At 36.5% G+C, this 105,217-nt stretch overlaps 1 protein-coding gene across 1 annotated transcript; it reads left to right on the top strand.

Moving 5' to 3' along the window:
• The first annotated feature begins 16,173 nt into the window (after nucleotides 1-16,173).
• Nucleotides 16,174-104,845, top strand: LOC123546155 (uncharacterized). Its single transcript, XM_053551317.1, has 4 exons — nucleotides 16,174-16,325; nucleotides 69,145-72,875; nucleotides 83,404-84,475; nucleotides 100,644-104,845. The coding sequence occupies exons 2-4, from the start codon at nucleotides 69,203-69,205 to the stop codon at nucleotides 102,541-102,543; spliced, it is 6,645 nt and encodes a 2,214-aa protein (XP_053407292.1). The 5' UTR covers nucleotides 16,174-16,325; nucleotides 69,145-69,202; the 3' UTR covers nucleotides 102,544-104,845.
• The last annotated feature ends 372 nt before the right edge of the window (nucleotides 104,846-105,217 follow it).

Here is a 105,217-nt window from a genome sequence, read left to right as displayed (position 1 = left end):
GATAAAATGGACAGTAGCCTCATATTCGAAAAATTACAAGAACAAACACCATCACAGTACGGTCGTAAAACAACTGAATATATCAAAACATAATAATCCGTCATTGAAAAGAACATTATATATTAGATATTTCATATCTTCATAGCAGTTTTTCGTACATTGTAGTTTTTTGTTAGCCTTACAACTTCTAAAATAAATATCATCTACCAATCAACGTTTTCCTAATCACGACATCTGAAAACAACAATCAACAGATTGAAGATTGATCTGCATGTAAAACTCTCATAGTATAACAAAAATAAAACGGTCAGTGGTCTCAAAGTACGGCAAAAGTGTAAAAACAAATGCATCATAGCACGGTCGTTCTTTAAAACAGCTCAATATACCAAAACAATATCTTTCACAGATGTACTTCTTTTTGTAGTTGAATTTATCACACAACTGCAATAAGACTGCCAACACAATAATACTTGACTTAATGGCAGAAAACGTACTAATGCACGAAAGGCTAAAAGCAACATAGCTAACTCAGTAATAAATTGTCTCAAAAATCCATAAAAGTAGTCTGAAATGACTAGTGGTACAAACTTATAGGCATAAGAGTTTTGCAAGATACTTTTATAAATAACCAAATATATTGTGCAGAAAGTATAAAACAGTTGGAACGCTTTTGAAATAATGCACACATTTTACATTATTCTTGCATTTTTCCCAATATGTAACTTTTATTTTCACCCACTTCATTTTTCAGTGTCATATGCAAAACATGGCAGAAATGAACATATTGAAAATTTTCACCTACACTATGGCCGAGTAGTCTTAAAAACCAAATTTATCTAAAACATATACTTATCTTTTCACTGCAATTTTATTCTTGAAAACATACTTGTATTCACCATGTGGTCTACAATTAACCAAATCAAAGCTTCTGTGCTAAACACAACATCACATGATTCAAAATCAACATAACTGACGTTTTGGTGACTTCATGTTACAACTAAAATATAAGAACAAATACACATGTACTAAATTTTTATCATAGTTCTAACCAATTCTGAATACTGAATTGCACATCAATAAACGATCTCTACGTTAAGCTGATCATCTCTAATAATTTTTCTCAAAATTCCATAACAAGAGGGTACTCTGAAGTAACTAGTGGCATAAGATTTTTTGAAAGATTCTCTTAAAGACCCACCACGACCTAGTGACCTACTTTTTCACCAACAAAATCTTCATGAAAATCATTCTTAAAATACAGCTATACCACATGATTTTAGGTGGACAATTTAGGCCTTTCCTGAATAAATGTGTTTTGACAACTTCATCTACAAACTTATTCAGGAAATCTCTTTTCAGCATAGTTTCAAAAATATATATGAATAATTATCTTAAACTGTTGAAACAAAATGTGATCGAAATTTAACTAATACACTGATTTATGTACATATTGCTACAGTAATTCAATAAAATCTTAAAACATTACACACATTGTCTTGGCCATATATATGTCCCTGTCAATTTGTAACTAGATACTTGTTATTTCTCATTTTCTTCAGGCAAAACATGTATAACTAACATCAAGGAAATACAAAAGAATACAGTTATTTTGTGGTGCCTCTTTAAAAATAACCAAATATAGTATGCAGAAGGAACAAACAGTTTCAACGCTTTTGAAGTAATGCAGCCAATTTACATTATTCTTGCATTTTTTCCAATATCTAACTTTATTTTCACCCACTTCATCATTTTTTCAGTGTCAGATATACATTCTATGCCAAACATGGCGGAAATTAACATTGAAATTTTTTCACCTAAACTATGGGCAAGTAGCTTTAAAAACCAAATTTATCTAAACATATACTTATCTTTTCACTGCAATTTAATTTATGAAAACATATCCACCACGTGGCCTACATTTAAGCAAGTCAAAGCTTCTGTGCTAATCACAACATCACACGATTCAAAATCAATCAGCAACTTTCTATTGTTGTTTTCTCTGATTATGCTAAAAGCCAATAGCATCATTTGAAGAAAGAATAATTAACATATCTTATATTAAATCGAATTGTAAACGCTTTAAATACGACGAGCTCATTTGCGCTCGATAAATTAAAGTACGAATACGTATGCTTCGCTTCGCTTCTACTTACTGATACAATATGCACACCTTTTATGTACTAGTTCATATATCTCGTCCCAGAAGTATATACATGTAATATTTACTTTCCTTCAATAGCAGGTTTTTTCATCGTGAATTTATATTAAATAACATTAACAATAAAATAACACATTAAGCAAGAAAACATCTGCAAAGTCGCAGAGAAAAACAAATAAACGCATCTATATGTGTTATACAAACCTTGTGCACATGTACCATAAAACTAACTGAAAATATACAAAACAGATAACAAATTTTAATATTCACGTTTTCTTTATTTGAACATTCTGACCAGGCGGAGTAATTTGTTGCACAATTTGCACGAAAACTTCGTGACCCGAAAACCTTCTCTGCGATTATTAAAACCGAATAACAAAGGATTATGAAGTTCGTCACTTACAAATTTGCTATATAGGTAACATATCCGCCGCTTAAAATATTCAAATTGTTTACAGATAAACTGTTTCAAATTTCTACAGCCAACATTACCACTAATTCAAGTACACAGTAGGCCGAAATTAAAACAAGATATTTTGAAAATCCGTATTAGCATATATCCCTTAGCGTTGATGAACCTTACCATGTCAATAATCTTTGTAAAAGATATTCTAGCCAAAATCAAAGCTTTAAGCAATATGAAATGTCTCATTTTGTGGAAACAGTATGTTGATAAATTCTAGGACATTCCCGTTACACGTGTCAAATTTTCAAACTAAAAATATTCGTTTTGACAAAACACTACGGAACATAGAAAAAAGTAATAAATCTTTACCTTTCCGAAATTGCTACCTTTTTCGCTGAGTATTACGTTGAGTGTTCATTTCCAGATGCAAATGATGTCCAAAAACTGAATATTCGTATCAGAAGGGTTTGTCAAGTTTTCTTACGAGAATAAACAAATAATCAAAATACTTGTTATGCTGTCAAATATTCAACCTCGAGTGAAGAATATCAATTAACAATCACTTATATAGTGCACTGAAAACATGAGAAAATCGTGAATTGCAAGCAGAAAACGCGGTAAAATAACTACCGGGAACTGGAGACAAAATAGTTAGCAGACGATGAAAAACGTGAATGATTTTATTTTTTAGATATATAATTTTTATATCTTTGTAAAGAGAAAAGAGTGACGAACACTTCAATAGGATAATAAATATTGTGTGTTCATTCTAATAAAAACAATATTTGTTCAAACTATTTTTCCTTCTTTGTTTCTATTGGAAAATATCAACCAGATTAAAATCGATATCGCCCAGGCAGGTGATTTCAAGGGGGATAATTTTACCGAAAAGGCGGCAAATTTTACCGAATTGTTGATCATGCTCTTCAAGAGCGCCGAAGAATCTTACGATTGACCATGCTCTTTAAGTTCTCCCACAACTTAGTGGACATTCCAGAGGCAGCACAGATTGTCAGAGGCAGCGGCAGCAGAACCAGGGGTTCCAGGAGGCTATTTCTCCCATACACGAACGTCACTGTGTATAAGCAGTCCTTCTTTCCCAGGACGATACAGGACTGGAACTGCTTGCCAACCACGGTCACGGACATTACAGACATCGAGGCCTTCAAGGCTGCTCTCCATGCCTCGGTAGCAGCTCCGCCTCTGTACTCGGTGTAGACAGCTCATGTGTGTACCATAGTTTTAACTGTATATAGTCAACTTTTAACTGTACAGCCTTAAGAGATGTGACTGTCTTGCCCCCAACCGTGGACTTCCAGTTATTGGAGTCCTGTCCTGTACAGGGAAGGAGAAGAAGAAATCTTTTTTAATGCCAAAATGAAATAAGAAAAAATAATTCCTAAACATGACAGGCCGAAGTATCTAGTCATACCCTATCAGCATGGGAAGTTACTTTAGTAACCCTGTTACAGTAGATATAATATACTCCCGCTACACAAATAAGAGGGAATAAGCATACATATAATACATGCGTAAACTACACGCACGATCTCTCCTATATATGCTAGAGTATAGTTTCATACCAAACGGATGACAAAATTCAATAAATTTAAATATATATTTCATAATCTATTTATTATTTTGGAAATTTAAACACAGTTTAGGGGGGTATAACATTTAAAAACAATACAATAACAATAAATGCTCCAGCCAAGACCCAGACATGTTCCAAAATAACACCCGGGCCTTGAATTAAGGTCCCTTTTTAATTATTTCATATGAATTTAATTCTTTGGAATCGATCCAGGCGCCGACCTGTATCTGGCAACGGGTCTCAAAATTCAAATCTCGCTGGGCCTACGATTGATTAGTTAGACTGGAAACAGTCATAACTACGCAGCGCAGCGTAAACAAATAAAAATGAATAAAACAAAACAAATCATACCAAACACGCTACAGTACGCGATTGGAATTCACTACCACGTGAGCTAATTCAGGGGTAGGCCTAAAGTGCGAAAATAAGGTTATTTTCGCGAAAATAAGATTTTTTTTACGAAAATAAGCCATATATTTTTTTATTATATATCTAATTAAAATTTATTTTATATCATTATATAGAGACAATCATTTGACACTTATAAAACAAAACTAAACGATTTTAGTCCAACAATTAGGAAATTATTAGCGATTTTAATTAACATGCGTCAAAATCGCTTGCGAAAATAAGCTATATTTTATTTATTTATTACCTAAATGAACTTTAGTTTATATCATCATAAAGATACGATCATTAGACACTAACAAAGCAAAATTAAGTGATTTTAGTCCGATAATTAGGAAATAATTAGCGATTTTAATTAACATGCGTCAAAATCGCTTGCGAAAATAACTTTTTATGTGCGAAAATAAGCTATATTTTATTTATTTATTACCTAAATGAACTTTAGTTTATATCATCATAAAGAAACGATCATTAGACACTAACAAAGCAAAATTAAGTGATTTTAGTCCAATAATTAGGAAATAATTAGCGATTTTAATTAACATGCGTCAAAATCGCTTGCGAAAATAACTTTTTATATGCGAAAATAAGCTATATTTTATTTATTTTTTTATCTAATTCAACTTTAATTTAAATCATTATATATAGACGATCATTAGACACTTATGAAGCAAAAATAAGTGATTTTAGTCCGATAATTAGGAAATAATTAGCGATTTTTAATAATAATGCGTCAAAATCGCTTGCGAAAATAACTTTTTATGTGAGAAAATAAGCTATATTTTATTTATTTAATATCTAAATGAACTTTAATTTATATCATTATAAAAGATTCGATCATTAGACACTTATAAAGCAAAATTAAGTGATTTTAGTCCAATAATTAGCGATTTTAATTAACATGCGTCAAAATCGCTTGCGAAAATAACTTTTTATATGCGAAAATAAGCTATATTTTATTTTATTTTTTTTTTATCTAATTCAACTTGAATTTATATCATTATATAGACACTTATGCAGCGAAAAATAATGATTTTAGTCCAACAATTTTATGAAATAATTAGCGAAATTTATTAACATACCTCAAATCGTGTGTGTGTGTGTGTGTGTGTGTGTGTGTGTGTTGAGTTTGTTTACACTCGCCACCGGTTAAGACCATATGGGCGAGCATAGCTTCAATTATAACAGAACAGAACAGAACAGAACAGTAATTTATTGATATAACTTGAACATGTACAGTTCATCGTTATAAGAACAAAATATACTAAACATGCATAGCAATGCGAGAGTGAACAAAACAAAAAAACACTCAGTTAAAATTCATTCAATATTATTATTTGCAGTGTGACCTGCCGTGAGAACCAAAGACATATATGTAATATTTTCTAGATAGTATTCCCTCAGGGATAATCTTTCTTCAGCGATTGTATAATATGAGAGATAACATACGAAGGATACAATGTACACATTCATTGAATGTAAAAAGCGCGCGAGACAATACTGTCTGTCACTTCGTGCCGCTGTACGTCTAGTATAATTATAAAGTAAAAGTATGCAGAACTTTGGTAAACCTTACCTAATGCAAGGATTAATTTAGACGCGCAATACTGGTTGACACGAACAATACTGGTTGACACGAACAATCTTAAATCACTATAAACCTTGCCGAAAAGAAACACAAGGTTTATCTTAAGACTTGAACATGCCGGAAAGCATTCACTAAAAATAGAGCATTTTGTATGTACATTTGGAATTGTATTTAAGATTATTCAAAAGTATACAGTAACTAACACAATGTTTCTTTTAAAGAGGTAAAACTATATAAAATTATTATGCGCAAATCCTCACGGCCGGTCACACATTAATTAGCAATAACATAAAGTATGCATCAGAGTATTTCCATTACAATACAAAGTTAAGTTATATTATTCAACAATTCCAATCTGTGTCTAAAAGCATATTTACAATAAATGGCTAACTTATATAATTCTTTTTCATTTGTGGAATTTAATAGTTGTATAAATTTATACATGCTTGGTCGTTCGTAGTAAAATCTAGATATATATTTGCGCCTTAAAGAATTATAGGTTTCACATATCAATACAAAGTGATATTCATCTTCAATGTCATTTTTTGTGCATAAAATACATTTTCTATCTATTCTTGTGATGTTTTGATGTCTTCCTGTTTCAATGTTTAAGTTGTGTGACGATAATCTAACTTTGGCTATCATGTTTCTAAGTTTATAACATTTTATCTTTTCCAGATATATTGATATATCAAAGCTGTCAGTAGTTTTTAATTCTTTAAACAATATCATTGAACTTCTTAATGCAATATCATTTCTCCAGTTACCAATATATATATCAACAAGTCTGTTTTTAAATAAAGGAATAAACATATTAACATTTACAGATTCTGGGAATAACCATACATCAGGAAAGCCGGCGTTTTGTAACATCTGTTTTACTTGTGTGGCCCAGTTATTACAGTTAACGTTTCTGTCTATATCTTGTCTCATTGTCATAATCATTGTTTTTAAAATACCATTTTTGTTTTTCTCTGAGTGCAATTTCAAGAAATATTTCAATATCCTAACATTTCTAACTATATATAAAGGGAATCTTCCTAATTCACCGTATAAAGCGGAATTACATGTCGACATCTTTACTCCTAATAATCTTTTCAAAAATTTTCTATGTACTTTTTTTTATATTTTCAGCCCTAGTAAAACCCCAAACCTCACATGAATAGTGTAATATAGATGCTACATATGTATCAAACAGATTTAACATTAATTTTACAGGTACTTCTAAATCTTTGGTTACAGAAAATAAAGATCCCATAGCTTTCAAGGCTTTTCCAACTAGTGTTTGCGTTGCAGTCATAAATGATCCACCATTTGATAGAACCAATCCAAGATAATTAAATGATGTGACTATTTCTAATTGGACACCATTATAATAGAATTGATAATTTTGATTACCACGTCATCCTATTTTGAAGATCATGATTTTTGTTTTTTCAACATTGACTTTAAGTTTCCATTTTTCACAGTATGAATGTAAGCTATCTAAAGATTTCTGCAATCCATTTGCTGAATCTGAAAAAATAACTGCGTCGTCAGCAAATAACAGTAAATATATAGAAAGCTGATCTAATGTTAAAGAACTATCATTTTCTTGAAGGTGTATCTCAATATCATTAATAAACAGTGAAAATAAAATCGGCGACATTATCTCCCCTTGCAATAATCCAATATCACATTCATAAAAATCGGACAACGTATTTAAATGTTTAACACATAATTTGACATCATCATATAAAGACCTAATTACTCTGAAAAGGCGACCATCTATCCCTGACTTTATCAATTTTAACCATAAGCCATTTCTATATATAGTATCAAAACATTTCATAAGATCAACATAACAACAATATAAAGTATTTCCTGAACTAATGTGTTTATCAATAAAAGATTTTAATAAAAATAGTGCATCTATTGTGCTGTGATTTGTTTTGAAGCCAAACTGTGCGTCTGTCAGGATATCATTTTCGACTGACCATTTTTTTAATCTTTGATTTATAACAACTGTGAATAGCTTGGCAAAACAGCTGATTAAAGTAATACCTCTATAATTATTTGTGTCACACGGATCACCTTTTTTGTATACTGGAATAACAACTCCTTTCGACCACGATTTGGGAAAACACTGTTTATCTAATATATAATTGAACAAAATAGCTAACGGTTTTTCTAAAATCTCTATACCTTCTTTAAAATATTCATAAATAATATTATCGAAAGAACATGATTTATTTACATTTAATAATCTGACTGCACATCTGATTTCTTCTAAAGTAAATGGCAAATCTAGCTCATCAAATGTTGATTGCCCATCATTTAATTCAAAATTGTCCAAAAAATCCTTTATAGGCTACGTGTAGAGTGTGTACCATAATTCACAGTCTAAAGTAGGTCAAAGTGACCTCCAGTGGACTGTGAATAAGATGGGAACTTAATCCCATACATTTATCATAAAAACTACAGTTAGAAGAAAAGACTAACTTATTTTACTTCTTCATTTTTATATGTGTGTCTTCTTTCATGTACCTCATATAGTGTGTCAAGGCATTTTGCTTTCCCCAATTTATACTATATTAATTATTAAAATATTTTTTTTTATTTAAAACTATATTTATAGGTCTGACAGAGACAGCAAAGTCCTAAATTTATTGAAAAACTTCTGTTTGTTTACATTTTTCAGCCGAACCACGGTTTTGGCAGGCCAACGCTGATTGCTTAAAACCGCGTTGTCTGCCTTGTCGTGATTGGCTGTCCTAAAGTTGTTTACAAATCAAGTAGGTCAATCCGATTTTTCTGAAAAACCAGAAAAAACGAATTTAACCACCAGATTGTTACTGTAAATAAAAAATAAATCATTTTTGATGTTAAATAATATGTTTTTACATAAACAATAACCATTTTTATTATATACCTATAAAAATTCTGTAAAAAATCGGCTTGTATTTCACAATTAAATATGAACAGACAGACATAAATTCAGTATTGTACCTTTTAAATTCCGTATTGTACCTTCCGTATTGTATGCTGCCGGACTATTTTCATTAATATGCATGACCCGGCGCATTTCTATAAATAGCGCACATAAAAACTTCACTAAGTTCCATTTAATATCGATAAACATTGAAGATTTCGTTCAAGAACAAAACAAGAATCAAAATGGTAAAGGTATATAATAAAAGGGTCATTATAACAGTAGCTAGATCTGGGACTTTGTATTCGGCTCTCGTGTATTTAGCAAGGTCGGATCACACTCGGCGCTTGCGAGACGAATACTGCATCCCAGATCAAGCTGCTATTATAATAACCCTATTTTATATACTGCCTCTGTCATTTTGCCTAAATTTTATTTTGGCATACTTAACAAATGTCTTGACCTTATTATTACTGAATATTGATGATGACCATATAAGAATAACAATGTTGCCAGATATCACATTGAGATTCTAACAACTCAGAAAAATCTGAGTTGTAGACTAAAGCCCCATTTAGCTATCAGTAATGTCTGTATTGCCTGGTATGTGGTGAAACTATCTTGTTGAACATATATAAGATAGTTTCACTCTTGAATGGGCTCATGATGACTTTTGCTCCATATTATTTACATTGAGCCCATTTCTGCAGTAAACTGCTAAAATTACTTATACTATATAAGAGAAAAAGTATATATTTATGTACAATATGGAGACTTTTTTTAACATATCAGGCAACATGTAGCTCCCTTCCTCCCATATGATTAATAATGGTCATCAATCAAACAATATTTAAGACAATGCCTTTCATGTGACCCTGTTTAAGATATGAGTAATAAAAACAATCCAATATATAGGAAACACCGCTTCACGGCTTACTTTTTAGGGCCACTGTTAAAAAGTATCAATATATTTAAAATAATTACATTTGGCATATTTACAAATAAAACATAAGGGTCACATGATATGGCAACAATTAAAATCTACACAATTATAGTATATATATTCGTGTACACCATGGCGTCTGTACTGTATTATAGGAGGGACAGGACAAGAAGCAACAAACACAGTTTTTTTTATTGTTATTATTCTTCCTTTAAGCTTATTACTGTCTTTATCTCCTTTGCTGAATCAGCCATAACAATTATAGCTGATTGGTAATTAATAGAGTTTCCTGGGGTGACCGGTTATATATGAATATGATGTAGCTCAACCATTCTAGCTATTTTTCAGCTACCAGTATATTACCAAAAATGTTGACAGTCTAACCTAACTGTCTGACTATTTTGATTTTCTATTTGTTTATGTTATGTTTTCGGGTTTGATATCCAGCTATGCAGAGGGATGTAAGACTGTTCACACGATCCTTACATTTACCAGTTATCAACCTTACTTTTTTTTTAGTATTACCCTTTAATAAAATTCATTAAAGGCAAAGAAAATCTCCTATATAAGTGACCCCCCCCCCCACACACACACTAAAATCCAGACACTTTAATCTCCAATAAACAGGATCCTGTCTGGTCCAGCCTGATAAGGGCCCATAAAACCCCTGTAGACTTGACATGTAGTCCATGTGTGTGTGTTGCGTTTGTTTATAGTCGCCACCGGTTGATACCATATGGGCGACTGGTACTCCAATTAGTATTCCCTCCTCCTTCGTCTTCGTGTTTTCTTCGCTCCCGTTAATTAATCATCACAATTATGTGGACTACAATTATGTTTTCTTCTTATGTTAGTGTCTACGTAGTTATGTTGAAGCTGCGTTGTTATGTTGATACTGCGTTGTTATGTTGATACTGCGTTGTTATGTTGAATCTGCATTGTTATTTTGTGTCTGTGTGGTTTTCTTTCTACAATTCTGCCATCCATTTGCTGCTATACAAAACGTCTGGTCATCCGGTCTGCATCCCGCCGTTGTGATCTATGGTAGGCCTCGGTCGTCCACATCATCAGCCGTCTGTAGTGCCATATCCTCAGAGATGGTAATCCGGCATAGTGTTGGTAGACTCCAACTCACCAAGCCCTCGAGACCGGGGCGCGGATCGGGGTACATGAACGCCCGTCGAGCGTGTCCCTGGCGATCGTCCATATGTCCCGCCATCTTCCCTTTATGTGCCACTACCGAGGTCCCGGAGTGTTGGCGTCTATCCTCGCCTATGAACCAGCTGAAGACTTAGAAACGCTCGAGTCCCAGTTGAGTCGACAGGCTTCTGGTCTTTTTAAACAAATTTGTCAGCCGGGTAGTATCGGGCCTGCCTCGGCACCTTTGAAGATTTGGTGTCCAGCACCGATGCAAAGAGGTTAAAAATCACGTAAGTCATCATCGATGTCCGAGTATTGAAGTCAAGACCCAGTTGGATGCAAACTCCTCTGGTTCTAAAGTCGTGGCGCGGCTCACCATGTAGACCATCGACGAATATGTTGTACACATCGGCAGGATGCATTCCGGATGATTGCTGTTCCCTCTTTACGGCCACACTCCCCGGATTTAGTCATGTGACGCTATCTAGGTCGACAATATACAGACAATATACATGACCCAGCTGGCGCCATATGTGCCCTCTCCACGACGTGCACGTACCGGGGAGCTCGGAGAAGTGTAGTCCATGTCAGAGGATCATAAATTTTATTGATATGTAATTGGTTATTTCCAGTGCTATAGTATACTACATTTCACTAATTGAAATGCATCTTTTTTTCAGGTTATACACAAAATTATTTCAGTTGATAATAGACTAATAGCGCTGTCTCGTATGTAAGGATCTGTGACGTCACTGACAATGTCTGCTATCTAAAAATAGCGCAGGTCTCGATGTGCGGACAAACAATCGGTGCTTTTCCTGTATATTAGCATCAGTAATTCACAGATTTTGCATTTATCTCCTCGTGTATTTTAAAGTTGATGCATATCAAACGAACGTGTATCACATAGCTTTCAATTTCTATATACTACGCCTAAATACTGAACAGTAAGAAATTCTTAAAAATGTTGACAGCACAGTTTTGAATTTTTAAAATCCACGTCAGTAATAACACATCGAATTGTCATCAGTATATGAAAGGATGATGTTGTTCTACTATTTGTTTTACACATTCCAGTTACGGTCATATATCAATATAATTATATCCATTTGCTATTTACCTCATTCGCAAGGGTTCAAACATTTATCACTATTCTGCGTTTTTTGCAAAATGTAAGTATATGATATCACATGATCACATCCTAGTAATCCGATTGAAATTTCGAAATGTCATGAACAATATGTATAACTGAAAGTCAGCAATATTTAATAACTTAGATCTATAGTCCTTCATTGAAACAATTAACATCTCTGTGAAATGCATCAGTATAATGATATGTTACAAATGACACCTTAGTGTGACATGTATAGATATTTGACTTTTAGCAATGATATTTAGATGTGATCTGATAAAACATGGTGCTAATTTAATGCAACACCATACAGTTCTACCTATGTCCTGTCATATATTTTTTCAATTATGAAGTATTTAATGGACCACGCTTTCAAGTACCTGTATTGAGGCTCAGCGCGGTGTTGTGTGAACCAAATGTATGGAAAGAAGTACAGTGTTAATGATTGTGCTGATATATGCTTTGAAAATCATGAATCAAAATTATTATCTTGCACTTACTTTTTCGACCGCTGGTGTTTCTAATCCGAAAATATTGTATATTTGTGATAAAGACTTTAAGCCAGTCCTTCTGATGCTATACTTTATTGATGTAATTTGCAGAATATTGAGTAATTTGTATGCAATGTACTGTACTTTTTAAAAAAAATTATTTGAACATCTTTTTAATGGCCCCGGTCTAACGAAACGCTAAAATAATATGCCTATTTATTTCCTACGTTTATTTCAATATACAATGTATATGCTTTATTGATTCCTTTATTTAGCAGGTTTTTCAAGGAATTTTGTGCAGGCAAAGTGAATTTTCCGTATTTTACCTTTTTAAATTCTCTTCGAAGTTTACTGTGCAAAAGGTTAATATAAAAATTTAGTATATATACGTTATATATAAACAACGGTCCCTTGTCCGCAATTCGCGCGTTGCATTATGGTATCTCTGCGGTGTGTTCTATTTATAGAATACGAGAGAGCGCTATTGAAATTGCTCATTCTTGTTGAGTAATGTCCTGACCAATTAAATTATAGTTCTTACATCAAGACAATTCTCACCATTTTAGAAAACTGTCACCTTTATCTAATGAAAAATGAAATAATTATTTAAAACTCAATAAGAGAAATGACAAGCATTTTTTCAATTTTTAATTAATTATGATCTTTTTATCTAAGTAACAAAATAAAAACAGAAACATTGAATATTGCTGGATTTTATTAGAAATTAAAGAAGCGCTTAGTGATAAATAAAAAAAATATGGACCTTCATGATAGAATCCAGCAATAAACAGATATCATTGTTCAAAATACACATGATCTATTTATAGATGAATTATTCATTATTTTTAAAAAGGTGTCTGAATGCATTTTCTTTCTTTATTATTTTTTTGTATAAAAATCAAGCAATAATGAGATATAATTGTTATAAAGCTTGATTAATTGAAAAATAAATATGCTGTTGTATTTTATTACTTTGTTTGTTAAGTCCCAATTTAATCAGGCTTTCAAAACTCGTTATAAAAGTGAGAACTGGTTTGCTATAAAGGTGAAAATATCACATGCAATCTATGTACTGCACAGTAGCTACACAGTAGTTTAATATGATAAACAGAAGCAAGTCTATCAATCGTCCAGTCTTGTATATTGGCTCTTACTGCCAATACGCAGACCATAGGCCACATACCTTGCATACCAGAATCAGTGTCTTTAAGATAAATAAGATCACTACCCAATGGATGTCTATTATAAGTTAAATAGAATATGCTAGCACCCCTATGTCTGTTCAATTATTGCTATTATTTTGTGTTTACTGCTTACCCAACTTTGTGTTCTATATTATTAAAGTATATATGTAGAGTATCTGAAACAATCTTATTATTATGTATTATACTAATTAATTTTAATGTTAACTTGTTCTATTATATTGAATACAATGGGGATGTACGGCCAATCCGCACTCCCTCAAAAAACCCTTCTTTAGGATTATTTAGAGATATTAAGTATTTCTGACAAAACTGACAAATTTTGTTTCATACTTTGGTGTTGTCAAGTATAAAACCTCATTAATTAGATTTCTTATATATGTACAATGGGGATGTACGGTCAGTCCGCACTCCCTCAAAAAACCCTTCCTTAGTATTATATAGAAATATTATATATTTCTGGCAAAACTAACAAATTTGGTTATACTTTGATGTTGTCAAGTATAAAACCTCATTAACATTTAAATGTCTTGTACATATACTATTAATATTACTTTACACTATAAAGCTATTATAAAATTAAACAATGCTTTATAAATCGTAACGAAAATATTTTTTTATATGCGAAAATAAGATACTGAAATTTGGTAGACTAATGATAAGATAGAGATCGATTATATGAAGAAAGAAATATTTTCATAATAGTCGTACTTTTCTTTGAAGTATATACACCAAAGCGTTACCCGATGCCAGCACAATCGCTTAATTGATTGTTAATTGCAATGCGCATTGCAGATAATATACACGTGCTTTATATAAACAAACAATTAATCAAGGTGTGATAATCCAATCAAAAGTGATATGTTGTTTGTAGTAGCAATTAAAGGGAACAATGGAGAGAAATATTATTATATACCATATTATTTCAAAGAGACATAAATCGTTATTTTGTATGATATAAACTATTTTTCTATGTATTTTACGGAAATTTCACCAAAAAAAGTAATTCTTATTCCCGTTTATTAAAATGCGAAACCTGCATCTCTCTGCATATATATATTCTTTATATATATATAACGTTTTCCTGTTTATGATTGTAAATATTAACATCATAAACTACTTTGAATAACATTACAAATATTTATATTTGGATGAAACCCATTGAAATGAGATGCATGTATCATTCATAAAAAAAAAATAATAAAAAGAGATTTAAAATATGTAACTTTATTAAAGTTATTTTAGTAGTTAAAATCCCAGTAATCTAATACATAATTCCCGTTATTTTCGTTAATAATTCCCGTTATTCTCACTAAAAGATAAAAATGATTGACTTTTCACATAGAGGCATTAACTGTTATAGTCTTTAAGAAAGTAAAAGAAGATATTAAAAAAAAAAGTTTAAACGATATGGCTTATTTTCCCAATTATTACTGCTATTATCGTAATTGAAATCAGCGCGGCTGACACATAAATGCTTACTATTTCGTTATTATAAGATTCAAATTAATCATTTTTCGTATGGGGGCATGTATTGTTATAGTCTTTAAGAAAGTTAAAGAAAAATATCTAAAAAATAAACTGATATAAAAGAAATAGCTTATTTTCGCATTTATTTCGGTTATTTTCGTAAGTAAAATCAGCGCTGTTGGCATATAAATGATGATTATTTCTTTATTATTGGATAAAAACCACTCATTTTTCGTATGGAGAAATGTGCTAATATAGTCTTTGAGAAACTAAAAAAAGAAAATAGAAAAAAAATATCTGATATAAAATATATGCCTTATTTTCGCATTTATTACGGTTATTTTCGTAAGTAAAATCAGCGCGGTTTGCATATAAATGATGATTATTTCTTTATTATTAGATAAAAATGTGCATATACTAATATAGTCTTTAAGAAACCAAAGAAAGAATTTTAAAAAATAAAGAAATAAAAAATATATGGCTTATTTTCGTAAAAAAATCTTATTTTCGCGAAAATAACCTTTAGGCCTATCTTCAGTGCTACAGGCCTAGGAAACCCGAAAATCCGGTGAATTCATTTATTAATAACATTAAAAAATTGGATTAATCATTAGAAAAGTCGATGAGACGAACATCAAGATAAAGGTACTTGTAAGGGAAACCACTCGTCCGAACTTATCAAAATAATTTTCGTTTAAAATGACGTACTGTGGAAAGTTGTAAACTACAGGCAACCTACACATCGCGTAACGCATTCCATTGATTGCATGAAAGAGAAGAGGAGTTATATCTATACAAAGATCACAAACATTTGCTATAATTTGCTCTTATCTTACATTGATCTCCATTCTCCGATTCTGGACGTTCAAAGAAAGATAGAGTGTAAGTACTTATAGCAATTTTTTGTGATCATATGACAGTACTATTTGTAGGGTTGATAACAAATAAACAAATTGGACTACGCTGTCTTCTGCGTCGTCTGTTTCAAGATGAAACGGAAATGGCGGCAAAGACGAACTAGCGACTGAAATTTGTGGATTAATAAAACGCAGTTTTTTGTGTTGTACATGTCTGTTGTTATGTTTTATCAAACATTGTTCTTACGCATTTTTTTACTCGCACATCTGAAATTCTTATAATATGGAAGTGGCTATTCCTACGGTCCCGTAATAGCCTCACAGGCTACGGCTCTCCCGTAAGAATAGTGAAATAACCAGCAGGTGGCTATTCCTACGGCTCTAAAGACATTTTGTATGTCAGTCTTGTATTGCATTGCACTGAATTATCCCGGCACAACCAGTTTTCAACCGCTTAACAAGTTTTCTGTGCAGTTTTGTACAAATGCAAGTCCAAATATTTGGTTTATTGTCTAACACATTCTATCAGCATAAGTGCTATAAAAGCATACCATTTAAGTTTCAAGTTTCTAACTGATCGAATCCCTGGCAGGATGATTTTGAAAGCCATCAGTAGGAAGTCATGCTGAAAATTTACAACCTAAATTCGACCACAGGTGGTATTTTCCTTCCAGCAAAATGAAACAGCACTAAACTTTAACTGTAGTTTCATTACAACATGGCAAACATAATACACCCAAAATTCAAGTCTGGCAACAAACACTAAAACCAACATGGCAGATCAATATACTGTAGGTACACTTGCCTAAATTGACACCTAAATTACAGGGGGTAGGGTAAAGTAAATGGCAGTCAGAAGTTAGTGCATTATCTAAAGAACTATATCATGTGCTCAGTTACTCAAGAGAACCAGGGTGTCGCATCTGCTACATTGATAGCTGTCACATAAGACAATGTATTATATAATTGCTAAGCTTTTGACACTACAAATATTTCAAATTGCTTAGAAAATGAAAAAAAATGTTGCAAGGACAGGCATCATGATTGCATCAATTGTCAAAATAATTTAATAATAATATGCTTCACAATTCTGGCAGTAAGCATGTGTTAAGCAATAAACATTTAGTGCAAAAGATATATAAATACTAATATTGGCTTAAGCAAGAATAGGTAGTAGACAAGGAAAGATGCAGGTTTTTTAGTAATAAGAAAAACCTCATGAAAACATAGTACTGCTACATAAATGGAATTTATATAATTTTCTAAGTACCAAAACTGAAGGCGAATACGTTCCTAACATGTTCTGTCTCTGCTGTAAACAGTGAAACAATCACAACTGATAAATTTGGCTTGTAAAGATTTTTATCATAGAAAGTCCTAGGCGGTTGAAAATAGGTTGTGTGGGGATAATTCAACTGGTATAATTTCGAACAAATTGTTTACTTTTGTCTATCTTTATTTCTCTTCTCTATTTTTTATATGTCTTATCACCGAGACATGAAGGGAACATTAGTGCGCATGCGTCGGAAAAGCTAACCGCTTCCTTTTTCACGCTGAAGAATTTTTCTGTGAAACAGTTGCTTTTAGTCCCTGATCTTTGTTTTATTGTGAACTGTTGGTTTAAACCAGCATATTTGTGCCGATCCCCATTCACAAACTGAGTATTCAGTGTACTAAAGACGAATTTTCAGGTTTTCATTGTACCCGGTGAACCTGACCTTGATATTGTCTGGTTTTTGTAAACTTCCGGTGAAAATTTCAAAACATGTTTACAGGTATCAGCGTTGTGTTTACCTTATTATCAGTTATCCTTAGATTGGTATGGACCCCTAAAGAGCTAGTCCACACCCAGCCCCGACCCTACACCTGTCCAAACCATGTTGAACCGCAGAAATTTGTTCTGTTATGCTCATTGTTTCTGCGTTTGAGACGATCGTACATGTATAATTTTCCCAAGAAATCGCATTATTCCATGTCTCTTGCTTACCTGCCCTTACTCCTGCTGTCACTCTCAGTAGATATTGAACTAAACCCCGGCCCTGGTTCAAATTATCCATGTGGTAGTTGTGGTCTTGAAGTTTATGATCATGACCAAGCCCTAGAATGTGATGAATGCCAAAGGTGGCACCACATTGCCTGCCAAGGCGTAGGGGATAACACATATGATAAGTTGACTAATCTAGATGTCTCGTTCTCATGGCTGTGCACTCACTGCAATGCAATAAACATCTCCAACATATCAAGCACCTGTAACTCACCCACCAGCCCCCACAATAGCTGTTCAGTCCTCTCACATCATAGCCCCACCTCAGCAGATTCAGGTCCCCCCAGCTTACCTAAAAAAACAAATAATAATCCTCCCCCCTATGCTAACTTCAAGGTTATGTACCTGAACTGCCAGCCAATTGTCAATAAAAAACATGAGTTCCATGTCCTACTGGATGGGCACAACCCAGATATTGTTGTTGGAACTGAGTCCTGGCTGAGTAAAGACCACCTCACAAGTGAAATATTCCCATCATCCTTAGGTTATACTCCCTTCCGTAAAGATAGACAAGTTGGTAAAGGAGGTGGCGTGTTTATTCTGGTTAAAAATAACTATATCTCATCAGTGCAGCAACATCTTGATACTTCCTGTGAAATACTATGGGTTAAAATTAATATGAATACAGCCAAACCTCTCTATGTTGCTGCATACTATAGACCAAAAGAAAATGATACCAAAAGCGTCATTGAGTTTGAAAGGTCAGTGGAACTTACCAGCCCCCATAAAGGAACCAAATGGATATTTGGTGACTTTAATACCCTGAAACTATCCTGGGACTCTGATCACGTACCTGTTCTTAAGCTCAACTGTAACTGTCCCCAAACATATGATAAGCTACTTGAAGTCCTTGATGACCACAGTCTCACACAAATGGTTAATTCCCCCACCCGAAAGGACAATGTTTTGGATTGGTTCTTAACGACCAACCCAACACTGGTCAGTAACGTTACCGTTCAAGCTGGTATCTCTGATCATAACCTTGTCATCACTCAAGCCCGACTTAAACCGCAAATAAACAGACAGGCCCCCAGAGAAATCCCATTATTTAGAAAAGCCATATGAGATGATTTTAAGAACTTCATAAATAGGCTAAGGTCAGTATCCTCCAAAATGCAGAGGCTCTGTCAGTGGAAGACCTCTGGACCAAGTTTAGTCAATTAATTCAAGAAGGTATTTCCAAATATGTTCCAATTAAGAAATTAGGTACCAAAAAGCTTCTCCCCTGGGTCACCCAAGACATAAAAAGATTAATTAGAAAGAGAGACATCCTCTTTCAAAAGGTCAAAAAACACAAAGGTCAAAATCAGTACACTAGGAAATTCAAAACCATCAAACACCTTATACAATCTAAGATAAAGAAAGCATATGACTATGAGGCATACATAGAAAACATTTTGGATATTCACCATACAGATGATACTGACATCACTAAATTTAATACCAAAAAGTTCTACACCATCATTAAAAATGCCAGGCAAGACAGCCAAGGTATTTCCCCACTAAAAGATCAGTCCAGTGGTACTCTCACCTCAGAAAATCTAGGTAAAGCAAATATCTTGAATAAACAGTTCCAGTCTGTTTTCTTCGGCATCTCCCCACTATCATTGTCCCAGCTGTCCAAAAATTCTTTAAGGAACCCAAAATACCCAGTGATGCCGAACATAAAAATAGACCCAAATGGTGTCCTGAAACTACTCCAAAACCTCAAAGTAGATAAGGCTGCCGGCCCAGATAAGATTAAGCCCATTGACCTTAAGGAACTCCGCCATGAGATCCTTGATATAGTATCACTGCTATTCCAAAAGTCCCTAAACTCTGGTCAACTTGCGTCTGAGTGGACGGAGGCAAACGTCGCCCCTCTGTATAAGAAAGGTGATACTAGTGATCCAGCTAATTATAGGCCGATATCATTAACATGACTGTGTTCTATGTAAACTCCTGGAGCATGTCATAGCATCTAGCCTACCCACACACTTCATAAAACATAACATACTCTATGAACTGCAGCACGGGTTTCATGAAAGACGGTCCTGTGAGACCCAGCTCATTGAGTTAGTAGACAATCTAGCGAAAAATCTTTCCATAGGTAAACAGACCGATCTTATCCTGCTTGACTTTAGTGAAGCCTTTGACAAGGTCAGTCACTTAAAACTATTATACAAGCTCCAAGAACATGGTGGGTGTGACGAAATCGTGGCTTGGATATATCATTCCTTATAGGCAGATACCAATCAGTAGTAGTTGAGGGCATTACTTCTGATCAAGTCCCAGTCACGTCCGGTGTCCCACAGGGATCTGTTCTAGGGCCCCTCCTCTTCCTTCTATATATTAATGACCTCCCCGACATGGTCACATCCCAGGTGCGTCTGTCATCTATATGTCAGCCATCTATCTCGCGGTAACTTCCCACTCTGATTGTCAAAGGCTACAAAATGATCTCCTTAAGTTAAAGAAATGGCAATCTTTATGGGACATGGAATTTAATCCTAGTAAATGTCAGGTCCTCCATATAACACGCAACAGGAAACCCATTGCAGCCATTGAATTCCCCTATAAACTTCATGGCCAAACATTGTCCCCAGTTAAAGATGCCAAATACCTTGGAGTCGACATCAGTCACGATCTTAGATGGAACACACATATCTCCAGAATCACAACAAATGCAAACAGAAAACTAGGTTTCATCAAACGTAACATACAAAACATTGGTCAGACCGCAGCTTGAATATGCCTCGTGTGCATGGTCACCACATATACAGGGCAACATTCACAAGCTGGAAACGGTCCAGCGACGCACAATCAGATGGGTCAAGAATGATTATTCCCGTTATTCCAGTGTAACACAAATGCAAATAGCCTTGACTGGCGCACGCTTGAGAACAGACGTCTAGACTCTAAGCTTGTCATGTTCTATAAGATATACCATAGCCTTGTAGCCATCTCCCTCCCCAATTACTTACAGGCCCCTACCAGGTTTACTAGGCACATGCATCCCTTTTAAAAGTCTTTTGTTCCTTTTTCCCCCACACTGCAGTCTTGTGGAATGGGTTACCACCAAATATTGCAACCATGCCTGACCTTGAGTCCTTCAAACAGGCAGTGGCCCAGCTCAGTTACTAAGTAAACTGCAATTGTTTTTATCCTTTTACTCTATCCTTTTTAACATTTTAACAACATCCATCACTTTCACATTCTTACTATTGCTGAAAGAACTGTCAGTTTTTATTCTTTTATTCTGTACTAATCACCGACACGCACCCTGCCCATAATACTCGCAAGAGGTGTGAGGCAGTATAAATCGATAGATAGACAGACAAACAACCTGTAACATGATATTCAAAACATGATATAAACTTAGAATAATGACATATTTATTACTCACAATATTACCATTACATTCATTGGATTGATTGATTTGTTGCATATATCTATAATAATAATAATAATAACTTTATTTTAAGAAGGTGACATATTAAGAGTACATAGTATACATACAACTTATTTCCAATATGGCCTTCTACATAAATGTTAAAACACAGTATCTACAACAAATCTATCAGCATGCCCATTCACGCACTGCAGTAGTATCACGCACAAAATATCAAATGCACGCAGAAAAATCACTTGTTGGGGGTACATGCACATAGAGATTCGGAACTCCTATGTACAGCTGCCAAATAGCTGTTTATTTCATCGTGCACTTGCGAATTGTTTGGTATGGTCTAAAACGCAGATCCGGTCCAGGGACGTGATAATTTCGTTTCCATCACGGGTCGTGTGCAAAAAAAAGTATGGATGCAAAGTGCAAAAAAGCATTTTAGCTTTTATGAACTCAGCGAAGGGTTAATTAACAGTTTTTCTTTCCAATATTTAACTGCAATTTTGATACACATTGCATATCTGTAATAGTTTGGGCATTTATTATTGATAGGCGTTTTTTACCAGTCTTAAATTGACTGTATCTTATTTCGGACGAATCGTGTTCTGTTCACGAAATCAGGAATACATGAACCTTGCTGAAAGCTTATTTATAGGGGATGAATATCCTCGAGACGGTAACGTCCGTATATAGTTATTCGTCTTTGTTGTCTGCATATACTGAGGCAATTTTTTCGATGTTTTCCGGTTCCGGTTTATGTACACAACGCAGACTGGTTGTCTGCAAGAACATCCGAGCACCCCGAATCAGTCGCAGAAATTCGTAAACCGCGCCAACATGATTCTTTTTCGTAATGAAAACTGTACATGCAACTGAAAAACACTTTTAATACAGTAAGGAAGTGTAAAGGCCGTCAAGTTTCTGCGTGGATTGCAAACAAACAAACAAAAAACCCTAAAGCCAGTACGAGAACGCGGTGATTGACGTCACCATCACGGCTTCCCATAAATTTTGCAAAGTATGATATTCGCTGTAAAAGATACGATGGCACTAAATGTAAACTTCACTGTTTAGAGCGAAGTTTCACTTTCTTTTGAGTGTTGATTATTTCTTCGTAAGTAGATATATAAAAGATAAATCCCCATGCTAGGCAGTGCCTTAATTCATATTATTTAGTATAATATAGGGAGGGGTCCTTTGATTCAGAATTTCCTATCTTAACATTGGAAAAACATTTTAAATTTTCTAAAATTATCTCATCTGTTATACCCCACCCATGAGAGTTCTGCATGAAAAAATACATACATGTATATACAAGTTTCAGTAGTTAAATACAAAAATTTCAGATCTGCCATGTAGTGTACCCCCAAATTTTGAAGTGTACCCCTATTTTGCAAAAGCAGGGGGTACATGTACCCTTAACTTCAAAAATGAGCGGGCATGCTGATCTATATATATATATATCATTCGATGACAATAATATTACACATAGACATAAATAAGTCTTTTCCATTATTCGAAATCACTTCCTGTTCTCTCTGTGTGATACTGAAAAGCAAACAATTTGTTTGAAAATATGCCATTTGAATTAATTCAGTACAATGCAATTCAAGATGGACATACAAAACTGTCTTTAGAGCCGTAGGAATAGCCACCTGCGGGCTATTTCACTAATCTTACAGGAGAGCCGTAGGAATAGCCTGTGAGGCTATTCTTACGGGACCGTAGGAATAGCCACTTCCAATTCTTAAATATGCTGTTTTCTCATGCTCACCCTGTAATTTATATACAGTAACAGATTAGCCATTTCATAAACAGTATTTGGGTATGTTTTGTAGAAAATTCAGATGGAGCCATGATGTGATACAGAAATTATCCCATTAATTTTAATTATTAGCAAATTAAATTAATTATTTTGTTAAGTATCCCGGCACAACCAGTTTCCAACCACTTAACAAGTTTTCTGCCCAGTTTTGTTCACATGCAAGTCCAACTCTTTGGTTTATTGCCTCATACTTTCTATCATCATAAGTGCTACATAAAAGCATACCATTTAAGTTTCGAGTTTCTTACTAAATCCATGGCATGATATGTGACTTTGAAAGTTGTCAGTAGGAAGTCATGCTGGAAATTTACAACCTAAATCCGACCATGTATGGTATTTTCGCTCCAACAAAATGAAACAGCACAAAACTTACTGCAGTTTCATTTCACCATGGCAAACATAGAACACTCACAAATCAAGTATGGTAACAGACATCAAAACCAACATAACAGATCAATTTACTGTAGGTACACCTGCCTGAATTGGCAGCTAGATTACAGTGGGTTACAGGGTAGGGTAAAGTAAATGTCAGACAAAAGTTAGTGCATTATCGAAAGAACTATTTCATGTGCTCAGTAACTCCAGAGAACCTAGGTGTCACATCTGCTACATTGATAGCTGTCACAGATGACGATGTATTACATTACTGCTAAGCATTTGACACTACGAATATTAAAAAATGCTCGGAAGATGAAGAAAGCTGTTGTAAGGACAGGCATTAGGATTGCATTGTCAAAATAATTTTGTATAATAGTATGCCTTACAATTTTTGAAGGAAACATTGGTTAAGGGATATACATTTAGTGCAAAAGAAATATGAATTATGGAAATTGGTTTAACAAAGAATATGTAGTAGCCAAGCAGGGATCATTTATTTATTTATTTGGGTTTTACAGCACACCAACACAGTATCTGTTATATGGCGCCAAACAGGACTACAAATTTTGGTTTCACATCTCATTTACATCGAAATAAAAACATGAGATGTGGAATCAAAATTTGCATACCTGCTGGATTCACAGAGTTACAGCAAAACCAAGTGTTAAGACCCTATTAGTCGCCAAGCAGGGATCACCCTAGGTCAAAATTTTGGGGAGAAGTGACTTATCCCTCCACAGAGTTCAGGGAGAAATCGGGACATTTAGGAAGAATATTCGGCATAGTATTTAGTTTCGCACTTGTGTATCCACTTTCTATGGGTCTTGCTTTAACTTATAAACAGTAATGATTTAAGGAAATTGAATATTGCATTATTGTTACCATGAATTTCTAAATAAAGTACAAACTGAGTTATGGAAAAAGTCGCCTTTAAATTTCTATCGGAAATGTACACGTCCGAAACTCGTAAATTTATCAGGTGCACGATCGATGCTATTAAAATTTTCACACGTTTCGATTCTCGTGCTTTAATAATGCCTGATTCTTGCATCAACTTGTTCAGATTTATACATTTAATTGATTTCTTTATTAATCTTTTCGAACATAATACCAAACTTGTAGATATTGGCGATCTTTTCACAATATTTTGTACGGCAGTTCAGACGTCCGCAGAATCGTTTTTTATCCACAGCGTCTGGGCAATTTATTTACACAAAATGGCCATATTTGAAATAAATTTTGAAGTTATTTATAGTAAAATCAAGAAATAATATACAATTGATGCATAAGATCATGCACGCCGATTGAAAAATTTCAAAATGGCGGCAGCTTACAATATTATTGATTAACTACAGTGGGATATTAACGGTACGATTGGTTGAAGTTTGACAGGCGAGTAGGCGGGGTTGACCATGGATTTATTTTTAATTTAATCTAGTATATTACAGTGTTTGTGCATCAAGTTTTACAACTTTTAGTAAATAGATTACGACACTCTGAAAAACTCGACAATTTGGATTTTGCCCAGAGTCGATAATTAGTCGAAGTGCCTGACTTTACAGCGATGATATCGCTCGAATCGCCCTGTAGGATGATCCCTGCCAAGGGAACATGCAGGTTTTTTGGTAATAAGAAAACCCGCCTGAAATCATGGTACTGCTACATAAAAGGAATTTGTATAAATTTCCAAGTATCAAAACTGAGTGAAAGTAGGTTTCTAACTTGTTCTGTATCCACTTTAAACAATGAAACAATTCCATCTGATAAAATTTGCTTGTAAAGATTTTTATCGGTCAAAGTCTTAGACGGTCGAAAATAGATGGTGGTCGGGAATAGGTTGTTTGGGGATGTCCCGGCACAACCAGTTTCCAACCACTTAACAAGTTTTCTGTCCAGTTTTGTTCACATGCAAGTCCAGCTCGTTTGTTTAAAGCCACGCCCTTTCTTTTAGCATAAATGCTTTAAAAGCATACCATTTAAGTTTCAAGTTTCTTACTGAATCCCTGGCACAGAGGTCGCGAAAGACGTTGGACATGACCGGTAAATTTTGAGCCGGTCTGTCGTGATATATCAAGTTCACAAGACTGAGTGTCTGATAAAAATTGCAGGTCAATATGATAAAATAAGAAAGTCCTCCACGATTTCGCTAAAGTTTGACTTTCATTATTATTGTAACATGGAATCCAACGAAAATGATGTCAAACTATATTATAGTACTGTAAGCGCTTGTTTCATTGGTCCTTAAAATAGAAACAGTTGAAACCCCTCACGGCATCACAACAATTCTAAGAACGCGCGTTATTATTGGATGCGTTGTTCCGACTAATTGTGGATGGTACTCTATTTATGTACGCGGAAACCAGACGGGAATTCCCAGAAATTTCGAGGTCATCTTTTTCTTTCAATGTCAACATCAACGTGACTTGGTGCAAACAATAGACTTGTGGGGGGAAAATACAGCGATGATATAGTAAATGAATATGAATAAAATCTGTAAAAGGATCCTTAGGAAGCAAGGAATGCAACCAAAAAGAATAACAGCAGACTCGTTTTGATCGACTCTGTTCACGAGAGGTAATGGAATGTGCAACACCTCTCATGCCCCCTAGCAACAGCGTAAGCGGGACTCTATTACACTTATGTTGAATGGACTCCATGATAGCAAAGGACCAGAAAATATAACAACACTGAATCCAAGTACAGGGAGACTTACAGCCTGAAAACTTAATGTCTGAAATCTGTTTCAATTAATATGTGGAAATAAACTTTGTGTAATGCTGTCTATATAGACTATGTATAAATACCAGTTTTAAAGATCAGATATCAAATTTATTTTAAAAAAATCCGGTCCTGTAAAAAAATCATGTTTACCAGACCGACGTACTGTCCTGTGAATTTTCAGGGTCTTTCGTGAACACTGCTGGCATGATCTCTAATTTTGAAAGTCGTCAGCAGGAAGCCATGCTGGAAATTTACAACCTAATGTGTGGTATTTTCGTTCTAACCAAAAAGAAACAGCACTTTACTTTTACTGTAGTTTCATTTCACCATGACAAACATAGAACACCCACAAATCTGGTCTGGTAACAAACATCGGAACCAATATGGGAGATCAATATTATGTAGGTACACTTGTCTGAATGGCAGCTAGACTAAAAGGGGTAGGGTGAAGTAAATGGCAGGCAATAGTTAATGCATTACAGGGATCACTTTTGGCAGATACTATTATGAGATTAATTCCCATTTGCCTTGAATCAATGAGATTTTTGACAAAATGAATGTGATTTTTTCTTTTTATAATGGGATTTTACATCGGCAGACAGCTTTTATTACACTGAAAAACAAACATCTGTTTATTTGTAAGAACAATTATCTTGTAAATAAACAAAACATATCCTTTCAGAGACACCTTTTATAACTCTAAACTTCAGTGCCAGGAATTGCTGAATAGGTTGATGAAAGTTGTAACCAAGTCTTGGGTCCACATGCATTATTCCCCTAATGATTTTACTTCAAAGCTGCTTTGTCAAAGTTGAATTTCAGTTATGTTTTAATTTTTCTGGACTTGATACACTTCCATTAGGTCAAAACAATGTTAAAGTCAAACTTATTTATGACCCTACCCTCAACCATTTCGTTTGGAAATTCGGGCGTTCAGCGTTTTTTATGAAGGAACTTCAGCGGAGGTTTCTCCACCATCTTGTTATTCATCATCATCATCATCTTTGATAATGGCAAGCAGTCCTGTTGGACTATAATTCGTCCGCGCGAATGGAGGCAGAAAGTTTGTCCTTCCAAATGCTTAAATTTCTGTTTCAATGGTATTTTGAAACATCGCGAAAACAGATTATTTTTGTCTGGTAGTCATAATCATCGGACGCTCTATGGAGATAAAAGCAAAAATCAAACGCCTAAATGAACGTCATACAAAAATTAAGTAACGGCAAGACAACATTTCAGCGAAAAGTTGCAATATCGGCAAAAGATCTACGGCCACGCGGATGCGATTTTTAAGCGCATTTGAGCAAAATTTATGCGATTTTCGCCAAAATAATGCGAGAATATCGCGAAATCGCGACCAAAAGTGATCCCTGCATTATCTAAAGAGCTATATCATGTGCACAATAACTCCAGAGAACCTAGGTGTTACATCTGCTACATTGATAACTGTCAAAGAATGTATTACTTTACAGCTAAGCTTTTGAATCTTCGATTATTTCAAAATGCTCAGAAAATGAAGAAAACTGTTGTATGGACACTGTCTCATCGTGCAACACTGCTTTTGTCTACCGAAAATTCATCATTGATAGTGACTAGTTATGGACCACAACAGTTATCTTAAAATGAAGTTGTTGTGTCTGGAAAATGCATTTTTCAGGCCTGGAAATTCACATATATCTGGGGGCCTCTGGCCTCCATGCATGGAGGGATTTTGATATAACTTGGGCACAATTGTTCACCATCATGAGACGGAGTGTTTTGCGCAAGAATCAGGTCTCTAGGTCTAAGGTCAAGGTCACACTGACTTAGAGGTCAAAGGTCAAATTCAAGAATGACTTTGTCCGGAGCATATCAGGGATTTTGATGTAATTTGGCACAACTGTTCATTATCATGAGACGGAGTGTCATGCGTAAGAACCAGGTCTCTAGGTCTAAGGTCAAGGTCACATTTAGAGGTCAAAGGATACAAGAATGAACACTTTGTTCAGAGCATTTCTTCTAAGGTCAAGGTCACACTTAGAGGTCAAAGGTCAAATTCAAGAACCAGGTCTCTAGGTCTAAGGTCAAGGTCACATTTAGAGGTCAAAGGATACAAGAATGAACACTTTGTTCAGAGCATATCTTCTTCATGCATGGAGGGATTTTGATGTAACTTGGCACCATTGTTCACCATCATGAGACAGAGTGTCATGCGCAAGAACCAGTTCTCTAGGTCTAAGGTCTAGGTCACATTTAGAGGTCAAATGATACAAGAATGAACACTTTGTCCGGAGCATTTCTTCTTCATGCATAGAGGGATTTTAATATAACTTGGCACAATTGTTCACCATCATGAGACGGAATGTCATGCGCAGGTCCCTTCTTTCGAATTACTTCCCTTTGTTGTTACTATAAATAGCTTATATTGTAACTTCTTCATTACTAGTCGTATGGAAAAATCGAGACCACTTTTCTGTATTACAACATGCATGTTACATTCAATTTTGAGGTGTATTTTGACCTATCTCTACCCGGTAAGGATTTTTTTGTGGACTTACATTTTTAGCTCACCTGTCACATAGTGACAAGGTGAGCTTTTGTGATCACCCTTCGTCTGTCGTCAGTCCGTGTGTCCGTCCGTCAACAATTTCTTGTCTGCATGATAGTGGTTTCATTTATGATTTTATTTTAACCAAACTTGCACACAACTTGTATCACCATAAGATCTCGGTTCCTTTCTTGAACTGGCCAGATCCCATTATGGGTTCCAGAGTTATGGCCCCTGAAAGAGCCAAAATCAGCTATTTTGACCTTGTCTGCACAATAGCAGCTTTATTTATGATTTGATTTGTACCAAACTGGCACAAAACTTGTGTCACCATAAGATCTTGGTTCCTTTCTTGAACTGATCAGATCCCATTATGGGTTCCAGAGTTATGGCCCCTGAAAGGGCCAAAATCAGCTATTTTTACCTTGTCTGCACAATAGCAGCTTTATTTATGATTTGGTTTTTACCAAACTGGCACACAACTTGTATCACCATAAGATCTTGGTTCCTTTCTTGAACTGGCCAGATCCCTTAATGGGTTCCAGAGTTATGGCCCCTGAAAGGGCCAAAATTAGCTATTTTGACCTTGTTTGCACAATAGCAATTTCATTTATGATTTGATTTTAACCAAACTTGCACACAACTTGTATCACCATAAGATCTTGGTTCTTGTCTTGAACTGGCCAGATTCCATCATGGGTTCCAGAGTTATGGCCCCTTAAAGGTCCAAAATTGGCTATTTTGGCTTTTCAGCCATATAGAGTCTTCATTTATGGTTTTATTTGATACAAACTTCTAAAATATCTTCAACAACAATAAATCTTGGATTCCATGACAAATTAGATCCAATCGTAGGTTCCAGAGTTATTTTATATCTGATTACCTCCCCTGATTTTAGTCAAAATGGATTTATATCAGTAAGTACTTATAGGACTTATTTGAAATTTCATTGTTGTCATTAGTTGGACTGAGCCAATCAAAGTAGATAACTATGGACTGATTTTATGTCAAATTACCTCCCTTTATTTCAGATTAAAATGGGTATATCTCCGTAACTAATGAAAATACTGATCTGAAATTTCATTTATGTCAACAGATTTATTTGGCAGTTTCTTTTTTTGATCACTTACAATAATTTTCTTTTAATTACTTCCCTTTTACGTTAATATAAATAGCTTATTTTAGTAACGTTTTTACTATTGGCCGTAGGGAAAAATCAAGACCACTTTTCTATGGTACAACATGGATGGTACCTCCAATTTTTAGGTGTATTTTGACATATCTGTACCTTGTAAGAATTTTTTTTTTCTTTTTGGTTAGATTTCTTTCCTTTGTTGTTCCTGTCCTTTGAACTTAGATATTTTTTCTGAGGACCTTCTTGTCCTCAAGTGCAATGATAACAGGTGAGCGATATAGGGCCATCATGGCCCTCTTGTTTTTTTTTTGAATTTTTTTTAAGATTAACCACCCTTAGTTGTTACTATAAATAACTTATATTGTAACTTTTTAATAATTGACCATAGGGAAAAATCAGGACCACTTTTCTGTGGTACAGCATAGACGTCACTTCCAAATTTTAGGTGTACATGTATTTTAAGGTATCTCTACCTGGTAAGGAGTTGTTTTTTTTTTGTTAGACTTAGAATTACAATAATTTCTACACAACCACAGAATTAAAATTCCATTTGCAAATACAGGTGCTAGTGTAAAGAAATTTGCTATGACGGGCATATATTGTGACATTCTGGCACTCTTGTTTCAGGGTTGTAAAACCTAAATTTTTCCACATTATTGACCCTCTGCCGCGCACAACATTTTCTTTAAAAAATTTAAGTGGCGGAAAAAAGAATGTGCCCAGTGGAAACCCTGGGAAAGGCTACTCCTGACTCTTTTCAGGTCAGTATAAATCAAAAGAGAATTTAAAGCAGGAACTAATATTTCCAGTCCATTATATTATAGAGTAATCTGTGTTATTCATTCATAACCACCTCTCCTGATTAAACTCATAGGCGCTGCCGGATGCCGCCATTTTTATTTATCCGCGCAAAATTCATCTATCGAATGTTAATATAAAAATAGCTAAGAATCTCACGTTTTTTAACCAAAAGCAAAATCCTGAACTCTTGGCACTGAAAATGAATTTATTGTTGATGCACTCTGTATTATATTTTGGCGGGAAAACAATACACGTGCATTTCATGTCGTAAGTTTTCTGTTGTGTTGAATGTGTGCATATTTTCCTCGTAACATTATGCAAATAGATTTCAACATTTAGAGGCTTATGTAAATTACTTGAAGTAAAGTTTCAGAAATGAATGTATTGTCTTTAATAGCACAGTATTTACGGAAGGAAATTTTTAGATCGGTGTCCGGAGATTGGGAGTGTGACTTTTCAGTGAATCCTTTTAAACCGCATTACCATAGATCTGTAGCCTCATCAGATATCATTCTCTCTCCCTACATTTAATTCGTCTGTTAAAAAACCCAATGAACAAAATTAAAGTAAAAAAAAACTGAACTCTACGGAAATGAAATACGTTTTACACCACCACACATCCTACCCAGGCTGAGGTCCACCTCTTCCACATAAATGATAACAACAATTTTGAGTTCATTAACGGGATATATTTCTCACATTGACTAAATGATTACAAGCAATCAAGGCTTTGGTTGTTTTGGACAATTAACTGTTGCACTCGGGCTTAGCGCAAAACGGTTGTAACTTGTACGGAATAAAGAAGGAGTTTACAACTGTTTTGCGTTAAGTCTGCATGCAGCAATGCTAATCCAATTATAGCCCGAGGTCATCTGTAAACAAGGCTGGAAAACGGCCGATATTTATGATGAGTTGGGTGTCATATTGTGTATTGTCAATTTGAAAAGGGCAGTAGTCGTAATAGGCAAGAAGTTGATAGAGGATAGGAGCGAAAGACAAAGAGACTCTAATGATTGGCTGCAATAGAGGTCATCTACTTGGCATGTCCAATCACCCTATGAAGTTAAAAATTCTGGGTCAAGTGGTTCTCAAGTAAACCGTTTTCCATGTTCAGGCCCCTGTGAGCTTGATCTTTGATCAAGTGAGCCCAAAATCAACAGGGGTCATCTACTCTGCATGTCCAATCATCCTATTAAGTTTCAATATTCTGGGTCAAGTGATTCTCAAGTTACTGATCCAAAAAGAGTTTTTCCATCTTCATGCCTCTGTGACCTTTCCCTTAAGTCAAGTGACCCCAGAAACATTAAGGGTCATCGACTTTGTAATTCCCGTCATCGTGATTGAAGGTTCTGGGTCAAATGATTCTAAAGGTGTTGGTTGGAAACTGTTTTCAAAGTTCGGGTTCCTGTGACCATAACTTCTAATCAAGTGATTCAAAAATCAATAGGGGTCATCTACTCTACATGTCCAATCATCCTATGAAGTTTCAACATTCTGGGGCAAGTGGTTCTCAAGTTACTGATCAGAAATGGGTTTCCATGTTTAGGCCCCTGTGACATTGACAGGTGATTTTTTTTTTTTTTTCTAATGAGATCTCATCTTGGTAAAAGCAGGCTACGAATATATTGTACATAAATTACATAGATAAAAGACACTTCAGAATAGTTCTTAAACTAAAAGCAACCATAAAAGACTATTAACAATGAAATTAAATGTTTCATTCAATTTTAAAACAACCAAAACAACTACTACTGTCTCCGATGTCAGCACACATCATGATCTTCGAGTTGCATTCAGTCATTTTTCAGCTGTAGATTAATATAGTATGCCTCATAATCATGACAACATGCATGCTTTAGTGTTGTTATATTTTCCGGTCCTTTGGGATCATAGAGTCCATTCAACATATGTGGAGTTCCGCTTAAGCCGGTGCTAGGGGGCATAAAAGGTGTTGCATATTTAATTACCTCTCATGAACAGACTCAATAAAACCGAGTCTGCTATTATTCTTCTTGGTTGCATTCTATGCTTCCGAAGGATATCTCAGACATCTTTACTTAGTATTTCTCGCCAGATTTTACGGTGACCTTTGTATATTTGATAATATACAATTTTCCAATAAACAATGTCGTCTGACACGACGCCATAGACCTGACCAATGAGTCAGTCAACATGACAACGGTCTAAAAATTTATTCTGATTTTCTGTTGATTAGTTTCAAGATTTATAAGTTTATAAATTAAACAGATGTCTGAATTTTTGATCATGCACCAGAATAATCGGCAACTTGAATGATAACTATTCACATTTTTAGCTCACCTGAGCAATGCTCAGGTGAGTTTTTCTGATCGCTCGATGTCTGTCGTCTGTCTGTCAACATTTAGCTTGTGTATGCAATAGAGGCTGTATTTTTCAACTGATCTTCATGAAAATTAGTCAGAATGATTACCTTGATGAAATCTAGGCTGAGTTCGAAAATGGGTCATCTGGGATCAAAAACTAGGTCACTAGGTCAAATCAAAGAAAAACCTTGTGTTTGCAATAGAGACTGTTTTTTAGCTCATCTGATTTTTTGAAAAAAAATGATGAGTTATTGTCATCACTTGAGCGGTTGTCGGCGTCGGCGTCTGCGTCGGCGTTGCCTGGTTAAGTTTTATGTTTAGGTCAGCTTTTCTCCTAAACTATCAAAGCTATTGCTTTGAAACTTGGAATACTTGTTCACCATCATAAGCTGACCCTGTATAGCAAGAAACATAACTCCATCTTGCTTTTTGCAAGATTTATGGCCCCTTTTGTACTTAGAAAATATCAGATTTCTTGGTTAAGTTTTATGTTTAGGTCAACTTTTCTCCTAAACTATCAAAGCTATTGCTTTGAAACTTGGAATACTTGTTCACCATCATAAGCTGACCCTGTACATCAAGAAACATAACTCCATCTTGCTTTTTGCAGGATTTATTGCCCCTTTTGGACTTAGAAAATCAGTTTTCTTGGTTAAGTTTTATGTTTAGGTCAGCTTTTATCCTAAACTATCAAAGCTATTGCTTTAAAACTTGCAACACTTGTTCACCATCATAAGTTGACCCTGAACAGCAAGAAACATAACTCCGTCCTGCTTTTTGCAAGATTTATGGCCCCTTTTGGACTTAGAAAATATCAGATTTCTTGGTTAAGTTTTATGTTTAGGTCAACTTTTTCTCTTAAACTATCAAAGCTATTGCTTTGAAACTTGCAACACTTGTTCACCATTATAAGCTGACCCTGTACAGCAAGCAACATAACTCCATCCTGCTTTTTGCAATAATTATTGCCCCTTTTGGACTTAGAAAATCATTTTCTTGGTTGAGTATTATGTTTAAGTCAACTTTTCTCATAAACTATCAAAGCTATTGCTTTAAAACTTGCAACAGTTTTTCACCATCATAAGTGGACACTGTACATCAAGAAACATAACTCTATCCTGCTTTTTGCAAGAATGATGGCCCTTTTTAGACTTAGAAAATCATGGGTAGGACAATATTTCTATTACACAAAAAAAAATCAGATGAGCGTCAGCACCCGCAAGGCGGTGCTCTTGTTTCAACTGATCTTCATGAAATTTGGTCAGAATGATTACCTTAATGAAATCTAGGCCGAATTCGAAAGTGGGTCATCTGCGGTTAAAAACTAGGTCACTAGGTCAAATCAAAGAAAAACCTTGTGTATGCGATAGATGCTGTATTTTTAGCTCACCTGAGCACGAAGTGCTCAAAGGTGAGCTTTAGTGATCGCCCTGTCGTCGTCCGTCGTCCGTCAGTCCGTCCGTCCGTCGTCAACAATTTGACTGTTAACACTCTAGAGGTCACATTTTTGGCCCAATCTTAATGAAACTTGGTCAGAATGTTACCCTCAATAAAATCTTGGACGCGTTCGATATTGGGTCGTCTGGGATCAAAAACTAGGTCATCAGGTCAAATCAAAGGAAAAGCTTGTTAACACTCTACAGGTCACATTTTTGGCCCAATCTTAATGAAACTTGGTCAAAATGTTACCCTCAATAAAATCTTGGACGAGTTCGATATTGGGTCATCAGGGTTCAAAAACTAGGTCATCAGGTCAAATCAAAGGAAAAGCTTGTTAACACTCTAGAGGTCACATTTTTGGCCCAATCTTAATGAAACTTGGTCAGAATGTTACCCTCAATAAAATCTTGGACGAGTTCGATATTGGGTCATCTGGGATTTAAAAACTAGGTCACCAGGTCAAATCAAAGGAAAAGCTTGTTAACACTCTAGAGGTCACAATTTTGGCCCAATCTTAATGAAACTTGGACAGAATGTTAACCTCGATGATCTTAAGATCCATTTGATATTGGGTCATGTAGGATCAAAAACTAGGTCACTGGTCAAATCAAAGGAAAAGCTAGTTAAACTGTAGAGGCACATTTATGACCGTATCATAATGAAGCTTGGTCAGAATGTTAGCTGATGAATCTTAAGGCAAGTTGATATTGGGTCAGTGGGGTCAAAAACTAGGTCATCAGGTCATCCTCCAGTGCAACAATTGACTGTTAACACTCTAGAGGTCACATTTTTGGCCCAATCTTAATGAAACTTGGTCAGAATGTTACCCTCAATAAAATCTTGGACGCGTTCGATATTGGGTCGTCTGGGATCAAAAACTAGGTCATCAGGTCAAATCAAAGGAAAAGCTTGTTAACACTCTACAGGTCACATTTTTGGCCCAATCTTAATGAAACTTGGTCAGAATGTTACCCTCAATAAAATCTTGACAGTTCGATATTGGGTCGTTGGATCAAAAACTAGGTCATCGGTCAAATCAAAGGAAAAGCTGTTTAACACTTAGAGGTCACATTTTGGCCCAATCTTAATGAAACTTGGTCAAAATGTTACTCATAAAATCTTGGACGAGTTCGATAATTGGGTCATCTGGGTTCAAAAACTAGGTCATCAGGTCAAATCAAAGGAAAAGCTTGTTAACACTTAGAGGTCACATTTTGACCTATCTTAATGAAACTTGGTCAGAATGTTACCTCATAATCTTGGACAATTGATATTGGGTCATTGGGATCAAAAACTAGGTCACAGGTCAAATCAAAGGAAAAGCTTGTTAACCTAGAGGTCACATTTTTGCCCAATCTTAATGAAACTTGTCAAAATGTTACCTCAATAGATCTTGGACAGTTCGATATTGGGTCATCAGGGTTCAAAAACTAGGTCATCAGGTCATATCAAAGGAAAAGCTTGTTAACACTCTAGAGGTCACATTTTGGCCAATCTTAATGAAACTTGGTCAGAATGTTACCCTCAATAAAATCTTGGACGAGTTCGATATTGGGTCATCTGGGATCAAAAACTAGGTCACCAGGTCAAATCAAAGGAAAAGCTTGTTAACACTCTAGAGGTCACAATTTTGGCCCAATCTTAATGAAACTTGACCAGAATGTTAATCTTGATGATCTTAAGATCCAATTTGAATCTGGGTCATGTAGGATCAAAAACTAGGTCACCTGGTCAAATCAAAGGAAAAGCTAGTTTACACTGTAGAGGCCACATTTATGACCGTATCATAATGAAGCTTGGTCAGAATGTTAGTCTTGATGATCTTAAGGTCAAGTGTAAATCTGGGTCAGGTGGGGTCAAAAACTAGGTCACTAGGTCAGATCAAAGGAAAAGCTTGTTAACACTGTAGAGGCCATATTTATGACTGTATCTTCATGAAACTTAGTCAGAATGTTAAACTTGATGATCTTTAGGGCAAAATTGAATCTGGGTCATGTTGGGTCAAAAACTAGGTCACCAGGTCAAATCAAAGGAAAAGCTAGTTAACACTTTAGAGGCCACATTTATGACCATATCTTAATGAAACTTTGTCAGAATATTAATCTTGATGATCTTTAGGTCAAGTTTAAATCTGGGTCAGTTGGGGTCAAAAACTAGGTCACTAGGTCATATCAAAGGAAAACCTTGTTAACACTCTAGAGGCCACATTTATGACTGTATATTCATGAAACTTAGTCAGAATGTTAAACTTGATGATCTTTAGGTCAAGTTCGAATCTGGGTCATGTCGGGTCAAAAACTAGGTCACGGGGTCAAATCAAAGGAATGGCTAGTTAACACTTTAGAGGCCACATTTATGACCATATCTTAATGAAACTTGGTCAGAATGTTAATCTTAATGATCTTTTGGTCTGTAGGTCAGGTGAGCGATACAGGGCCTTCATGGCCCTCTTGTTCAATTAATCTTCATGAATTTTGGTCAGAATGATTACCTTGATGAAATCTAGGCAGAGTTCGAAACTTAGTCATCTGGGGTCAAAAGCTAGGTCACTAGGTCAAATCAAAGAAAAACTTGTGTATGCGATAGAGACTGTTTTTATACGCCCGTTTGAAAAACGGGACGTATTATGGGAACGCCCCTGGCGGGCGGGCGGGCGGGCGGGCGGCGTCCACAGACCTTGTCCGGAGCATATCAGCGATTTTTTTCCTTCTTTAATAGGGTCCGTAAAACGGACCCTTTCCCAATTGAAAATAATGACCATTTTTCCCAATTTCAGACCAAATTATTCCCAAAAATGACCTACAAACATTTTTGAAACGGCTGCTGTCCCGACATCTTGAAATTCGCCGATTATAGAAAATATGTTCCGAATTTTAATCGAGTGTTTCCTAATTTTGACCAAAGGGCAAATACCCGATTAAAATTCAGAACTTGTTCTCTGTCATCACAAGCGCGAATTTAATCAATCGCACCATGTATTGTTTTCGGTAATCGGTTTCCACGATCTTTTTCTGTATAGTGGACGCAACTTGACCCCGATGGTTGACCTTTGTATTATAATACATAATGAGACACAACCTATTATTGAAAAGGAGTGTACGTAAAACACGAGCTGCACGAGAAAAAGGAAATATTAATTTATGTAAATAAAAATTAGTGTATTTGAAAGTTTTAATTGATCAAATGTAAGTATATTTACTTTGATACTGCAATGTATACAAACTTATTCAATATAAATATACATGGCTGCCCTAAGTACCCTTGATTACTATAATGAAATAATCGATATGAATAATCAGCCTAAGGTCAACCATCGCGGTCAAGTTGCGTCTACTATAGAACCAGTGACAAACTGTGCGAACAATGAGTCACAACAGCAAATATAATGTTCAAAGGCTAACAAAATCCAAGCTTGCTGGCTGCAAAACCTTGTGGAGTTCAGATTCTCACGGGCATCTTCACAGCCTGTTCTAACTTAGGAAACATCCGTTGAATCGTCGACACCGGTGTCTTTTTCATGTCAGAGTCAGGAGAACTCTTGTGTAACTCCGGTTGAATTTGTGCCAGAGTGTGTGCCTTTAGAACAACCATTGTTATCTCAGAGTCAGGCCACTGTATCATGTTGTGATGGTCAGAACACTAGCTCTAGTGTAACTCAATTAGATCCAGGAAAGGGGTTATTCTAATTTTGTATGTTATACAAAATTCCCAATTAGGATGAAAACGACGCTATTTTTCCCAAATTGTCCGGACGCGGACGCTTTCCCAAAATGGCAAAAAAAATCGCTGCATATCTTCTACATGCATGAAGGGATTTTGATGAAACTTGGCACAGTTGTTCACCATCATGAGACGGAGTGTCATGCGCAAGAACCAGGTCCCTAGGTCTAAGGTCAAGGTCACACTTAGAGGTCAAAGGTCAAATTCAAGAATGACTTTGTCCGGAGCATATCTTCTTCATGCATAGAGGGATTTTGATGAAAGTTGGCACAATTGTTCATCATCATGAGAAGGAGTGTCATGCGCAAGAGCCAGGTCCCTAGGTCTAAGGTCAAGGTCGCACTTAGAGGTCAAAGGATACAAGAATGAAAACTTTGTCCGGAGCATTTCTTCTTCATGCATAGAGGGATTTTGATATAACTTGGCACAAATGTTCACCACCATGAGGCGGAGTGTCATGCGCAAGAACCAGGTCTCTAGGTCTAAGGTCAAGGTCACACTTAGAGGTCAAAGGATACAAGAATGAAAACCTTGTCCGGAGCATGTCTTCTTCATGCATAGAGGGATTTTGATATAACTTGGCACAAATGTTCACCACCACGAGACGTAGTGTCATGCGCAAGAACCAGGTCCCTAGGTCTAAGTTCAAGGTCACACTTAGAGGCCAAAGGTCAGATACAAGAATGACTTTGTCCGAAGCATTTCTTCTTCATGCATGGAGGGATTTTGATGTAACTTGACACAATTATACACCATCATGAGACGAGACGAAGTGTCATGCGCAGTTCCCTTCTTTCGAATTACTTCCCTTTGTTTTTACTATAAATAGCTTATATTGTAACTTTTTCATTACTAGTCGTAGGGAAAAATCGAGACCACTTTTCTGTAGTACAACATGCATGCTACATCCAATTTTGAGGTGTATTTTGACCAGTCTCTACCTGGTAAAGATTTTTGTGTGGACTTACAATTTTTTTTTTGATTTTTTTTTTTTTTTTTTTTTTTTTTTTTTTTTTAAGATTAACTTCCCTTAGTTGTTACTATAAATAACTTATATTGTAACTTTTTTATAATTGACCGTAGGGAAAAACCAAGACCACTTTTCTGTGGTACAACATAGATGTTACTTTCCAATTTTAGGTGTATTTTAAGGTATCTCTACCTGGTAAGGAGTTTTTTTGTGGACTTAGAAAAACAAAACACTTAGTTATTACTAAACAACCACAAAATTAAAATTCCATTTGCAAATACAGGTGCTAGAGTAAAGAAATTTGCTGTGACGGGCGTATATTGTGACATTCTTGCACTCTTGTTTTCATCTGATCTTCATTAATTTTGGTCAGAATGATTACCTTGATGAAATCTAGGCTGAGTTCGAAAATGGGTCATCTGCGGTCAAAAACTAGGTCACTAGGTCAAATCAAAGAAAAACTTGTGTATGCAATAGAGGCTGTATTTTTCCATTAATCTTCATGGATTTTGGTCAGAATGATTGCCTTGATGAAAACCTGGCTGAGTTCGAAAGTGGGTCATCTGCGGTCAAAAACTAGGTCACTAGGTCAAATCAAAGAAAAACTTGTGTATGCGATAGAGGCTGTATTTTTATGCCCCCAGCACTTTGGGGGGGGGGGGCATATAGATTTGCTCTTGTCCGTCCGTCCGTCTGTCCTTCCGAAAATGTTGTATCGTGCGTAGCTCTGAAAGTATTTGACGTAGAGTCACAAAACTTTACAGGAATGTTGGTCAGCATGTGTAGTTGTGCACCTGGGATTTCGCGTCCGGATTCATTCAGTCATGTAGAAGTTATGGCCCCTGTCTTTGTAAAAATTGGTCATTTTAATGTTGTGTCGCGCCTAGCTCCAAAAGTATATGACCTAGAGTCACAAAACTTTACAGGAATGTTGGTCAGCATGTGTAGTTGTGCACCTGGGGTTTCGCGTCAGGATTCATCCAGTCATGTAGGAGTTATGGCCCCTGACTTAGTAAAAAATTGGTCATTTTAATGTTGTGTCGCGCATAGCTCCAAAAGTATTTGACCTACAGTCACCAAAGTTTACAGGAATGTTGGTCAGCATGTACAGTTGTGCACCTGGGGTTTCGCGTCCGGATTCATCCAGTCATGTAGGAGTTATGGCCCCTGACTTAGTAAAAAATTGGTCATTTTAATGTTGTGTCGCGCATAGCTCCAAATGTATTTGACCTAGAATCACCAAAGTTTACAGGAAAGTTGGTCAGCATGTGCAGTTGTGCACCTGGGGTTTTGCGTCCGGATTCATTCAGTCCTGTAGGAGTTATAGCCACTGACTTAGTTAAAAATGGGTCATTTTAATGTTGTGTCGTGCGTTGCTCCAAAAGTATTTGACCTAGAGTCACCAAAACTTACAGGAATGTTGGTCAGCATGTGCAGTTGTGCACCTGGGGTTTTGCATCCGGATTCATTCAGTATTGTAGGAGTTCTGGCCCCTGACCTGGGAAAAAATTGTCATTTTAATGTCATGTAGTGGGGGCATCTGTGTCCCATGGACACATTTCTAGTTCAATTAATCTTCATGAATTTTGGTCAGAATGATTACCTTGATGAAATCTAGGTTGAGTTTGAAAATTAGTCATCTGGGGTCAAAAGCTAGGTCACTAGGTCAAATCAAAGAAAAACCTTGTGTATGCGATAGAGGCTGTATTTTTCAATTAATCTTCATGAATTTTGGTCAGAATGATTGCCTTGATGAAATCTAGGCTGAGTTCGAAAGTGGGTCATCTGCTGTCAAAAACTAGGTCACTAGGTCAAATCAAAGAAAAACTTGTGTATGCAATAGAGGCTGTATTTTTCCATTAATCTTCATGAATTTTGGTCAGAATGATTGCCTTGATGAAATCTAGGTCTAGTTCGAATATGGGTCATCTGGGGTCAAAAAGTAGGTCACTAGGTCAAATCAAAGAAAAACTTGTGTATGCAATTGAGGCTGTATTTTTCAGTAAATCTTCATGAATTTTAGTCAGAATGATTACCTTGATGAAATCTAGGCCGAGTTCGAAAATGGGTCATCTGGGGTCAAAAACTAGGTCACTAGGTCAAATCAAAGAAAAACCTTGTGTATGCGATAGAGGCTGTACTTTTCCATTAATCTTCATGAATTTTGGTCAGAATAATTGCCTTGATGAAATCTAGGTCGAGTTCGAAACTGGGTCACGTGCCTTTAAAAACTAGGTCAGTAGGTCTAAAAATAGAAAAACCTTGTGACCTCTCTATAGGCCACATATTTCACAAGATCTTCATGAAAATTGGTCAGAATGTTCATCTTGATGATATCTAGGTCATATTTGAAACTGGGTCACATGCCATCAAAAACTAGGTCAGTAGGTCTAAAAATAGAAAAACCTTGTGACCTCTCTAGAGGCCATATATTTCACAAGATCTTCATGAAAATTGGTCAGAATGTTCACCTTGATGATATCTAGGTCAAGTTCTAAAGTGGGTCACATGCCTTCAAAAACTAGGTCAGTAGGTCAAATAACAGAAAAACCTTGTGACCTCTCTAGAGGCCATATTTTTCATGGGATCTGTATTAAAGTTGGTCTGAATGTTCATCTTGATGATATCTAGGTCAAGTTCGAAAGTGGGTCACGTGCCATCAAAAACTAGGTCAGTAGGTCAAATAATAGAAAAACCTTGTGACCTCTCTAAAGGCCATATTTTTCATGGGATCTGTATGAAAGTTGGTCTGAATGTTCATCTTGATGATATCTAGGTCAAGTTTGAAACAGGGTCATGTGCGGTCAAAAACTAGGTCAGTAGGTCTAAAAATAGAAAAACCTTGTGACCTCTCTAGAGGCCATACTTTTGAATGGATCTCCATAAAAATTGGTCAGAATGTTCACCTTGATGATATCTAGGTCAAGTTTGAAACTGGGTCACATGCCATAAAAAACTAGGTCAGTAGGTCAAATAATAAAAAAACCTTGTGACCTCTCTAGAGGCCATACTTTTCATGGGATCTGTATGAAAATTGGTCTGAATGTTCATCTTGATGGTATCTAGGTCAAGTTTGAAACTGGGTCAACTGCGGTCAAAAACTAGGTCAGTAGGTCTAAAATTATTAAAATCTTTTGACCTCTCTAGAGGCCATATTTTTCAATGGATCTTCATGAAAATTGATCTGAATGTTCACCTTGATGATATCTAGGTCATTTTCGAAACTGGGTCACGTGTGGTCAAAAGCTAGGCCAGTAGGTATAAAAATAGAAAAACCTTGTGACCTCTCTAGAGGCCATATTTTTCATGAGATTTTCATGAAAATTAGTGAGAATGTTCACCTTGATGATATCTAGGTAAAGTTCAAAACAGGGTCACGTACCTTCGAAAACTAGATCAATAGGTCAAATAATAGAAAAACCTTGTGACCTCTCTAGAGACCATATTTTTCAATGGATCTTCATGAAAATTGGTCAGAATTTTTAACTTGATAATATCTAGGTAAAGTTCAAAACAGGGTCACATGAGCTCAAAAACTAGGTCACTATGTCAAATAATAGAAAAAACGACGTCATACTCAAAACTGGGTCATGTGGGAAGAGGTGAGCGATTCAGGACCATCATGGTCCTCTTGTTTTAGCTCACCTGAGCACAAAGTGCTCAAAGGTGAGCTTTTGTGATTGCCCTGTGTCCGTCGTCCGTCCGTCCGTCGTCAACAATTTGGCTGTTAACACTCTAGAGGTCACAATTTTTGCCCAAACTTGATGAAACTTGGTCAGAATGTTACCCTCAATAAAATCTTGGACGAATTCGATATTGGGTCATCTGGGTACAAAAACTAGGTCACCAGGTCAAATCAAACAGGCCTCCTAGTGAAACCTTTAAAACCTTTAAAAACCTTTAATTTCAGAGCAAACCTTTAAAACCTTTAAATCTTCTGAAAAAACCTTTAAAACGGCCAAATAGCCTGTAATTTTCACTCAAAACCTATATTTTTGTTCAGACTGCTTGCCGTGCCAGTTTAAAGCAAGTAATGGTTATACTACTGTATTTCTTCCCCCCTTTTAAGTGTTGTTATTAGGATACTGCTTGTGTATCGTTCATCTTGAGTTTTTCAGAAAGCTGTTGTGTTCACCAGACCACATACATGTAGTAAATACCTATATATGTGTTTTCAATGAGAATTCCGACAAAAATAGCCTTTATTTACTCTTTATTTTTTAATATTTTACACTAAAAGGCCTTTATTTCCATAGATTGGAGCCTTTATAAAAACCTTTATTTTTGTTCAGGCCTGCTAGGAGGCCTGAATCAAAGGAAAAGCTTGTTAACACTCTAGAGGTCACAATTTTGGCCCAATCTTAATGAAACTTGGTCAGAATGTTACTCTCAATTAAATCTTGGACAAGTTTGATATTGGGTCATTGTGGTCAAAAACTAGGTCACCAGGTCAAATCAAAAGAAAAGCTTGTTAACACTAGAGGTCACAATTTTGACCCAATCTTATTGAAACTTGGTCAGAATGTTACTCTCAACTAAATCTTGGACGAGTTCGATATTGGGTCATCTGGGATCAAAAACTAGGTCACCAGGTCAAATCAAAGGAAAAGCTTGTTAACACTCTAGAGGTCACAATTTTGGTCCAATCTTAATGAAACTGTATCAGAATGTTACTCACAATTCAGTCTTGGACTAGTTTGATATTGGGTCATCTGGGGTCAAAAACTAGGTCACCAGGTCAAATCAAAAGAAAAGCTTGTTAACACTAGAGGTCACAATTTTGACCCAATCTTATTGAAACTTGGTCAGAATGTTACTCTCAATTAAATCTTGGATGAGTTCGATAGTGGGTCATCTGGGGTGAAAAACTAGGTCACTAGGTCAAGTGAAAGGAAAAGCTTGTTAACACTCTATAGATGTCACAATTTTGGCCCAGTCTTATTGAAACTTGCTCAGAATGTTACCCTCAATAAAATCTTGGACGAGTTTGGTATTGGGTCATCTGGGGTCAAAAACTAGGTCACCAGGTCAAATCAAAGGAAAAGCTTCTTAACACTGTAGAGGCCACATTTATGACTATATCTTCATGAATCTTGGTCAGAATGTTTATCTTGATGGTCTCAAGGTCCAGTTTGAATCTGGGTCATGTAGGATGAAAAACTAGGTCACCAGGTCAGATCAAAGGAAAAGCTAGTTAAAACTGTAGAGGCCATATTTATGACCATATCTTAATGAAACTTGGTCAGATTGTTAATCTTGATGATCTATAGGTCTAGTTTTAACCCTTTACTCCATATACATTTAGCCTAATTAGGCTTATCATATCCATACAGCTTTACTGATAATCAGTACACTATCTCCATACAGGATATTGGGGAAAAATGCAGAATTTATACCTGTGTTATTCAATTCCATATTACTATATTTAATAATGTTTTAAACACTTAGTAACCAACATAAAGTTTTTTCACAATTAAATTTTCTTTCTAATGGTACATTTTACATAAAAGTGTGATAAATATTTCTTGACATACAAAGCTTTAAACCCATTAGTTTACTTTTCTATAATAATTTTAGCTACTTTTCTATTGATGGTACTTATTTATTTCTGCATTTTTCCCCTGGTATATTAGTTACATAATGTTTTTATAAGAATAATTGATCAAAAGCAATTTTATCAGCTTATAAAAACACTTATCAGTAAAATTTTAATTTGGTTTAACATAAAAGTTCCCAAAATTTTCCAAAGCACACCCCAAAATTATCCAAAGATCACCCCAAAAAACCCTTTTTAACCCCACACGATGGGAAAATAAACAGACAAAATTAAAAAAATTTCCCTTAGTCCCAAGGCAGGAAATTACCCTGAAAAATTTGTCTTCGGGGGGGAAAATCGGGCCCAATATGTATTTGAAAAACAGTTACTTTTTAACCCATAAAAAAGTGTATTTTTTTTTTTAAAAATCCATTAAAAAAAAAAAGTTCCTTTTCAAATCACCTGGGAAATGCAAAAAACCTAAAAAAATTTTCCCGAACAAATTTTTAGCTTCAAAAATTTCAAAAATTTGTACAAATAAGTACAAACAAATTCAAAATTTGTAAAGAAAATTTGGGGGGTATAATTAGCCTTGTTTTTCAGGTATTTTAGCCCCCAAGTTTAAAATTTTTCCCCTCACAATAATTTTCCATAAAAACACAAACCTCATTGGGTTTTAAATTACCAAAAAAAAAATAAAATATAAACCATAAATTTTTTTTGCCCGGGAAAACTTTGAAACATGGTTTAAATTTTAAAAAAATGCTTTTGTGGGTTTTCCTTTAAAAGTTGCCCTTTATTATTTTGGGTTTTTTAAATTTTAAGGGCTAAAAAGGGGAAATAAATCGGGGAATAGGGTAGGTTTAAAAAGGGAAAAACAGGGAATGGATAGAGGGGGGGTAAAAAGCGAAATCAAAAAAGGAAAAGTAAAGGGGTTAATCAAAAGTAAAGGTGAGGCAAGAACTAGGTTACTGGGTAAAAATCAAAGGAAAAATTGTTAACACTCTAGAGGCCCCTTTTTTTAAAACTTTATCTTATGAAACTTAGTCAGAATTTTAAAACTTAAATGTTCTTTAGGTCAGTAGGTGAGGTGAGCGATAAAAGGGCCTTCATGGCCCTCTTGTTTAAAGATCAATACCCTTTTAAACCCTTTAAATTTTTAATTCTGCAATGATTTCGTTACCTATGCCCCTCGCCGGAGTAGTTAGTTAAAAAAAATTGCGCGAAGGCTCTGCAGTACCGTTGAAATATCGAAAAAGGGGCGGTTTTTTAAATTTTAATAAAACTATTTTAAACCCCAGTTACGGTGGATAATCATTACAAAAGGTCAGTTGTTTTTTAAATTGAAAGGCTAAAATCGAGTAAACCCCCCGGTTTTGTTTTTGTAAATCAACAATAAAGGGGCTACTGATGCAAAGATTTATAGTTGCCCGGGCGCCCAAAAACCCCAAATTTTTTTTGCTCACCTGAGCAATGCTCAGGTGAGTTTTTCTAATCACTCGATGTCCGCTTTCCGTCGTTTGTCGCCCCGTGTCTGTAAAATTTTAACCCTTGTGTAGGCGATAGGGGTTTTTTTTTTAAAATTTAATCAAATGATATTGGTCAAAAAAGAAAACCCTTTGGGTGAAACTGGCCGGGTTAAAAAAGGGGGTTTCACTCGGGCCCAAAAACTGGGTCACTGGGCCCAAATCAAAAAAAAACCCTTGTGTTGCGTAAGGCTTTATTTTTAAATTTAATCTTCAAAAAAAAGGGCGAATGAAATTTTGAGGGAAAACTGGGCCGAGTTCAAAAAATGGGTCATCTCGGTTCAAAAACTGGTCACAAGTCAAATCAAAAAAAAACCTTGTGTAGGGCGATAGAGGGGGTATTTTAAAATTAAATTTTTTCTAAATTTTGGTCAAAAAGATAACCTTAAAGAAATCAAACCCGAGTTCGAAAATGGGTATCTCGTTTCAAAAAACTAGGTCCCCCCAAGGTCAAATCAAAAAAAAAACCTTGTGAAATCGAAAGAGGTTTAAATTTTTCAATTCTTCCCCTTGTTTTGGCCCAAAATTTAAATAACCTTGATAAAATCTGGGCCCAAAGTTCGAAAAGGGTCATCCGGGTCAAAAACTAGGTCACAGGTAAAAATCAAAAAAAAAACCTTGGTAGGGGAAGGGGCGTTTTTTCAATTGTTTTCATGAATTTTGGTCAGAATGATTCCCTTGTTTGAAATCTAGGCCCGATTTCAAAAAAGGGGTAAAGCTCGGTTAAAAAAACTAGGTCACTAGGTCAAAAAAAAAAAAAACCTTGGGGTTTTCAATAGAAGGCTTTATTTTTTTAAAAATTGATCTTCATGAATTTTGGTCAGAATGATTACCTTGTAAAAACTGGGGCCGGTTCAAAAAGGGGTCATCTGGGGTCAAAACTAGGCCCATATCACGAAAAACCTTGTGTAGCGATAGAGGCTGTATTTTTAAATTTAAACCCTTCATAAATTTTTTGGTCGGGAATGATTACCAAAAGAAATTTAGCCCAAGTTCAAAAAGGGGTCATCTGGGGGTCAAAAAATAGGTCCTAGGTCAAATCAAAAAAAAACCGGGTTTATGCTTGGGGGGCCCAGTATTTTTCAATGATCTTCAGGAAATTTAGCCAAAATTGATTACCTTGAAAAAAAACTAGGCCGAGTTCGAAAAGGGGTTTCATCTGGGGAAAAAACTAGGCCCACTGGTCAAATCGAAAAAAAAAAATTTTTTAAAGCAATAGAGGTTTTAATTTTTCAATTGATCTTCTTAAATTTTGGGTCAGAATGATTGCTTGATAAAACCCAAAGGTTTCGATTTTTAAAATTTGGTTTCGAGGAAAAAAAACTGGGTTCACAAAGGTAAAATTAAAAAAAAATTTGTGTATGCGATAGAGATTTTTTTTTTTCAAAAAAATTTTAATAAAATTTGGTCAGGTTGATTCCCCTTAAGGAAATCGGGTTCAATTTTTTGAATAGGGGTCATTAGGTAAAAAACTAGGTCCAACTTTGCAAATCAAAAAAAAAAACGTCTGAAAGTGAAAAGGGGCGGGGTATTTTTCAGTTGATCTTCTTTTAAAATTTTTGGGTAAAATTTATTCCCTTTTGAAAAAATCTAGGTCGAATTTGAACTTTGGGGTACTGGGGGTAAAAAACTGGGTTTCATATCTAAAAAAAAGAGATTTTTTTTTGGGGGGGCCAATTTTTTTTGGAAAATTTGGGTCAGAAACTTGTTTCCATGAAATCACTAGGTCAAAAACCCAAATTTTTTTTTCCCAACTGTTATGGGGTTTCCCTTAGGTGAGCGACCTGGGGCCCATTTGGCCCCCCTTGTTTGGTACCCCGCCCAAAATTTTTCTGGTAGCCAGGGGCTCCGGGCAATTGATTTGTTGGACACTAAAAGGTAAAGGATTAGTTTTGTGTGTATTTTGCGTTGCATTGCAGTGCTTTTTGTTTTTTAATTTGGCAGACCCTTCTTTTGTTCATTTTACAAAAATTTTTTAATGCCCCACTTTTGGGGGGGGCATAAAAGTTTTGGGCCCTTGTCCTTCCATCCGTCCTTCCAAAAATGTTGTTTTTCCTAGCCCCAAAAGTATTTGACGTAGAGTCAAAAAATTTTTTAAATTTAAGGGTTGGTCAGAAGTGAAGTTTTGCACCGGGGGTTTTTCCGTTTCCGGAGTTAATTTATGGCCCCTGACTTTGAAAAAATTTGGGAAATTTTTTAGTGTTGTGTCGCTCCTGCTCCAAGAGTTTTTGGGGGGAGGGTGGGAGTCACAAAATTTTTCAGGAATTTTGGGGTCAGCTTGTGTAGTTGTGCCCCTGGGGTTTCGCTTCCAGCCTTTTCAGCATGAAAAGATTTTTATGGCCCCGGTTTTTGGGAAAAATTTGGGTCATTTTAATTTGTGTAAACGCATACCCAAAAAGTACTTGACCAAAGCACCAAAATTTACGGGAAATGTTGGTCGGGCCTTTTCATTTATGCCCCCTTTGGGGTTTTTTGCGTCGGGAATTCACCCAGCCCGTGTAGGGTTTTTGGCCCCTGACGTAAAAAAATTAGTCTTTTTAAATTGTTGTGTCATGCGTAGCTCCAAAAGAATTTGACCTAGAGTCCCCAAAATTTTTAAAACGGAATATTGGCACATGTCCCGTTTGCACCTGGGGTTTCGCGCCCGGGAATTAAATTGGTTTGTGGGAGTTAGGGCCCCCTGACTTAGCAAAAATTGGTCTTTTTTTTTTGTGTGGCGCGTACCCCCAAAAGTATTTGCCCTAGATTCACCAAATTTCACGGGAATTTTTGGCCAGCATTTTAAATTTGGCACCTGGGTTTTGCTCCGGATTCATTCAGTATTGAGGGGGGTTAGGGCCCTGACCAAAAAAAAAAATTTGTAAATTTTAAATGTCAGTAGTGGGGGCACATTCTGGGCCCCATAGACACATTTTCCATTTTTTAGCCCACCTCATCAGAGGGTGGGTTTTTCCAAATCACTTTTTGGCCCCGTGGTAAATTCCCCTTTTCCGCCGTCCGTCCGCAGCCCCGTCCGCCCTTGCCCCGTTAACTTTTTCTCGTTATGCATCTCCTCAAAACTACTATGGGTTTTGACCAAACTTTGTCAAAAAAAGTTTTGGGTTACCCTATTTGGGTGCCCCCCTGAAAATCAGAGGGGTTAAAACAATTTTATACCCCGGGGGGGACGTATTATGTTTTGACGTGGTCCGTCTTCCGTCCGTCGGCCCCGGTCCCCCTCCGCCCTGTCCGTTAAAGAAATTTACGTGCCCTCTTAACTCTTGAACCCTTGGGAAAGGATTTCAAGGGAAACTTTCCAAAAAATTTTTTTCACCACCCGAGCGTGGGGAAAATCCGCATGTTTTGGATTTCCCCTTCAAGGTAAAGGGTTTCACATTTAGGAGCCCAAAGGAAAATATCATTTTTTTCGTTCCGCCCCTGTAACTTTAAACCCCCTGGGGATTTCAAAAAACTTGACACAATTTTCCACCACACCAAGACGCTTTCGGGTTTGAAATTTTCCGGATGACTTGTTCAAGGTCAAGGTCAAAACTTGGGGGCAAATCTAAAATTTTGTTTCGGGGCCCGCTCTGTAACTCTTAAACTGCGGAAGGATTTAAAAGAATTTTTGGCAAAAAATTTTTTCCAAAAAAGTAACGGTGCAGAGCGCATGCCCGGGGTTGCTCCTTCAAGGTAAAGGGTCACCCTTGGGAAAAAAGGTTTCATATATGACTTTGCTTTTTTGATATTGCTTTTGCTTTTGCGTGGTTTTTGTTTTTTTTTGGAAGATCCTTTTTTTTATTACAAAATTTTTTTTTTTTGAATTACTTCCCTTTTATGTTCCTTATAAATAGCTTTTTTTTGGGAAATTTTTTTAATTTTATTGGCCGTAGGGAAAAACGAGCCCATTTTTCCCTGGGGAAACAAAAGGATGGAACCCCCCAATTTTTTAAGGTTTTTTTTTTAAACCTATACCTGAAAGGTTTTTTTTGTAGCCCTTTGATTTTTTTTTGTGGATTTTTTTTTGGGGTTTTTTGAATTTTTTCCTTTTTTTGTTGTTCCAGTCCTTTGGGGCTAAAACAGTCAAGTTCTTAAAATTTTGCTCCAATCCCATGATTTAAGAATTCGGGCGTATATTGCCCCGCATGGCGGCGCCTTGTTTAGGAAGTTAAGGCCCCCGTTTATTTCTATAATTTACATAATTAAATTTAAAAATTTGAAAATCTTTTTGTCCAAAACCCCGAGCCTTGGGGTTTGATTTTTGGTATGAACATCATTTGTGGCCAACCAATGATTCAAAATATTTCCTTGGGGGTCTAATAAGGGCCCCTTCCCGGGGTACATGGTTACATAGACTTTCATAGGGGGAAAAACGTTGAAAATTTTCTTGTCCCAAACCCCAAAGCCCAGGGCTTTGGGATTTGCCCTTTGCTCATCTATTTGGGTTTTCTACCCAAATTTGTTCAAATTTTTCCCCCAGGGGCAAATATGGCCCCCCCCTGGGGGGTTTACAAGGTTTTTAAGACTTATAAGGGGAAAAAATTTTAAAAAATTCCCTTTTTGTCAATAACCACAACATTCAAATTTGGGCCACATGTAAGGGTTTTGGGGTGGCAAGAAAAGAACCCTTTACATGAGTTGACCTTGAAATTTTACCAAAATTACCACCCTTTAAAATTTTGTAGCTACAGCCTTCAAATTTTGGGGGGGCCAAGGGGTAGTTTTGTGGGACTGAAAAAAACTTTTTTCCTTACTTTACCCAGTGACCTACTTTCCATTTTTTAAGGGAAAAAGGCTTCAAAATTTGGACCACATGCATAGTTTTGTGTTCTGAATTGGGAAATTTGAAACCCTTTATTTTTACCTAAATGACCCACTTTTACATTTCTCAACAAAAGCCTTTAAAATTTTGGGCCCCATGCATTTGTTTTGGAAAAGGCCCCAAAATTTGACCCTTTTCATTGACCCCCTGGCCTACTTTCCAAAATTTTTAAGGTAAAAGGCTTTAAATTTTTAACCCTTCTTATCTTGTTCCCAAATAAAATTTTTACCCCTTTTTTTTTTTACCTAGTGACCTACTTTTCCCCATTTCCCCGAGCTAAAAGCCTTTAAATTTGGGGCCACAAGCATAGGGTTTTGTGTACCCAAATGAACTTTTACCTTTAAAATGACCCAGTGACCTACTTTCCATTTTTGTAGCTTAAAGGGTTCAAATTTTTGACCACATTCATAGGGTTGTGAAACCCAAACAAACTTTTTCCTTGACATTTACCTTGTGAAACCCTTTTTCCCCATTTTTTAAGGTACCCGGCTTTAAATTTTTACCCATGCATAAATTTTGTTCTAAATGTAATTTGACCTTTATTTTTACCCAGTGACCCCTTTCACATTTCGTTTCCCGAAAATTTATCAAGGGGACCTACTTTCACATTTTTTTCAAGAAAACCCTTTTGAATTAGGGGCCCCATTCAAATTTTTTGTGTACGGAAAAAGAAATTTGCCTTTAGCTTTTCCCGTAAGTCTTGAAATTTGGAAACTCAAAAATGGGACATTGGGGGCGCCCAAGATCACTCTGTGATCCTTTTTTAAAAATTTCTTTTCCCCTTTTTTTGTTAAATAAAAAAGCTTAATTTTGTAACTTTTTAAAGCCCCGGAAACTACTGTTTTCAGGGGGCATATATTTATCGCCTGTCCGTCAGTCCGTTCGTTTTCCGTCCCTCAATACCCCCCTTTCCAGAATGCTTTAAACTAATGAGGGGTTTAAAATTTGACCATTCCTCATCTTCAGACATCACCTGAAATCAGTTTTACCTTGACCTTCCTCCCTTTTGGACCTTGGTTGCTTTATATGGGCCATCTCTTGTTTAAACCCAAAAGGGGCCTTTCGTCCCAGCATCAATAACCCTTTCTCAGAATTTTTTTGAACCAAAAGCAGGAACCCCGTGACCATTCCCATCTTCGGGGCATCACCTACCTCCCTTTGACCGTTACCTCATTTTGGACTTAGGTTTCTTTTTGGGCCATTTTTTGGTTTAAACCCAAAAGGGACCGTTTGTCTAGCATCAATTTCCCCTTACTAGAATGACTTTATCAGGGGGTTTTTCCCCCCGCAGGGGTTTTTTGCGTCCTGACGGCTTCCCACTGTTTTGAAAAAAGCATTTTTCCCGTTCCTCTGCGGTTTCCCAAAGGACCCCAAAAACGGGCACCCCCCTCCTTTCCTTTTGCCTCCTTTGGGGCTGATTTTCCCTGTAAATGCCCCAATTTTTTTCGGGCCCACGGAAACCCCCCCCGACTTGGGGCGCATTTTACTTAGGGAAAAAACAATTTCCCAAATTTAAACAAATTTTGTTAAACCCTTTTCGCCATTTTGGTAAAGGGAAAAATACTTTTCCCCACTAAAGCACCGCTAAAATAAAGACTTCCGTTAAATTCCTTAAAAAAATCGAAAAAAGGGTTTTTTTTTCTTTCAAAAAAAAATTTAAAAATTTATATAAATTAGAATAAAATTTTATGAAAAAAAAAAATAAATCACAAAATTATAAAAAAGGATCAAGTTTTATCTTTTAAATTAGAAACAAACTGTGAAAAATAAAAAGCATGGGTTACACAAATAATTGCCGGGAAATTTAAAATTTCTGGCTTTTTGACTTAACTAAAAGAGTATCAAAACCCCTTTTTTTGTCGGGTTTAATTGAGGGAAAATCATGTCATTTTTTAAGATGCCAATTTTGGGAAAAATTTTTAAACATCTTCTATCTAAATTAAAAAGGGTTCAAGTCATTCGGTTTAGGGGAAATTTTTTATAGTATTTAAAAACCCTTTTTTAAAAAACAGTAATTTGTGGACCCCCAAAAATGTTAGGGGCCCTTAAAAATTTGCGCCATGGGTCCATGGGGGGGGGGGCTCCCCAAAAAAAAAACCCCCAGGGAAAACCCCGCCCCCTTGGGAAATAATTCCGATGTAACCTTTGACCATTCCAATTTTTCAGACATCACCCACCTCAGTTTTTCCTTGAAAAATTTTTCCCCTTTTTTTGGGTTAAAAGGGTTCTTTTATTGGGCCTTTTCTTTGGGTTTAAACCCAAAAGGGCCCCTTTTGTCTAGCATCAGTTAACCCCTTTTCTAGAATGACTTGAAATAAAAAAAGAGTAAACCCGTGACCATTCCCCATCTTCAAACATCACCCACCTCAGTTTGACCTGACCCGTTTTTGGGCTTAGGTTTTCTTTGGGATGACAAAGGGTGCCACCAGGGGGATCAAAGGTTTTTTGAACGGGAGCCCTTTTTTATTAATGGGCCTAGAAAAATACCCAGACCAAATTTTTTTTTGGTACAACATGGATGAACCCCAAAAATTTTTGGTGTTTTTTGACAAATCTTTCCCTTAAAAAAAAATTTCAACTTTAATTTTCCCCAAATTCTTTTGAAAGATCTTATTAAAGCCTTTTTGACCCCTTTTTTGTCCTTAAATGCAAAAAAAAAAAGTTGAGCGTATAGGGGCCCTTATGGCCCTCTTTTTTATGCCCCCCAAGGGGGCATATAGTTTTTGAACCCTCTGTCGGGCCCGTCCCAAAATTTTTGTTTCCTTTCCCCTAACTTTTTTCAAAACGATGGATGGGGGTTTTTTAAAAAACTTGGCCCTGAATGTGTACCACAGTAAAACGACGTGCGCGCGCAAGACCCAGGTCCGAGCTCAAAGGGCAAGGTCACCTTGACATTTTAAGGGTAGTGGAATTTTAAGGGCGGTCCGGTCCCAAAAACTTTGTCATCGAAGGTGGATTTTCCAAAAACTTTGGGTGAATGGGTCCCAGTAAGACGACGTTTTCGCACGCAAGACCCAGGTCCGGGAATCCCCAAAAGGGTTTAAAGGTTTACACTTAAAACGTTAAAGGATATTTCATTGATGGGCGTGTCCAGTCCTATCTTTGTCCCCGATGGATGGATTTTTAAATAACTTTGGGATGAATTTTTGTACCCCAGTAAGAAAACGTGTCGCAAAGCAAAACCCAGGTCCCAGCTCAAAAGGCAAGGGCACACTTTGACATTAAATGTCATTTTTCATGGGGGGGGCATTGTGGGCGTTTTCCGGTTTAAAATCATTGTCATTTATGCAAGGATTTTTAAAAAAACTAAAAGATTGTGTACCCAGAAAACGGGCGTGTCGCGCGCAAGGCCCACTACGTAGGTCCAAAGGTTCAAAACCCTAACCCTCGGCCTAACTAAATTTAAATTTAAAGTTTCCATCGGGGGCAAGTGTCTCCATGGAGACGCTCTTTTTTTTGAAACTTTTTCAAAGAAATTTTTTCAAAAAACAAATTTAAAAACCCGGTTTCCCGGGAAACCCGTCTGACAAAAATTTTTAACTTTTTTTCTAATTGCAAATTGACAGCCCGGGGGAAACCCGTTTTTGACGCAGCGCCACCCCATTTTTACACCCCAAAAATTCGGGGGTAAAATAAAGAAAAGATAAAATCTGAAAGCAAAAATTTTTTGACTAAAAAAAAAAAAACCCAATTTTTCACGGAAAAGGGCAGATCGGAATCTTTTATTACGATGGTTTCCCAAAATTTTTGGGGGATAGGGCGATAACCAAATTTGTACCTCCCAAAGCTTTTTTTAAACCATTGAAAAACTTTTAAATAGTTCAGAATAAAAAAAATGGGCCCAAAAGCTTTAAAAATTTTAAGATGTTTTTATTATGCTGACCTAATTTATCTACGAAAATTGACGTTTTTTTTGGGAGCATTTCCTCGTTTTCTTTGAACAATTTCAAATATAATTAAATTTTAAATTTGGAATTTTTTAAAAATAGAGGAAACGCAGTGGGGCATGGAAACTCCCTTTATGGTTGGGTTTAAAATCAAAACTCGATTAAAGGCCCGTTAGACTTTTTACGCAAATTAAGTGGGGTTTTTAAAAGCAAAGATATTAGGTATGATTTTTTCTGACAAAAACACGAATATTTTCAAGGCTTCCCATTTTAAATCAGGTGGCGATAAAAGGGGGCCCTCATGGCCCCCTTTTTTAAGGGGCATACAAGTAAGTTAAAGGGAAAAACCCTTTTTTTACCTGCATTTTTATTTAGTAATTTGGGTTTTTCCCATGGAAGCCCCCAAAAAAAGTCAGTTTTCTTGTATTTTGGGTTTTATAGATTTTTCCCGGGACAAAACCCAAGGGGGAAGACAAAAGTGGGGGCTTTTCCTTTTTTTCATACATCTAATCAATCCCCAAGTTTTTGTTAGGGTGAAGTGAGTGGTTCACTGGGGATTAAAAAACCCAAAATTTTTTTAATTTTCTGTCAGTGAACCCCCAAGTTCTATTTTTTGTGGGGGAAAAATTTAACCAAGAAGGGGAAAAAAAAATTTAAAGAAAAAAAAAATTGTAGTATTAAAATACAACAACATTTATTTCCAAAAGGGGAAATGTTTTAAAAATTTTTTAATAAAATTTCATTTTATTTATATTACAAGTTTTTATAAGTGGGTTATTTGACACTATCTAAATGAACACGTTTAAGGGGAAGCTTTATATTATAGGGAAAAACACAAAAGGTTTCAGTGTTTTTTTTTGCATAATTGATATCAAAAATTTAAACAATCTGACAATTTCCCTTTAAGGCTATCATTAAAAAATATTTGTTTCAGTCAGTTGCCCCAAATAACACCAGAGTTTTTGGCCCTTAGTAGTTTTTTTGTGTTAAATAAAAATTTTTGGGGAATTTTTTTGCTTCCTAACCCGCTGACATATTTGACCTTGAACTATAAAATGAATTTTGTCACCATAAAGGGTAGTGCACCCACAATTTAATTTAGGATTTCCCTTTAATTAAATTTTAGAGATTTTTGCCCTTTAATTGTTTAAAAAACTGCCCTAAATTTTTTCATAAAAAGAACCAACCAAAGGGAGAAATTTTTATTAATTTAAAAATTCTTTTATTTTTTTTCATGAAACCCAAAAATTTTTTTATCAACATGTGAATTTGTGTACCCACACCCAGTCACCCCCATCGCCCTGGACATTCCCCCTTCACCAACCCCACAAAAAAAATTGTACCCTCCCCCACCACCTCGCTCCTCCACCCAGTCACCCCCATCACCCGGATCATGGGCCCCCACTCCACCCAACAAATTTTTTTTTATCCCGCGCCGAAGGTGTAGGGATATAGTATTGGCGTTGTCCGTCTAGGAAGTGGTTTGGAATATTTAAATAAAACTTCATATACATGTTCACCACTATAGGGAAATGCAGCCTGTCAAGTTTCAGTCAGATTGCCCAAGTAACACCAGAGCTATGGCCCTTAGAAGTTTCTAGTGTTAAATATATAGGGTACTATAAATATGGCAATTTCTGTTTCATTTGACCTAGAACTATGAAACTTAAATTGTACATGTATTTAGACCACCATAATGTGGTAGTGCACACAATGATTTCTTCAGGATCTCTTTAGTAACCAGAGTTATTGCCCTTTAATTGTTTAAAAATCCACATATTTGTACATAAGAAACTAACCAGTTGGAAGAATTTTGTTAAATTTATTTAATTTTTTTTCCATGAACATTCATTATCAACATGTGAAGTTGTAAACCCACACACCCCACCACCCTGGTCACCCCCACTCCTCCACCCACCCCACAATTATTTTGTTGTTTTTTTTAGCCAACCATCATCAGATGGTTGGCTATTCAAATCACTCTGCGTCCGTGGTCCGTCATCCTTCCGTCCGTTAACAATTTCTTGTTATCGCATCTCCTCAGAAACTACCAGGGGGATTTTGACCAAACTTTGTCAGAATGATGTATTAGTTGTGTCCCCCTGAAAATCAGACTGGTTCAGCAATTTTTATGCCCCCCTTCGAAGAAGGAGGGGTATATTGTTTTGCAGATGTCGGTCGGTAGGTCGGTTGGTCGGAATGTAGACCAATCCGTTTCCGGATGATAACTCAAGAACGCTTGGGCCTAGGATCATGAAAGTTGATAGGGAGGTTGGTCATCACCAGCAGATGACCCCTATTGATTTAGAGGTCTGTATGTCAAAGGTCAAGATCACAGTGACCCTGAATAGTAAAACGGTTTCCGGATGATAACTCAAGAACACTTGGGCCTAGGATCACGGAAGTTGATAGGGAGGTTGGTCATGACCAGCAGATGACCCCTATTGATTTTGAGGTCAGTATGTTAAAGGTCAAGGTCACTGTGACCCTGAACAGTTTAACGGTTTCCGGATGATAACTCAAGAACGCTTAGGCCTAGGGTCATGAAAGTTGATAGGGAGGTTGGTCATGACCAGCAGATGACCCCGCAGGGTTGTCAATAAGAACCGGCCGCCGGCCGAAATGGACGGTTCAAATGGCATTTGGGCCGGTTCAAATTCGCAAAAAAAAAAAAAAAAAAAAAAAAAAAAATCGGACCTAAAACCTAAAAACATTAACCCGTCGATTATAGTTTTTTTTCACGATTCTGTCACGAAAATATAATTTGTATAAAGAACTCTCCATCCAGTCTAAAAATCGATATTACTCACGGCCGTTTCCGTTCATAATACACAGCGTGTCATCACGGGCGATGGTTTCATACATAGGCACCCGATTTTTTGGGCTACGCTCCTGCACTGCAAAAACTAAGTAACAGGAGAAAATATGCTATTTCTTAAACGGGAGATTTGTGGACTTTTCACCTTTTATATAGGTAGGTTGAATTACAGTGCATGACATGGTACGATATATGTCGGCGCGCGCGCTCTGCGGTGCAGGAGCGTAGCCCAAAAAATCGGGTGCCTATGGTTTCATACACTGCCACGTGCCTGTCGATCTTTGACTTGAGTTAAAAACACGCAATAAACCAATGACAGCTGTGGATGTAGAACTGTAGAAATCAAAGCTAACGTCAAAGAGACGAAAATCATGTTTCACGGACTGAATTATTATATTATACAGGCCTCGGCCTTAACTTTTTTCAGCAGTTGCCAGCAGGTCCACCAACTGCTAAAATCTAGTAGACCTGCTCAGACTTTAGTGGACCTCCAATTCCATCACATAAATTGTGATGTTGTAGACGTCATAACTTCATATGACTCAAAGAAACAGGACTTATTTCTAAAATAATTAAAAATGGAAGACAGTAGCAATCTGTTATCCCGAAAAATAATTATTTTGAAAAGTGTCCCAAAATATGGACACAATAATCATCATCCTTCCGACCCGTGTTGAAAGTGAAAAAAAAATCGACACTTATCGGTAATTATTCTGATGATAAACTAAGTAATTGGCCGTTTTCATCATCAGTTAACACCCCCTCAAAGAGCTAAAAGAAGTGTGTCGGTTATTGTGGCATCTGCAGTGGAGATCAAAGCGGTATAGTTTCCCCGAGATTGTCATGGCATTACGTCATGTTTTCGCGCCATGTGACACATCACTGTCTGATCGTACTTTCTCGATTCCTTTAATAGTTGAGAAGAAATCAGTAAAAAAGTTTTTTCTTTAATTTTTTAAAAGCGACTGTTCAATATCCCGAATAAACTGACATGTAAATGTGTCAAACCGTGAACGATGATAGTGGATGTCCTACCTCTGTGACCTATTTGCCCTCAAGAAATTTACAAATATGTACAAAGAATCATTTAAAACTTATTAAAAACCGCAACGACATCATACTGCTTCATTTTAAAGGCACATTTCTATTTACGTTCATGAGGTCACGTAACTTATTCTGCCGCGCTAACAGAAATCTGTTTGCCAAAAATCGTTTTACTCCATGTATTTAAATTGCTGCCGCTTTTTTCATTATTTAAGATTTTTTGTGTTTTTTGTACTTTCTGGTCAAAAGTCTGAATTTTATTATCATAGTATGTACCGTTTATTTACTTTAAGAAGGAAATAAATGATCAAGATCGCGCTGTTTGAAATTTTACAAAACATTATATGAAAATTTTATCGTTTTTAAAGAATTTTGCCTACATTCCTGTAGATATCTTATTGAAATTGTTATAGAATTCAAACTGTATTAGTTCTCAAGAGGTGTTGAAAATTTGAAGCGATTATATTAAAAAATGAATGCACTACGCGCGTTTTTTGTGTCAAAAGTAACCGCGATGTAAATTAGATATTACGATAGGGCGCATGTGCTTGTGGAATGGAAAATTACCAGCATGACGTTTTGATATTTTTACGAATCGCGGGTAAATTCCAGTCAATCCAGGTAATTTTGCCGGATGTAATTTTCTCAATTTGGTAAAGTTACCACGTAAAAACCACTCGCCCGATCGGTTGAGTAGTCCATTCGTGCTATCCCGACTTTTAACTCGCCAATGCTTATAACTGTAGAATGCCGTACTTAAGGCAAAATCAACTTTGGTTTTGTGAATTCGGCGATATGGGTACGATCTCCCCCCTATTTTTCACTTTTAAGGGTTTTATTTTATTTGCAGACCGTGACTGAAAATTGGTTGACCGTCGGTCTACCCAACTTTTGATAGTGGACCTGTCGATATTTTCGTTGCGTCGGTCCAACGGTCCACCGCTAAGGTCGAGGCCCGATTAATATTAGAGATCTACGTGAAAATATATTCATCAGTTATCGTAGTGTCAAAGTTATATTTTGTAGCAAAAATTTCGGAAGAAAGAGTGATGGGACATCCGCGATAATTTCCAAGAATTTTGAAATCATGAGTGTCGATGGTCCCGATTTAAAAGAAAAGACAACAAAAAACAAAACAAAGAAATTATCCACAAGCTCCTTTACATTTAATAATCCAAAATCGCTCATAACTAATCTGTAAACAACAATTTTCGGATATTTTCACACCTATTTACCCCTGTCGAGTGCTGTTTATTGCATTGTATAACAAAGCCAGGTGTTGATTATAATGTGTGACAACTGAGACAGATATTTAATTCCTATAAAAAAAATTATTAATCACAATCAAATTAGATCAGAAAATATATATTGGCTTTTACCTTTTTTCTATAAATTTTTGAAATCGAAAGTACAGTAGTTGTCGCGGTATCAGCCGGCCGATTTTTAGCTCACCTGTCACAAAGTGACAAGGTGAGCTTTTGTGATCGCACGGTGTCCGTCGTCCGTGCGTGCGTGCTTGCGTCCGTAAACTTTTGCTTGTGACCACTCTAGAGGTCACATTTTTCATGGAATCTTTATGAAAGTTGGTCAGAATGTTCATCTTGATGATATCTAGGTCAAGTTCGAAACTGGGTCACGTGCCTTCAAAAACTAGGTCAGTAGGTCTAAAAATAGAAAAACCTTGTGACCTCTCTAGAGGCCATATATTTCACAAGATCTTCATGAAAATTGGTCAGAATGTTCATCTTGATGATATCTAGGTCAAGTTCGAAACTGGGTCACGTGCCTTCAAAAACTAGGTCAGTAGGTCTAAAAATAGAAAAACTTTGTGACCTCTCTAGAGGCCATATATTTCACAAGATCTTCATGAAAATTGGTCAGAACGTTCATCTTGATGATATCTAGGTCAAGTTCGAAACTGGGTCATGTGCCATCAAAAACTAGGTCAGTAGGTCAAATAATAGAAAAACCTTGTGACCTCTCTAAAGGCCACATTTTTCATGGATCTGTATGAAAGTTGGTCAGAATGTTCATCTTGATGATACCTAGGTCTAGTTCGAAACTGGGTCACGTGCAGTCAAAACTAGGTCAGTAGGTCTAAAAATAGAAAAACCTTGTGACCTCTCTAGAGGCCATATATTTCATGAGATCTTCATGAAAATTGGTCAGAATGTTCACCTTGATGATATCTAGGTCAAGTTCGAAAGTGGGTCACGTGCCATCAAAAACTAGGTCAGTAGGTCAATAATAGAAAAACCTTGTGACCTCTCTAGAGGCCATATTTTTCATGGGATCTGTATGAAAGTTGGTCTGAATGTTCATCTTGATGATATCTAGGTCAATTTTGAAAGTGGGTCACGTGCCATCAAAAACTAGGTCAGTAGGTCAAATAATAGAAAAACCTGTGACCTCTCTAAAGGCCATATTTTTCATGGGATCTGTATGAAAGTTGGTCTGAATGTTCATCTTGATGATATCTAGGTCAAGTTCGAAACAGGGTCATGTGCGGTCAAAAACTAGTCAGTATGTCTAAAAATAGAAAAAACCTTGTGACCTCTCTAGAGGCCATACTTTTGAATGAATCTCCATAAAAATTGGTCAGAATGTTCACCTTGATGATATCTAGGTCAAATTTGAAACTGGGTCACGTGCCTTAAAAAACTAGGTCAGTAGGTCAAATAATAAAAAAACCTTGTGACCTCTCTAGAGGCCATACTTTTCATGGGATCTGTATGAAAGTTGGTCTGAATGTTCATCTTGATGATATCTAGATCAAGTTTGAAACTGGGTCAACTGCGGTCAAAAACTAGGTCAGTAGGTCTAAAATTAGAAAAACCTTGTGACCTCTCTAGAGGCCATATTTTTCAATGGATCTTCATGAAAATTGATCTGAATGTTCACCTTGATGATATCTAGGTAAGTTTCGAAACTGGGTCACGTGCGGTCAAAAACTAGGCCAGTAGGTATAAAAATAGAAAAACCTTGTGACCTCTCTAGAGGCCATATTTTTCATGAGATCTTCATGAAAATTAGTGAGAATGTTCACCTTGATGATATCTAGATAAAATTCAAAACAGGGTCACGTACCTTCGAAAACTAGGTCAAATAATAGAAAAACCTTGTGACCTCTCTAGAGACCATAGTTTTCAATGGATCTTCTTGAAAATTGGTCAGAATTTTTATCTTGATAATATCTAGGTCAAGTTCAAAACTGGGTCACATGAGATCGAAAACTAGGTCACTATGTCAAATAATAGAAAAAACGACTTCATACTCAAAACTGGGTCATGTGGGAAGAGGTGAGCGATTCAGGACCATCATGGTCCTCTTGTTGATAAATATTTTTCTTAAATCATTTTAATAAGAGGAAATGTCATGGTAAATTTTTATATCAGATACTGTCAAATGCTGTTAAACTGTCTTTGCACCATCATAATTTGTCAAACACATTCTTTAAACTGGAGATTTGGTCCCGGACATACAATTTTGGATATCTGGATTTTGATCAATAAAAAATCGAGGCTAGGGGTTTTGGATAAGGATAGGTGGGATGAGAATCAAACAGTTAATTTTCTATGCCTAAACTTGTATTACTTCTAACTCTGTACATTTTGTTTTGATGGTTCTAACAGTGACATTTTTTGTCACGCCAAATTGTAAAAATTCATCTGGGGAATCTTCTTCCCCACAAAAGAAATATTAGTAGGCCTACAGGTTTAATTCTCAGTAGAGTTTTGAATTTAGATATACAGTAGTTCAATAACTATTTGATTTTGCAAAGAAGTACAACAAAGAGTTGGAGTGTGGTGACAAGTTAGATATTAGCATTTCAGGACTTGAAAATGCATTAATGAACGTGTAAACTCATTTTTATTATTATCTCCAAATTTACCAGGTGAGCTCATAAAAATGTGAAAATAAGGGTATATTGTATTTAAAAATGCAGTGGAAAAGATGTTCTTAAATGCTTCCAAAATGCCGGACCCCCCTAGCTGGCCGCCTACATTTCTATTTCAGCCTGTTCAACAAAAACTTATTGACAACCCTGGACCCCTATTGATTTTGAGGTCAGTATGTCACAGGTCAAGGTCACAGTGACCAGGAACAGTAAAATGGTTTCCAGGCAATAACTCAAGAACGATTGGGCCTAGTGTCAGGAAAATTGATAGTTAGGTTGGCCATGACCAGCAGATGACCCCTGTTGATTTTGAGGTCATTAGGTCAAAGGTCAAGGTCACATTGGCCAGGAACAGTTAAACGGTTTCTGATCTTCTTGTCCAAAACTATAGGGCCTAGGGCTCTGATATTTGGTATGTAGCAAAATCTAGTGGTCCTCTACCAAGATTGTTCAGATTATTTCCCTGGGGTCAAATGTGGCCCCTACCTATGCATGTGGTCCAAAATGGAAGGCTGTAGCTACAGAAATGTGAAAGTAGGTCACTAGGTCAAGATCAAGGTCTACTCATGTCAAGGTTCATCTTGCCACTCAAAACTATACATATGGTCCAAATTTGAATGATGTAAGTTACGGACATGAAGATTCTAAGTTTTTCCCTATATAAGTCTATATGACCATGTGACCCCTGGGGCGGGGCCATATTTGACCCTAGAGGGATAATTTATTGTAAACATGTGAAGTTGTGTACCCACACCTGGTCACCCCCTTACCTTGATCACACCCCTCCCTATCCCCCCCACCCCCCCCCCCCCCCCCCCCCCCCCCCCCCCAAAAAAAAAAATTATTTAAATTTTTTTAAACAAACTTCATATACATGTTCACCACTATGAGGTTATGGGGCCCATCAAGTTTCAGACAGATTGCCCAAGTAATGCCAGAGTTATGGCCCTTAGAAATTTCCATTGTTAACTATATAGGGTACTATAGATATGGCAATTTCTGCATCATAACATTTGATATATTTGATCTTGAACTATGAAACTTTAACAGAATTTAGAGCACTATAATGTGGTTGTGCACAATTACGAACGGGTTTCTTTTGTAACTATAGAGTTATTGCCCTTAAATTTTCTAAAAATCCACATATTTGTACATAACAAATTTACCATTTGGCAGAATTTCATTAAATTTCTTTCATTCTTTTCTGTGAACATTTATTATAAACATGTGAAGTTGCGCACACACACCTGGTCACCCACTTGCCTTGGTCACCCCACTCCCCCCCCCCCCCCCCCCCCCCCCCCCCCCCCCCCACCAAAAAAAAACATTTTTTTTTTTTTCATTATTTTAGATTATTTTCAAACCTTCCATGATTATTTATCAACATGCAAGTTGTACCATTCCCCCACCTCACTCCTCCACCCAGTCATGCCCACCACTGATCATGCACCCCCCCCCCCCCACCCCCAACTTCACCCTTTTTAATTTTCCGTCAATATTTATAATCAACATGTGAAATTTTGTTTCCTCTCCCGTTCCCCCGGCACCCCCACCCCCTAAAAAAATAAATATATTAAGTTGTGACTGCACAACCTTGTCCTCAGCCATGTTCAAGATATCTTACCTGTGTTCTCTTAAGAACATCTGTTCTTTTCAGTTCAAATGTACATGTTAAACAGCAACACCTGGTGCCAAACCACTCAAAGACAATATTTCGTTCCAGTTAAACTTCAAGCTGCTCACATTTCAATTAACTGCATTTAATTTTAAAAGCTAAGCTTATTACAGTAAGCATATCCCATTCAAAATAAATTCTTTAGTCAGGATCAAAGTATCATACATTTATTATGTACTCTTTTATTAAACATTTGTTTTCTGTTAAATTGATTTTGACTGATGAAATTATTTGCTTCTTATTAACATCCTTAACTTTTTGCCGGATATATTTTTTTGCCATTCCTCACCACAAACCCTTTCGGCGGGGGATACCAATTCATCGAATTTGCTTGTTTAAATCTTAAATCTTCCATGAATATTTGTGACAAGCCATGACAAAATGGCCCCAAATTACAATTTTATGGAAACTAAGTTTTTCACATATTCTGAACTGTAGATGTGTCCTTAACATAAATTCAAAATTTTAGACCTGCATGTTTAAAAATAACAAAGTTACAGCATTTTTTATACGCCCGTTTGAAAAACAGGACATATTCTGGGAACGCCCGTGGCGGGTGGGCGGCATCCACAAACTTTGTCCGGAGCGTATCTTCTTCATGCATGGAGGGATTTTGATGAAACTTGGCACAGTTGTTCACCATCACGAGACGGAGTGTCGTGCGCAAGAACCAGGTCCCTAGATCTAAGGTCAAGGTCACACTTAAAGGTCAAAGGTCAAATTCAGGAATGACTGTCCGGAGCATATCTTCTTCATGCATGGAGGGATTTTGATGTAACTTGGCACAATTGTTCACCATCATGAGACGGAGTGTCTATGCAAGAACCAGGTCCCTAGGTCTAAGGTCAAGGTCACACTTAGAGGTCAAATGATACAAGAATGAAAACTTTGTCCGAGCATTTCTTCTTCATGCATGGAGGGATTTTGATATAACTTGGCACAAATGTTCACCACCATGAGACGGAGTTTCCTGCGCAAGAACCAGATCCCTATGTCTAAGGTCAAGGTCACACCAGATGCAAGAATGACTTTGTCCAGAGCATTTCTTCTTCGTGCATGGAGGGATTTTGATGTAACTTGGCATAATTGTACACCATCATGCGTAGGTCCCTTCTTTAGAATTACTTCCCTTTGTTTTACTATAAATAGCTTATATTGTAACTTTTTCATTACTAGTCGTAGCGAAATATCAAGACCACTTTTCTGTAGTACAACATGAATGTTACATCCAATTTTAAGGTGTATTTTGACCTATCTCTACCTGGTAAGGATTTTTTTGAAACTTGGTCAGAACGTTTATCTTGATGACCTCTAGGCCAACTTCGAATCTGGGTCATGTGGGGTAAAAAACTAGGTCACCCAGTCAAATCAAAGGAAAAGCTTGTTAACACTCTAGGGGCCACATTTTTTTATTAGCTCACCTGTCACATAGTGACAAGGTGAACTTTTGTGATCACCCGTCGTCAGTCCGTCAACAATTCCTTGTCTGCACGATAGTGGTTTCATTTATGATTTTATTTTAACCAAACTTGCACACAACTTGTATCACCATAAGATCACGGTTCCTTTCTTAAACTGGCCAGATTCCATTATGGGTTCCAGAGTTATGGCCCCTGAAAGGGCCAAAATTAGCTATTTTGACCTTGTATGCAAAATAGCAGCTTTATTTATGATTTGATTTTTACCAAACTGGCACACAACTTGTATCACCATAAGATCTTGGTTCCTTTCTTGAACTGGCCAGATTCCATAATGGGTTCCAGAGTGATGGCCCCTGAAAGGGTCAGAATTAGCTATTTTGACCTTGTCTGCACAATAGCAGCTTCATTTATGATTTTATTTTAACCAAACTTGCACACAACTTGTATCACCATAAGATCTCGGTTCCTTTCTTGAAATGGCGAGATTCCATTATGGGTTCCAGGGTGATGGCCCCTGAAAGGGCCAGAATTAGCTGTTTTGACCTTGTCTGCACAATAGCAGCTTCATTTATGATTTGATTTTAACCAAACTTGCACACAACTTGTATCACCACAAGATCTTGCTTCCTTTCTTCAACTGGCCAGATTCCATCATGGGTTCCAGAGTAATGGCCCCTTAAAGGTTCAAAATTGGCTATTTTGGCTTTTGCAGCCATATAGAGACTTCATTTATGGTTTTATTTGATACAAACTTCCAAAATATCTTCAACAACAATAAATCTTGGATTCCATGACAAATCAGATTCAATCATAGGTTCCAGAGTTATTTTATCTGATTACCTCCCCTGATTGGAATCAAAATGGATTTATATCAGTAAGTACTTACAGGACTTATTTGAAATTTCATTATTGTTATTAGTTGGACTGAGACAATCAGGGTAGATAACTATGGACTGATTTTATGTCAAATTACCTCCCTTTATTTCAAATTAAAATTGTTATATCTCCATAACTACTGAAGATACTGATCTGAAATTTCATTTATGTCAACAGATTTATTTGGCAGATCCTTCTTTTGTCCACTTACAATATTTTTTTTTAATTACTTCCCTTTTACGTTACTATAAATAGCTTATTTTTAGTAACTTTTTTATTATTGGCCGTAGGGAAAACACAAGACCAGTTTTCTGTGGTACAACATGGATGGTACCTCCAATTTTTAGGTGTATTTTAACATATCTATACCTTTTAAGATTTTTTTTTTCTTTTTGGTTAAATTTCTTCCCTTTGTTGTTCCTGTCCTTTGGACTTAGATATTTTTTCTGAGGACCTTCTTGTCCTCAAGTGCAATGATAACAGGTGAGCGATATAGGGCCATCATGGCCCTCTTGTTCAGTCTTCATAAAAATTGGTCAGAATGTTTGGTATCATAAAGTCTTTTATGATTTCGACTCTGGGTCATGTAGGATCAAAAACTAGGTCAATGGGTAAAATCAAAGGAAAAGCTTGTTTATACTCTAGAGGCCACCTTTTTTGCTCCAATCTTCTCGAAACTTTGTCAGAATGTTTTCATGAAATCATGGACTATTTTTAATCTGGGTCATATAGGGTCAAAAACTAGGTCACTAGGTCAAATGAAAGAAAATGCTTGTTTACACTCGGGGCCACATTTTTTAGTCCAATCTTAATGAAAATTGGTTAGAATATTTGTCGCCATGAAATTTCGGACAGGTTAAAAATTAGCTCCGGTTGGGTTAAAAACTAGGTTATTAGGCCAAATCGAAGAGAAAAAAAACTAGATCAATAAAACAAGTGCCGAGAAACAGGCCACCGCGATAACATCTCAGGATTCGGTAAGATCAGCAAACGCTGATGACGAATTAAACACATCCTTGGATAATACCTTGATAAAACACATGGTGAAACACTGTACACAAGTGAAGGTTTTACTGACCGTTGAGTGTCTGAGAGTCTCTCACTGAAGAGATACTAGAAAATTTAGTAGACACCGGAACAGAACAAAAAAATAATTTTCTTACCCAATTTCTTTCAAATGCGAATACAAACAAAGGCAACCTTATTCATTGCAATAAATATTAAAATAATTATTATAAACTTTGTATTAAATTTTACTTTAGTGTTATATTTATTGAAATAATTTCCCCTAATGGTGCCCCAGAATTTGTTCCGTTCCGTTTCGCAAAATACAGTCAGCCTAATTAAGATAAATACTTACCATAACAGTCCCTGCACTTTAAATATCTGTGTATCTTCAGAGCAATTACTGCATGTATTCTCTGACCCAGTTTCATACATTAATGGCGTGTTGATTTCAAAGGGGAACAATTCACTCATTATTTATGATATATCATTGCTAGTGCGATAACGTTTAAACTTAAACCTTTCGCCCTATATTATTGATTTTAACACCAGTGGCTGTTTTAAAAACAAATTAAAGAAAACAAATATCCAATTAAGTGACGTCAACTTCAGCATCATTTTACTGAAATCGAGGCTCGTGTCATTTGGGATAAAAATGTCACGGCGGGACACATTTATCAACATGCAAAGTTGTACCCTCCACCCAAAATCACCCCCACCTACCCAATCATGCATTCTCCCCCCATTACCATTTTTTATTTTCTTCAGTATTTATTACCAACATGTAAAGTTTTGTTCTCTCACCCAGTCACCTTACAGTCACCACCCACATTCCAGATTTCTTATTTGATTGTTCTGTCTTAGGGACTTCAGTTCAAATGTAATGAAATTATTTGCTTCTTAGCAACATCCTAAACTTTTTATCGGATATAGTTCTTTGCCATTACTCAAGGGTCTTGCTCCACCATCAAAGCTTGTTACAGATGCCCTAATGTATAGATACTATCATGTTATTTTGAAATACAGATAATGTTTACTAGAACAAGTTTTACCAAGAAACATTACATTTCAGGTGTGTGATGGATGTCCAGGTGTAATCTGAGTAGGACCTACTGTTTTGCCTTCTGTTTATGATGGATGGGTTTAATCCTCTGGACCTCCTTGCCAGTGCAGCAGAGCTGCAACAGAAACATGAGGATGGTCCAGAGAGAATAATTATCACACGGCAGCGGAGAATTAATGCAGGCAAAACTTTCATCAACACCAGCGGGCAGAAAGAAAATAGAGAACTGAGTAACAACAACAGTTCAAAAAATAAACCAAGTGTAGTAATTGTCAAAAAGATTAAAAAGGTTGATGTAAACCCAGATTTGGAGAAAATGCTAGATGAACATAATTATGGCAATGCAAAAAGAAATAATAATAAGATAGGGTTAGAGCCAGTGCTTGAAATTGGTGAGCGAAAAAGAATAGGTACAATGTTAGATAATTGTCATACTTCAGAAATCTGTGTGCAAGCCTCAACCACTGAAGGGCAAAATGTAGATAAAGTCTCACAGCTGAATGACTCAGAGTGTATTCATGTTGTAAAGTGTAACATTGACTGTACAGATAAGACTACACATTCAAATAGGATATGTATATGTAAACAAGAAAATAGCGAAAATAAGTGGTCAGAATTTGATAGGGGAACAAATCTGTACAGCCAGGGACATGCAAGTATAGTTTTAGATAAAAATGGACAAAACACTTTAAATAGAAATGTAAAGTCACATGATATTTTGAGTAGGACACCTGATAAGATGAAATATGATAGTAAACAACATAAAATCTTTGACATTTCAGTAGGAAGTAGAGACTTGTTGACTCTTTCTGAGGATGGACTGGATTTAGATGAACAAACAGGAGAATTTATAACAAAACCTGGATCAAAATTTTTAAATAAACACTCTGTTAATGAAAAAGGAGACAATCTGGAAAATTGTAGTGAAACTGAAAAAGATGAGCTACTATGTCTGTCAAAGAATTCTAGTTGTGAAAATAAATTAGCAACAAAAATTAGGTCGGCAAATCTGGTAAAAGCTGAGAGTAAGACCATGTCATCTCATGTTCCTAAAAAGTCTGCCTCTGAGCAAAAAAATGTGCCTAGTGTGAAAGTGATTCCTTCAGACATTATCTCCGAGCCTGTGGTTGATAAGCAGCTTCAAACTTTTGTAATCAATATCACTGAAGGAAATAGTTCTGGAGACAAGCTTACAAAATTTACTGTTTCTAGCAGCCAAAATTTACCAGATTCTAGCATTGAAGGAAAAACTTCAAGTACTGGAATAATCAGATCTCTGTTAACAGAAAATAAAGTTGGTGAATGGAATGAGGGTGTCAATTCAGGGAGCAAAAAGAAACCAGTGATATTGAATATTGTGTCCCCAGAAACTAAATTACAACATTGTGATCCAACAAATAGAGGTGAAAAATCTGCATCTTGTGAATCTTTGAAAGATCTTGTCATATCAGACTCCTTATGTACTGATGATTCCTCTACTAGTGTTCATTTGTTTTCCCCAGACTGCAGAAACCCAGACTCTATGGGGATTGTAGAAAGTCCAGTTACACATAATGTGAATGAATTATACTCGGGGGATCAAGAATATAACAGTGTCATAAAGTCCAGTAATGCGGAAGAGCAGCTTGCACTATTAGATAGACCTGATGAAATTAAAATGCAGCCAGGGATAAGTATTTGTAGTGCTGTTGCCTCTAGTCCATTGAATTCAAGTATTTGTGATAGTGCAGGAGACCTTGATACACCCAGTGTAGAAACTATTTCAGATTGTAGAGAATTGACTGTAGAATCAGGGTTGTTACTGACAGAAAAATCTGAAAATTGTGATAATAGTGCTAATGATATCTTACCTACATTGTCAAGTGGAAGTGGTATACCAGTCTTTCAGTTTGATTCTGATCATTGCTATGCAGGAATGCCAGGAAAAATAAACACTGAAAGAGGTTCTGTTGAAAATGAAAATTTAGTGCAAAGTGAAGAAGAGGAGGCAGAAAGTCCGCTTAGATCTGCAAGTGAGTTGTCACAGGATAGTGGGTATGAAGATGTAACCCAATCTCCTGAAGTACAACAGCCAACAACTGTAATGGAAGAAAATATTAATGAAAAGCCATCAGCTGTTAAAAATTTAGTTCCAGTTCTTGTTAGTGTGAACAGCAATGGTTGTTTAACTGTGCATGATACGAACCTGACAAAAACACTTGGAGGTCAGGTGTTTTTGCATGAAAACATGAAACTGATATCGGGGACCAATATTACCTCAATTTCACAGGCACCATTGATTCTTTCACCTGTTGCAGTAGGAAAAGCTACATCTCCTTTATTAACTGAAGTACCTAAGCCTGTTCAGTCAAAACCAGAAAGTATTATTGGAATATTGAGTCCAAAAACATCAGTAATGTCTGCAACATTAAAAGATTCTCAGGAAATTTCACCACCAAAATATGGAAAATTCAGAATAGGAACATTTGCTTCTTTCAGTAACACAGGTGTGGATTTAGAATCACCAACAAAGCTGAGCTTACAAGTGAAGAATGAAGACAAACCGAAGAAGATCTGCCAGGCTTCCATAAGATGTCGATCAAACAGCGTGAAGGGTGGAAAATCATCCCCAGTAGTAGATACATTAGGAACACTCGTACAGAAAGTGAAAAGCAGCTTATCTCCAGCTTCTTATGTCGAACCAAATGGTATTGACCACATTCATCATGATCATGATTACTGTACAAAAAACTTAATGCCATCAGTAGTGAACAGTTTTTTGGAAGCAAGGTTGCTTAGTAAAGACTCTGCTAAAGGAAAAGTAGCACATAGTAGAGGGAAGAAGTCAGATATAGACTTTAGATCTGAGTATAAGTCTTCAAAACGCAAAAGAAGCTCGGCAGGTGTAACAAAGGAAGAAGTGCATGATGACTATGATGTAGATAGTGAAAGTGATACACTTAGTAATCCAGAGTCCCTGAGACCAAAATATCGGAGTGAAAAGCTTATTGAACCAAAACAAACTGATCCAAAAGTTAAAATCACAGGCAGCAGTAATTTTCAAGACCAGTTTGTGTACTTCATGAACACAAAGAAACGTAGTCGTAGGCGTGAAAGTAAAGACATCCCTTTACCAAATGGGACAGATCGTATTTTCATTCCACCTAAGCCAGGTGACATTGTTGTACCTCATTTAACTGATCAGGATATTGAGAATTTGAAATTACGCTCAAAACAGTCCAAACACCAACCTGGTACCCCTTGTTCTAATTCTCTTAGAAATGAATTCATGGCAGCAAAACTTGGCAATGGGGTATTTCCAGCCACACAACCGCCTGAAACTGTTGATGATGAGAAGAACATAATAAACACTATCCTAAGTCTTGAAAATGAGGATTTAGTATCACCTGTTCAAAGTGAGCCACCACGATACAATGAGTCGATGGAACTGTATGGTCAAGGTCTGAATGCTGATATAATGAATCTGTTCCCAGAACAAATGAACCTTACACCAGAACAGATGGATATATTGTATAGTGCTGTTGATGAGGTTCAGAACTCGTCACCAGGACTTGTTGGCACAGAAAAACTTGTTTCAGCAGAAACTAGCAATTCTGCTTTCCAGTTTCCTATGCAGTCATTTGAAGATTCGGGTGTTGCTTGCACTACCACTGTCACAGATGGTTGTAGAGAAGCAGAGGATACTTTAGCAAAAGAAACCCAGCTTGAACAAGATACTTGTGCAGATGAGGCTAACACTGGTAATATGCATTTACCAAATGTTCTTTGCAGATATCTATCTATTGATGGTATTTTGCTAATTTTGGTATACAACTTTTTTTTTTGCGGGGTCTAAATTTGACCTGTTTTGGCAGAGTCCTTAAAATTAGGCCAGCATTTTTTGTTTAGGATGTTATGGTATGTGCAGACATCTGTCTGTCTGTCATTTCTTGTCCGGAGCATAAGTTAATTAATAACCATTCAAGGTATTGACTGTAAACTTTGCTTATAGTTTGGTGGTGAAGAGATGATGTACAGAACATTTGAACAAGATCTGTAGGTCAAAGGTCAAGGTCACAAATGGACCTCAGAGGTCAAAATTTGCTTTTATATATCATGTCTGGAGCATAATGTAACTATTCAATGTAAGAGCATATGAACCAGGTCTGTAGGTTAAAGGTCGAGGTCACAAATGGAGCTTGAAGGTTAATTTTGTTGTTAATATTTCGTTCGGAGCATAACTTATTAAATAATCATTCAAGATATTGTCTTCAGTCTTGGAATATGGATAGATGAATATGAGACAATGTAGAAACTTGTTAACCAGTTTGTAGGTCAAAGGTTGAGGTCACAGCAAGGCCAAATATGTCGCTCCATATTTTGTGTCCAGGGTATAACTAAATAACCTTTCAAGGTATTGACTTTAGGTAGATAGCAAACAGATGATGTTGAAGTGCATGAACTTGGTCAGTCATCTCGGATTGAGGTTAAATCTTAAACTATCCTGTGTATTTTGGAGCACAACTTCAAAACTATTTAAGGTAGACTTTTAAACTTGGATTGTATCATAGCTCAGTGTTTTTTCTTAACAAATTTGGTGCAGGTAATTCGTATACTCTGAGTACAGGGTGCGGTAACTAAAAGTGTGCAGGTATTTAATACCCGCACGCTAGTTACCGCACTGTTGGATAGGAAGGTATGCCAGCGTGTCTGGAACAGTAGACAGCGAGGTGTATTTTATTGATTTTCTGCTCTAGCATTGGTTTATTTTACCTGGGCTTTACACATTTGTAAAGCAAGGATTATAAGTACTCACTGAACTGCTGTATATGGCAGTGTGGAACGCCTACAACTACCATATATGGATGGCTATGATACAAAACAGAAAGAACATTAAAACTCTCGGGTAAACGATTTATACTCGGGGGCTACGCCCCCTCGTACAAATCGTTTACCCTCGAGTTTCAATGCTCTTTCTATTACATATTGGTTGGTGGTAAAGCCAGAAAAAAAAGCCTGCGTCTTTAAGGTTACTTGACAAAAAAATTAGGATAGGTAGGTGGGCAATTATGTTCTTTTTTAGCTCACCTGTCACATAGTGACAAGGTGAGCTTTTGTGATCACCCTTCGTCCGTCGTCTGTGCGTGTGTCCGTCCGTCAACTATTTCTGGTCTGCACGATAGTGGTTTCATTTATGATTTTATTTTAACCAAACTTGCACACAACTTGTATCACCAAAAGATCTCAGTTCCTTTCTTGAACTGGCCAGATCCCATTATGGGTTCCAGAGTTATGGCCCCTGAAAGGGCCAAAATTAGCTATTTTATTCACCCAGAGTGCTGGCAACCCTGCCCTGCCCTGGGGGTCACATGGTTCATATAGTTATATAGGGAAAAGCTTTTAAAATCTTCTTGTCAATAACCTACAACATTCAAATTTGGACCACATGTATGGTTTTGAGTGGCAAGATGAACCTTGACATGAGTTGACCTTGATTTTGACCTAGTGACCTACTTTCACATTTCTGTAGCTACAGCCTTCAAATTTGGACCACGTGCATAGTTTTGTGCACTGAAAAAAACTTTGACCTTGACATTGACCTAGTGACCTACTTTTACATTTTTGAAGGTACAGGCTTCAAATTTGGACCACATGCATAGTTGCGTGTTCCGAAATGAAATTTGGCCTTGATTTTGACCTAGTGACCTACTTTCACATTTCTCGAGCTACAGCCTTCAAATTTGGACCACTTGCATAGTTTTGTGTACCGAAATGAGCTTTGACCTTAAGATTGACCTAGTGACCTACTTTCACATTTCTGTAGCTACAGGCTTCAAATTTAGACCACATGCATAGGATTGTGTACCGAAACAAACTTTGACCTTGACATTGACCTAGCGACCTACTTTCACATTTTTGAAGGTACAGGCTTTAAATTTGGACCACATGCATAGATTTGTGTTCTGAAGTGTAATTTGACCTTGATTTTGACCTAGTGACCTACTTTCACATTTCTCAAGCTACAGCCTTGAAATTTGGACCACTTGCATAGTTTTGTGTACCGAAATAAACTTCGACCTTAAGATTGACCTATTGACCTACTTTCAGATTTCTCAAACTACAGCCTTCAAACTTGATGCACATGCATAGTTTTGTGTACAAAGAACTTTGTCCTTGAAATTGATCTAGTGACCTACTTTCACATTTCTCAAGCTACAGCTTTCGAATTTGAACCACATGCACAGTGTTGTGTACGGAAATGAAATTTGACCTTGAGCTAGTCAATAAGTCTTGAAATTTGGAACACTCAAAAATGGCACATTGGTGGGCGCCAAGATCACTCCGTGATCTCTTGTCTTACAATAATTTTTTTTGAATTACTTCCCTTTTGTGTTACTATAAATAGCTTATTTTGAAACTTTTTTATTATTGGCAGTAGGGAAAAACCAAGACCACTTTTCTGTGGTACAACATTGATGGTACATCCAATTTTTAGATGTATTTTGACATAACTTTACTAGGTAAGATTTTTTTTGTGGACTTGGAAAAATTTTTTTTTGGAATTTCTTCTTTTTCTTGTTCCTGTCCTTTAGGCTTCAACAGTCAAGTTCTTTAAATTTTGCTCCCATCCTCTGATGTAACCCTTTCGGGCGTATATTGCCCGACTTGGCGGCGCTCTTGTTCAAATTATTCTGATTTGTCAAAGAACATGGCCGCCAAGGGGCGTGGTCATTTTCCCCTATATGTATGTAGTGCAAATTTTAAAAATCTTCTTGTGTGAAACTGCTAGCCCAATTTTAAAATAATTTTATACCACTGGTCCTTGTCTGACCCTCCACCAAGAATTATTCAAGTTATTTTGATTTGTCAAAAAGCATGACAGTCAGAGGGCATGGTTACTTTTCTTTATATGTGTATAGTGGAAACATTAAAAATCTTCTTGTATGAAATTGCTAGCCCGATTTTAAAATAATTTTACACAAATGGTCCTTGTGTGACGCTTTACCAAGATTGTTCAAATTATTCCGATTTGTCAAAAAACATGGCTGCCAGGGGGCATAGTCACTTTTCCCTATATGTATATAGAAGAAACTCTTCTTGTATTAAACTGTTAGCACAATTTTAAAATAATTTCACACAAATGGTCCTTGTGTGACCTACAAATATTGTTCAAATTTTTTTTATTCATTAAAAAACATGGCCGCAGGAGGGCGTGGTCACTTTTCATCAGCAGATTCTTTTAACATCTCCAAAACCACTGAATGGATTTTTAGCTCTCCTGAGTTATTGTGATCACTCGATGTCTGTCGTCTGTCAACATTTAGCTTGTGTATGCGATAGAGGCAGTATTTTCAACTGATCTTCATGAAATTCAGTCAGAATGATGACCTCTATGAAATCTAGGCCAAGTTTGAAAATGGGTCATCTTGGTTCAAAAACTAGGTCATCATGATCTTCATGAATTTTGGTCCGAATGATTGCCTTGATGAAGTCTAGGTCAAATTCTAATATGGGTCATCTGGGGTCAAAAACCAGGTCACTAGGTCAAATCTAAGAAAAACTTTGTGTATGCAATAGGGACTGCATTTTACACTGGATTTTCATGAAATTTGATCAGAATATTTGTCTGGATGAAATCTAGAAGGAGTTTGAATAATGTTCATCTAGGGTCAAAAACTAGGTTCTGGTCAAATTAAAGAAAAACCTTGAGTATGCAATAGGGGCTGCATTTTACACTGGATATTCATAAAATTTAGTCAGAATGATTGCCTTGATGAAATTTAAGTCAAGATAGAATTTGGGTCATCTGTGGTTAAGAACTAGGTCACTAGATCAAATCAAAGAAAATCCTTGTGTAAGCAGTAGAGACTGTATTTTTCCATTGATCTTCATGAAATTTGGTCAGAATGATAGCCTTGGTGAAACTAAGGTCAAGTTTGAATATGGGTCATCTGGGGTAAAAAATCTAGGGCGCTAGGACAAATCAAAGAAAAACTTTGTGTATGCGATAGAGGCTGTATTTTTTAATTGAGGTTGATGAAATTTGGTCAAATCTAGGTCAAGTTCGAATGTAGGTCATCTTGGCTCAAAAACTAGGTCACTAGGTCAAATTGAAGAAAATATTTGTTTACACTTAAGAGACCACATTTTTTGGTCCAATTTTAATGAAAATTGGTCAGAATATTTGTTTCCATGAAATCACTAGGTCAGACATGTTTACACTGTTATGGTATGTTTCTCAGGTGAGCGACCTAGGGCCATATTGGCCCTCTTGTTATGAAACTTTACAGAAATGATCTCTGGGTAACTCTGTCTCAGAGTTATACAAATGGTTCCGGTTCATTGAACATATGGGTCTTTTTGGTTAGAAATACGTTTTCAGCTATCAGAATTTAATAATCTTTTTCTCTAGAGCATTGATATTTGGCATGTGATATAAGGGTGTGACTCTCTACCATAATTGTCCAAATTATTGCCCTAAGGTAAAAAATGGCCATGTCCCTGTGTGTGACATGTACTTACTATAGGCTTAAATATAAGGAACTTTAAAAATCTTCTCTGAATCAATAGTAACTAGAGCCTTGATATTTGGCATGTGATATCACAGTTGTACAATCTACCGTAATTGTTCAAATTATTGCCCTAAGTTTAAAGGTGTTTGTGACATGTATATAATATAGGCTAACATAGAAGAAACCTTCAACTTTGTGCTTGTACCATTACGTTACACAAGCACACTTGAAGCGATCACAAAAGCTCACCCTGTCACTACAGGTGAGCTAAAAATACAGTGGAACTTCCGAAAACCGGACCTTCTAAAAACTGGAAACCGTTGAAAACAGAACGAAACTCAAAGTCCCATTTTTAGCTCGACTATTCATAGAATAGTGAGCTATTGCACTCGCCCATGCGTCGGTGTCCGCGTCCCGATTTTGGTTAAGGTTTTGTATGTAAGCTGGTATCTCAGTAACCACTTGTGGGAATGGATTGAAACTTCACACACTTATTCACTGTGACAAACTGACTTACATTGCACAGGTTCCATAACTCTATTTTGCTTTTTTACAAAATTATGCCCCTTTTTCGACTTAGAAATTTTTGGTTAAGGTTTTGTATGTAAGCTAGTAACTCAGTAACCACTTGTGGGAATGGATTGAAACTTCACACACTTATTCACTGTGATGAACTGATCTACATTGCACAGGTTCCATAACTCTATTTTGCTTTTTTACAAAATTATGCCCCTTTTTCGACTTAGAAATTTTTGGTTAAGGTTTTGTATGTAAGCTGGTATCTCAGTACTTACTAATGGGAATGGATTGAAACTTCACATACTTGTTCACTATCATGATCTGACCTGCACTAAGCAAGTCCCATAACTCTACTCTCTTTTTTTTTCAAAATTATGCCCCTTTTTCGACTTAGCAGTTTTTGGTTAAATTTTTGTATGTAATCTGATATCTCAGTATCCACTAATTGGAATGGATTGAAACTTCACACACTTGTTCACTGTCATGATCTAACATGCACTGTGAAGGTCCCATAACTCTACTTGGCATTTTTACAAAATTATGCCCCTTTGACTTAGCAGTTTTTTGTTAAGTTTTTGTATGTAAGCTGGTATCTCAGTATCCACAAATTGGAAAGGATTGAAACTTCACACACTTGTTCACTGTCATGATATGACATGCAGTACAGAGGTTCAATACCTCTACTTTGCATTTTACAAAATTATGCCCCTTTTTCAACTTTTGTATTCATTCAATTGACAAGGCTGTTGAATAGTCGAGCGTTGCTGTCCTCCGACAGCTCTTGTTTTCGTTCTTATTTCTATATATCTTTAACTTCTGAAAACCAGAACTTCCTAATTCTGAAAACCGGACGATTTTTGAAGGATCGTTTATATTTTAACACTAAAATTGACTTCCGAAAACCGAACAGTAAAATGTTCGCCGGATCTGTCTTTAACATAATTATTGTTAATCCAGAAACGCCCGTGGCAAGTTGTCAACATGTTCTTTTGTTTATCTATTACCGACAAGTTTATTTTGACATGTGCTATAATCACAATGCTCATTTGATGCAAAAGTAAAGAATTAATCAGCGATTACTTAAATTTGTTTTCAAAAGTGATGAATTAAATATCTTACGTGTGGAAAACTTTCTTAATATTTGAATTAAAGAAAAATCAATGTTTTGATTAATTTAATTACATCGTTTAAACTATGCATTATCACAATAAATTAAATATTGATGAACTCTGGATTTCAGAGATGGTAAAATGTCAGTGGAAAATGTTTGAATAAATGCTATTATTGTTTTATATACAAAACTGGAAATTTATCATACAGAACAGAACTTAATGTTTGTAATTTATCAATTCATTAATAATTAATCAATTAATTAATTACTTTATACAAAAACTTGTACAATTATAAAGGATAATAATCTCCTTCATCCTACTTGTAAGAAAACATAACTTTAGTGCACCACATCCACTTTGTCTGCAAACTTCCAAACTTCTAAATTCCGGAAACTTCCAAATACCGAACTTTAAGGCTGGTCCAGAGGTCGTTCGGTTTTTGGAAGTTACACTGTATAATGAAATATTTTATCATATTAAAGGGAGGTAATAAACAAATGAAATGCATGATATTTATATGGTACTAAAGAAACTTTTTTAAAATTACACACCATAACAAGAGGGTCAAGATGACCCTATATTGCTCGCCTGTTAAACTTGGCTTTGGAATCATCAAGATAAACATTCTGACCAAGTTTCATGAAGGTGATCCATAAATGTGGCCTCTCCTTTGATTTGAGTGGGTAACCTAGTTTTTGACTCGACATGATACAGTTTCGAACCTGGCCTAGGAATCATCAAGATAAAATTCCGACCAAGTTTCATAAAGATAGTGTCATAAATGTGGCCTCTAGGGTGTTAACAAGCTTTTCCTTTGATTTAACCTTGTGATCTGGTTTTTGACCCAACATGACCCAGTTTCTAACTTGGCCTAGAGATCATCAAGATAAACATTCTGTGCAAGTCTGTATCAAATCAAAGCATAAATGAAACCACTATAATTATGGCTTAAAGGGCCAAAATAGAAAATTTTGCCTAATCAGGTGCAGTAACTCTAGAACCCATGATGAAATCTAGCCGGTTTTCGAAAGGAACCGAGATCTTATTGTGACTCTAGTTGTGTGTAAGTGTGGTTAAAATTGAATGTAAAATATCACTTCTATCGTGTTCACAAGGTAAAAACAAGAGGGTCATTTACCCTAAAGCTCTCACCTGTGTACAAGGCGTTCACAATTTCTTGTGAACACAGTAGAGACCACATTTTGCAATAGATTTTAATCAAATTTGCACACAACTTGTATTGGCATAATATCTTGGTTCCTTTCCAAAACTGGCCTGATCCCGTTATGGGTTCCAGAGTTATGGCCCCTTTAAGGAACACGATAAAAGACCACATTTTGCAATCGATTTTAATCAGACTTGCACACAACTTGTATTGGCATAAAATCTCGGTTCCTTTCGAAAATTGGCCAGATCCTATCATTGGTTCCAGAGTTACGCCAAAATTTGCTATTTTGGCTTTTGCAGCAATATAGAGACATCATTATGTCTCCCACCACACAATGGTGTGGGAGACATATTTATTTACTCCAGTCTGTGTGTGTGTCTGTCTGTCTGTCATAAAGCTTGTCCGCACTCTAACTCAAACATTTCTCATCGGATCTTCACCAAACTTCAACAAAATGTGTCTGCCAATAAGTGCTCAGCCAAGTTTGATAACTAGCCAAATCGGCCTAGGCACTTCGGAATTATGGCCCTTGAATTACCAAAAATGGATCCATGAGTCTAGACCATCCAGAGAAACTAGTCATTTTTCATTGGGCAGCACTGTCACAAAGCTTGTCCGCACTCTTAAGTCGAACATTTCTCATCTGATCTTCACCAAACTTCAACGAAATGTGTCTGCCAATAAGTGCTAGGTCAAGTTCGATAACTAGCCAAATCGGCCTAGGCACTTCGGAATTATGGCCCTTGAATTACCAAAAATGGATCCATGAGTCTAGACCATCCAGAGAAACTAGTCATTTTTCATTGGGCAGCACTGTCACAAAGTTTGTCCGCACTCTAAGTCGAACACTTCTCCTCGGATCTTCACCAAACTTGAATAAAATGTGTTTGACCATAAGACCTCGACCAAGTTCGATAACTAGCCAAATCCATTTAGGCACTTCTGAATTATGGCCCTTGAATTACTGATTGGATCCATTCATCTAGACCATCCAGAAAAACTAGTCATTTTTCATTGGGCAGTTGTAGGAGACATGCGCTTTTCTCAAAAGCATCTCTAGTTTATGGTTTGATTTGATACAAATTTGCAAAATATCTTTAGCAACAATATATCTTGGATTCCATGATGAATCCGTTGGATCCAATCATAGGTTCCAGAGTAAAGGCCCCTGATTTACCCCAGAAAGAGTAAAAACAAATAATTTTTACCTTGTGAACACGATAGAAGTAACATTTTACATTTGATTTTAACCACACTTACAAACAACTTAAGTCTTAATAAGATCTTGGTTCCTTTCGAAAACTGGCTAGATTCAATCATGAGTTACTGCCCCTCAAAGGTTTCATTTATGCTTTGATTTGAAAGAAACTTGCACACAATGTTTATCTTGATGATCTCTAGGCCAAGTTCGAAACTGGGTCATGCGGGGTCAAAAACTAGGTCACCAGGTCAAATCAAAGGAAAAGCTTGTTAACACCCTAGAGGCCACATTTCTGTCCCTATCTTCATGAAATTTGGTCAGAATGTTTATCTTGATGATTCCTAGGCCAAAGTTCAAAACTGGGTCATATGGGGTCAAAAACAAGGTCACCAGGTCAAATCAAAGGAAAGCTTGTTAACACTTGAGGCCACATTTATGACCCTATCTTCATGAAACTTGGTCAAAATGTTTATCTTGATGATTCCTAGGCCAGGTTCAAATTGGTTCATGTGGGATCAAAAAGTAGGTCACCCGCTCAAATCAAAGGAAAAACTTGTTAACACCCTAGAGGCCACATTTATGACCCTGTCTTCATGAAACTTAGTCAGAATGTTTATCTTGATGATTCCAAGGCCAAGTTTAACAGGTGAGCGATATAGGGTCATCATGACCCTCTTGTTATTTTTCCTTACCAATTTATAAATAAAATCACAGTAAATCTTTAAAATACAGATATAGTTATTTGAAAGCATTCATAAGTAATAGATTTCCAGACAACTACATAACGTCTTCATGAATTATATAATTATAATTATAAATTTTATAAACATTGTAAGTATGTTGCCCTATTAATCAGAAGATGTTGTATTGGCATGCAATATGTTTTGTGAAAAATGAATAATGTCCCTAGGTGGGGGATGCTGGTAACTGGTACAAATTCTTGCTCCCTTCTAAAATGGGCCCACAGTCATAAATGCATTATTTTCTCAAGTTAAAAGAGTTAAAATTATTACAAATTCCATGTAATTTTTGGTAACATTTTCTCAATTTTAAGCTGTCTTGATATTACTGCGCATGAACTGGCACTGTTTGTTGCTATTCTATTGCAAAATGGAACAATTTGTTTTAATCAAATCTGATTTAGCACTGTATACAGCCTTCTTACACGGTATAGTTCCGTCCCAATTACGGAATTTATCACTTATGAAACCACTGCACAAAAATGGTGGCATATTGTTTATCTAAAAAGAGACATTTTAAATAATTAACGGGCAGAAAACTATTACTTTGTTCAGGAGGACTTTGATAATTTGAAGGGTAAATGTTTCATTTAACCTGGCAGAAATTTTGTAAACGTTTACCATTAGAACACGTCGCAGACTCATTTAAACGTGTATAACATGTAGGTTATAAAAAATTGAGCAAACATTTACCCAGATATAATATAATTATCAGTTACCACTTCCTTTCAAATGAAGCAGTAGGGGGGTCGAATGCACTTTTTAGCTCATCTGAACCAAGGGTTTCTTATTATTGTGTGTCAAATATATTTCTCCAGAAACTCCTGTGTAATGAAATGTTTCAAAACATGTACGTCTTAAAAAATTACAAATGTTGCAAAATGGAAAATGAAATTTGAGATGTCAAAAGGACAATTTGGGCCACTTTGTTTTCATTTTGGTGAAAGCTAGTGTCAGTTAGTTTGATAAACGATAAATAAGGAACACACTGTTGTTTCAGATATTGTATGGAAAATTTCTTTTGTTTCCTCTTCAGAGTCGGTGAGTGCTAAAAAAGATGCAACATCTGTTACTGATAATTTGGAGATAGCTGAAACACCAGAAAATAGTGAGATACTGTCAGATAGGAGTGTTGATGAAAAGTCAAATGAGAAAACAGGAAAAAGTGAAAAAACAGAGGAATTAGATAGCGTTGAAGATAAAAGTAATGCAAATACAATTATACCAAATGAAAAAAAGCAATTAGAAACTTCCAATACTCTTGATAATTTATCTGCTAATTCAGGGACATCACCAATGTCCACTCAAAATATTGCATTACACAGTTCAGATGCAAGTAATGAAAGCATAAAACTTGTTAATCCAGTTGTACCAACAACTCAAATATCTGCTGGGAAGGCCTTATTTCCATCACCGACATTAGATACTGGAAGTGTTGCCACAACATTTGAGTCAGATATCAGTTCAGCTGCTTCCAGTTCATTAACATCAGAAATTTCTTTACCACAAATTGATAAATCACTTTATCTACTTGGAAATGACTTTAGACTTGACAAAGGAGATCTTTTTCCAGATGGTGCTGTTCCTAGTACGGTGGTACAACCTCCTGCTCAGGTTGACTATAATGCACCTTGGATTGTTACTGTGAGCATGTACTGGAATGATTTACCAGCAATTATGATCAATAATCAGCCATTTGTCAGACTTGTTGATATTCATAAACAAATACTACCAGCTAAGGATACAGGTATTCTAAAGAAAAGGTGCCAGCTCATGAGTATTGAAGTTGAAAACTGTTCAGAAATGCAAAGGTACTTCCTTGTGCAGTATGGAAGGGCATTCAATTCCAAAAGTACCTTGATTATTTCAAAAGATAACGCTAAGATCCTCATTGGCTATTATGTTGATCCCCAGCCTAAAACAACACGACCAGAAGATCACCACAAGTCCATTATTGATCATCGTCGAGAGCAACTGCGTAGGATAGCTCTTGCTCGACGTGCAGCTATGCGTGCACAGAGACTCAGTGAAAAGAAAGATGAACCAGATCCTAGAGAAATTAAGGAACCACAGAATGACTCAGACACTGATCAACCGGATCATTGCAGGTAAAGTGGCAGGGGCCAGTTTCGTATTGTGGCCTGGGTACGTTTTTAGCTCACCTGTCACATAGTGACAAGGTGAGCTTTTGTGATCACCCTTTGTCCGCCGTCCGTCGTCAGTCCATGCGTGCGTCAACAATTTCGTGTCTGCACGAAAGTGGTTTCATTTATGATTTTATTTTAACCAAACTTGCACACAACTTGTATCACCATGAGATCTTGGTTCCTTTCTTGAACTGGCTAGATCCCATTATGGATTCCAGAGTTATGGCCCCTGAAAGGGCCAAAATTAGCTATTTTGACCTTGTCTGCACAATAGCAGCTTCATTTATGATTTTATTTTAACCAAACTTGCACACAACTTGTATCACTATAAGATCTTGGTTCCTTTCTTGAACTGGCGAGATTCCATTATGGGTTCCAGAGTTATGGCCCCTGAAAGGGCTAGAATTAGCTATTTTGACCTTGTCTGCACAATAGCAGCTTCATTTATAATTTGAATTTAATCAGACTTGCACAAAACTTGTGTCACCATAAAATCTCAGTTCCTGTGTTGAACCGGCCAGATCCCATAATGGGTTTCAGAGTTATGGCCCCTGAAAGGGCCAAACTTAGCTATTTTGACCTTGTCTGCACAATAGCAGTTTCATTTATGATTTGATTTTAACCAAACTTGCACACAACTTGTATCACCACAAGATCTTGGTTCCTTTTGTTGAACTGGCCAGATTCCATCATGGGTTCCAGAGTTATGGCCCCCTAAAGGTTCAAAATTGGCTATTTTGGCTTTTGCAGCCATATAGAGACTTCATTTATGGTTTTATTTGATACAAACTTCCAAAATATCTTCAACAACAATAAATCTAGGATTCCATGACAAATCAGATCCAATCGTAGGTTCCAGAGTTATTTTATATCTGATTACCTACCCTGATTGTAATCAAAATGGATTTATATCAGTAAGTACTTATAGGACTTATTTGAAATTTCATTATTGTCATTAGTTGGACTGAGCTAATCAGGGTAGGTAACTATGGACTGATTTTATGTCAGATTACCTCCCTTTATTTCAAATTAAAATGGGTATATCTCCGTAACTAATGAAGGTACAGATCTGAAATTTCATTTATGTCAACAGATTTATTTGGCAGATCCTTCTTTTGTTCACTTACAATAATTTTCTTTTTAATTACTTCCATTTTACGTTACTATAAATAGCTTATTATGCCCCTTCGAAGAAGGAGGGGTATATTGTTTTGCAGATGTCGGTCGGTCGGAATGTAGACCAATCCGTTTCCGGATGATATCTCAAGAACACTTCGGCCTAGGATCATGAAAGTTGATAGGGAGGTTGGTCATCACCAGCAGATGACCCCTATTGATTTTGAGGTCTGTATGTCAAAGGTCAAGGTCACAGTGACCCTGAATAGTAAAACGGTTTCCGGATGATATCTCAAGAACACTTAAGCCTAGGATCATGAAAGTTGATAGGGAGGTTGGTAATGACCAGCAGATGACCCCTATTGATTTTGAGGTCAGTATGTTAAAGGTCAAGGTCACAGTGACCCTGAACAGTAAAACAGTTTCTGGATGATAACTCAAGAACGCTTAGGCGTAGGGTCACGAAAGTTGTCAGGGAGGTTGGTCATGACCAGCAGATGACCCCTATTGATTTTGAGATCAGTATGTCAAAGGTCAAGGTCATAGTGACCAGGAACAGTAAAATGGTTTCCAGGCAATAACTCTAGAACGCTTGGGCCTAGTGTCAGGAAAATTGATAGTAAGGTTGGCCATGACCAGCAGATGACCCCTATTGATTTTGAGGTCATTAGGTCAAAGGTCAAGGACACATTGGCCAGGAACAGTTAAAACGGTTTCTGATCATCTTGTCCAAAACCATAGGACCTAGGGCTTTGATATTTGGTATGTAGCAAAATCTAGTGGTCCTCTACCAAGATTGTTCAGATTATTTCCCTGGGGTCAAATATGGCCCCACCCCGGGGGTCACATGGTTTATATAGACTTATATAGGAAAAAACTTTGCAAAACCTCTTGTCCAAAACCACAGGGCCTAGGGCTTTGATATTTTGTATATGACATCATCTAATGGTCCTCTACTGAGATTGTTCAAATTATTCCCTTAGGGTCAAATATGGCTCCGCCCTGGGGGTCACATGGTTTACATAGACTTATATAGGGAAAAACTTTGAAAATCTTCTTGTCCAAACCACAAAGAGTATGGCTTTGATATTTTGTAATGTAGCATCATTTAGTGGTTATCTACCAAGTTTGTTCAAATTATCCCTCTAGGGTCAAATATGGCCCCGCCCCAGGGGTCATATGGTTCATATAGACTTATATAGGGAAAAACTTAGAACATTCATGTCCATAACTTACATCATTCAAATTTGGACCACAAGTATAGTTTTGAGTGGCAAGATGAACCTTGACATGAGTTGACCTTGATCTTGACCTAATGACCTACTTTCACATTTCTGTAGCTACAGCCCTTCAAATTTGGACCACATGCATAGGTTTGTGTACCGAAAAATACTTTGACCTTGTTATTGACCTAGTGACCTACTTCCACATTTCTGAAGGTACAGGCTTCAAATTTGGACCACTTGCATAGTTTTGTGTTCCGAAATAAAATTTGACCTTGATTTTGACCTAGTGACCTACTTTCACATCTTTCAAATTTGAACCACATACACATTGTTTTGTACCGAAATGAAATTTGACAATGATTTTGACCTTTAGCTAGTCTTGAAATTTGGAACATTCAAAAATGGCTCAGTGGATGGCGCCAAGATCACTCTGTAATCTCTTGTTAGGTTAATAGGTTAAAGGTCAAGGTCAGATTAAACCAGAATGGTAGAACTTTTGTTTACAGTGAGCATATAATTTCTGTTCCTTGTGCAATTACTGAATGCATTAAGGGGGGCATTTCGTATTCGACGAGCTCTTGTTTTGAGTAACTTTTTGTACCCCCCGACAACAAAGTTGTAAGGGGGGGTATACTGGTTTCAGGTTGTCTGTCCGTCTGTCTGTCTGTCCGTAGACGCAATCTTGTGCGCACCATCTCTCCTTATCCCCTTGACAGAATTTAATGAAACTTCACACAAGTGATCAGTACCAACAGTAGTTGTGCATGGGACATGTTAGATTCTTTTAGAAATAAGATTTGCAGAGTTATGGGACTTTTTTTTTGTTACTATACTATATACATAGAACAATCTTGTGCGCACCATTTCTCCTCATCCCCTTGTCACAATTTAATGAAACTTCACACAAGTGATCAGTGCCAACAGTAGTTGTGCATGGGGCATGTTAGGTTCTTTTAGAAAAAAAAATTGCAGAGTTATGGGACTTTGTTTTTTTGTTACTATACTGTATACATAGACAAAATCTTGTGCGCACCATCTCTCCTCATCCCCTTGACACAATTTAATGAAACTTCACACAAGTGATCAGTAACAACAGTAGTTGTGCCTGGGGCATGTTAGGTTCTTTCAGAAAAAAAATTGCAGAGTTATGGGACTTTATTTTTTTGTTACTATACTATATACATAGACACAATCTTGTGCGCACCATCTCTCCTCATCCTCTTGACACAATTTAATGAAACTTCACACAAGTGATCAGTAACAACAGTAGTTGTGCATGGGGCATGTTAGGTTCTTTCAGCGACAAAAATTGCAGAGTTATGGGACTTTGTTTCTTGTTAACATACTATGTACATACAGTCTGCATATGCAATCTTGTGCGTGCCTAATCTACCAAACCCTTGCACACAATTTAATGAAACTTCACACAAGTGATCAGTACCAACCCAAGTTGTGCATGGTCATGTTACATTCTTTTAGATAAATATTCTGCATAGTTATGGGACTTTGTTTTTTGTTACTATACTGTATACATACAGTCTATATACATACAGTCCACATAATTATGCAATCTTGTTTGCGTCAAATTGCAATGTACTGTGTCAGTGCATGCTGGGGGGTACATTCATCACCTTTAGTGATAGCTCTAGTTTATTATTGGCCGTAGGGAATAACCGAGACCACTTTTCTTTGGTACAACATGGATGGTACCTCCAATTTTTAGGTGTATTTTGACATATCTGTACCTTTTAAGATTTTTTTTTCTTTTTGGTTAAATTTCTTCCCTTTGTTGTTCCTGTCCTTTGGACTTCGATATTTTTTCTGAGGACCTTCTTGTCCTCAAGTTCAATGATAACAGGTGAGCGATATAGGGCCATCATGGCCCTCTTGTTTGCCTAACTTAACAGGAATATTCTTTGGGAACTCTAGATGTCATGGCAACCGAACGGAGAGTTCGAAAATCTTTTCCTCTGAAACTACTAGTTATCCCCCGACGAAAGTCGGAGGGATATAGTTTTGGCGTCTTCTTTCCGTCCGTCCGTCGGGAGCCATATCTAGGAAATGGTTGGGAATATTTATTTAAAACTTCACATACATGTTCACCACTATGAGTTCTTGCGGCCCGTCAAGTTTCAGTCAGATTGCCCAAGTAACACCAGAGTTATGGCCCTTAGAAGTTTCTAGTGTTAACTATATAGGGTACTATAAATATGGCAATTTCTGCATCATAACTTTTGATATATTTGACCTAGAACTATGAAACTTAACAGAATTTAGATCACCATAATGTGGTTGTGTACACACAATTTCGTTCGGATTTATATGTAAATTAAGGGTTATTGCCCTTTAATTGTATATAAATCCACATATTTGTTCATAACAAACTTACCATCATTAAATTTCTTTCATTCTTTTCCATGAACATTTATTGTAAACATGTGAAGTTTTGTACCCACACCTGGTCACCCCCTTACCTTGATCACCCCCCTCCCGATCCCCCGCCCCCCACCCCCCAACCCCAAAAAAAATTCATTCCTTATTTTAGATTTTTTTCAAACAAACTTCATATACATGTTCACCACTATGAGGTTATAGGGCCCATCAAGTTTCAGACAGATTGCCCAAGTAACACCAGAGTTATGGCCCTTAGAAGTTTCTAGTGTTAACTATATAGGGTACTATAGATCTATAGATATGGCAATTTCTGCATCATAACTTGATATATTTGACCTTGAACTATGAAACTTCAACAGAATTTAGAGCACTATAATGTGGTAGTGCACACACAATTTTGTACAGATTTCTTTTGTAACTTCAGAGTTATTGCCCTTTAATTGTCTCAAAATCCACATATTTGTACATAACAAACTTACCATTTAGCAGAATTTCATTAAATTTCATTCATTCTTTTCTCTGAACATTTATTATTAACATGTGAAGTTGCACACCCATACCTGGTCACCCAGTTGCCTTGGTCACACCCCCCCCCCCCCCCCAACACCCCCCCCCTCCCCCCCCCCCCCCCCGAAAAAAAAAAAAAATTCATTTCTTATTTTAGATTTTTTTCAAACCTTCCAAGTTGTACCATTCCCCCACCTCACTCCTCCACCCAGTCATGCCCACCACTGATCATGCATCTTCTTGCCCCCACCCCAACTTCACCCTTTTACCCCCCTTTTTTTTTTTTTTTTTTTTTTTTTCAATCAATATTTATAATCAACATGTGAAATTTTGTTTCCTCTCCCGTTCCCCTGCACCCCCACCCCCTAAAAAAATAAATATATACATATATCTACAGGCCTCGATCTTAACCTACTTTTGCTGGTAGCCAGCAGGGCTACCAACTTGTGAAATCAAGTAGCCCGACCAGGTTTCTGGTAGTCCCGTTTTGGAAAAGAGAAAAATATATTAGTCTTCACCTTAATTTTTTTTCAGCAATTGTCCTTTCGGGCAAGTAAGTTAAGAAAACCATTTGCCAGAAAACATTTTTAATTGCCCGAAATCATTTTGTTTATAAATATGATGTATTTTAGTTTATGCTTGATTCAACATTCAGTTATTTAAATGGTAGGCAACAAACCTACCCACACTATCCATGGGCAGGCTAAGCCAACGTAAGTGGATAACCAATATTCAAGTAACTAGCAGACAGAAATTATGGGAGAAAACTGTAGAAAAAAAGTAAGACCTATACCAGTATCTAGTTATATGCCAGGCTTGGGGTTCAAATTTGCACTAGCCTTTTAAAACTTACTTTTTTAGCCAGGGCCTTTAAAATATAGTGTAGCTGTTCAAATTTAACTGCAATAATGGATCAGCCTGGACAGTGGTTACCCCCCCCCCCCCCCCCCAACCCCCAAAAAATGTTGTGTTTCTGGTGGCATGGCCAAAAAAAAGTAGGGTCGGTAGGTCGGTATTTGTTTTTTTTTTCATTAATGATCAAGTAAATGTAGCCTATTATCACAGTCCGGGGCGACGTGGACACAATAATCATCATCAACCCACCCGTGTTTAAAGCGAAAAAAAAAACATTAACAATTATCGGTAATTATTCTGTTGATAAACAAGTAATTGGCCTTGTTTTCATCATCAATTAAAACCCCCTCAAAGAGCTAAAAGAAGTGTGTCGGTATCATGGCATCTAAAGTGGAGATCAAAGGGGTTTAGTTGCCCGAAATTGTCATGGCATTACGTCATCTTTTCGCGCCATGTGACACATCACTGTCTGATCGTACGGCCTCGGTTCTTTAAATTGCTGAGAAGAAATCAGTTAAAAAGTATCTTCTTTAATTTTTTTAAAAAGCGAATGCGCAATATCCCGTATAAACTGACAGGTAAATGTGTCAAACAATAATAGTAGATATCCTACCTCTGTGACCTATTTGCCCTCAAGGAATTTACATTATTGTTTGAAAAGAATATCTGACATAGTGTCGAGTCTAAAAAGACATGTACAAAGATTCATTTACTTATTAAACTTATTAAAAACCACAGCGACATCATACTGCTTTATTTTAAAACAATCATTGTTTTTATTTATGTTCACGAGGTCCCGTAACCTATTCATCCGCACTTGCAGAAATCTGTTTGCCAAAAATCGTTTTACTCGATGTATTTAAATTGCTGCCGCTTTTTCATTATTTAAGATTTTTTAATTCTGTTTTTTGTACTTTCTTGTCAAAAGTCTGAATTTTATGACCATAGTATGTATTATTTATTTACTTTTAGAAATAAATAAATAATTAAGATCGCGCTGTTTGAAATTTTACAAATAATTGTATGAAACTTCGATCGTTTTTATAGAATTTTGCCTACATTTCTGTCGACATCTTATTAAAATCGTTATAGAATTCAAACTGTATTATTTCTAAAGCGGTGCTGAAAATTTGAAGCGATTATATTAAAAAATGAATGCACTACAAGCGTTTTTTTTGTGTACGTGTCGATAAACATTTAAGTTACGGCGATACGATAGGTCGCACGTGCTCGTGGAATGGAAAATTACTGGCATGACGTTTTGATATCTTTACGATTCGCGGGTAAATTCCAGTCAATCCAGGTAATTTTTAGGGATGTAATTTCTGAATTTTGTAAAGTTACTTTATATATTGCAAATCTGAAGTCATCAATTCATGCATAAATATACGAAAGCTAGTATTTAGGATGTACATTTCAGATTCATGAAGTTCTTTTTGTAATTATTGTGAAAATTAAGGGATTTAAATTTCGGAAAAATGGCCGACCGGTGTTATGCGGACCGAAAATATCGTTGTCATTTAAAAGGAAACATCAGATAAATCGGTGAAATTTCACGCTTTTATTGTTAACATGTTTGAAAACTTAGTAGCCCGACGGACTACCCAGCTTGGGAAATTCGGTAGTCCGTCTGAAAAACTGGTAGCCTCGGGCTACCGGGCTACCGTCAAGATCGAGGCCTGATCTATATATAAATATACAAATACATATTTCCATTTCTTTTTTTAGCACACCTGTCACATAGTGACAGGGTTAGCTTTTGTGATCGCCCTTCGTCCGTCCACAATTTCTTGTCTGCACGATAGTGGTTTCATTTATGATTTTATTTTAACCAAACTTGCATACAACTTGTATCACCATAAGATCTTGGTTCCTTTCTTGAACTGGCCAGATCCCATTATGGGTTCCAGAGTTATGGCCCCTGAAAGGGCCAAAATTAGCTATTTTGACCTTGTCTGCACAATAGCAGCTTTATGATTTGATTTTTACCAAACTTGCACACAACTTGTAACACCATAAGATCTTGGTTCCTTTCTTGAACTGGCCAGATCCCATTATGGGTTCCAGAGTTATGGCCCCTGAAAGGGCCAAAATTAGCTATTTTGACCTTACCTGCACAATAGCAGCTTCATTTATGATTTGAATTTAATCAAACTTGCACAAAATCTTGTGTCACCATAAGATCTTGGTTCCTTTCTTGAACTGGCCAGATCCCATAATGGGTTCCAGAGTAATGGCTCCTGAAAGGGTCAGAATTAGCTATTTTGACCTTGTCTGCGCAGTAGCAGCTTCATTTATGATTTGATTTTAACCAAACTTGCACACAACTTGTATCACCACAAGATCTTGATTCCTTTCTTGAACTGGCCAGATTCCATTATGGGTTCCAGAGTTATGGCCCCTAAGGGCCATAATTATGATTAGCTATTTTGACCTTGTCTGCACAATAGCAGCTTCATTAATGATCTGAATTTAATCAAACTTGCACAGAATCTTGTGTCACCATAAGATCTTGGTTCCTTTCTTGAACTGGACAGATGCCATTATGGGTTCCAGAGTTATGGCCCCTGAAAGGGCCAGAATTAGCTATTTTGACCTTGTCTGCACAATAGCAGCTTTTTTTATGATTTGATTTTTACCAAACTTGCACACAACTTGTAACACCATAAGATCTTACTTCCTTTCTTGAACTGGCCAGATCCCATACTGGGTTGCAGAGTTATGGCCCCTGAAAGGGCCAAAGTTAGCTATTTTGACCTTGTCTGCACAATAGCAGCTTCATTTATGATTTGATTTTAACCAAACTTGCACACAACTTGTATCACCATAAGTTCTCGATTCCTTTTTATACACCCTAAGAGACGTATTATGTTATCGCCTCTGTGTCCGTCTGTCTGTTGGTTAGCAATTTCCCTTCGCTCTGTAACTCTTCAACCCCTTGAAGGATTTCAAAGAAACTTGACACAAATGTTCACCTCATCGAACCGATGTGCAGAATGCATTTTTCGGATGGCTCACTTCAAGGTCAAGGTCACACTTAGGGGTCAAAGGTCATATGACTTTGTTTTGTGTGTATATTGCTCTGCATTTGCGTTGCATTGCAGTGCTCTTGTTTTTATTTGGGGCAGATCCTTCTTTTGTTCACTTACAATATTTTTTTAGCACACCTGTCACATAGTGACAGGGTTAGCTTTTGTGATCGCCCTTCGTCCGTCCACAATTTCTTGTCTGCACGATAGTGGTTTCATTTATGATTTTATTTTAACCAAACTTGCATACAACTTGTATCACCATAAGATCTCGGTTCCTTTCTTGAACTGGCCAGATCCCATTATGGGTTCCAGAGTTATGGCCCCTGAAAGGGCCAAAATCAGCTATTTTGACCTTGTCTGCACAATAGCAGCTTTATTTATGATTTGATTTTTACCAAACTGGCACACCACTTGTATCACCATAAGATCTTGGTTCCTTTCTTGAACTGGCCAGATTCCATTATGGGTTCCAGAGTTATGGCCCCTGAAAGGGCCAGAATTAGCTATTTTGAACTTGTCTGCACAATAGCAGCTTCATTTATGATTTGAATTTAATCAAACTTGCACAAAACTTGTGTTGCCATAAGATCTCAGTTCCTTTATTGAACCGGCCAGATCCCATAATGGGTTCCAGAGTTATGGCCCCTGAAAGGGCCAAAATTAGCTATTTTGACCTTGTCTGCACAATAGCAAATTCATTTATGATTTGATTTTAACCAAACTTGCACACAACTTGTATCACCACAAGATCTTGGTTCCTTTCTTGAACTGGCCAGATTCCATTATTGGTTCCAGAGTTATGGCCCCTTAAAGGTCCAAAATTGGCTATTTTGGCTTTTGCAGCCATATAGAGACTTCATTTATGGTTTATTTGATACAAACTTGCAAAATATCTTCAACAACAATAAATCTTGGATTCCATGACAAATCAGATCCAATCGTAGGTTCCAGAGTTATTTTATATCTGATTACCTCCCCTGATTGTAGTCAAAATGGATTTATATCAGTAAGTACTTATAGGACTTATTTGAAATTTCATTATTGTCATTAGTTGGACTGAGCCAATCAGGGTAGATAACTATGGACTGATTTTATGTCAAATTACCACCCTTTATTTCAAATTAAAATGGGTATATCTCCGTAACTAATGAAGATACTGATCTGAAATTTCATTTATGTCGACAGATTTATTTGGCAGATCCTTCTTTTGTTCACTTACAATAATTTTCTTTTTAATTACTTCCCTTTTACGTTACTATAAATAGCTTATTTTTAGTAACTTTTTTAGTATTGGCCGTAGTGAAAAACCGAGACCACTTTTCTGTGGTACAACATGGATAGTACCTCCAATTTTTAGGTGTATTTTGACATATCTATACCTTGTAAAAGAAAAAATTTCTTTTTGGTTAAATTTCTTTCCTTTGTTGTTCCTGTCCTTTGGACTTAGATATTTTTTCTGAGGACCTTCTTGTCCTCAAGTGCAATGATAACAGGTGAGCGATATAGGGCCATCATGGCCCTCTTGTTTTTTAATTACTTCGCTTTTATGTTACTGTAAATAGCTTATTGTACCCCCCGACAACAAATTTGTAAGGGGGGGTATACTGGTTTCAGGTTGTCTGTCTGTCTGTCCGTAGACGCAATCTTGTGCGCACCATCTCCTTATCCCCTTGACAGAATTTAATGAAACTTCACACAAGTGATCAGTACCAACAGTAGTTGTGCATGGGGCATGTTAGGTTCTTTTAGAAAAAAAATTTGCACAGTTATGGGACTTTGTTTTTTTTGTTACTATACTATATACATAGACACAATCTTGTGCGCACCATCTCTCCTCATCCCCTTGTCACAATTTAATGAAACTTCACACAAGTGATCAGTAACAACAGTAGTTGTGCATGGGGCATGTTAGGTTCTTTCAGAAAAAAAATTTGCTGAGTTATGGGACTTTGTTTTTTTGTTACTATACTATATACATAGACACAATCTTGTGCGCACCATCTCTCCTCATCCCCTTGACACAATTTAATGAAACTTCACACAAGTGATCAGTAACAACAGTAGTTGTGCATGGGGCATGTTAGGTTCTTTCAGAAAATTTTTTTGCAGAGTTATGGGACTTTGTTTTTTTGTTACTATACTATATACATAGACACAATCTTGTGTGCACCATCTCTCCTCATCCCCTTGACACAATTTAATGAAACTTCACACAAGTGATCAGTAACAACAGTAGTTGTGCATGGGGCATGTTAGGTTCTTTCAGCGACAAAAATTGTAGAGTTATGGGACTTTGTTTCTTGTTAACATACTATGTACATACAGTCTGCATATGCAATCTTGTGCGTGCCTAATCTACCAAACCCTTGCACACAATTTAATGAAACTTCACACAAGTGATCAGTACCAACTCTAGTTGTGCATGGTCATGTTACATTCTTTTAGATAAATATTCTGCATAGTTATGGGACTTTGTTTTTATGCCCCTGAAGGGAGGCATATAGTTTTTGAACCGTCCGTCAGTCTGTCGGTCTGTCCGCAATTTTCGTGTCCGGTCCATATCTTTGTCATGGATGGATGGATTTTCAAATAACTTGGCATGAATGTGTACCACAGTAAGACGACGTGTCGCGCGCAAGACCCAGGTCCGTAGCTCAAAGGTCAAGGTCACACCTAGACGTTAAAGGATAGTGCATTGATGGGCGTGTCCGGTCCATATCTTTGTCATCGATGGATATATTTTCAAATAACTTGGCATGAATGTGTACCACAGTAAGACGACCTGTCGCGCGCAAGACCCAGGTCCGTAGCTCAAAGGTCAAGGTCACACTTAGACGTTAAAGGATAATGCATTGATGGGCGTGTCCGGCCCATATCTTTGTCATCGATGGATGGATTTTCAAATAACTTGGCATGAATGTGTACCACAGTAAGACGACGTGTCGTGCGCAAGACCCAGGTTCATAGCTCAAAGGTCAAGGTCACACTTAGACGTTAAAGGATAGTGCATTGATGGGCGTGTCCGGTCCATATCTTTGTCATCGATGGATGGATTTTCAAATAACTTGGCATGAATGTGTACCACAGTAAGACGACGTGTCACACGCAAGACCCAGGTCCGTAGCTCAAAGGTCAAGGTCACACTTAGACGTTAAAGGTCATTTTTCATGATAGTGCATTGATGGGCATGTCCGGTCCATATCTTTGTCATTCATGCATGGATTTTAAAATAACTATGCATGAATGTGTGACACAGTAAGACGACTTGTCGCGCGCAAGACCCAGCTCCGTAGGTCAAAGGTCCTAAACTCTAACATCGGCCATAACTATTCATTCAAAGTGCCATCGGGGGCATGTGTCATCCTATGGAGACAGCTCTTGTTTGTTACTATACTGTATACATACAGTCTATATACATACAGTCCACATAATTATGCAATCTTGTGTGCATCAAATTGCAATGTACTGTGTCAGTGCATGCGGGGGGTACATTCATCACCTTTAGTGATAGCTCTAGTTTAGTAACTATTTTATTATTGGCCATAGGGAAAAACCGAGACCACTTTCCTGTGGTACAACATGGATGATACCTCCAGTTTATAGGTGTATTTTGACATATCCTTACCTTTAAGAAAATTTCAACTATATTTTCTCATGATTCTTTTGATTGATCTTGATTATGATTTTTTGACCTTCTTGTCCTTAAGTGCAGTGATGACAGGTGAGCGATATAGGGCCATTATGGCCCTCTTGTTTTGTTTTTTTTTAATGTTCAATCCTTCAACATGTTAAGTTGTGACTGCACAAACCTTGCCCTCAGCCATGTTCAAGATATCTTACCTGTGTTCTCTTAAGGACATCTGTTCTTTTATGTACAAATGTACATGTTAAACAGCAACACCTGGTGCCAAACCACTCAAAGACAATATTTCTTTCCAGGTTAACTTCAAGCTCACATTTCAATTAACTGCATTTAATTTTAAAAGCTAAGCTTATTACAGTAACCATATCCCATTAAAAATAAATTCTTTAGTCAGGATCAAAGTATCATACATTTATTATGTACTCTTTAATTAAACATTTGTTTTTTGTTAAATTGATTTTGACTAATGAAATTATTTGCTTCTTATTAACATCCTTAACTTTTTGTCGGATATATTTTTTTGCCATTCCTCACCACAAACCCTATCGGCGGGGGATACCAATTCATCGAATTTACTTGTTTGATTTGAAAATGTTCAGAAATTACCCTTGAGTGACCCTCTACTAATTCAAACTGTTCAGTTTTGTTAAAAAAAACATGGCCACCAGTGGGCGGGGCTAGTTTTTACCTCACCTGTAACATAGTCACAAGGTGAGAGTTTATGATCGCCCTTCGTTCATCCACAATTTCTTGTGAACACGATAGAGGCCACATTTTGCAAGTGATTTTTAACTCGCCTGTCACATAGTGACAAGGTGAGCTTTTGTGATCACCCTTCGTCCGTCGTCCGTCATGCGTCTTGTGCGTCCGTCAGCAATTTCTTGTCTGCACGATAGTGGTTTCATTTATGATTTTATTTTAACCAAACTTGCACACAACTTGTATCACCATAAGATCTCGGTTCCTTTCTTGAACTGGCCAGATCCCATTATGGGTTCCAGAGTTATGGCCCCTGAAAGAGCCAAAATCAGCTGTTTTGACCATGTCTGCACAATAGCAGCTTTATTTATGATTTTATTTTAACCAAACTTGCACACATCTTGTATCACTATAAGATCTTGGTTCCTTTCTTGAACTGGCTAGATTCCGTTATGGGTTCTAGAGTTGTGGCCCCTGAAAGGGCCAGAATTAGCTATTTTGACCTTGTCTGCACAATAGCAGCTTCATTTATGATTTGAATTTAATCAAACTTGCACAAAACTTATGTTGCCATAAGATCTCAGTTCCTTTATTGAACCGGTCAGATCCCACAATGGGTTCCAGAGTTATGGCCCCTGAAAGGGCCAAAATTAGCTATTTTGACCTTGTCTGCACAATAGCAACTTCATTTATGATTTGATTTTAACCAAACTTGCACACAACTTGTATCACCACAAGATCTTGGTTCCTTTGTTGAACTGGCCAGATTCCATCATGGGTTCCAGAGTTATGGCCCCTTAAAGGTCCAAAATTGGCTATTTTGGCTTTTGCAGCCATATAGAGACTTCATTTATGGTTTTATTTGATACAAACTTCCAAAATATCTTCAACAACAATAAATCTTGGATTCCATGACAAATCAGGTCCAATTATAGGTTCCAGAGTTATTTTATATCTGATTACCTTCCCTGATTGTTGTCAAAATGGATTTATATAAGTAAGTACTTATAGGACTTATTTGAAATTTCATTATTATCATTAGTTGGACTGAGCTAATCAGGGTAGATAACCATAGACTGATTTTATGTCAAATTACCTCCCTTTATTTCAAATTAAAATGGGTATATCTCTGTAACTACTGAAGATACTGATCAGAAATTTCATCTATGTCAACAGATTTATTTGGCAGATCCTTCTTTTGTTCACTTACAATAATTTTTTTTTTTAATTACTTCCCTTTTACGTTACTATAAATAGCTTATTTTTAGTAACTTTTTTATTATTGGCCGTAGGGAAAATCCGAGACCACTTTTCTGTGGTACAACATGGATGGTACCTCCAAAGTGTTTTTTGGCATATCTGTACCTTGTAAGAATTTTTTTTCTTTTTGGTTAAATTTCTTCCTTTGTTGTTCTTGTCCTTTGGACTTAGATATTTTTTCTGAGGACCTTCTTGTCCTCAAGTGCAATGATAACAGGTGAGCGATATAGGGCCATCATGGCCCTCTTGTTATCAAACTTGCATACAACTTGTATTGGCATAATATCTCGGTTCCTTTCAAAAACTGGCCAGATCCCATCATGGGTTCCAGAGTTAGGGCTCCTTCACCTTTAGGCTGCTGGCTGCAAGTGATTCTGCCTTTGCGACCAGTGCAGACCAAGATTAGCCTGTACATCCGTGCAGGCTAATCATGGTTTGCACTGTTCACTATTCAGTCAGTAAATTTTCAGTTAACACCCCTTAGCATAATAAATGGTATTGCCCAAATTGAATGATGGACCGGTCCATTTTAGAAATTTAGCAGGCTAAAGGGCAAAAAGTTGCTATTTTGGCTTTTGAACATTGTAGACACCACATTTTGCAATCGATCTTAATCAGACTTGCATACAACTTTTATTAGCGTAATATCTTGGTTACTTTCGAAAACTGGCCATATCCCATTTTGGGTTCCAGAGTTATGGCCCCTTAAAGGGCCAAAAGTTGCTATTTTGGCTTGTAAACATGATAGAGACCACATTTTGCAATATATTTTAATCAAACTTGCATACAACTTGTACATCTTGTATCACTATAATATCTTGGTTCCTTTCAAAAACTGGCCAGATCCCATTTTGGGTTCTAGAGTTATGGCCCCTTAAAGGGCCAAAATTTGTTATTTTGGCTTTTGCAGCCATATCGGGACTTTATTTGTGGTTTCATTTGATACAAACTTGCAAGATATCTTTAGCATGAATAGATCTTAGATTTCATGATGAATCCGTCAGATCCAGTCATAGGTTCCGGGGTTATGGCCCCTAATTGACCCCAGAAAGAGCCAAAATTTGTTAATTTTTACCTTGTGAACATGATAGAAATGACATTTTACATTTGATTTTAACCACACACAACTTGTCACAATAAGATCTTGGTTCCTTTTGAAAACCAGCTAGATTCCATCATGGCGCTCTTGTTCTTATATTTTCATCAAAACCTGGTTGACAGCATGTAATTTAGTTTCTTTAGTGACAAGGCATAAGCTAATGAATAGTCAACCCTTGCTGTCCTCTGACTGCTCTTGTTACCCAAATTATTACCTGTTTAAGCTGTGAAACTCCAGTGAGCCATCATAGCCCTCTTACTAAAATTATGTTAAATTAAAGTGTTCTGTTTCATTTCAGTTTACAAGAACTGACAAAAAAACCTGAAGTTCCAGAAGTGGCACCAAACCTTCCACATAACCCATTGTCTAAGATTGAAGGAGGTTGTCGGCAGCGTGCAACTCGTCATAAGAAAATAAACTTCCTAGAATTGCTGAGAGGAGATACAAGCAGTCATATAAGTGAAGAGGAACCTGTTGATGACCATATTACAAAACACAAGTTGCATCAGGTAGCAACAGATGGGAAAAAGAAAACTACTTTGAAAGAAAGAAAGGTTAAAGTTGTCAAATACACCATAGAAACAGATAGTAGTGAAGAAACTGACAGTGTGCAATCTGATTATAGCTCAGAGAATTATGATACTGACTCGACAGTTGGGTCTGAAGTTCAGGTTTTGAAAAAGCCAGTCAAACATAAGATAAACCCATGTTTTGTAGCTAAAGTTCAATCTAGAATGAAAGTGTCAAAGTCCTATAGTAAAGGACGTTTAAAAGTAAAACTTGGATTAAAGCAGTCAAAGTCTGCAGCTACATCTACACCTGTGGCTATTCGAGTTGTCAATAAACAAGCTGCAGTGACTAAATTTGTAACATCTGCTTATAGATCAAAATTATCACAGAAACCAAGAAAAGAACTGCCACCTAAGAAACCTCCAGGAATTCTTCGTAAGAATGTATTATCAATGAAAAACTCTGCAAAAGAAGACCTCAATAATACAAGTAAGAGTGATCTGAAAAAAGTAGATGTTTCTGAAAACAGTCCATCAGCTTTTGCTAATATGAAATGTAATAATTCCAGTGAAATGGAAATGAAATCTTATCGAAATATAAAGTCAGCTGATGAAGTCGCCCCATACATGGAGCTACCTATTTCACCAACTTTAACAGAGGAAAGTTCAGCTACTCTTAATTTATCAAGCTCTAAAACAGTAGAGACATCACAAGTAAAATTAGTAGAGTCAGTGAATGTCCAGACGGACTCTTGTAGTTTTGAAAATGATGATGATACTAATTTGGATGCATGTAATATAGACAATACAAGTTTGGAAAACAATACTGAAAGTAAATGTTTATCAAAACAAGCAAATGAAATTCAAGAGTGTTCAAGTAAATCAGGTGGAACAGAAATTGAAAGCAGGTCCAAATCACCTGCTTTAGCAGAAAGTTCAGTATCTGTAATGAAAAGAAAAAGCAACATACAGATAGGAAATGATGAAACTCCAATTAGAATAATTCACCAAGACTCGAGTCCCCAGGCACAACATAGGTCAAGATCTCAGCTTGGAGAATTGTTTGTTGAACACTACCACAACAAGAAGTCATTGTGTGTGCGCTGCTACACATGTAGAAAAATGATGTCTGTGGATAACTTCTTACGTCACCAGCACGATATAAGTGGTGGTCTTCTTTCTGTTAATTTACCTCGAAAAATTGACTTGACTGAACCTGAATTAAATGAAAATGAAGGCAAACATTGGGAAACTTTTTTGAGAAAGAAAGAATTGTTCGATAACAACCAGTTGCCATCACCAGACATTGTTGGAGACACCTTGGTTTATAGCATTGATGGAGATAGTACTGATTCGTCTCGAGACATTAGGAAATTCACAAATAAAAGCTCTCAGTCAGGTCCAAGAATTATAACCACTCCAGTTTCGCCAATAAAAAGGGAGAAAATTGTACGCAAGAATAAAACTGTAGAAAAAACAAAGTCAAGATTGATATTAAATCAAACATTCTCTCATGGACCAGTCAGTAAAAAACAGAGTACACACACACATGTTACAGAAGGTGTAAGAACCAGCTCAAGAAAACGTAAAATGAAGCATCTTTATGGCTTTGAAGACTATTCATTCACAAAATTTCCCCGTTTAATGAAAAATGCAGTAGTTGAAGATGCAAATGACCAAGTATCTTAATCCTTTTAATTTGAAGAAATTGAAACCAGATACATTTACAAATTGCCATCCAGCAGATATTTATGCAAGACCAAGTTTGAAGTATTCGGCTGTTCGGTTCAAACTTTACCTGGCCAGAGCAGGGAGTGCACAAGGTTGCTATTGTATTCACCCTGTGTCTGTTGATGTGGATTTATAATATATGTCATCCACATTTTCCCAGAGGTCACCCTTTGGGTCTATCATAATTAAACCTAGTCGGAATTTTCTGCTTCACTAAAACTCGTGAGGAGGGGCCTCCATGGCTGAGTGGTTAAGGTTGCTGGACTCGTATTGATGTGGGATTGAAAACTTGGTTGGGGTGTAGAATTTTTCATGTGAGGAAGCCATCCAGTGGGCTTATGGAAAGTCATTCTACACAGGTGCTGGCCTATGTCTGAAACATGGAGGGGCACCTGGCGTCTCTCTCCATCAAAAGCTGGAATGTTGCCACCTATGACTGTAAACCCAACTAGAAAAACCAAGTTCAGTACTAGGTCATCTATAGCAAATCAGAGAGAGAAAAAACTGTTAAAATTATAGCAGCCACATTTTCTCTATTTACATTGAAGCCTGTCTATGAAATCAAGGACATGTAGAAATAGGGTCAACAGGGGTCAATATTTAAATCACTTTGTTTAATTTTAGGAAAACCTTGTTAATACTCTAGATGCTCCCTTGTTTTAGGTAAACTGACTCTTTCTAACTAAAATCCACCTTTGCCAGAGGGATTCTACCTAGTTTTGTAGGATTGCAAAAATGGAGTTTTAAAGAGGAACAAGTGCAAATGGACAATTTGTCAATTCAATCTTATGTTTTTAGCTCGACTTTTCGAAGAATAGGTAAAGCTATTGTACTCACCCCTGCGTCCTAGTTGGTTTTGTATGTAAGCTGATATCTCAATACCCACTTGTTGCAATGGATTGAAACTAAACACTTATTAACTGTAATAAACTGACATACATTACACAGGTTCCATGACTCTATTTTGCTTTTTAACAAAATTATGCATCTTTTTCCTCTTTATATTCATTCAATTGACAAGGCTGTTGAATAGTCAAGCGTTACTGTCCTCTGACAATTGGATTTCCCCAACAGCACATTTTCAAACATTAATAAGCCCCTGTGTCAATTTTTATAGTGACCCCAAAACATGCAGGTTTATGGTAAAAGATTTTTAGAAACATTGAGAGACCTGTATGGTGTTGATATAAAGACAGTGGACTGTGTGATGATTGTAATGATGTTATGCCTTATTACTGGTCAAATTAACAGAACTGGATTTCGGAAAACGTGTATAAGTGCTCTACTTTATCAGATAATTGACTTGTAATAAAGTGATTACAGATCAAACAGTCCAGTTGGGTAGATTTTTATCTGATTTTAGTTAATTATGTCTCCCACAACACACAGACACTGGTTTGGGAGACATATTGATTTACTCCTCTGTGTGTGTCTGTCTGTCTGTCATAACTTAAGTCGACCATTTCTCATCCCATCTTCACCAAACTTGAACAAAATATGTTTGACCATAAGCCCTTGGCCAAGTTCGATAACTAGCCAAATCCGCCCAGGCACTTTCGAATTATGGCCCTTGAATTACTCATTGGATCCAATTGTCTAGGCCATGATTGGATCCACTCGTCTAGTCCATCTAGACAAACAAGGCAGTTGTGGGAGACATGCGCTTTTCTCAAAAGCATCTCTAGTTTCATGGTTAATTTCAAAGTAACTATATTGAGATTTACGTAATTAGTTACCAGAAATAATATTTCAGAAAAACATTCAAAAATATTACAATAAATGTATTATACTTAGTGAGAGTAGGGAGGAAAATAAAGATTATGTTAAAGAAACTTGTGTATGTGACATTTTTATGAGAAAGTAAAGCCATTGATTGTAATTTATATTTAGAAGTTATTACACATGGGCCAGTACCTCTCCTAGTATTCCAGTATCACTGTAAGGCATAACAACTAGTCCTGTTTATAATCTTTTTATTGCATATGTTCCATTCTATTGTTCAACTGATAACATGATAAAAATAATATTTGTTGGTTGTCTATCATCATTGAATGTTCATGTAATGCACGGGAACATCAGCACTGTTATAAGTTTATGCATTCTCTGTCTATTGTTTCTTGTGTAAGCCTTATTTCTCCATATTAGAAGAGGGAGCTAGCAAAATTGTTAGTTTACCATGTTTTCTTTTGTTAAGTAAATAGTTTATAGGTACTTGTCATGCTGTCAGTGGAAGTATTAAATTTAGATGTTTTGCACCCGATATTGTCTGATATTTTTATATTGTACACCAGCTCACATGAACACTAATAATGGCCTTGTACTGCTCATAAACATTTAAATTCAGTACAAATTTGTTGCTATATCCTCTGGACTGCCAGCACATTTTTATGCAATCTCGCCAAGCATGCATATATTTTTGACAACACAGAAAATGACGTCGGATTATCTTCAGTTTTTTCTGGAAGTAAAGAAAATGAAATTAAACAGGCTAAACTTGAAAACGAGTCGTATTTGCAATGGGATATAGTCAGATGCCACCCTGTCTAAATGTATGCATTTTCAGCACTTTCTAACGATTTAAAAATACCTGGGCTTTAGCACAACATGTCAGCTTTTCATGTATGAAAAAATA

The sequence above is a fragment of the Mercenaria mercenaria genome, chromosome 9 (genome assembly GCF_021730395.1).
Source record: "Mercenaria mercenaria strain notata chromosome 9, MADL_Memer_1, whole genome shotgun sequence".
Lineage (NCBI taxonomy): Eukaryota > Metazoa > Mollusca > Bivalvia > Venerida > Veneridae > Mercenaria > Mercenaria mercenaria.
The sequence above is the reverse complement of the archived record's forward strand: the minus strand, read 5'-3'. Positions and strand labels throughout refer to the sequence as shown.

What these genes read in the sequence shown, in the direction of transcription:
- LOC123546155 (XM_053551317.1), top strand. Translation starts at nt 69,203, where the DNA reads ATGATGGATGGGTTTAATCCTCTGGACCTCCTTGCCAGTGCAGCAGAG. An exon ending in TGCAGATGAGGCTAACACTG is followed by an intron (nt 72,876 to 83,403) that starts GTAATATGCATT and finishes TTTCCTCTTCAG; the next exon opens with AGTCGGTGAGTGCTAAAAAA. An exon ending in GATCAACCGGATCATTGCAG is followed by an intron (nt 84,476 to 100,643) that starts GTAAAGTGGCAG and finishes GTTTCATTTCAG; the next exon opens with TTTACAAGAACTGACAAAAA.